Genomic DNA, 122,128 nt, shown 5'->3' on the forward strand with positions numbered 1-122,128 from the left:
TTAGTTCTATAACCCATTAATAATAACTCATCTCATCTTCCTACAGCACAAAAAATAACAACAGTCAAAAAATCACACCAATTCTGAGGTAAGGCTTTAGTAAGGCATATTTTTCAAAAATTTCCAAAAAAAAAAAAAAAATTGAGTTAAGACCATCATTAGACCCTAAAAACTACTACAAATATAGTGCAAATACTTAATTTGGGCTGAGAGTTCAGTAAGGCACAAAAATTGACAAGTCAAAAAATTACCCAAAATCGGAGGTAAGGCTTTAGTAAGGCATATTTTTCAAAAATTTCCAAAAAAAAAAAAATTGAGTTAAGACCATCATTAGACCCTAAAAACTACTGAAATTATAGTGCACATACTTTCAATGGGCTGCGAATTCACTAATGCACAAAAAATGACGAAAGTCAAAAAAAATCACCCCTAATCGAAGATAAGGCTTTAGTAAGGCATATTTTTGAAAAATTTCAAAAAATTCAGTGAAGAGCATCCTTAGACCCTAAAAACTACTACAAAGATAATGCACATACCTAAAATGGGCTGAGAATTCAGTAAGGCACAAAAAATGAAAAAAAAAAAAAAGTCACCCCAAATCGGAGGTAAGGCTTTATTAAGGCATATTTTTCAAAAATTTCCAAAAAAAAAAAAAATTGAGTTAAGACCATCATTAGAGGCTAAAAACTACTACAAATATAGTGCACATACTTAATTTGGGCTGAGAGTTCAGTAAGGCACAAAAAATGACGACATTCAAAAAATCACCCAAAATCGGAGGTAAGGCTTTAGTAAGGCATATTTTTCAAAAATTTCCAAAAAAAAAAAAAATTGAGTTAAGACCATCATTAGACCCTAAAAACTACTACAAATATAGTGCACATACTTAATTTGGGCTGAGAGTTCAGTAAGGCAGAAAAAATGACAAGTCAAAAAATCACCCCAAATTGGAGATAAGGCTTTAGTAAGGCATATTTTTTTTTAAATTTCCAAAAAAAAAAATTGAGTTAAGACCATCATTAGACTCTAAAAACTACTGAAAATATAATACACATACTTAAATTGGGCTGAGAACTCAGTAAGGCACAAAAAATGACGAAAGTCAAAAAATCACCCAAAATCGGAAGTAAGGCTTTAGTAAGGCATATTTTTTTTTTAAATTTCCAAAAAAAAAAATTGAGTTAAGACCATCATTAGACTCTAAAAACTACTGAAAATATAATACACATACTTAAATTGGGCTGAGAACTCAGTAAGGCACAAAAAATGACGAAAGTCAAAAAATCACCCAAAATCGGAGGTAAGGCTTTAGTAAGGCATATTTTTCAAAAATTTCCAAAAAAAAAAAAATTGAGTTAAGACCATCATTAGACCCTAAAAACTACTGAAATTATAGTGCACATACTTTCAATGGGCTGCGAATTCAGTAATGCACAAAAAATGACGAAAGTCAAAAAAATCACCCCTAATCGAAAATAAGGCTTTAGTAAGGCATATTTTTCAAAAATTTCCAAAAAAAAAAAAAAAATTGAGTTAGGACCATCATTAGACCCTAAAAACTACTACAAATATAGTGCACATACTTAATTTGGGCTGAGAGTTCAGTAAGGCACAAAAAATGACGACATTCAAAAAATCACCCAAAATCGGAGGTAAGGCTTTAGTAAGGCATATTTTTCAAAAATTTCCAAAAAAAAAAAAAAAAATTGAGTTAGGACCATCATTAGACCCTAAAAACTACTGCAAATATAGTGCACATACTTAATTTGGGCTGAGAGTTCAGTAAGGCAGAAAAAATGACAAGTCAAAAAATCACCCCAAATTGGAGATAAGGCTTTAGTAAGGCATATTTTTTTTTAAATTTCCAAAAAAAAATTGAGTTAAGACCATCATTAGACTCTAAAAACTACTGAAAATATAATACACATACTTAAATTGGGCTGAGAACTCAGTAAGGCACAAAAAATGACGAAAGTCAAAAAATCACCCAAAATCGGAGGTAAGGCTTTAGTAAGGCATATTTTTCAAAAATTTCAAAAAAAAAAAAAAAATTGAGTTAAGACCATCATTAGACCCTAAAAACTACTACAAATATAGTGCACATACTTAATTTGGGCTGAGAGTTCAGTAAGGCACAAAAAATAACAACAGTCAAAAAATCACACCAATTCTGAGGTAAGGCTTTAGTAAGGCATATTTTTCAAAAATTTCCAAAAAAAAAAAAAAAATTGAGTTAAGACCATCATTAGACCCTAAAAACTACTACAAATATAGTGCAAATACTTAATTTGGGCTGAGAGTTCAGTAAGGCACAAAAATTGACAAGTCAAAAAATTACCCAAAATCGGAGGTAAGGCTTTAGTAAGGCATATTTTTCAAAAATTTCCAAAAAAAAAAAAATTGAGTTAAGACCATCATTAGACCCTAAAAACTACTGAAATTATAGTGCACATACTTTCAATGGGCTGCGAATTCACTAAGGCACAAAAAATGACGAAAGTCAAAAAAAATCACCCCTAATCGAAGATAAGGCTTTAGTAAGGCATATTTTTCAAAAATTTCAAAAAATTCAGTGAAGAGCATCCTTAGACCCTAAAAACTACTACAAAAATAATGCACATACCTAAAATGGGCTGAGAATTCAGTAAGGCACAAAAAATGAAAAAAAAAAAAAAGTCACCCCAAATCGGAGGTAAGGCTTTATTAAGGCATATTTTTCAAAAATTTCAAAAAAAAAAAAAAATTGAGTTAAGACCATCATTAGAGGCTAAAAACTACTACAAATATAGTGCACATACTTAATTTGGGCTGAGAGTTCAGTAAGGCACAAAAAATGACGACATTCAAAAAATCACCCAAAATCGGAGGTAAGGCTTTAGTAAGGCATATTTTTCAAAAATTTCCAAAAAAAAAAAAAATTGAGTTAAGACCATCATTAGACCCTAAAAACTACTACAAATATAGTGCACATACTTAATTTGGGCTGAGAGTTCAGTAAGGCAGAAAAAATGACAAGTCAAAAAATCACCCCAAATTGGAGATAAGGCTTTAGTAAGGCATATTTTTTTTTAAATTTCCAAAAAAAAAAATTGAGTTAAGACCATCATTAGACTCTAAAAACTACTGAAAATATAATACACATACTTAAATTGGGCTGAGAACTCAGTAAGGCACAAAAAATGACGAAAGTCAAAAAATCACCCAAAATCGGAGGTAAGGCTTTAGTAAGGCATATTTTTTTTTTAAATTTCCAAAAAAAAAAATTGAGTTAAGACCATCATTAGACTCTAAAAACTACTGAAAATATAATACACATACTTAAATTGGGCTGAGAACTCAGTAAGGCACAAAAAATGACGAAAGTCAAAAAATCACCCAAAATCGGAGGTAAGGCATATTTTTCAAAAATTTCCAAAAAAAAAAAATTGAGTTAAGACCATCATTAGACCCTAAAAACTACTGAAATTATAGTGCACATACTTTCAATGGGCTGCGAATTCAGTAATGCACAAAAAATGACGAAAGTCAAAAAAATCACCCCTAATCGAAAATAAGGCTTTAGTAAGGCATATTTTTCAAAAATTTCCAAAAAAAAAAAAAAAATTGAGTTAGGACCATCATTAGACCCTAAAAACTACTACAAATATAGTGCACATACTTAATTTGGGCTGAGAGTTCAGTAAGGCAGAAAAAATGACAAGTCAAAAAATCACCCCAAATTGGAGATAAGGCTTTAGTAAGGCATATTTTTCAAAAATTTCCAAAAAAAAAAAAAAAAAATTGAGTTAGGACCATCATTAGAACCTAAAAACTACTACAAATATAGTGCACTTACTTAATTTGGGCTGAGAGTTCAGTAAGGCACAAAAAATGACGACATTCAAAAAATCACCCCAAATCGGAGGTAAGGCTTTATTAAGGCATATTTCTCAAAAAATTTCCAAAAAAAAAAAAAAAATTGAGTTAGGACCATCATTAGACCCTAAAAACTACTACAAATATAGTACACATACTTAATTTGGGCTGAGAGTTCAGTAAGGCAGAAAAAATGACAAGTCAAAAAATCACCCCAAATTGGAGATAAGGCTTTAGTAAGGCATATTTTTTTTTAAATTTCCAAAAAAAATAATTGAGTTAAGACCATCATTAGACTCTAAAAACTACTGAAAATATAATACACATACTTAAATTGGGCTGAGAACTCAGTAAGGCACAAAAAATGACGAAAGTCATACTTACTTTAGTAAGGCATATTTTTCAAAAAATTCAGTTAAGAGCATCCTTAGACCCTAAAAACTAGTACAAATATAATGCACTTACCTAAAATGGGTTAACAATGCATTAAGGCACAAAAAATCAAAATCAAAATCAGCCATTACTGGACGACGCAGTCTTGAACCCTGGCATTTCTGTGCCAGAGTCGCAGGTTGATGCACTAAACTAAAGCTCCTCTTGTACTAGAAGCTTTCCTGTATTCTAATTGACTTTTACTTTAGAGCAAGAAACTTGACAAAGTATGTATAAATCAATAGTTTTGAGTGAGCATCATGAATTGAACCCTAACATTTCTATATGAATGATCACTGCACCTATGCTTATCCACTACTCTAAGTGTTCACACTTTGTAGTAGATCCTCATGAGGTATTTGACTTTCACAATTGTAGATAATAGCTAAAATATCTGCTGTACACATCTGGATTTGAACCCATGCTTTGTTAGTTGGAAGAGCAGTTCTCACAGTGTGAGCTAAACTCAGCTACACCCACTGATGACAATGTTTTTACTTAAATTGGGCTGAGAACTCAGTAAGGCAGAAAAAATGACGAAAGTCAAAAAATCACCCAAAATCGGAGGTAAGGCTTTAGTAAGGCATATTTTTCAAAAATTTCCAAAAAAAAAAAAATTGAGTTAAGACCATCATTAGACCCTAAAAACTACTGAAATTATAGTGCACATACTTTCAATGGGCTGCGAATTCAGTAATGCACAAAAAATGACGAAAGTCAAAAAAATCACCCCTAATCGAAAATAAGGCTTTAGTAAGGCATATTTTTCAAAAATTTCAAAAAATTCAGTGAAGAGCATCCTTAGACCCTAAAAACTACTACAAAAATAATGCACATACCTAAAATGGGCTGAGAATTCAGTAAGGCACAAAAAATGAAAAAAAAAAAAAGTCACCCCAAATTGGAGATAAGGCTTTAGTAAGGCATATTTTTCAAAAATTTCCGAAAAAAAAAAAAAAATTGAGTTAGGACCATCATTAGAACCTAAAAACTACTACAAATATAGTGCACATACTTAATTTGGGCTGAGAGTTCAGTAAGGCACAAAAAATGACGACATTCAAAAAATCACCCAAAATCGGAGGTAAGGCATATTCACAAGTCAAAAAATCACCCCAAATTGGAGATAAGGCATATTTTTTTTTAAATTTCCAAAAAAAAATTGAGTTAAGACCATCATTAGACTCTAAAAACTACTGAAAATATAATACACATACTTAAATTGGGCTGAGAACTCAGTAAGGCACAAAAAATGACGAAAGTCAAAAAATCACCCAAAATCGGAGGTAAGGCTTTAGTAAGGCATATTTTTCAAAAATTTCCAAAAAAAAAAAAAAATTGAGTTAAGACCATCATTAGACCCTAAAAACTACTACAAATATAGTGCACATACTTAATTTGGGCTGAGAGTTCAGTAAGGCACAAAAAATAACAACAGTCAAAAAATCACACCAATTCTGAGGTAAGGCTTTAGTAAGGCATATTTTTCAAAAATTTCCAAAAAAAAAAAAAAAATTGAGTTAAGACCATCATTAGACCCTAAAAACTACTACAAATATAGTGCAAATACTTAATTTGGGCTGAGAGTTCAGTAAGGCACAAAAATTGACAAGTCAAAAAATTACCCAAAATCGGAGGTAAGGCTTTAGTAAGGCATATTTTTCAAAAATTTCCAAAAAAAAAAAAATTGAGTTAAGACCATCATTAGACCCTAAAAACTACTGAAATTATAGTGCACATACTTTCAATGGGCTGCGAATTCACTAAGGCACAAAAAATGACGAAAGTCAAAAAAAATCACCCCTAATCGAAGATAAGGCTTTAGTAAGGCATATTTTTCAAAAATTTCAAAAAATTCAGTGAAGAGCATCCTTAGACCCTAAAAACTACTACAAAGATAATGCACATACCTAAAATGGGCTGAGAATTCAGTAAGGCACAAAAAATGAAAAAAAAAAAAAAGTCACCCCAAATCGGAGGTAAGGCTTTATTAAGGCATATTTTTCAAAAATTTCCAAAAAAAAAAAAAATTGAGTTAAGACCATCATTAGAGGCTAAAAACTACTACAAATATAGTGCACATACTTAATTTGGGCTGAGAGTTCAGTAAGGCACAAAAAATGACGACATTCAAAAAATCACCCAAAATCGGAGGTAAGGCTTTAGTAAGGCATATTTTTCAAAAATTTCCAAAAAAAAAAAAAATTGAGTTAAGACCATCATTAGACCCTAAAAACTACTACAAATATAGTGCACATACTTAATTTGGGCTGAGAGTTCAGTAAGGCAGAAAAAATGACAAGTCAAAAAATCACCCCAAATTGGAGATAAGGCTTTAGTAAGGCATATTTTTTTTTAAATTTCCAAAAAAAAAAATTGAGTTAAGACCATCATTAGACTCTAAAAACTACTGAAAATATAATACACATACTTAAATTGGGCTGAGAACTCAGTAAGGCACAAAAAATGACGAAAGTCAAAAAATCACCCAAAATCGGAGGTAAGGCTTTAGTAAGGCATATTTTTCAAAAAATTTCCAAAAAAAAAACAAAAAATTGAGTTAAGACCATCATTAGACCCTAAAAACTACTACAAATATAGTGCACATACTTAATTTGGGCTGAGAGTTCAGTAAGGCACAAAAAATAACAACAGTCAAAAAATCACACCAATTCTGAGGTAAGGCTTTAGTAAGGCATATTTTTCAAAAATTTCCAAAAAAAAAAAAAAAATTGAGTTAGGACCATCATTAGAACCTAAAAACTACTACAATTATAGTGCAAATACTTAATTTGGGCTGAGAGTTCAGTAAGGCACAAAAATTGACAAGTCAAAAAATCACCCAAAATCGGAGGTAAGGCTTTAGTAAGGCATATTTTTCAAAAATTTCCAAAAAAAAAAAAAAAAATTGAGTTAAGACCATCATTAGACCCTAAAAACTACTACAAATATAGTGCACATACTTAATTTGGGCTGAGAACTCAGTAAGGCACAAAAAATGACGAAAGTCAAAAAATCACCCAAAATCGGAGGTAAGGCTTTAGTAAGGCATATTTTTCAAAAATTTCAAAAAATTCAGTGAAGAGCATCCTTAGACCCTAAAAACTACTACAAAGATAATGCACATACCTAAAATGGGCTGAGAATTCAGTAAGGCACAAAAAATGAAAAAAAAAAAAAAGTCACCCCAAATCGGAGGTAAGGCTTTATTAAGGCATATTTTTCAAAAAATTTCCAAAAAAAAAAAAAAAATTGAGTTAGGACCATCATTAGAACCTAAAAACTACTACAAATATAGTGCACTTACTTAATTTGGGCTGAGAGTTCAGTAAGGCACAAAAAATGACGACATTCAAAAAATCACCCCAAATCGGAGGTAAGGCTTTATTAAGGCATATTTCTCAAAAAATTTCCAAAAAAAAAAAAAAAATTGAGTTAGGACCATCATTAGACCCTAAAAACTACTACAAATATAGTACACATACTTAATTTGGGCTGAGAGTTCAGTAAGGCAGAAAAAATGACAAGTCAAAAAATCACCCCAAATTGGAGATAAGGCTTTAGTAAGGCATATTTTTTTTTAAATTTCCAAAAAAAATAATTGAGTTAAGACCATCATTAGACTCTAAAAACTACTGAAAATATAATACACATACTTAAATTGGGCTGAGAACTCAGTAAGGCACAAAAAATGACGAAAGTCATACTTACTTTAGTAAGGCATATTTTTCAAAAAATTCAGTTAAGAGCATCCTTAGACCCTAAAAACTACTACAAATATAATGCACTTACCTAAAATGGGTTAACAATGCATTAAGGCACAAAAAATCAAAATCAAAATCAGCCATTACTGGACGACGCAGTCTTGAACCCTGGCATTTCTGTGCCAGAGTCGCAGGTTGATGCACTAAACTAAAGCTCCTCTTGTACTAGAAGCTTTCCTGTATTCTAATTGACTTTTACTTTAGAGCAAGAAACTTGACAAAGTATGTATAAATCAATAGTTTTGAGTGAGCATCATGAATTGAACCCTAACATTTCTATATGAATGATCACTGCACCTATGCTTATCCACTACTCTAAGTGTTCACACTTTGTAGTAGATCCTCATGAGGTATTTGACTTTCACAATTGTAGATAATAGCTAAAATATCTGCTGTACACATCTGGATTTGAACCCATGCTTTGTTAGTTGGAAGAGCAGTTCTCACAGTGTGAGCTAAACTCAGCTACACCCACTGATGACAATGTTTTTACTTAAATTGGGCTGAGAACTCAGTAAGGCAGAAAAAATGACGAAAGTCAAAAAATCACCCAAAATCGGAGGTAAGGCTTTAGTAAGGCATATTTTTCAAAAATTTCCAAAAAAAAAAAAATTGAGTTAAGACCATCATTAGACCCTAAAAACTACTGAAATTATAGTGCACATACTTTCAATGGGCTGCGAATTCAGTAATGCACAAAAAATGACGAAAGTCAAAAAAATCACCCCTAATCGAAAATAAGGCTTTAGTAAGGCATATTTTTCAAAAATTTCCGAAAAAAAAAAAAAAATTGAGTTAGGACCATCATTAGAACCTAAAAACTACTACAAATATAGTGCACATACTTAATTTGGGCTGAGAGTTCAGTAAGGCACAAAAAATGACGACATTCAAAAAATCACCCAAAATCGGAGGTAAGGCATATTCACAAGTCAAAAAATCACCCCAAATTGGAGATAAGGCTTTAGTAAGGCATATTTTTTTTTAAATTTCCAAAAAAAAATTGAGTTAAGACCATCATTAGACTCTAAAAACTACTGAAAATATAATACACATACTTAAATTGGGCTGAGAACTCAGTAAGGCACAAAAAATGACGAAAGTCAAAAAATCACCCAAAATCGGAGGTAAGGCTTTAGTAAGGCATATTTTTCAAAAATTTCCAAAAAAAAAAAAAAAATTGAGTTAAGACCATCATTAGACCCTAAAAACTACTACAAATATAGTGCACATACTTAATTTGGGCTGAGAGTTCAGTAAGGCACAAAAAATAACAACAGTCAAAAAATCACACCAATTCTGAGGTAAGGCTTTAGTAAGGCATATTTTTCAAAAATTTCCAAAAAAAAAAAAAAATTGAGTTAAGACCATCATTAGACCCTAAAAACTACTACAAATATAGTGCAAATACTTAATTTGGGCTGAGAGTTCAGTAAGGCACAAAAATTGACAAGTCAAAAAATTACCCAAAATCGGAGGTAAGGCTTTAGTAAGGCATATTTTTCAAAAATTTCCAAAAAAAAAAAAATTGAGTTAAGACCATCATTAGACCCTAAAAACTACTGAAATTATAGTGCACATACTTTCAATGGGCTGCGAATTCACTAAGGCACAAAAAATGACGAAAGTCAAAAAAAATCACCCCTAATCGAAGATAAGGCTTTAGTAAGGCATATTTTTCAAAAATTTCAAAAAATTCAGTGAAGAGCATCCTTAGACCCTAAAAACTACTACAAAGATAATGCACATACCTAAAATGGGCTGAGAATTCAGTAAGGCACAAAAAATGAAAAAAAAAAAAAAGTCACCCCAAATCGGAGGTAAGGCTTTATTAAGGCATATTTTTCAAAAATTTCCAAAAAAAAAAAAAATTGAGTTAAGACCATCATTAGAGGCTAAAAACTACTACAAATATAGTGCACATACTTAATTTGGGCTGAGAGTTCAGTAAGGCACAAAAAATGACGACATTCAAAAAATCACCCAAAATCGGAGGTAAGGCTTTAGTAAGGCATATTTTTCAAAAATTTCCAAAAAAAAAAAAAATTGAGTTAAGACCATCATTAGACCCTAAAAACTACTACAAATATAGTGCACATACTTAATTTGGGCTGAGAGTTCAGTAAGGCAGAAAAAATGACAAGTCAAAAAATCACCCCAAATTGGAGATAAGGCTTTAGTAAGGCATATTTTTTTTTAAATTTCCAAAAAAAAAAATTGAGTTAAGACCATCATTAGACTCTAAAAACTACTGAAAATATAATACACATACTTAAATTGGGCTGAGAACTCAGTAAGGCACAAAAAATGACGAAAGTCAAAAAAATCACCCAAAATCGGAGGTAAGGCTTTAGTAAGGCATATTTTTCAAAAAATTTCCAAAAAAAAAAAAAAAAATTGAGTTAAGACCATCATTAGACCCTAAAAACTACTACAAATATAGTGCACATACTTAATTTGGGCTGAGAGTTCAGTAAGGCACAAAAAATAACAACAGTCAAAAAATCACACCAATTCTGAGGTAAGGCTTTAGTAAGGCATATTTTTCAAAAATTTCCAAAAAAAAAAAAAAATTGAGTTAGGACCATCATTAGAACCTAAAAACTACTACAATTATAGTGCAAATACTTAATTTGGGCTGAGAGTTCAGTAAGGCACAAAAATTGACAAGTCAAAAAATCACCCAAAATCGGAGGTAAGGCTTTAGTAAGGCATATTTTTCAAAAATTTCCAAAAAAAAAAAAAAAAATTGAGTTAAGACCATCATTAGACCCTAAAAACTACTACAAATATAGTGCACATACTTAATTTGGGCTGAGAACTCAGTAAGGCACAAAAAATGACGAAAGTCAAAAAATCACCCAAAATCGGAGGTAAGGCTTTAGTAAGGCATATTTTTCAAAAATTTCAAAAAATTCAGTGAAGAGCATCCTTAGACCCTAAAAACTACTACAAAGATAATGCACATACATAAAATGGGCTGAGAATTCAGTAAGGCACAAAAAATGAAAAAAAAAAAAAAGTCACCCCAAATCGGAGGTAAGGCTTTATTAAGGCATATTTTTCAAAAAATTTCCAAAAAAAAAAAAAAAATTGAGTTAGGACCATCATTAGACCCTAAAAACTACTACAAATATAGTGCACATACTTAATTTGGGCTGAGAGTTCAGTAAGGCACAAAAAATGACGACATTCAAAAAATCACCCAAAATCGGAGGTAAGGCTTTAGTAAGGCATAGTTTTCAAAAATTTCAAAAAATTCAGTAAAGAGCATCCTTAGACCCTAAAAACTACTACAAAGATAATGCACATACCTAAAATGGGCTGAGAATTCAGTAAGGCACAAAAAATGAAAAAAAAAAAAAGTCACCCCAAATCGGAGGTAAGGCTTTAGTAAGGCATATTTTTCAAAAATTTCCAAAAAAAAATTGAGTTAGGACCATCATTAGACCCTCAAAACTACTACAAATATAGTGCACATACTTAATTTGGGCTGAGAGTTCAGTAAGGCAGAAAAAATGACAAAGTCAAAAAATCACCCCAAATTGGAGATAAGGCTTTAGTAAGGCATATTTTTTTTTAAATTTCAAAAAAAAAAAAAATTGAGTTAAGACCATCATTAGACCCTAAAAACTACTGAAATTATAGTGCACATACTTTCAATGGGCTGCGAATTCACTAAGGCACAAAAATTGACGAAAGTCAAAAAATCACCCCTAATCGGAGGTAAGGCTTTAGTAAGGCATATTTTTCAAAAATTTCAAAAAATTCAGTGAAGAGCATCCTTAGACCCTAAAAACTACTACAAAGATAATGCACATACCTAAAATCGGCTGAGAATTCAGTAAGGCACAAAAAATGACAAAAACAAAAAATCACCCCAAATCGGAGGTAAGGCTTTAGTAAGGTATATTTTTCAAAAAATTCCAAAAAAAAAATTGAGTTAAGACCATCATTAGACTTTAAAAACTACTGAAAAAATAAAACATGCCTTACTGTAAACCTCTGATATGGTGTGTTTTTCTCGTTTTTCATGCTTTACTGCATTTTGAACCCAGTTTAAGTGTGTACATCATATTTACACTATTTAGAGTCTCATGATAATCTTCTCTCACAAAAAAAAAATAAGAAAAAAGAAAATTACAAAGTTTTGAATTGTTTATGCCTTTCTATAGTCTTATCTCTGATTTTGGCTCTTTGACACTTTTTTCTCATTATCATTTTTTTCCTAATTTTTCATGCATTACTGCATTTTCACCCCAGTTTAAGTGTGCACTAGTATTTAGGGTCTTGTGATAGCCTTATCTCAGGAAAAAATAAAATCTTTTTTTTTTTTTCAATTTTTATGCCTCACTATACTCTTACGTCTCATTTTGGGTGTTTGTCTCTTTTTTTCCTCATTTTTCAAAAGGAGAAAATAAAAGAAAATATGCAACAAAAGCACACAAATGACTGCAAAAATACAAGTAAAAAAAAAAAAAAAAAAACTTTTGTTTCCTCCAGTTTTAAAGCTCATTTTTATAAATACAGACAATAACGTTGAAGATGTGGCCCCCTGATCAAACAGTCACATTTTTATTGCCCCTGGAAAATACACCCTGCACAAAAGAGAACATGCAAATCCCACATAGAATGATCTCTGGTCCTCCTTGCGTCTCGACCCCAGGACCATTTTGCTGGAGGCCAAAGTGCATGAATCCACTGTAAATGAGAACAATGCAACAGCTTGGAGGTGTTTCCTGTTGGTCTAACATTAGCTCAACACTGACACCTTCTGGTGACTCCTGACTGAGTCCAAATATTACAGAATGAAATAATTTAACTAGATTTATTCCATTATTCCTTCATTTGATTCTCAACATGTCGACAGATGTTCAATAACTTTGGCCTCATCTTGGTGTTAGTTAATGAACTCGGTTTTGCAGAGACTCGTACGATGATGGCTCCTTCTTATTATTCGTGGCTGATAAAACACCAGAAAATGCATGAAAAAGAGTGCTGCTGTTTAAAACTGATTGCAGTCAATACATTCATGCAGTGCACTGAATCATTGTCATTGAGTGTATTGATCGCATGGACTAATCAATGTTTATTTGGACGAGTATAACCGGCTCGACCACAGTGAAGCCTGAATGATGGAAGAACACAGAGAACCAAAGGGCCCACCCACACACCCATGTACCCACACACACACCCATACACCCACACATCCACGCATCCATACACACACCCACACACACATGCACCCACCCATACACCCATACACCCATGCACCCACCCATACACCCACACACCCACCAACACACCCACACACCTATACGCCCATACACCCACACACACCCACCCAACCACCCACACACCCACATACCCACCAACACACCCACACACCTATACGCCCATACACCAACACACCCACCCATACACCCACTTACCCACCCATACACCCACACACCTATACATCCATGCACCCACACACCCACCCATACACCCACACCCACACACCTACACCCATACACCCAACCATACACCCACACACACATCTATAAAGACTGTGTGCAGATTATATGTACAACTTGTAAACAGACCAAACTATTTGTATATCCCGTCTTCTTTTTTTTTTTTTTTTTGCAGCTCTGTTTACAAATAGATTTTTCAAAATAAAACTGCACAGGCAGCTTTAGATCTTTGCAAATCTTAATCTGAGCTAGAGAAGCCTGGGGAAGGTTGGTTCTAATTTGTATGTGTCATTCATAATCCGGCCCTTTGGAGCATCCAATTTGGCCCGCAGGAGAACGTAAAACATGAATCATTGTGTAAATGAAACAATTAACAATATTTACAGGTGCTCACAGTTTTCCCAATGCTTATATTGCATGATATGGTGAAAAGAGGTGAAAAGTGACAATAATGGGTTAACATACAGTATGTGGGTTTATAAGTGGAGAAAACATTTTCAAAGTGGAAAAAAATGTGCAGAAAAGGCATTCAAATTTGATGGAGAAGTGCCAGAAATGGGAGTAATGTAGCAAAAAGGAGGAAAAATGACAAGAAAAAGTGATGAAAATAGGTTAAAATATGACAAGTTTGGTGCAGAAAAATTGTAAAAATTAGAAAAAAATGGTTTCAAATTGTTAAAAAAATATTCTTAGTTTCTTGAAGGCATCTGGCGACGCCCTCCCAGTGTCTGGCGACCCCAAGGTTGAGAACCTTTGCTCTAAACTAAAGCAGTGGTCACTAACCAGTCTACTGTGAGCTACAGTTTCAACATGGAACACTTTATTTCTCTATTCATTTTCATTAGGTTTCACAGGAAATGATCATGTTTTTTTTTATTTTAGTCACTAACCATTTGAAATAATCATAAAACATGCAACATGCTTGTACAATTTAACAATTATGTAAAACATATCTTATCACAAAGTTGTGACACTTCAAAACATTTGTCACAAAGTTTCAGTAACCATAAACATTTAAAGATGGTTAATATAATATAAAAAAAATGTCTAAAGTGCAGCATGTAACTCAACTAGTTAATCTGTATTTACAGTATCTGTGTGGGTTTGAAGCCTGGTAGTAAATCTGATTTTAGTTGAAGCTCCAGAACAAGCCTGAGGGCACCTCACACGGTCCATGTGGGCTACCTGGTGCCCGCAGGCCCCCTGTTGGTGACCCCTGCTCTAAAGGGTCAGATTTTTAGTTTGACATGTTCTTAAATCCGACAGTTGTCACTGTCAATATTTGGATAATTCATCAGTCACTCCTTAGGTTTTCTACTGTGACATTCCCCTGCAAGTTTAGCCTTTGTCAAAAATATCTTCTGTTTTAGAGCATTTACAACCACAGAAGCATTTATGGTCATTTGTAAAAGTGTTGCAATTATTTGTAAATATGTTCTGCACTTCTCAGCCACCGTACAAATCCCCTCACTTTAATTAAATTATATGGCAAATTGACTCTGCCATAATTAGAAAATGAATTTATAACTAATTAAATATATATATACATATATTTAGGTATTAAGAGATTCATTTATCTATTTATGGAATCTATATTTAGGCAGTGAATAATGTATTGATGTGTTTATGGAATATATCTAGGTATTTATTTATTCATTTTTAATTATGGCAGAGTTGGTCTTTCTGCAGATTATGTGATATTTCTCTGTTGTATGCAAAGAAATACATAGATACATAGATAAATAGATAGATATAGAACATTTATGGACATATATTTAGGTATTAAAGGAATGTGTATTTTGGCAGTATTATATATATATATATATATATATATATATATATATATATATATACCATTTGTTATGTATTTATTTTGAAATATGGCAGAGTTGGTACTCCATAAAATCCTCTTGTCTGCAGATTATTTGATATTTGTCTGTTGTATGCTAATTAAACAAATAAACAAACAAACATATAAATACATGCACACATAAATAACATTTAAGGCCATATATTTAGATATTAAGGGATTTATTTATTTATGCTATATATCTAGGTATTTATATATTTATTTATCTTTAATTATGGCAGATTTGGTCCATATAATCGGTTGTATCTCTGTATGTAAAATAAATAAATGAAACAAACAAACAATTAAATGAATACATTTAGTTTTGAAGTAAAAGTGCTGAGTAGAAAACTTGGAGTGAGCAGAAAAACAAACAAAAAGTTGAGCATCAGATTCAGGAGTCGTGAACCCCTCCATGAACAAATCCACTGAAGGTAATTTAAAGAAAAGTGTGTTATCCATCGCTCCTCATTAATGTGCGGTGAATTAACAGCTTTCACAGGAGACAAATAGGGAGGAGGGGACAGGAGAAAAAAAAATCTATGTGGACTTTAAAGTAATCTCTCTCTGTCAGGTGGCTCTAAACAGGGAGGGTCAGCTCATTACAGCCCAACAGGAGATGAATGGCTCGCTCTCACTGATCCACCTAATAAGTGTCAGTGTGTGTGCACGTAAGGAGGTCCATCATGCACAGAGAGGACACCATGTGCACACAGCTTCAGGTGCTGGTTCCAGGCAGGGATCAGGTGTTCACTGGGGGTCACATGCTGGGCTTCATAATGTGGCCAGTCAACAGTGTCTGTGATCAAAGTTTAGAGGAGAAAACCACGTCCTCTTCACTCTCACTACACCTAAAGCCACTAGAACTGCTTTAAAATAGGGCCAAAAAACACAAGTAAATTATTAAAATCACATTTTAATGTATAAAGATTTGAATTTCAGCTCAACCAGCAATACAAACATCTGTTTAAATATGAATTACCACTAGAGAGCGCTGTGGTCCTAAATTATAACACTAGATACAGTATTACTGTAACTGGGGTTAGTTTCCATCTTCATCACTAATAATATGTGCAAAGAATACTAATATATCCTACTCAAATAGAAGTACTGTTACTTGATTTAGAAAAATATACAATGACTCCAAAAACACACAAAACATGCATGCTGTAAGTACAACTTTAATACAGTAAAAGACAATAAAAACAATAAAAAGGACAGCATAAAAACACAAAATCATTACAAATACACGATATAACTAAACTCTATACAAAACAAGAAAAATGATTCTAAAAATACACAAATTGACAGAAAAATACTCAAAGTAAAAGTTATTATTTAGAAAATTACACAAAAGGACAACACAAACCCAGGAAAACACTACAAATACACAAAATAACTGAAATATATACAAAATATCTCCTATACATTACAGTAAGATACTATAATACAGTAAAAGACAATAAAAACACAAAACGACAACACAAATACACAAAAACATATAACTAAATACAAATACAAATAACTGAAATCTATACAAAACAAGAACAAAAATACACTAAATGAAAGAAAAATACATACTGTATCCAGAGATGTAAAGGAGTACTGATATATTATACTCAAGTACAACTAATATACAGTAACAGACAAAAAAAAGCATAAAAGGACACAAAATACAGATAAGTACAACTATAATAGTGTAAAAGACAATGAAAACACACATAAGGACAACATAAATACACAAAAGGTTACAAACACACAAAAATAAATAAATCTAAACAAAAACAGCAATAAAAACTATACAATAGTGACTCCAAAAACACACAAAATAACCCAAAACATGCATATGTACAACTATAATACAGTAAAAGACAATAAAAACACACAAAAGGACAACATACATACACAAACGCATTACAAATACACACAAAAAACTGAAATCTATACAAAACAAGAACAAAAATATGCAAAAATGACAGAAAAATACATACTGTGCAGAGGTGTAAATAGTTACTTGATTGAAATTGTACTCAAGTACAAGTAAAAGTAAGTCATACATAAAATACTCACGTACAAGTGAAATGTTGCACAATTAAATAGTACTCAAAGTAAAAGTTAGTAGTTACTTTAACCCAATGTTTATTTTTGGTCATAAATCTTGGCACGGTTCCCTTACATACAGTAAGCATCTCATGTATAAACTTAAAAAGAAGAGACCAAATCTTGCACAATTGGAGCTTAATTTATTTTCCACAAAGTATGCTACTACTTTCTTTCTGGCCGCCTTCTACACATAAACATGTTCATAAATGGTTCCTTACCCCTTCAGCACAGAAAAAATACCAGTAATATTACGTGAATATCTGTAAAAGTCACGTTTTTCTATTAGTTCTGTCTGCTAGCATAGCATCTCTTCTTCACTGCTAGAATAGCTGTATGCCAACCGACCACTGGGTTACCAGCGCCCTCTGCTGGTTCAAATAAATATCTGACGTAAATACAGTGAAGTTTTTAAAAAAAAAAAAGTCTAATTGTTAAGGCACAAAATAAATTTTCAGTTGCACTTTTAAAAATAAAAAGAACTATTATGCAGTTTTGCAATGTTTACTGTAGAACCAGAATTTAAATGAATAGGCTTCTTCTTTATTTGTATTATTCCTTTATTTATTTCATTCAAGATTTATTTTTAGTAAAATTGCATTGTTTTGAATAGTTTATCAAGGGATTATTTTGACAATGAAAAATAAAAGGAAAATAGTACAGTATTTTCCTCAAAAAAATAAAGGAATATTTTTCAGTCATTTGTCTACAGTCCCATTTTGTAAAATAAATCGTGAGAGAATCGTATCGTGAACCCAGTATCGTGAATCAAATTGTATCGGGAGTTGAGTGAATCATTACATCCCTACCACAAAGCCATCTGTTTAAAATAAAGTCAAACTTTACAATTCTTTTTAAAATAAAATAACACCAATAAAGTCAAAAATTTTGACTAAGAATATTTTTATTATGTTTAATGTGAGACCATGAAAAGGAAATTTACTCAGTAACGGTTGGGTGTAGAAATGTAACCAATTACTTTACTTCTAATAAAACGTACTTAAGTACAAGAAAAATGACTGGTTTACAAATATACTCAAAAAAGTACAAGTGCTCATAAACGCAACTCAATTACAGTAACGTGAGTACTTGTAATCCATTACTTTTACCTCCGAACACGAATAATAATGTGTGTATTTGTCACTCTTTGTGACTAAGGCTAATAATATATAAAATCATGTTTTATTTGGACACAATGGCCCCCTACTAAGGGGTCATCTCTGGGCAGTAATCAATGCTAATTTTAAATGAAATGACAGTGGGTGGTGATGCTAGGTCACATTAAATCACAATTAAACTCTGCTTCTCATCATGAGGAGTTGATTAGTTTGGATTCAAAAAGAAAGAGAGCATGTTTCACAACAGAATTACCACTCACAGTAGCTCAAAGTAGCTTTATATGCGACATTAAAGGAAACTAGCATATCATCTTGTTTTTCCTGTGCAGTCGTTCACAATAGCTCAGTAACACCTCGGCTAACTCACATCAACACTAGGGCCTGTGTTACGAAGCGAGATGACCTCAACGCGCTAACTTCCAGTGTTTAATCAGTGTGTGGTGGACTACGAAGCTGGCTAACATCTTACGGAGCTAAATCACCATGGTAACTTAGGCTGAACGACTAGCCTGGTCGGAAGTAGGTTTTGCTCTTAGAAAGCGAGCTGTCCAATAAAAGGTGATGTGTGAACGCGTCACTGTGTGGATCTGATCTGATGCTGACAGGAGAGAGAATATTTAGACATCGATCCAATCCTTTCATTTACCAATGACATCATTTAGGAAACATATAGATTTATATCTGATGGACTGATCTATAGTCAGCTGATGAAGCCTGTGTCTTCGTACGCGCGGACGGGTGAAGTCATTAATTATTTTATTTATTTATTTTCATACACTATAGTGAGGCTGACAGCATCAGCAGAAACATACTACAGACAGTGTGTGTGATATAAATAGTTCTACTTGAATAGAAAAATGCTTGTGAAACTGAGCGCTGTCCGTTTATCATCCAATAGATTAATATCATAAATAATCTCACGTTTTCACGCATTAACAGTGTCAGCAGCTTCCTGCTTGGGTTCTTTCATTCCTGCCTTTTCTATAACAACAGTGTTGTTTTTGGTCTGGATTATGGATTTTAAATATTCATCATTTTAAACTTAGGCAACACATAACCTTGTCGGGACCGGGTTATGAAGTATGAAGCTCCGCCTCCTGGTGCGCTGCACTAACACCGTTGCTCTTCGCTGTCATCATGGATTTAAATTCATTATATTTGTTTAAGATCATAAGCTGTTCCTCTGCCAGGTTGTCCATTGATTGGTCAGACGCTGCAATCTCCACCCCTTTTATGTGAACACGCATGTAGCGAGGCTGAAAACACTTGGCTTAAATTAGCGTGTTGTTATCGACCTTCGTAGGACAGCTTCTCTCTGACAGGGAATGTTTGGTTAGGTAAAACCCGCTAATGGAGATTAATCCAGGATATAATTATCTAGATTCGTAGCATAAGTCCATTCTACAAGGACACAATGTATCAGCTCTGACTATTGTTTGTTTTTTGTGTGCAGTTGTTCACATTAGCTCAGTAACATACAGGTCGCTTAAAACAAGGAAAACTAGATTCTGCACAAGCAATAACAGAATATGGCTGTGAGTTATCATCTTATTTGTTTTGTAGTTATTTAGTTGTTGTTTATTTAATATATTTTTCCTAATGTGTTTTACAATGAAAATAAAGATATTCAATAAAAAGTGCATGTACTCCAAATGTAATGGTTGATTACTGACTAATATCAAATTAGCTTTCCATGCACTCAGTAAGTGAGGCATCTAAACGTAATTATTTCATTTACTGCACTTTACTGTCTTTCTCTGGCCCTCATCTTTTAAAAAAAATTTTTAAATTGCTAATCTCCTGTTATTTATTTTATGTCTTTCTATGAATCATTTCAGCTTTTGTCATTTCTCGTTTTTATGAACGACATAGTTTGAATCAGGTCACTCGTAGCTTCACTCTTTCAATGCAGAGATTGCATGTTCTCTTGGAGGGAATGTAGAGTGTGTCTGTGATTCTATGTGCATTAGCCTTATGATAGCCACAACACTGAGTTTGTCTGAGGGTTACATTATCAACATTCATGTCAGCATTTAGAATAATGAGCAATCTGAGCATTATAATACAGGAAAGAATAGTTTGTTTCTATAACATTGTTATTGTTTTGTGATTATATGTTGTCTTTTTATGTATTTTTGTTGTTCTTTTTGTGAATAAGTCTCTCATTTTCCCTTTTTTCCCCATTCTGTGCATTGTTTGTTGTACTTTTTTTGTTGTATTGTGTATTTTTTATCCAATTCTGTGTATGTTTGTTGTCATTTTGTATATTTTTATATCAATGTTTGAATTCTTGGTGTGCGTGATGAGTCATTTTGTGCTGATTTGTTATGTTTCTGGAGTAACTTCTTGTAATTTTGTTGTCATTTTGTATATTTTACTGTAATTTTGTAATTTCGTATGGTTTTCTTTGCAGATGATATTCTTCTCCTGTTGTGTGTGTTTTTCTCATTGTGTGTAACTTTCTGTCACTATGTGTTTGTAGTCACTATTTTGGGGGCTGCACAAAATCAGACTTATTCAGTATAAGCCGGGATTAGTGCATGTACTGTATCAAATAGATGAAGTATTGCATTGCATGTCATTTTTCCATGCATGACAAACTTTGTAATATATGGTAGAAAAAAAGTGAAAGTCTGAACATCTGAAGGTTTGTGGTACAGTATAATATATGAACGTCTGTCTGTGTTCATTTGAATGATTATAAACATGACAGATTAAAAGATGCTGTTTCTACTGCTTCACTTGTTTTCCCACGATTTTTAATGAAAATAGACAAGGAGGTCTTTCTCCCTCTCGCTGACCACATTCAGCATTAAAAGTTGGTTTTTGTGAAACTCAGAGAATCAGAAACCTTTTATTACTGAATACGTCTGCAATAGGGGTGTGCATTGTCAGGAATGTGACGATACGATTCGCAATTTGCATGTCACAATATGATATATCCTAATACTAAACATAACAATATACGTTGCGATATATCACAATATCAGTAATTGTCACCATCAAATTTCACCTTTACAAGTACAAAATGGTATGAAATACAATTTATGTCTTTTTTTTTTTTAAACTTGCGAGAACAAGTAAACTATGACATATATATATATATATATTTTTTTTTTTTTATTTTTATTTTTTAAAATTTTGAACAAATGCAATAATAAAAAAAACAATATTACAATAAACAAAAGATTCGATGCAGATGGCTTCCATCCAGAAAAAAACTACAAAAACAAAAAGGATGCCCTGATACAACTTTTTCATTTCCGATATGATATCGATATTGCAGCCTTGCGTATCGGTCAACATTGATATTGATCTGATATTAGCATGAATCATACATACTTTTATTTATTTATTTATAAAAAAAAATAATAATGACTTATTTTGTTGTGTGGAATGTTAGAAAAGACATGATCAAGTGTTACTCAACAGTAGGTATGAGGAAAACTGACCCATTTATTATTAACCAATTGGTTACATACATTTTGACCTTCAACATGATATCTACAGTATTCTACAATTGAATAAAAAAATTAAAAAATTAAGTGAAAAAAAAAAAAAAATCGGAAACTTGAATCCGATATCCGATATTTGTTTTCAGGCTGATATCGGGCTGATATCCAATATCGATATTGGATTGGGACACCCCTATAAAACAAATACATATATTACTGCATACACATATTTTGTGTTCGAAAAGGTGAGGGTGGAAGTATGAACTCAGCTGTAATTCGAGTACGAACATTGTGCAATTAAATGTTTTGTTCTTTTGTTGAAAAACATGATTTAAAAAAATGTTTTTTTGGATCGATACGATAATCGCGCAGTGAAATATCGCCGAATGGATTATTTTTTTACACCCTTAGTCTGCGCTGGAATATACAGTATATACTTGAACTAAATGTCCAATATTTACATTATCCACGTTAGAAATTTGACACACAATAGTTTAAGTTCAGTGAAGCTGTCAAATGAGTTTCCCTGGGATTTAATGTATTATTTATGATTATTTTCATAATTAGATAATTACATCTCCTCAACATGTTCTATTTACTATTAGAAGCTCAGTGTGTGTGTGTGTGTGTGTGTGCTGCTATAAAAGCTTTCAGCTCACATGCAGCTCTGTTCTTTCCCTCGTCTTCTTCAGGAGGCTCACACACACTCACACACACACACACACACTCACACACTCTTCATCATGTCTGTGTCTCTGCGCACACACCTGCTCCTCTTCCTCGTCTCTCTCTCATCACGGATGGGGTTCAGTCGATACATCCAGGTATGATTTAGGTTATTTACTGATGGAAAGACAGAAGTTTTTATTATCATAACTTCTGTAGCATTTATTCTGTGTTAAATATTTCTCTTTTCTTGATTCAGGATGTTGGAGAATCAGAGGAATATGGTTTTCGTCGACCTCTGAGTAAGAGATCAACTTTGACCTTTTTATTCAATCCTCCTAATAATTGATCACTGCAATGATTGATTTGTGCAAACAAGTCCTTTAATTCAGTAAAAACAGTGTGATTTTCCTCTTTCTCTTCAATGCATGACAATTTTTAAAGACTGAAGTGAAATCTACAAACTTACAGTATATGCAAGACGGTGTCATTAGTAATTCTATGTATTTGTGTGTTTAGATTTAGGTTTAGTTAAAAAGTTAAAATGGATTATATCACTTTTGGGAACTGAAGTTAATCCCTTCTAATGTTATGGTCCTGTTTATGAATTCATTAAGATCCTCATTAGCATCCTCATGTCATTTTACACTGCACACATTTCATAAAAGTTACTTACAGAAAGTCATAATTAAATCCAAGAACTATTTTCAAAAGCTAATGATAATAATCAAAGCTACTAACAGTAATACACACAAGTTTACCATTTTAAATTGAGTATTTCAGAAAATTAAAGAACAATTAAATACACGTAGGAATATTCATTTATCATAATAACACAGTTTCAGTTGCTTTTTAAAGTTTTGTTTTATATTGTTTGGTAAATGATTCCATTCATGCATTGATTAAAACATTAAGGTGCGTTACATTTTGGCGGAGTAAATAACTGCCCTTCATAGTGCATTGTTACCCCATTTTTATATCACACATTTGTGGTGACCCCAGAGACTTTTTATCTCTAAAACTAGTTTTTGATCATGTTTGTAGACAGGACTAGTGCACAAAGTGACAAGATGTGCAAGCTCGTATATATATATATTTAAATCACTTTTTATTTTAACTGGATTTATAAATGATAAAGTGACGGTAAAGCCTACAGTTGTACGAGCTTGTGTTTGGTGTTTTAGTTTGAAAAAGAATAGTATAGTGTTGTAATAGTAATAATTAAAAAAAAACTATAGATATATGACTTTAATCAGTATTTTTTACATGTTTTATTTTTACTAGACAATTCAGGCGACTCCACATGGGGTCACAACCCCAATGTTGAAAAACACTGTTCTAGAACAGTTTTTTACCCAAAACCCAGACAATATTACCTGCAGTACTTGTATATATGTATATATCCATCCTTTATCCTTTATATTATTATCATTATCATTATTATTTTAGTGTTTCTGGTTTGTTTTTTGTTCACCAAGCCACATTCCTTGTATTGTTTTTAAACTGTACTTGGTGAATAAAACTTTTCTGATTCTGATTTTGATTATTAAAAACAATTCTCCACTAGTTAATCACATTTTACAGCCACTCTTGCAGCTTAGTTTTGCACCAACGGTGATTCTTTAATCATTTAATGAAGTGTACGACCAAATAACTGAACATTAATCCTTATGGGACAGAACTAGACTATGTTTGGATAAATATTTGACTAATTAAGGCTGTAACTTTGCTCTGCAGGATGTTTGGACATGCTTTCCATTGAGGGACACTTCACGTTCGTAGCAGCCCAGCCACAGTTGGCCTGTGCTGCTTTCATCATCTCAGACCCAGATGAGGTGGTCGTTCTGGAGCTGAATGACGTCAACATCGACTGCAGTTCTGGAGATTTCATTAAGGTCGGCCCACTCACTGATAAAAACAAGTCGTGTTTTTGTTCAGGGGACAGGAAGCTCAGGGCAAAGATGCTGAATCAGGGTCGTGACGCATTATTAATGAGCATCGGTCACATTAGAAAGAAGCATGTGGGCAGAGAAGCTTAGTTCTAATCCAAGCCTTCCAGTTATGTTGTGATTGGAGTTAATGTGAGTCAAAATGTATTTATTCTACACACAGACAACAGCACACAACAGGGTCTCAGCAACCACTGCCACACTTGTGTAATCACAGGCATTTAAAGGAGATTTATAGAATATTAATAGAAAATAATTCATGTTGGATTATGTTACGATTTGGAAATGAGTCATAGCAGAGCAGGGCTGGAGAATGCACCGAGAAGAAACAAAAATAGAGGTTTAAATGTTCAAGCTATCAGAGATGAACACTTTTATCAGATAAAGACAAAGTTCAGGCCTCGTAGATCAATAATTCATAAGAAAAGTGGATGTAAAAGGTTGAAATTGTAGCTTGAAAGTTTGTTTTAATCTCCACTGTAAACACTCACTTTTTGATATTATTGGAAAAGTTTGGTGCATTGCATTGTGGGATGCTGAGTCCTGTAGACCAGTTGTTGGCTGAAGTCCCCCCTTTCTCTTATTTCTGAATCCAAGTACCCCCCTTTGTACGACTGCAATGTGTTTTCCCATTTGATAAACACTCTTGTAGATGAATATATAAGTGTTTTTACTTCAATCTTACTGAGATTTCTTGTGTTTGTCCTAAAAAACTCTGATAAAGTGACTTCCCAACACATTTCTGGTGTTTTCACTGAAAGTTAAGGCAAAACAAAAAACTTCTATGAATCCGTCTACAATAGACATGGGAAACTGACGGCCCTCGGTCTAATTCTGTACGGCCCCCAAGACAAATCCACCAAAAATTGTAATTCAAGAAATTGGAAGTACGGTACTATGAAGAAAAACTACAAAAAGGCACAGATTGACAACCAAAAACAAAGTGCAAACGTAACACACAAGAAATAACAAAAACACAGTATAATGACTGGTAAAATACACAAAATGCCAGCCAAAATGGCCAAAATGACGAATATATAAACAAACTGACTCCAAAAACACACAAATTAACTACAAATTCTGAAAACAACTACAAAAATACATAAAAAGAGAACAGAGAAAAAATCCGTTGTTTTGTTCCTGTAATAATGCTCAGAGTGGTCATTGTTCTAAATCCTGACACAAATGTTGATAATGTCTCCCTCGGATCAGACAATCCCATTTTTTTAGCGTCGCTGTGATAAACGTTGCCCATCTCTGCACTTTGGGACTCCACTTCCCACGATGCAGTGCTCAAAACCTTTCCGACAATGTCAAAAAGAGAGTCTTTACAGTGAAGGTTTCAACCTTTTCCATCTTTTTATGAGCAAATAATGTTTTATCTATAGATCTATTAGGTCTACATTATGTCTTTATCTGATGAAAATATCCATCTCCAGCAGCTTTAACAAATTATTCATCTTTTAAGGTTTCTGGCAACATTTAACCATTATTATCAATTTCATCAAGTAAAGATCCAGAAACAAATGATTGATCATATTTGTTGTGAGAGCTTTCCCTTCCTGTCTCATAGATGTTTGATGGCTGGGTTTTGAAAGGAGAGAAGTTCCCCAGCGCTGTGGACCACCCTCTACCTGTGCACGAGCGTTACACGGACTTCTGCTCGTCCACCGCTCCACGAACATCCAGCCGCTCCTCACAGAACGTGGCCATGATCTTCTTTAGCATCCACAGCCCAGGCAATGGCTTCACACTGACAGTCAGAAAGCTGCACAACCCTTTCCGTAAGTGAAGTTATAACCTGAAAATACCACAACAAGCTGATAAAGGTCACATTTAAGCAGCAAAGCAGACATTTTAGTACACCATAAACAAAATAACAACACGTGCAAAATTACTCCAAAGACGCACACTGCTAACACAATTACCCAAAATGACAAAAATACAGGAAAAACCACAATTAGCCTAATAATAGCATTAGCAGCACTAACCTAACATTAGCTTAGCATTAGAACTAACCTAGAATTAGTTTAACATTAACACTACCCTAGCATTATCATTAGCCTAGCAATAACTTTGACCTAATAATAGCTTTAGCCTAGCATTAGCACTAACCGTGCATTAGCATTAGCCTAACAATAGCATTAACCTAGCATTAACACGAACCTAACATTATCATTAACCTAGCGTTAACATTAACCTAACATTAGCAATAGCATTGGCCTAATATTACCATTAGCCTAACATTAACAGTAGCCTAGCAATAGCATTAACCTAACATTAGCCTAGCAATAATATTAGCCAAGCATTAGCATTTACCTAGCATTAGCACTAACCTAGCATTACCGCTAACCTATCATTCACACTTAGTAAAGTATTAGTCAAGCAATAGCATTAACCTAGTATTAGCTAAGCATTAGCCTAGCAATAGCATTACCCTAGCATAAACGTTTACCTAGCATTAGCATTTGTCAAGCTATAGCATTAACCTAGCAGTCAATGCAGTTTCACAAACAATGTAATAACTCCAAACGTTACAAGTAAAAGTTACAAATAATAAAAGTACAAGCATAAATATCATGGACTTTCTGAACTTTTTGATAGCTTATTCCTTAAAATCGTACAAAAGGTGTAGGAAGAGTTAACGACTGACGAAAGAATCAAACAGATAATAGTGAGGACTCCTGCATCCTCACTATTGACCCATAAAATACACAAAATGCCAGGAGAAATTCCCAAAACGACAGATAAATACACAAAATGACTAAAAACTAAAAAAACTAAACAAAACAAAAATACACAAAATAAAGAACAAACATGCTGATAAAGGTCACATTTAAGCAGCAAAGCAGAGATTTTAGACTTAATATTTCACCATAAACGCAAATCAAAGGCTGAAGTCGTTATATGTGTGTCTGTAAATGAAGACTATGTACGCACGCGTGTCACATGTGGAGCGTTTACGAGGCTCTTAAAGTGAATGATAGGGAGGCTGTTTTCTTTCAAACACTGAGTCAACACTGTGTCGATAAACCACCAACCTGTGACTGTGGGATGAAGGAAGACAATGGCAGAATGGATCTGAATGGATTATCTCCCGTATAACAGCACAAAGTCAACATTTGGGATTGAAGTCGTATCAACACGTGCAGCTCAACACAATCCTCTGCTTTTTTTTATATGGGATGAAAGTTATGTTTGTATCATTTGTGTTAAGCTGATCAAACTGCATTGATTACATCATGTGACCCCTGAACTCATCTTAGTTTAAATACAAACCAGTTTAATCGTGAGTGGGACGCAGATTATAGGCTGAGAAAACAAGACATTTCAACATTAATGTGATCTAGTTTGCACTTTCACTTCTTTCTGATATTTAAAGTATATCCATAAGTGACACACTTTACATTTGTGACCAATTGTTATTAAATTTAGGGAAATTTTCTGGAATATTTTTAAGAGAATTGCAGGATTTTTTTTTTTTAATATCACAATATTCTAGAGATGTTTTTTTAGAATTAGTTTTTGATCTTGTTTGTTATACTGTATTACAAATACAAAGTAGCCAGAATTAGTGCACAACATGCACCAGCTCAGATATTTCTATCCTGAATTTTATTTGAACTGTAGATTTATATTTGAGAAAGTGAAAGTATAGAATACAGATTGTGTGATGCGTTTTATTTTGAAAAAAGAAAAATTATAAAAAACAAAGCAAAACAAACTTTAATTATAATTAGTATTATTTTTAATTAATGAGTAGATATTCCAGGCAACCCCATTTTAATTCTAGGCAACCCCACATGGGGTCACGACCCCAAAGTTGAAAAAGTTGTACAGTTGTTGATCATTTACACAATGATTCATGTTCGTTTTTCCTGAGGGCTGAAATTAATTGTAAAGTTTTGTTTTTTATTTTTATTAATTAATTAATTGATTTATTTATTTACATACAATAAAAATAAAGTATTATAAAAAAAAAAAAAATACACAAAATACTAATTCAACAATAAAAGCTTCGATTGAACAAAAATAAAATATATCACTAAGCTGGTTACGTGAAACCAAAAACTTCTGCAGACATTCTTTTGTTACATTTCAAAGTCTTACAGTTTTTTTCAAGGTGTGAATATTTGTTCCATAGTTTAGTGTTTTAATGTTAAGTTTTACGTGTGTTTTAATGAGTCAATGGTTGATAAAATCACGTTTTTTTGTCTGTGTGTGTGTGTGTGTGTGTGTGTGTGTGTGTGTGTGTAGCTTGTAACATCATGTCTCAGACCCCTGAGGGAAGCTTCACTGTGGTGATTCCACATGAGAGAAAGAACTGCAGCTTCTCCATCATTTACCCAGTAGAACTCAGAGTGACCCAACTCAGTCTGGGTCAGGCCAAAAACAACGATCTCAGTCCACAGGTAGGATTATATTATAACAGACAAACTAACGGGCTAGCTTCTCCATACCTCCCGTTAGTAATAGTTACCAAGGAAACGTCTCCACTCTCATGTCAATGAAAAGCTGAATAATATTGTTTCCAACACGATGACGTCACATTTTTTGTGCTGCTCGGCACAAAATTACACTTTAGTTGGAAAAGTTTGAATGAAGATTCAAACCTGGGATGCATAGAAGTATAAACATCTCTATTCATCCATCTCCAAGACTCCACATCCCACAATGCAATGCGAGAAACTTTTCCGACAATATCAATAAACAGTGGAACTCAAAACAAACATTTGAGCATCAATTTTAACTTTTTACATTTTGTTTTTCAAGCAAATGATCTTTGATTTATTGATCAAGGAGGCTGGAACTATGCCTTCACTTCTTTCTTTGTCTTTCTTTTCTTTTTCTCTTTTTCCGTTTCTTTTTTCTTCTTCTTTTTCCTTCATTCTTTTCTTCTTTTTTTCCCCTCTCTTATTTCATTCTTTCTTTTCTTTTCTTTCTTCCTTTCTGTTTTTTCATTCTTTTCTTTTCTTTCTTTCTTTCTTTCTTTCTTTCTTTCTTTCTTTCTTTCTTTCTTTCTTTCTCACTTTCATCTCATTCTTTCATTCCTTTCTTCTTTCCTTTCTTTCAGTTTTCTTTCAGTTTTCTTTCTTTCTTTCTTTCTTTCTTTCTTTCTTTCTTTCTTTCTTTCTTTCTTTCTTTCTCACTTTCATCTCATTCTTTCATTCCTTTCTTCTTTCCTTTCTTTCAGTTTTCTTTCTTTCTTTCTTGCTACACGTTTTCCAGTTGTTTTTTATGAACAAAATCAGATTAAAGTGGTAACCCCATCATATAACATTTGTAAAAGAGATTTGCATCGTTTTTATCCAACACACTGTTATTTTGTTGTGTTTTCACTGATTACAGGTGTAAAGTTCATATGCAGTGGAAATCTATTATTTTGATCTTGTTTTCTATGTGAAGGATTGTAAACTTTTCTAAAAAAGCTGGTCTATACACACACACACACACACACACACACACTGACTCATTGTGTTTAACAGGCAGAGGTGAGGTCTGGCTGCTCAGCATCAGGTGACTTTGTGGAGCTACTGGGAGGAAACGGAGTGGACACGTCTAAGATGGTTCCCATTGCAGATCTCTGCTTCTCCCACAGTGGACTCTGTGAGTCGTGCAGCTTCCTTCTGTTTAATCTTAATCTCCTCATTCATCATAATAACATCAGTGCTGGGAGGAAGCTGTGCTTACATTGGCTGGATATAGTTTGAACCCCCTCTGTGCAGAGATTGCATGTTCTCCAAGTGGTCATTGGAATTTTTGTCCTCATCCTAAAAATGTGTGTCCAAGGTTATATAAATGTTTTTTGGACAGGATTTTGTTGATCAAAATTACTTTAATTTTTTTTTTTCAATACTGTAATTAGTTCAAGATACAACATGTAATATACTATATACTGGGCTCACGATAACAATACGAGATGATATTTTTGAATAGAAACAAAAAAACCTCCAAAAAACACGGTTACAAAAATAACCCTGCTTTTATTTGACTAATTGAACCTACATACATATACTATAGGTAAAACCTTTTCATCTCAAGAAAATATAAAACATACAGTGAAAAAATAGCATAAATAAGACATGTTTTTCTGATTTAAAGTGCAAAAAATGTAAAAAAAAAAAAAAGAGGCTGACAATTCATGCCAGTTCCCCTGGAATATCACAATACCACTTGTACCATCAATGATAGATTTTGCAATGTTTTAATATCACAATATCTTATTGCACGATAGTTCTGCCCACCCTTATTGTATAACTTAATGTCACACACAAAAACAGAGGTTTGGGTCGTGAACCCATCACTAATTTCTGGTGAACCCAGAGACTTTTTTCTAGAATTAGCTTTTGATCACGTTTGTTGTAATGAGTTAAAAATACAGAGTAGGCCAGGATAAGTGCAGCTCACATATTTTTATACTGAATTCTATTTGAAATAGATTTATATTTCAGAAAACAAGTATAGAATATTAATATTAATAAAAATAAAAAAACATTTTAAAGAAGTGTGTTTAATCTGTAGAGGTTTTTTTTTTTTTAAATCAATTACTGGAAACTTTGGGAGACCCTATTTGAATTTCAGGCGACCCCACATAGGGTCATGACCCCAAGGTTGAAAATAGCTGCACAAAAATGACTTCTGGACAGAACCTCAAAATTAGTGACTTATTGGATGAAATTAGTTGTGGTTTATTTTAGTCTTCAACAAAACTTTTTAAAATGTTTGATGTTTTTATTAAAAAGTCATTATTTTAGTCATTATTTTAGTCATTATTTTAGTCATTATTTTAGTCATTATTTTAGTCATTCTGCTATTGTCGTGTTAATTCAATCACCACAAACTGACCTCACTAACATTTCTTCTGAGTGTATTTCTAACTCTTTGTATCACAGAGAGTGAATGATTGTGTTTCCTGCTCTTCAGCTCACGTGAGGATTGGCTGTGATAACTCTGTGGTGAGGCTGGTGTCCAGTGGGAATTATGTCAACCGTGTCTCATTCCAGTATCGACTACTGGAAAATAATGAACTTCCCACAAGACGAGAGAACAGCCTGGATAATTTCTGCACCGTGGAATGAGACAGACACACACGCACACACGCACGCATGCACGCACACTGACACACTTTCACACAACTGTAAATATAACACAGAGCTAAAATGTATTTATTTGAAATTTCTTTCTAAATATATGATTAAATGAATAGGGAATTCACTGGGAGAGATAAATAAAGTTTTAACTTCAACTTTAATGATGGTGGATGTGTTTTATTTCAATTTTTTTGGGTTGTTTGTCAACAGAATTTGAGAAGAACTCAGGGACCAAAATTTAGCCCTGGCATTTTGTGTCCAGACCAGCCCACTATTGTATCAGAGGACACCATGTAGAAGCTGTTATTAAGTCAGTGATTCTCAACATGTAACTTTTTTATTTAAATAACATTAAAAAGGGGGAAACATTTTCAACCTAAAAAAAAGCAAAAGTTTGTAAATATTTTGTATTTGTGGGATTTTGTGTTCTTATAGTTTAGTGAGCTTTGTGGCTAAATTAGCGGTGGTTTGGCGCTGTCCTTGGTGCTGAAATGAAGGCAGATTTGGACAGCTGTCACTCAGAGAGAGACGGATGATTGACCGTGCTTCTTTAAAGCTGATTCATCATTCTTTTATCAAACACTTAGGTTAATTTGTTGTTGGTTTTCATGTGATATCATTGGCCCATTTAGTTGGCAAAAGGGACTTTGTGACATATTTGTCTCTCTCTTACTGCTGGAACAACACCCGGCCTGTGTTCTCGGACCTGATGATTTACAAATTAAGCACTGCTTGGGACCCACATTTCATCACAAAGACAAAAAAAAAAACTTGCTGGAATTAATACGTGAAAAGTTACGAGTATGAACCAATCATAAGTATCATTACCTGTGTACTGACCTTAACCATCATGTGGCCTCCCCTGGCTCCGCCCCTTGCCTGACCACTGGGACTCGCACCAATCACCTTCCAGCCGTAAGGCAACAATGTGCCAATGAGCATCCTATGCACAAATACGTCACAAACACCTCATAACACCAGGCAGTATATTAGAGACATCACAAATAACAAACTCTACTAAAAAGAAGTTGGTATGTAATTAAAACATTTAGATACGTCTCTGCATCATTATCTGCACTGACTCTTAATCCAACCTGTTCTGCAGAAGGAGAGTAAAATAGCTTTTGGTAAAGGTTGATCCCAAATGTAATTATAAAGGCTTAATGCAGGAGAACGCCATGCTTTATGAATATGAGATTACAGGTTTATTTATGAGCCACCTCCACCACTGACTGTCTTACCCTAATCTGTGAAACAGTGGATGTATGTATATGGTACTCCTTCTAAATCAATGTGAAGCTACTAATGGGATTATCCCACAAGCCTCAGCGCTCTTATTCCACTCGACATTCTTCTAGTCGGCTCGCTTTTGATTTCCTCCTTACGTGGAATTAATCTCAAACCTGCTCAACCGAGATGATTCCATTAACCAGAGGACGTCTTTTTTTTTTTTTTTGCTTGATGTGTTGCAATTTTCAGTCTTCATTAGAGAGAGAGAGAGCGAGAGCGCGAGAGAGAGAGGGATGTACTTTGGATGCCATCGACGTGAACTTAGTCACAGAATTTGTCGTCACACTTTACTCCAAAAAAACACACGTTACTGAATCAAATTTGAATATACAATGTTCTCATCATTCATTTATTTCTATACACCTTTTTGCGGTGACATCAACATCCATAGCAACGCCCATCGCCATTTTAAGAGGGGTATGCTTTTGCTTGACAACCGCTATTTACACTATTTACCGCGGACAACAAAAAGGTTTTACAAATATTTCAGCAGATTAGAGCCAAAGGCCAAAAGTTACATTTGGTTGGTTGGAAGTCGTTGGTTTACACAAGTTCTTTGTTGGAACGTCTTCTTACATCCATCCATCCACCTCTTCTAGCCAGGATTCATTTTATTTTTCTATTTATGCATTATTTTGAGTGAAAGTATAAAGTAGTTTAAGATTGTGTGTTGTGTTTTACATAGTAAAAGTATATATTTTTTCAGTAATTATTGTTTTTGTTTAGTAATTAATAGACATTTTATGTGACCCCAAGGTTGAAAAACACTGTTCTCGGGAAAAAACAGACTTAATGGTGCGAGCTATAACCCTTATGTGGAATTTAAGTGAATATATGTTTACTCTCCAAATTAAAGCATTTTGTTATAAATCAGTTAACTGAAACTATGTGTTGCTATGGAAGAATGTGAGTCATATTAATATTGCATTTTATTTATTTATTATTCTTCCTTTTTCACTTTCTTTTCCTTAAACTGCTTTTCATTTGAACTAGATTTATATTTGAGAAAGTAAAAGTATAGAATACAGTTGTTTAAGATTTTACATTGTTTTAAATTGAAGAATAATATTTTTTCATTTTAAAATATCTTTTAATCAGTAATTATTATTTTTTTAATATCAATTACAAGACATGTCAGGTGACTCCATTTAAATTTCAGACGACCCCACATGGGATCACAACCCTAAAGTGGAAAAACACTGATCTAGTATGTTAATGTACATTTGTTATTAACAACTAATGCTGCACTAATACAGTAAAATAATAATAATAAAATGTTGAAACATTATGTTCATAATAAGAACTGGAAAATAGACCTGGGCAATATATCAAGAAATTTTGGGATTTCTGTTTTGGCGATAAATAAAATATGCTTTTATTTTATGGCTTATTTTGTATTAAAATACTTGTTTTAGGAGCCACAGTTCTACTTCTCAGAACAGCATGAAAAGCAAAGTTATATAAATTACTGAGTGTGTGCTAACCCAGACCTTCCCCTAAACAAGCCACACTACATAACTTTATTTAGCTAAAAAAAAAAAACAAGATTTATATTGTATATCGGCATTTTAAGGGAAAAAAAGAACCTAAAGTTAAAGAAGGTGAAGCTAAATATACAGAGTTTATAACCCAAACACAGAAAACATCACTTTACAAGAACCATTTTTGCAGTAGCACTTCTAGTGTGTCTGTGTGTGTACTTTTAAACACACACAGACACACACACAGAGATTACCTTGACTACACATGTGGGCTCGTCCTTGGCTTTGCAGCTTTCCACTTCAATCAACATCACAAAATCCCAGTGAAAATAACATGAGTGCAAAACAACCCAGATAGTGCACATTATTACTCTGACACACTTTAGACTTGTTTTCCTGAAATACATCAGGCTTTATTTGTTTCCTCATGTATGCGTGAACCTTTATGTCATGAATATAAACAAAGAAATGTTCAATTTTTGTTTGTTCATAGAAGATCTGCACACATAAGCGCTGATGTCGTTCTTTCCATAAGAGACGTTTTTATTTTATTTTGTCAAAACATGTTTTTTTATTTTAATGTTAAGTTTGATGCTAAATAACTTTAAAACTGCATTATCATAATATCTCATTAACTGTCATTCTGAAAAAAGGATCAGAAATATATTATTGTTACAATATACATTATTACTGATTAATTATTGACGTGTTTTCTTGTTTTTAGAACCGTTTGAAGATCAGTGTAGGCTACAATCTATGAGTATTTACATTAAAAAAAAAACTTTTTATATGTACAGTCCTTTTTAAATGAATACACTTTAAGTCATTGCTTGAGAACTTCATCCAGAAACAATTGCCTCACACCAAGCCAGACATTTAAAATCATCATGGACTCATAGGTTCAATTCTAACTCTAGTTAAAATGTTTACATTTTACTGCAAAAACGATGTATTTATTTATGTTGCTCTCTGATAATTAAAAAAAAAAATAGTTGTTTAATTTAAATTACATCATAAAACAAAAAAAAAAAAAAAAACTCCAGGATTTCAAACTTCTCTCATTGACAAACTTAAAAGATGCGATTTTAAAATTAAAATTAAATTATGGTATTTTTCACTTACAGCCCAATAATAACGTGTTATTTATTCCTATGAGTTTCCAAAGACATTGGGAAACATTCAAAGGTTTTAATGCACTGCCCTCTGCTGTCTAACATATGTAACAACACCAAGTCTACAGAGCAACCATGAATATTCTATTGACTATCTATCCATCACCCTGATCAAGGTCATGTGTTTTCAGTGGCTGGAATGTTTGGAAATTTAAAGCTTTAATGACTCAAATAAAATATTTTGATTATAATATAATATAATATTGTGATTACATACATTTCATTATAATAGATATTGTGAGAGAATGAGTATGTGACATAATACACTAAGATTGGGCCTTCTTTGGTGGATATAATTCAAGCAACTGCAACAGGGTTCATTAATATTTGGCCTCCCTAAGGGACCTTTACTCTCCCTTAAACAGTACGCATCCAACGCTCTAATGGCTGGAGTTAGTGTACTGTAAATCAAGGGTTAGGGTTAGAGTACTAGTACTACAAGTTCACTAGTAGTACTAGTAGACTGTTTTTAGTCTACTAGTACTACTAGTGAAGCCAAAAGATTCACTAGAGGAGGGGTTAGAACAAAAATCCAGCTCCCTAATTGGTTAGAATATTTTCAAAACCCAACAGAAAGCCTGAATTTTATTTCCCCCGCCCCCTTACTAGCATACAAGTTAAACTTTTTACTTCAGTTAATAAACAATAATAAACAACAAAAAATAGATTAGTAAAGTCTACTTGAACTCTAGTGAATCAAAATTTAATATGTGTAGTAGATCTTAAAGCTGATATCCGGAGTTTCTGAGAAATCTATGTTAATGTATCATTCTTTTGAAATGCGAAAAAATACCAAACAAGTTTTTTACTATGGTCTACTGCCGGTGGTTATTCATATACGTCAATGTATATAAGTCCCGCCTTCGTCCTATAGACCCCTATACAAATTTAAAATTGCGCCACAGTCGCCCAGCCAATAGGCTTCGACTTCCTGTAGTGGAGACTGTCAATCAAAGTGAATGTGGTGCCAAGATAGATTCAGACCTTCTTTAAAGTAAATACTTCAAAATTAAAGTATTATTAGTTATTATTAATAATCAGTCCTTGTGGTATTCTGCTCAGCAACAGTCAGAAACTGTAATCAATGTTATGTTTTATTCAGATTAGGTTCCTGGTACATGGTGTGAATACACTGAGTGTGTGTAAACTGGTTCACAGGCTCCACAGAGGAACTGGTTCCTGTACGACTCCCAGTTATAGTGAGCTTTACTTCCTGAACTGGGAGATGGGTCCTGGGATCTTGATGTCCTGGCCTCTTTCCAGCCTCTTCTCACACTCGATCAGATAGTTCACACCATCAACAACCATCTGAACCAGCTCCACCTGTGGGTGCAGAGGAGCAAAGAACATCATCAGTACAGACGATAGGATCGTAGTGAGAAGATGTTACACTGTCTCATGTCTCATAGTTTCCTCTATGAACTCAACCTTCTACCTTTGATATTAATGTTTCATTTATCTATTTTCATTGTATGTATCTCATCTCATCTCATTTTGTCTTATCTTATTGTTTCTTGTCTTGTCTCGTCTCCTAGCTTCTCTTCTCTTGTTTTGTCTTGTCTCATCTTATCAGAATCAGAATCAGAATCAGAATCAGAATCAGCTTTATTGACCAGGTACAGTTTAGAACAATACGAGGAATTTGACTAGGTAGTTGCAGTGAGAGGAGACACATCAACACACCGGAGCAGCCATTTGCGGCGCCCACATATTTAGGTGAAAAAAGGGATCAATAACAGGAGGAGAGGAGGGGTGAGGGGAAAAAAAACTGCCAGTTTGAAACTGATTTCCCTAAACAGAGAAAGCAGTGTGAAACCAGGAAAAAAACCGCCTCTGCAAACATAAATGTAAGCATGACACAGTCAAACAACTCGAGACAAGGCATGTAGGAAGGGTTGGGTGGGAGGTTGGCTGGGGGAGGGGGTCAGGTGGGAAGAACAACAGGAGTCCAGCCGTTTGGGGACATGGGCGTGCTGCAGTCGGCGCTGCAACCACGCCTCCATGCAGCTGCGGATGGGGAGGTGGGGAAAGATGGCCGACGAGGCATTTGACGTTGAAGACCTGTAGCTGCGTTACTGATAACCAGATGACGTGTGGAAAAGTTCAGCATCAACAGTTCCAGGAGGAATGTAGGGAAGGAGCGGGGGGAGGGAGTGGGGGGTAAGAGCCGCCGTCTGCAGAAACTTCCTGGTGATAAGAGTTGAGACAACCTTGGCTTTAGCCTTGGCAGCTGGGGAGCCGAAAGGGAGATAAGCAATGTGATTTGATACAGGCTATGTTAATTTCCAATAGCCTTCTGTCCTGGGTCTCTCTGCTGTAATCCAATGAGTGGCCTAGTTTCCACTTCCAAGCCGGGTCTCGAACTTCTCCCAGTTGTTATCCATAACGCGTAGACGATCCAAAAGCAGCTCCTGCTTGCTTTTGATATCGATCAACACATGAGTCTGAGTGTTCAGAGCCCTGCTACATCCTTCAGAAATCACTGGCAGCTTTTCCAAAACAGTCGCCAGCGTAGTACGGACTTTTCGATAGATTAGGAAGCCACCAGTTCCGATCAGCAGCATGCCTACTATCATTATTCCAATCATGTAGATGTCCTCCACGTCTTCCACGGAAAGGATGGACAGACACACAACTCGCCACTTGTTCCAAGGGTCAAGTGTGTATCCAGCCGCAAACGTCCCGCTTGGACATGCGGGTTCACCACCCCTGGTTCTTTGCGTCGAAAAAATCTGATCGATAGCACTGAGAGACCAACTAATTAATTCCATTATTCCGGTTTTGGATGAGTTGCAGAGAGAGGCTCTTGTTAGTTTCACAAGACCTGACAAAGCAGCAGCTAGGAGAGAGATAAGACGGAAGGGAGGGAGAAACAGAGAATGCGACTGACCTCGTCGAGAGAAGCAAGAAGATTTTGTCTTATCATTTTGTCTTATCTTATTGTTTCTTGTCTTGTCTTGTCTCATCTCATCTCATCTCATCTCATCTTGTTTTGTCTTGTTTTGTCTTGTTTTGTCATCTTATCTTATCTTGTCTCATCTTGTCTCATTTTGTATTGTATTGTCTCGTCTCGTCTCGTCTCATCTTATCTTGTATTGTCTCATCTTTTGTCATCTTATCTTATCTCGTATTGTATTGTATTGTATTGTCTCATATCATCTTGTCTTGTCTTGTTTTGTCTCATCTTTTGTCATCTTATCTTATCTTATCTAGTCTCATCTCATCTCATGTCACCTTATCTTGTTTTGTTTTGTCTTGTCTCATCTCATCTTTTCTTATCTTATTTTATTGTTTCTTGTCTTGTTTCATCTGATCTGATCTGATCTCGTCTTGTCTTGTCTCCCACTGAAGTCATTCTCAAATCCTGACTTTCACACTTTCTGTCTAAAGCATGTTTTAAATTCAAAGCCTGGGGGCCAACTTTGGCCCTTTAAAGCACTGGTTCCCAGCCAGGGGTTGGTGTAACCTTGGGGGTGCTTGAACACATCTCAGGGGGTACAAGGATGCATTTACCAATTTCATTTCCAACGTTAAACAACAATAAGACAATGTTTCACATGCTGAAAGACATTTGCGAGAATAAATTGCGGCACAATTTATAAAGAGAAATCTAAAATGGTCAAAATATTTGAAATAAATGAATAAAACACTTCAATCCAAGGTCAATGAAGCAGACACAGGACAAGCCTGGTGACACAAACATTAACTAAGGTGTCATGGTACAAACATGGATGGTTTAGAGCTTTCAAATCGTCCGCGGGAGAAATTAAAAAAACATTACCGTAATCATTATGTAAACTACACAATAATTCAGTTGTAGAAAACTCAGTCCTTTCAAATTCACAAATCCAATGACACTCCACTTGTTATTTTATGGTTCCTTTATCACATGACTGCAATCGTTTTTAATCGCAATTGTCAAAAGAACGCTCCAGTTATACAATTTCCTACAAATAATCCCACAAAAGTGCTTTAATTCCACAAGCATTGGTCATAAAATGAAAGCATTTTGAAGAGAAGAATCATCCAACACTGATATCTGCCATTTATTGTGGACATTGTCGGTGCTTCACATTCTGTATATATCAGTTACACAGGGAAGTAGAAAACTAGGGTGTAATAAAAATGTTGAAACTGCAGGTTTTCTCACCTATAATCTGTGACGCACTTGAGTTCAAACCGTTTTGTATTTGACACTGGAGCATAAATGAGTTTAACACCTCTAGTTTAAAGGTCTGACAGCCTTTATCTGCTCGTGTGTGAGGCTAACACAGCCTTAAAATAAAGCCTCAGCAGTGCTGTCTGTAGGACTGACACACCCCTGCCCGGATTACAGATTAGGACACAGCGGGAGGCTCGGATACGCACAGACAGAACCTGCTGGGACTGCTCTGGGATCGTTCTTTTTCCCTGCTGTTCATTTTAAACCTCCTCTAGTGTCCCTGTTGTTTTTCAACCCCAAACACTTACCTCTGACCTGCCCAAACGGTCCAGATTAGAGATGTCGATGGTGTCTCCAGTGGCCGCCGTGTCCACGCCTCCCGTGCCTCTCTTCTGTAGTCTCAGGTTATCCAGGATCCGTTTGAAGCGCGGGTCCTGAATGGTTGGAAAACACCATCAAAATCTCATTTTAATCAATCTTTAAATTAAGGTCAGTGGCTGTCAGTATGTGCAGCGGAGTTTGGCTCAATTATAAATGTCATTGTGTAATTGATAATGAATTACAATTATGAGATAATTATAATTGTAATTGAAATAAAGTGTTGCTGTTGTAATCATAACTGAATTCTAATTCAGTTCAGATAATTCACTGTAATTGTAATTGGAAATGAAAGTTCTATAAAAACTGTCAATTACAAATTAATTTAAAGCAAAACTGGAGAACCACATTACAGTTCCATGACTTAGACAGACGTAGCATTCAATAAAATATGTTTCATATCAAGTTTACCTGTTATTTCTCTTTTATTAAATCTAAATTAAATCTATGGCTATACTGACAGAGAAAAGGCTCAAAAGCCCACACCAAAAATATGAATCCCAATATTTTCATTGATTAGTAAGCCTAACAAGGTAACCTACAGTGAAAAACAAAGTGCAAGATAGGTCATATTTTTTTGTGTATTTTACAGCTTATTTAAGACATGGGTCAAAACTGACCCGTTGCAAGAGGAAGGTCACATTTTATGGAATTATCTATTAAATGTTCAGTAATTGTAATTAATGAAATTTGAATTTCAACTTTAATAATTAAGAACATATTTGTATTTGCCTTTCAGGGGTAAAATTACAATCGTAATTTTATATGTAATTGGAAAAAATGTCAGTCACAGTAATTGTAATAATATAATAATAATTAGTATATAATAATATTAATAATAATAATAATAACAATAACAATAACAATAACAATAACAATAACAATAATAATAATAATAATAATAATAATAATAATAATAATAATAATAATAATAATAATAAATTGTAATTGAAAAATGTAATTGACCCAACCCTGGTTGAGGTCACTTACATTTTTTAATTACAATTACGTCTTCAATTGTCCCGGTTCAATTACATCTCAATTACAATTACGGTGACCAGCATTTTTTCCAGTTAGAATTAAAAATACAATTATTATTTCTCCCCTGAAAGTCAACTACAATTATGTTCTCAGGTACTAAAGTTCAATTACAATTAATCACAATTACTGAACCTTTAATAATAAAAAAAATAATATATATATATATATATATATATCTTTTTTTTTTTTTTTTTTTTTAATGGTAAAATGATTTTCAAGAGTAGTAATAAAACTTGATTTGAAACATATTTTCCCGCATCCCTTTATTTTTTCTGATTTATATTTCTTTGTTTTAATCACTGTATTTGCTATTGTTGTTTTAACCTGTAAAGTGACCCCCACCCTGATGTGCAGTTATGCGTGTGTGCGTTTTAAAGTAGTTATCCTTGCGTTACCCTGCTGAGGAGAGGCAGACGGATGTGTACCCCAGCCCTGAGGCCGGTCCCCAGGTTAGAGGGACAGGTGAGGATGTATCCCAGACGCTCGTTCCACATGAACTCCCATCCTCGCTCCTGGATTAACTGCTCCACCTGGGAATCAGATGGAAAACATCAGTGATTTAAGCTCGAGGGATCACACGTTTGATTTAAAAAAGACCTACTGACCTGTTTGAGACCCCTACAGAACCTATCAAAGACTCTCTTCATGTTTCCTCCTTTTTCCATGGATATGATTCTGGTGTGGTCCTCCTCATTGACCCAGATCAGGAAATTCTTCTCATTATTGTGCCTGAAATCCAAAGCTAGAATTAATTAACCTCCACTAAGGAGCTAATATTTTATCTGATTGTCTGTTAGCAGGATTACATCGAAAGTACTAATGGATTAAGACAAAATATTAACCAAAGTTAGACCGTATGCAATGAAAAATTCCATTGAATTGTAGATCAATATTCTGATTCTGGATCAATTTAAAAAAAATCAAAAAATCCTTATCGCTCATCATTGGTGAAGATTAAAAAATGTATGTCTTGGTTCATAATTGACAGATCTTTATGAAATTTGACACAGTTATGTCGAGTTGGTTTCCAGTTTCATCTGGATCAGATAAAACTGGATCTACTAATCTAATGATAATTAATGGTGATAGAAATGTCTTCCCAGCCTTTACAGTGTGAATGATCAACAGGATTATTGATCCACATAACTGACAATATCTGGAAAAGAAGAGATTTGGCGCTTGTTTGTATTTATAATGTAGCTCATAAAGCCTAAAAATTACTTTCTACATTCACTTTTTGGTTGTGTATTATGTGGGAAAGCTTTATCAGGAACCATGTTTAGAACATAATTAGATATTATTCACAAAAACTGAATACTGTGGTAAATAGTGGAGAATTTACATTAGTTGACAAATGTAGGATGTTTCCATTTGGTCTTGTTTTTATGTAAATATGAAATACAACAGAACAGACCTTTAGTGACCTCTCAGAGGGGAAATTCACACGTTGCAGCAACACAATAGCATAGCACACAGTAAAAATAAAATAAATACCAACATAGGATAATAGTGTGACTATACAGTAGTACAACTGTCGGACAGACATAAATTAGAAAAAAAATAAATAAATAAATTAAAATTAAATTGAAAAAACACAAAAAAACACAACAAATGTGTAAATATGAAGGTCAGACTGATTTTTTTTAATGTGTAAAGCCTACAGAACACCTTTTAATCAAAAGGTTGGCATATTAATGTAAAACTATCAATGTAACTTTGTAAGAAATTAGCTTTTTTTGGCACATTAAACACAAACACATGAATACTTCCATTTCTCACCAGATGCCACGAGCATCAGGCCAATCCCGAGCCATCCCAGCTGCTGTGAGCAGTGGTGACACTGGTTTGTCAAACAGGAAGTGCTCCTGTCAGACCAGAAAAGGTACAAAGAAATACAAAGGACATCATCATGTATAGTCATTTTAAAAAGTGCATTTGTGTAGAAGTGTGTGATGTTGCACAGACATCAATGAGCTGCTGCTGCTCCCTGTCAGTCATCTCTCCCAGGCTGTAGTAGCGTCCGGCCAGGTCTCCCTTCAGGCCGGACAGGGCGGTGACCACCACATGCTCCACCTCACGGCGCTCTGAGCGCGTGCAGGCCGGGGGCAGACTCAGCCCACGGATGCTGCGACCAGTACGAACACGGGACGACAACACGTAGTGCTCGTCAAACACTCCTGAGGTGATCTGAAGAAGAGGAAACAACATGGCTGAAGGTAGACCAGGGGTGTTTCACTCATTTTCGTTCAGGGGTCAAACACGGATACGTTTGATCTGAGGTGGGCCGCAGGGGTTGGGAATCGAACAATTTCAATGTATAAATGATATCAAAGGATCAAACATATAAGGCACCGACAACATCCAAGCAAAAGGTGACAGGAAGTGATTTATTACATTTGGGAAAATTTTGTCAAATAATTTGAGGATTGTGCAGGATTTTACAAATAAATATTGGTTTTATTTAACAATTTGGGAGTAAATATGACTTCCATCGTGTTGTACAAGCATGGGAAAAACTGTTTTATTTCCAAATAAAACAGTTGATATGTTGTGTATTATTTTGCATGTATGCCAATATTTATGTTTGGATATGATACAGTGATTTAAAATTACTCACAATTTCTGCTTAATTTCAATAAATAATTCCCATGAAAAGTTTCTATTTTTTGAATATGGCCAAAATTCCCAAGCTTAAATTCCTGTGGAAATTTAACAGATATTTTACACCCCTTTTTTGCAATCCTACAGAGATATCCACAACTAAATTATTTGGTCATTTACACGGTTTCCATAGCAATTTATAAGGTTCCTTCCCCTGCGGGTCAATTTGGATGTTTTAGAGGGTTTGGTTCCCGGGCCTTGAGTTTGACACACATGGTGTAGACCAGTGGTTCCCATACACAGGGTACAGGAGCACATAGGGGGTACTCAGAAAAATGCAACAATTAATTAAAAAATAATCAGGAAATGTTCCTAGTTCCTTTTTAGGCATTTTTTGGTACAAATTTACCAAAAAAGCATCAGTAATATTGCTCAATAAAATTCTATATTTTCTTGTAATTTATTAAAATGAGATTATTGTATCACATTTCTGACAATAGGAAACAATAACTACCATAGATACATTTTACAAAGGAGAACGTATTCACTTAATATTGAAGTAATCATATAAAAGTTGCAGGTATTTAAAAAAAAAAAAAAAATCAATTCCACTTTAAAATTCACTCAGTGTTTTGAAGTTGTAGATTAAGTCTTAGGGAACCAATGTTGGAGACACAGTTAGAGGTTTAGAAGTGCCAAATGAAAATAGCATATGAAATCATGGAGAGGGAACTTATGATATGAAGAGGGGGTACACATGATTTGACATAAATGAAAAGGGGGTACACGGGACAAAAACGATTGGGAACCACAGATGTAGACAATGGATGAAGGATGGATGAATGAATAATGAGGGGTTAGGGTGGTCGTCACCTTGGAGGCGTCCAGGTCGGTGTGGTGCTTCATCAGACGAGGGTCGTAGCCGTTGTGTCGGTCCTTGATGACTGGATCAAAGAGTTCAGCAAACACCTGATGGAGATGAAAGGAAATCAAACACACCACACACCCCATAGTTCAACACACACACACACACAGAGCTTAAACCCAGACCTCATAGCTCTCCTCGTCTCCAGCCACCATGCCCACAGTCTTGATGAAGGGGTGTCCAGGGTTGTCCACCCCAGTCTGGATGCACTGGTCTAGGGTCCAGTTGTTGGGGGTGGTTCTGTCTCTGAGGCGTGCGTACATGGCTGGGGTCAGAGCTGATGCCATGCAGTTGTTGTGCTTCCTCAGGTCAGGATAATCAGCACTATGGAACATTGGGAAATATTTTTATAGACAAATGTTTAGAACTACAACAATTCAAGCAAATCATGCCCTTTTCACTCATTTTGACCAACTCCTGCAGCTCCCGTAGGAAGTCTGTGTTCATGCATGCATGGGCAGACTATCTATACAGTCTGTCCATGATGTATGAATATATACATATGTTGGTGTTTTGATAGAGGTCACAACCCGACATCAATCCACCAAATTTGAATGAAATCAAAACTTATTAAAACTGTATTGGAATTTTTGAAAGTCATGAATGGGCTTTCCAATGTTACACTCCGAAAATCGCTGAGTCAGCAATCTGGATCGGATCCGGATCCGGATCCTGTTTGGTCAGATGTTGCATGTCATAGCTTTGCAAAATCATGAACAAATCTATGAAGATCTGACAGAGATATGAATTTTAGAAAATTTGCCCCATGCTAAAAATAGGGAATTTTGCAATTTTTGACATTTTTTGTGACCTTGATCTTGAACCTACCTTCACCAAAATTGAATGGTCTCATCTGTCCCCAAAAACCATTTAACGGGAAAAAATTGAAGTGGATTTGTCAAAAATTGAGGACACTATTATGTACACAAACAAACACGCATACAAATGAAAGCGCTTGTTGAGCACAGACTTTGGAAAACGCCTTTTGCATGTGTCAAAAGCTGCAGATGACATGACAAACACTTGAACATTTGTTGTAGGTTAATGTCGGAACTCGTCTCAAACCGGATTTGACAGCCAATAATCCACAAACGACAGTAGAAATGACTTTCAAAGACGGTGGACATTCAACATGGTTTTTTAACTGTCAAACCTGGATCAGGATCCAGATCTTGATCAAACTGTATCTCGTGATAGACTTTAGTGGAATGAAGATATCCTGGCAATATCTACAAACTTCAACCTGATGCCAATTTAAATCCACATTCTGGATCGGATCCGTATGAAACTCTATATTTCGATTGAGGTCAGAACCCAACGTCAATCCACCAAAATTGAATGAAATGAAAACTTATTTAAACTGTATCGGAATTTTTGAAAGTTGTAAATGGGCTTTCTAATGTTAATTTCCAAAAATCGCTGAGTCAGCAATCTGGATGGTGTTTGGTCAGATGCTGCATGTCATAGCCTAACATCATCCTGCAAAATCTTGAATGAATCGACCTTGAACCTACCTTCACCAGAATTGAATGGTCTCATCTGTGCCCAAAAACCAATTCACAGAAAAAACTTGAAGTGGATTCGTCAAAACTTGAGGACACTATCTTGTACATAAACAGACCCCCCTCCCCCCACATGCACACAGTACAAACCTCGGTGGGTACATCTTCCTCATCTCAGCTGCAGCCATGCTGTCACTCAGCAGGAATCCAGAGGCCAGAGTTCCAGCTCCCAGAGCCAACATCACCGCCGTGTTACGGCCAGAGATCATACGTGTGAAGGTGTTTGCCATGATTGTTGGGTCTGAGTTTTTACCTGGTCAAAGAATAGAGAACATGCGACGACCTGTGAGGACATAGCTGTGTTTTTCAGATCATTTATGTATTTACACCTAGACTATTAGCATTCATTTATAACTGGTATTCTCACTGCTTTCTTTTGCAAAGGTCAAACTCTGTGTTTATGTTGGTTTGAAGCACAAATATCTGTCGGTTTATTAAACACGCCTGAACTTTAGCAGCGTCCTGCCTAAAGGTCAAAGCAAGCAGTCGAAGAAAAGTGACAATTGGCAGTGAGATAGATATTTAAACTAGACAGGACATTGACACACAGACAGCAGAAGGGGTCGCGAGACATTGGGACGAGGTCGCCAGATGACTTCAAGAAACTAAGAACTTCTTTTTTTAACAATTTGAGCCTATTTTTTAGCCTTTTTCTGCATACTTGCTCCAAATTCTGCCACTTTCTGTCCATTTCTTCCATCAAATTTCCACTTTCAAGTAATTTTCGGCACTTATAAACCCATTCCACCACTTTTCACACATGTTGACTCGTTATTGTCTTTTCATCATCATCATCATCAGACAGAGCTGGCCACTAATTGCCTTAAGGTATCAGATGCTTAAGTAACAGATATGGCTGCAGTCAGTGTAATGAGATTATTGTGGAGGCAGACAGACGTTCTCTTATTGGCTCATCTAATCAAGCTCTGTGGTTGTTTGCATAGGAAGTCAGTTCCTGTTAGATTTTATTCATAATAATAAGATTTGTCTTTGATATTTGTATGAGTCTGATATTGATATTCCACAAGAGACGCGTCACATTTAATTGTAGTTAAAGCATCATTCTGGAGATTAAAGCAGTTCTGTGCAGCATATGATGCTTTAGGATGGATGCAGGCAACAGGTGGCCTGGGGGCCCATATGTGGCCCTTGGTCTAATGTTGAGTGCCTCCGAAAGTAAACGCACAAAATGACTCCAAAAACACACAATATAACCAAAAAATAGAGCAAAAATACACAAAATGACAGCAAAAACACATAAACATGAGAGGAAAGTATACTAACAACAACAAACATAGACAAATATGACAGAAAAACAGCCAAAGATGACATTGAAAACAATAAAATAGTTAAAAAATGCACAATATGATATAAAGTAGAGCAAAAATACATAAAATGACAGCAAAAACACAAAAACATAAGAGGAAAGTATACTAACAACAACAAAAAATGTACAAACAAAAAGAAAATAACACAAAAATGACCACTAATGACTCCAAAAACACACAATATGGCAGAAAAATAGAACAAAAATACACAAAAAGAAAAAAAATGTTTTTTTAAATGACAAAAAAATATACTAACAATAACAAAAGTACACAAAATGATGGCAAAAATAGCCAAAGATGACTCTGAAAGCACAAAAAATACAGAAAAATGGCTCATAACACATAAAGCAGCATAAAAAATACACAAAAATGACTCTCAAAACAAACAAAAAGTAAAGAATATGACATGAAAAATAAAGTCACATAAAAATACATTATTCTAAATGCTGAATGGAATATTGATCAGATTATCACATTATTGTGGCCTTCGCTGTGATAAAAGTTAATGCCCATTTCTGCTTCAGGACATTTTAAGGTGGTCATGTTCACAGTGATTGGATTTCTGTGTTTCAATGTGTTGGCAGGAAACGAGAGAAAGCATTAGAGAAAGAACTTTACACTTTAATGTTTACTGACAGGCATGGTTTAATGGCACGGGTCACGGTCGGGTCAGAGGAAAGAGGTAAAGGGTGAGGGAACCCTTTAAAGAGATTTACTTTATAGAGACAAGAAGATTAACAGACGAGATGAAGAGAGGTCATTGTGCTTATTAAGATGTGTTTTATCTTAAAAGCATTTCATTGAGAACAATTCCTGATATAAATCATGATTATGTCCTTTTTAATTTGAGCTTTGGAAACTAAGTTGCTTGACTTGATGTAGAGAAAAGTAAAGCAGATCTGTTGTTGACAGATGGTGAGTCCCTGTAAATGACAGGCGGCTTAAGGGCACTAACACAAGTGGACACTTCTTGGCACAGCGTACAGCATGGGCAACCCTCGCTCTCACTTTGTGTGACCCCCCCCCCATCAAAGGTAAATGTACAAAATGACTTAAAAAAGCATCCAAATATTTCAGAAAATTACTCTAATCAACAAAAATATACAAAATCAGAGAAAAATTAACGAAATGAAGAAGAAAAAAAACACACACACACTAAACTCAACAAATATACACAAAAATGACTCCAAAAACAGAGGATGAGAACAAAAATACACAAAATGACAAAAAATAAAGGCAGAAAAGCGCATAAAATGACCAAAAACAAACAAAACAACAACAAAAATTTACCAAATGAGGAAAAAAATACACAAAACGACAACAAAATAATACAAAAATGACACAAAGAACACATAATATGACTCCAAAAACATAGAAATGCTTAGTTGTTTCCTGTATTAATGCTCAGTATGGTCATTATTCTAAATACTGACCTAAATGTTGATACTGTGGCCCTCAGATCAAATATAAAACCCATTGTCAAACCAGTTGCCCACCTCTGCTGTAAAGCATACATTAATAATACAAGGACGAAAGGCCCAGTGAACTGAATGCATAGTTGATTTTTTTCTAAAGCTTTGCTTTTAAATCAGCAGTTAAATAAATATTGAATGTTTCTTTCTTCATCATGCAACATAATTGTCTAAAACGTCTACTTTTTTTTAAAAAACAATCAGAATTAGAGAGACATTGTTCTACAGGAAGAGAACACAAAGAATGATGCAGAGGTGGTGGCTCACTGTGGGATGGTTGAAGTGGTTCCTCTGCAGCTGCAGCAGGTCAGTCAGAGAAGACGGATGAACAAAATGAGAACACACTGAAGAACTGGGACGAGATCAGAGCGAGATGGAGCCACTGGGTCAGGATTAGCCTCTTCCTGGGCAACGAGGAGAAAATCCTCTTTCTTCTGTCAGTCAACATGCCTGTCTTCCTCACACACACACACACACACTCACCTGAGTTAAACTAGCTTTGTCTGAGAACAACATGTGAGAGGATTCATCACACATTACATCAGAATGAGGCTGAATCAAGAAATTAGCTCTACCAGTTTATGTATATGCTGTGTTTAACTTTCTAAATTATTGCTCACATTTGGAAATGAAAAACTCTCATGAAGTACATGTCTTGTGCATACAAAACTAAAAATAGCTCATATTGGAGCTAAAATATCATTGAAAACTTTTGAAGGTTATGATTATTATAAGTATTATGAGTGCAATGATATCCCAACAAATGTATCCATTATTTGTAGTAACAATGAAGCATCACAGGGTATATTTACCAGGAACTAAAAAAACGAATAAGGCAATGTTGAGTGCGTCTTTTCTTTAGCCCAGTGGTTCTCAACCTTTTCAGTGAAATGGGATTTTAAAAAACAGAGAAATTGGTGAACAGTTCAATAAAGTGGTTTAAAAACTGACAGAAAAAGTGATAAAAAGGGTTGAAAGTGTCAACATTGGCTTAAAAGTGGCAGAAATGGGGGATGGGGGGTGGTTGGGGTAATGTAATTCAAAAAGTAGGAGAAATTAGTTTAAACTGGCAAATAATGGGCGTAACAAATCATGAATGTGGTTAAATTGGCAAAAATAAGCATGAAATATTGTGAAAATTGACAATAATGGGTCAACATATAGCAGATAAGGCATTGAAATTTGATGGAAAAGTGGTAGAAAACGGAGTAATGTAGCAAAAATGCATTAAAGGAGCGAAAACATGTCAAGAAAAGTGATGAAAATAGGTCAAAATATGGCAAGTTTGGTGTAATTGCAGAAAAAGGGTAAAAATAAGCAAAAAAGAAAACATTCTTAGTTTCTTGAAAGCATCTGGTGACCCCTTTTGAGTGTCAGGCAAACCCAAATGGGGCCCTGACCCCAAGGTTGAGAACCCCTGCTTTAGCCAAAGTTTCTGTTGTAAAACAACATGAAGTTGCTGTCTTACAACACAAATGATACAATCAAATGTGAGCCAACGTGACACAAAAGGAAGGGAGTAAAAAGCTGAGGTAGTCACGTCCAAAGTACAATATGTGTCTTTAAAATATAGAGTGCAGTTAAAGTAAGACGTTTTCACCTCAAAATAATACTCAATTAAAGTAAAAATTGACTTTATTACTGGTTCAGAAAGACAACAGTTGATTTATTGTCAAACTAGTTGTTGCTCAACATGTGCATTATGTAAGTTTATATAGTGGAACAGAAGATGGATAGAAGTGAAAGAGTGCTGTTTGACTGTCTTTTTATGGATGCTAACACAATGTGTGTGAGTTTGGATAAACTTAAGAATAAATTGTTATCCATCTGTTCTTCAGAAACTGCTGAAATAAATAAAAAAACAAAGAGTCTCGTTGCAGGAACGATTCATCACGATGGTAACAGACACGTTTACCCAACACTTGTTCCTTTTGTTTAATATTCACACCATAGCAGGCTTTGCACTCTCTCTGTTTCTGACAAGTCTCACACTTTCTCACAATGAGCCTCGTTCAGCTGAAAGGAGCCAAATCAGAAGGAGAGAAAAATGCTTCGTATTTAGCTGGGATTTGGATTCATGGGAGTCACCAATGTTTTCTTATCTTACAAATTGTCTCAGGGAAGTGAAAACTCTATAAGATGTCAAAAACACTTGTAATAAGAGAAAATAAAACAGCACAGCCTATTCAAAGTTTATAATTAAAAAAGAAATCCCATTGGTCCAGACGATAAAAGCTTTGGTGATATTCACAGAACCATTTGCAGGGACAGATCAATGGCCATTGCATTTTCTCACAATCATGTGAGTCTATCTCACCTTTTTTTGCATTCATCTTAGTGTAAACCAGTGTTTCTCAACCTTGGGGTTGTGACCACGTTAGGTCGCCTTGAATTAAAATGGGCTCGGCTGAAATGTCTAGTAATTAAGTAAAAAATACTGATTTTTAAATTGTTATTATTATTCTTTTTTAAATTTAAATCCCACACACAATCTCAAAAAAACTATATTTTTGATGCTTTCACTTTCTCAAATATAAATCTAATAAGAAAACAAATTCTAATAAATGTCTCTGTAGTCGCCAGGACGTTGCGATATAAAAAAGGTTGGAAACCACTGGTGTAAACCTTATACAGCTGACCTGAACACATAATACATAAAACATCAATATAGCAGAGGTTCACATACCTCTGGAGGTTCATTGATGTTTGCACCTGTAAAATGCAGATTTATCAACAAATGAATTAAAAGTGCCTCATAAACTGAATTGGATAAATATTAATATTTCATTATTATTCTAAATACTTTGTGCTAGTGGGCAGACTCATGCCTGAAAATTATTTTAAGTATAAAATATAATGGAACAAATCTTTATAATCCTGTCACATTATAATTCCAGGAACATTATTTTTGTCTTTAAAAAACTTTTATTCAGACAACTGTACGTCAGGAAATCCACTTTGATCTCCTGACATGTTTCAACTGTCAACTGCTAGTCTTCGTCAGAGGCATCTGCTGATTGCTTTGATGTTTCCTTGACTACGCCTCTGAATAAATGAGACCTTGATATATTATTCAAAAAGAAGACAAAAAAAAATATTGCTGGAATTATTACGGGGAAGTCAAGGAAATATCAAATAAAACATCAAAGGAAACATCAAAGCGGTCAGCATATGCCTCTGAAGAAGACTGGCAGTTGAAACATGTCAGGAGATCAAAGTAAATTTCCTGAGTAACGGTTGTCTGAATAAATAAAACCGTAATATATTCTTCAAAAATAAGACAGAGAATTTTGCTGGAATTATTACGGGAAAGTCAAGGAAACATCAAATGAAACATAAAAGCGATCGGCAGATGCCTCTGACAAAGACTGGAAGTTAAACCTTAACATCTATGTCACATTGTCACTAGAGATTTTTGGGACTAGTTTTTTTTAAGAAGACAGATGGGATGAGTTTAGGAATTACTATTCAAAAGAGAAAGTATGAGAGCACATAAGGCATGTTGAATTTATTTCTCCTGCACTGTGAAACAAGTGAAAAACAAACAACACACAAACAAATACACAAATATAGGATCGCGATACAAACAAAAACAAATCTGTACATGAAACGGCAGACGACCAGGATTACAGACGCAGTGCGAAAGACAAAGTTTCCTCGCTCGCACCGAAACAACCTGAAACAAGCTTTTTTTTGTTTTATTTGGACAAAAACCAAACACTGCTACTGCAGAAAACCAGCACAGGCAACACGCAGCCCGACCGTGTCTTATGCACGAAGAGGAGACGAGCGTGCCAGACTCAATGAAGAAAGAATTGCTTTTTTTAAAAATACCTTTTTTTTAGTCCAACAGCGACAGAGAACATATTAAATATAGAAGAAGCAGAGGAGTCGGACGTGTACGACATGCAGCTGTGTGCATGCAGGACAAATATATTCATCATATAAGGAAAACAAAACGTGATCATTCGAATGCTACATTTTTTTTCACCTTCACGAGGCATCTCATTTTTTTTTTAATTAGGCTCAACAGAAATATTTATTTTTACAATATCCTGGGATGCAAAATTAAAAAACAATAAAAAACAACCAATAACAATCAAAATCAATATTCAAACATCTTTCATTAAACATGTGATATGTGTAAAATCTATGGAAGCCCAAAAAAACAACAATTAGGAAAAGTATAATAATAATAATACACATTTTTAGTCATAATTATGAGATACTAAGTCATAATTTTACAACTAGGAAAAAAAAATAACAAAAAACTAAAGTAATAATAATGAGATATTAAGTCATCTCAGATATCTCATAATTATGAAATGCAATAACAATTAGTAAAAGTATAATATAATAATTAAAAACCTTAAGTCATAATTATGAGATATCTTATAATTATGACTTAGTATCTCATAATTATGAAATATATTAACATCTAGGAAAAGTAAAATAATAACAATCTTAAGTCATAATTATGAGATAATAATTCATAATTATAAGACACTAAGTCATAATTATGAGATATTAAAAACTAAGAAAAGTAAAATAATAATAAAAAATCTTAATAATAATGAGATACTAAGTCATAACTATTAGATATCTCATAATTATGACTTAGTATCTCATAATTATGAGATGTATTAACAATTAGGAAAAGTAAAATAATAATAATAATAACAAATCTTAAGTCATATTTATGAGATAGTATGCCATAATTATCCTGTAGTATTTTTTTTAATTAATTATTTCATTGTTACTTGTTTTCTTTTGTTTTTAACTGGTGGGAATGAGCTTCCATAAAAATCAATATTTACAAAAAAAAATAAGAAGTAAAATAAATACAGTATCAATAAATAAATACATATTACAGTAAATAAATCATACCATCGTTCAAGCACAGCTACATCTCAGAGTTCACAAACTGCTTCAGCCTGCAACACGTTAGCTAGACAACTGATGACTTCTAAGAGCAGAAAAAAAGAAAAAGCGCACACACACGATCGCTGCACAAGCTTTAGTCATCATGTGGAGGTTGGAACAGTAGAGGGAGATATCAGCTCACAATCAGTTGTTACAAAGACTTCACCGTGTTTGCACTAACATGCTACTCTAGTCTACGTGACCTTTATTCTGAAAAACAGCACAACTAAAGGCCCAATTTGAAAGAAATCTTATATTTTCTTTAAGCTGTGGGCATTTTCACCAACACTAGCGGAAGGCACTGGGAATATTTTTTATTTGAATCTTGTGTTAAAAGAAGAAGAAAAACAGGCAGATTTGAGTTTTTTGTCTTTTGGAGGAAACTAAAGACATAAATTCAGTTGTTTTGTTTTTCCTACTTGTCGTTTAAAGCAGTGGTTCTCAACCTTTTCAGCCCATGACCCCCAAAATAAAGGTCCTAGAGATTAGGGACCCCCACTGTAGCTGAAGACATGAACATTGAAGAACAGTCATGTGGAGACAGGGCCATCTATAAGGGGGAATAAAGGGGAGAGATTTTTGGGGTCCATCCATAAAGTCAGCGAAATGATGGTCCATTGTTCTATGAATCTGTGATAACCACATTTATTTATTCATCTGAATAATATCCACTGTTATCCAGGAAGTTTATTATTATTTGGGCCATAGTATATAGTCATTTTAAAGATGTGAATCCTTGTTATAATTAGAAATAAAAAGGGCTAAAATTGACCAAAGATGGTGGAAAAGGTGGTGAAATGGGATTTAAAAAAAAAAAACAGAGATTGGTTAAAAGAAGAAAATTTGAGTGGCCAAAAACGGCCAGAAAAAGTGGTAAAAAAAAAAAAAAAAAAAGTGTCAATATTGGAACCATTAGTAGGAACAATTAGTTGAAACTAGGAAATAATGGGTATGAGAAATTGTGAATGTGGTTCATTTGGTAAAAATAAGCATGAAATATGGTGAAAAGAGGTTAAAAGTGACAACAATGGCTTAACATATGTGACATTAGGATGGGAAAGTAGTGGAAAATGTCTTAAAATAAGAAAAAAAAAGTGCAGAAAATTGAAATTTGATGGAGAAGTGGTAGAAATGGCAGTAATGTAGCAAAAACGCATTCAAATTAGCAAAAAAATGGCAAGAGAAAGTGATGAAAATAGGTTAAAATATGACAAGTTTGGTGTAGTTGCAGAAAAATGACAACATAAACAACTTTAGGTGGGAAAGGTGGTGGAAATGGCTTGAAAGTGGCGGAAATGTGCAGAAAAGCCATTGAACTTTGATGGCGAAGTGGCAGAAATGGGAGTAATGCAGTAAAAATGCATTAAAAGGTTGAGATAAAAATAGGTTAAAATATGGCAAGTTTAGTGTAGTTGCAGAAAAAGGGTGAAAATAAGCAAAAATTGGCACAAATTGTTCAAAAAATCTTCTTTGTTTCTTGAAGGCATCTGTTGACCCCCTCCCAGTGTCTCATGACCCCAAATGGGGTCCCAACCCAAAGGTTGAGAACCCCTGGTTCAAAGGCTCTGAGCCCAGCCCGTAAAGGATGCATAGAGGCTTCATACAGTCATTCAGCCAAGCAGAGGGGTCAAAGGTCAGGTCAAAAGGCCATTTTTAACGGTACATCTCAAGCTTTTAAAAACTCATGCAGGCTTCATGGTCATCACCACAGAAAGCGTTTTTTAGGGTCTCCTGCTCATGAGGAGGTTGGCACAAATATGCAACATGAGGCGGCGGAGCAGAGCGCGGACAAACAGGCGCAGAGACACGTCTCCGTCACACGGACTGTAAATGCTACATGTGGGAACGTCGCTCCATGCTCCCAGCCACTGCTCTCCTGCACCCCCACGTTTAGTCGTCAGCTTCACTTCAGGAAGTGTGTGAAGTGCAAACAACAAACAACACGTCAGTCACTCACACACCCTCCCTCATGCACTGAAGCCAACGTGTTTGAACACACTAAACCATCCTCATCCTCCTCAGGTTTCGTTTCCAAACAGTTCTCCCAGTCAGCTCTCTGCGTGATGAGATGGGAGGAGCCTGTTGCCCTCAGGTGAGCAGCTTCAGATCCATTCAGGCTCCAAAGGGCCACACACAGTAAAAACTCATGCAGGAAGCCTGGGTTCAATCTTCAGAGAGAGATCATAGAGCGTGTCTTCATCCATGATCAGTGTTTTATCCAGAAGATACTGGGTCACCTGGTGCAAACAAAGGACACACACTTCAAAGATCATCAATGGTCACGGGTCTCAGATGGAACTAAAAATAAGGTGGATAAAGATTTTGAAAAATCAACGTATTGATTATCACTTCACTTCTTATAGAACTGTGTCATTCCAACGACTCTAAAAGCTGAATATGAAGCTAAAGAGAATTTCAGGAGATATTTAAGACATGGGTTCTCAACTGGTCTCATCCTGGGACCCACATTTTGTCATTGGGTCCCACTTTTTTTTAGAAGTCAATCCAACCAAATCTAGTTTTTAAAAAATAGCTGTTGAAAAAACATATATAAGCTGTTTTAAAACATAAATTTATACATTTTCCTGTGCAACATGCATTTCACCATATGTCTGTCACAACAAAAGTTTCTTTCAAAATAAAAGACAAGTCCAATATGAGACATTAAGTATTTATTTATTTTTGACCAGCTGTCCCGACCCACCAGTTGAGAATCACTGGTTTAAGAGACCATGAGTATATCAAAGCTGACAAACCCACGCAAACAGGGAGAACATGCACACCACACAGTTTCCATCCGGGGGTTTAAACCCAGGACCTTCTTCCTGTGAGGCACATGTGCTGACCACTACACCTCAATGTTGCCCTTATTTCAACAAATTAAAGACAAAACTGTATTTCACAAACTGCTTTTATCATTTGAACATATTTTATTTGTGAGGAGGAATAAATATAATAATTATGCATTTTGTACAGTATTTTCTGAGACATTCATAGACGCTTATATATATATGCTTTCATAGATATCTAAATATAGATAGAATAATGAAAACTGTTGTATTTGTATATACAGTATGTTAGACAATTATGTAGATATTTGTTTGGTATATTTACTGTATATGGATATTTAAATAATGTGTATATATACAGTATTAGACATTTATATATGTATATACTGCATATGTAGATATACATACACACGCACACATATATATATATATATATATATGTAAACTGAAGAGTTAAAAAGGGGTAGTAATAGAAAAAGAAGTGTACTGTTTTTTCAAACTTGTGTATGTTTTTTTTTATTATATATTTTATACATATTAGAAAGAAAGTTTATTATTTACTGCACCATTATTACTGTTAAGTGTCTCACTTATAATAAGTATGAAACATGTGTTCTTTGTGCAGCCGTACCTTGGTTTGATGCTCTATCCTGTACGGAGTCTGCTGGAACTGTCGGATTTCTCTGATGATGTGAGATATCTGAAGAAAACATGACATTACAAATCAAATCCACACTCAAAAATATTTCTGTGCAGATAATATGCTAATAATAATAATAATAATACACTGACCATCCTCATTTTGGAGAAGTTTACCAGTCCCTCCTCAGTGAAATTTGGCGTTCCCTCCTCAATAAAGGCCAAGTCAGTCAGATACATTCCCAGGTACGGCACACATGGAGGGTTGCAGCTGGCCAGTAAAAAAAATCATTCATTTTTAATAACAACAGTAGATTTATTTCTTTTACCAACAAATAGGTAAGTAAGTAAGTAAGTAATCTTTATTTATAGAGCGCTTTTCACAAAAACACAAAGTGCTTTACACAAATTTCAGTATGATCCCATCTAAAGAGAACATGGAAGAACAGTAACAAATAACATGGGAGACAAGAACGGGAGAACTGTGGGTCGCCAAGGGCATAGGAGGCACCTAGCATTTAGATGAAAAATGGGAAAACAACATAAGGAGAGGTAAGGGGAAAAAAGCAGGTTATGAACTGAATTCCCAAAAGGAGAAACAAAGTACAGAACCAGAAAAAACCTCTCAGCGACAAAAAACACAAATAAGATAGCACACAGTCACAGTACAGCACTTGGGCAGGTGGGAGTTGGACGTGGGTCGGGGACGTGGGGTAGGGGACGGGGCTGGGCGAAGAGGGGGAGAGGATATCCAGCGTACAGCCAGTAGTAAGTGCATCTCCACACTTCCATGAGCTGAGAAGGGGTTAGAGGGCGTAGGAGAGAAGGCGTAGACTCAATAAACTTTGCTATCCTCTGATACAGTCAGATGTTACGGTTCAGAGCCGAGAGTTCATCAGGGAGTAGGGGATTTGGAGGGGGGAGGGTGAGAACAGAGAGTCAGATCTGTAAACATCCCGGTGAAACTGGACACATCGTTGAGCGTGTTGGGGGAGGCCAATCAGTGATAAGGAATGGTTTTTGTTACAGGATAGCATTCTTTCAGTAATAGATTCTCCTCGATCTGGTCTTTCATTTAAAAAATGTGATCAATAGTATTAAGTGACCAGCTGACTAATTCCATAGTTTTGGTCTTGGATAAATACGGAGAGAATCTCCTAAAAGCAGCAGACAACACAAGCAGGCAGCAAGGGCAGATATGGAGGAGAGCAGGAGGAGAAAAATGCGACCGCCTTCACAAATAAAGGAATTCTGATTGTGATTCTGAAGAAGCAGAAACTGAAGCCTCACTTTTTCAGCGTCTCCCTCAGGTTTTTAAACCTTCCCTCTGAGGACACGGTCTTCTGCAGTTTGTCCATCAGCGCTTTAGCCTGCAATAGACCACAAAACCACATGTTCACTGTCATTTTTAAAGGTTAGCGTAGCAATTAAAGAGCAAATAAGGCATTTGCAGCAAACCATCATGTACTTACGCGCCTCTCAAAAACATAAAAATAATAAAATGATCAAATCAAAGAGGCTGCATGGGTAGACAGGCTGTCTAGGAAAAGCATCATTTATGTTATTTAAGGTTTGGTGTCATTACGCAAAGAGCAGAGGATACATAATAATATTATATTATTTTTAATATTACATTGACATTTGCCGAGATGCCATCGAGGATTGAGTTCTAGAGTCAGGTTGTGATTTCTTGTCCAACTATATATGAAACATTATTACATGAACCACATTACATGTAATACTTGTTAACAACGTACGTGTAAGCCAATTCTCATGCCAATTACAAAGTCAATTATTTGAACTCAATTCGAATTCAATTACAATTACAACATCAGCATATTTTTTCCATTTCCAATTCCAATTATATCACAATTGTAATGAATTATCAATTACACAATTACAATTATAATTGACCCCAACCCACGTGTCTAACTCAAGGCCCAGGGGCCAAATCTGGCCCTTTAGACCATCTAATTTGGCCCGTAGGAGAAAGTTAAAAAAACAGAAAAAACATAAATTGTTTACATTTCTAAATAAATCAGTTGTAGATATCTCAGCCTTTCTAAATACACTAATTCATAAAAACTCTACAATATTTGGATGATTGCAAACTCAAATTGTTCATAGAACTCAATTTTCCTGAAATTATTTCACAAGATTAAATAAAAATTGGTCACAAAATCTATTATATTTAAAAGAGAAAATCCTGCACGGTCTGATATATGAAAGTTATTTCCTGGATATTTCCTTACATACTTTATGTATCATTCATTTATACGGCGCGAACAATACAAACTTCGGGGGATTATTTTTGACAGATTTTGAAGATCAAACAACTTCGTATTTGGCCCCTGAACTAAAATAAGTTTGACACCTCTGACATAAAAGCTGAATAGATTTGTTGATTTCTGGCTAAACGTCTCACCTGTTTGCTGACTTTAGCCCAGGTCTTCTTCAGCCTGTAGATGGCGCTGCGATTGAGAGCAGATGTGATCTCCAGCACTCCGTTGTAGTTGTTGAGGCAGCGACAGATGTCGGCCACTGCGACCCACTTCTCGATGGAGCTGGCCCTGGAGCCCACGTCGGTGTGGGTCATGATCTGTGAGGCCACCAGGTTACTCATCTGTAAAAGCAGCAGCACATTAAAAAACATCACAGAGCGGACGCTCACAGATTGACTGAGAACTGGAGATGTTTAAAGCACTAGCAGGACGTTACATCGTTGAAGTGTTGACTGGTTTTCATGATGTAGGGCGTCCTTTCTGTTTTATCCACCTTCATCCAGCCCTGACCCAGAAACTCCCTGAGAGACAAAAACATGGACAATGAACACAGCAGGTAATAATTGGACCATCAACCGACTAACATTATTATTAATATTATTAATATCTCTAGGGCTGTGGCTTTCAAACGATTTTGGATCGTGAAAATGATCTCTGTTGCCTTTCCAAATGCATTAAAAGTGTCCCTCTGAGATAGAGCTGGGTGGTATACTGGTTCATACTGAATACCGGTATATATTTTCATTATGATATGAATTTTTAAAAGGCCGCCGTACCGGTGTATTTGATTACACAACCTTCAGAACGCTACGCTGTGCCGCGTTTTAGACCAGACCCTTTTCAACGTTGCACTTGTAAATATGAAGGTAAACAGTAGCGCTATGGTGTTAGTTACGGTGTAAATCATACGTGTAAATGAATAAGAAAGACACAATTGAAAGCTCCGAAGCTGCATGTGAGCATGTGCCTGTGTGCGCATGTCTCTGCTACAGGAGAACAACACTCACGGACACAGAGGCACGGTTAGCTTAGCATGTCGGCAGTAATGCACAAAAAAAGAGAGCAAAGGATTGTAATTCCTATAACGTGGAAATAAGTCCTGGTGGAGCTGCAAACAAAACGCTACATTATTCACCATAAGAAACCACCACACCACTGAGTATGCAGCATTTAAAGCTAGAAATCAAGCTAATGCTAAAGCTAAGCTAGCCATTGGGCTGCTGTTGCAAACTTGTACTTACTACTAAACTTACTACTAGTGTGGAATTTTTCTACAATATTCACTCATCATGACAGTAAAATAGACCATCCTAAGTCAATCTACTGCAGTAATTCTTCTCTCAACCTGTAGAAAATGTCGTGAACACCTGAATATGCATGAAAAAAATACCTGAAACCGTTAGAGTAGATATACATGATATACATTTTTGGTCATATCGCCCAGCCCTACTCTTAGTGTATTAGTGAGGGCTGAACACTGACTCGTAGGGGATGCTCCTGAAGACGATGTGATCCAGTAGAGTGATCTGTTCAGCTAACTCCATCGCAGACAGAGACTCAAAACATTCCCCCTTCAGACAGTCGGCCTGCAACACAAAGACCAAGAACATGAAGACAAAGAGCGAGACACGACTAATAAGAAGAGAGTGGCTGTGATGATTATGGTTCTCTCTACACGTTCACCAGCACAAACAGACAAAGCTACGATATCTCTGAGGTGAAAGATGGATGATTTACACAGAGTGGGAGAGAGTAATATGAGCAGCAGCAGAGATGTGTAAAAATCCTCCTGTAGAGGTTTTACTGCTAATAAATGCTTTTTCCTAAAGTTACTGCATGGAACAGTGGACATTGAGTGCATTTATTTGATGTTTTAAAACCGAATTTCTGCTTTGATCAGAGAGTCTGTGTTCTTCCATCTCTTTTTATATGACAGCGTTACACAGCCCAGAAAACAATCTTCTTTTCTTTCTCTTCAAAACAATTATTAATACTATTACCTTTTTAGGGCTTTTGTCAGATTGAAACAACATTTCAAACCAATGTTTTAGTTTTGTTTCATTTCTTCTCGACTAACATGCACCAGTAAAATAAAGCAGGACAACTTCCTCTAATGAAGAAAAGTTGTTTTTACATCAGTATGAATTTAGAATAACCTTCCCTCTCCACTACGGAGCATATTTTAGGACATCCTCAAGGCTCAAGGTGAAGTATCAGGAAAAGTTCTGTCACTTGTCAAACCATACGCCATCAGATGACACAGCCTTAGGCTTCAAAATAAAAGTCATCAGACTCAACGGCCTCAGGTGGTAAAACACGACATTGGCATTTTGTGTTGAAGGAACCGAAAGTACACATGACCAAGTAAGTAAATCTTACCTGTAAATCTCCAGGTCAGATTTGTAAAAAGAGTAAGTAAGTATAACGTAAAAGGAAAAGAGATTTTTATTAAAGGAGCGTTGCATTTCTGTGAAAGGGGTGTCTTTATGGAACAATCTGGAACAAGGATTTAAAATAATGTAAAGCAAATATAAGATTTAAACATCTAATAAAAACAAGTACATTATTCAAATATAATGAATTCCTCTAAAGTACCATATTGTTGTGTTGTTGTTGTTGTTTACCCTTTTTGCTTGTATGTTTTTGTTCTATAGTGTTGTTTTCTGGTTTGTTCATTTTTGGTTTCTTATGACAGAAAAATTTGACATGAATGCGTGACTATGCTTATATTGTAATCATCGTAGACATTGTAACTGTTTGTTGTTGTTTTCTCATGCTGTTGTAAACTGATGATTAGTTCCTAAGGGGCAGATTACATAATATTATTCTTCTTTCTGCTCCCTTTCATTCAGAAAGTTAAGATATATTAACATATTGTTTGATCAATAAATACATAGTTAAATAAAACATTGGTATATCTTAACCTTTAAAAATGAATGGAAAACAACAAATTTCAACTTACTCTCATATCCGAAGCAGCACATATTGATGACGTCATGTGTATTTCTGGTTTCTTCAAAATATGTAACATGACTTTTATTTTGAAGCCTGAGGACGTGTCATCTGACAGTGTTTGGTTTGACAAATGACAGTGGTTTTCCTGATACCTCACTCTGAGACCTGAGCATGTACTAAAAAGTACACTTTGCTCCACTGTAGCTGTGTTTCCATTACCGTTAGAAACGCGCAAAATCTAAATAGCGCAATAAAAGCTGGTAACGGACTTTTGAATAAACACTCTAACGCTAAAAAGTTTTTATGCTTTCCGGAGGAAGAATTTTAGAGGTTTCAATATTGAAATGTGTCGCAAAAACGCCAGGGAAACACTTTTTCCGCAAATACACGTCACAGAACTTGACGCACCTGGTCACATGACCACTTCTCTCCGCGAAAACATGACACGGTACGTGTGGAAAGAAGAGGAGACCGTGACATTTCTTAGCAGTATACTTCAAATGTATTATAAAATGATTACTGCCACATTAGACGTGAAACAACAAAGAGAGTTAAAGGGAGGTTTGCAGCAAAGTCTCACGGGATGAAATTTCACGCGAGCTACGAGGCTCCAAACAACCTTCAATAGAAACACATTCAAAGTGCAATTACACTTTGTCGACATTTAGAAATATCGCTTTTATTTTGCAAAAATCTGTAATAGAAACCCATCTTGTGACATGTCTTAATCCTAATTTAGTGAATAATTTGTTCCTATAAAATCTAATGCTTTTCATTTCTTGCCATTTTAGAAATCCATCCATTTTCATTTTTACAGGGTCGTGGATTCCAGAGAGGATTTCTTCTAAATCAGATTATTGGATGACCATTAATGTACATGTGTTTTAATGGGCTGAGGTATATTATATATATTTGATTGAATGAATAATTGTCTCACTATCTGTAAGATGTCCTCGATCCTCAGCTGGGCGTCTTCCTGCTCGTCCTGGGAAAGTGCGCTGACAGAAAAAGCAAGAGGTCAAACAACACACACTACAGTTTAATGAGAAGAAGCTTTTGTAAAAAACACACAAAAAGCTCTTGTAAAATCTGAGCTGTTTCCTGAGTCCATGTGTGAGTGTTGGTGAGCTTGTTGAGTTGTACCTTAAGATGTTGGCTGTAGCTTTCCTTTCCTGTGGCAGGAGGTCTGGGTCTCTGAGAACCTCCTCCAGGAGACAAATCACTGACATTTTTAGCTCTCCATTCATTTCAAAGTCCTGTAAAAGAGACAAATGACACATGACCTTCCCCAAAAACATGAATAATAGAGCGGTGACGCACATCTGTAATCCTCACTTCAGCTAAAAGGCAGACACGAGGCTAGAAGCTGCTTTGCCCTTTGGAAAGAATAGTTCATTTACAAAAAGACTGAAGTTAGTGGTGAATAAAAAGCTTTTATGAAGGAAAGATTTATTATGGTTTTTAATGCTAGGACAATCTTTGTTATTAGAACTTTTTGGGTTTTTGGGTATAATCCTAAATAAAAAACACAATTTCAAATTTATTGTACTTATCAGGGAACAAGTGACATATTTCATAATAAATCAAAAACTAAGTAATTAAATTAAAAAGTGTCGTAGTCAAAAATACAGGAAATAACAAAACATTGTTTGCAATCTGTGCCAAAAAGCTTAAGAAATCAAAAAAAGGAAATTCAGTGCACGTATGAAATGAACTAATAGGAAACAAGTAACATCATGTTTCATAATGCAAGTAACATATTTCATAAACAAATTAAAAAAAATGCCAAACTAAATAAAACTAATCACCTGTATATAAAAAACTAATTAAAAAGTGCAGTAGTCAAAAATACAGGAAATAATCAAACATAAAAGGAAACATATTTCTTAAGTCATTGTTCCACTTCACATTACGATGTAAATCATTATTTTTGCACTTTACATTTACATCTAACACAGTCTAATAATTTAATGCTCTTTTCATTTTTGCTACATTTTCAGGCTTCTCATTATTACTTTCCTTGTGTGTAGGCGTTTTATTTCATGTTAATGATCTTTATAGTCAATGAAGAATATTGGCATGAAATTGAAAATGTCCTCCTGTCTCTATTCCCCACCGGGGGGCGCGCCACACTTTGAGAAGCACTGGATTAGAGAGATACTGTACATGCACCGCTCTCTGATTCTCAGCAGCTCAGAGTTTTAATGGATAACAAAGAAAGTTTCTCTTAAACAAAGTAGTAATAATCTATCATAATAATTATACATAATAAATAGAAAGAACTGGGAACAGCAGGGAGAGTTCATCTGATTTTATAAAAAAGTATAGTCAACAGTTATTTGATTAGTTTTACTGTAACATTTTTCCTAAGTAGTTTCACATACATTCTTTGGTTTTAGTGATGCTTTCAAAGCATTTCTGTCAGGATTGGGGTCAAATCACATATTTGATCATTAATTACAATTATGACATAATTATAATTGTTATAGTAATTGGAAAAAATCACTTGATGTTGTAATCAGAATTGAATTATAATTGAGTTCAGAAAATGTACATATAAATTCTATACAAACTGTACATTACAAATTAATTAAACACAAAACTGGGGAACCATGTTACAGTTCTGCAGCTTACACATACTGTACGTAGTTAACAATTTAAAAAAAATGTTTCATATCAAGTTTACCCACTACCTGTAAATGTGATTAACTGAATTTTAACTTTAGCAATTGAGAACGTACTTCTTGTCATTTTAGTTGTATTTGGGAAAAATGCTGGTCACTGTAATCGTAACTGTAAACATGTAATTGACACCAACCCTGATTCCTGTGCATCCTGTTTTTATTTCCTTTTACATATCAGTCGTCCTTATTCCAGGTTGTATTACTTACTGTAATAATTCAGTGTGTGCAGGACGTCTCTACGATCACTCCTCAATATGAGGATGAAAAATGCACCGCTCTCTTTGCTCCATAACCTCTAGTGTTTTTATGCTGCAGATCTGATAACTTTTTATTCTGTGTGTTTATTTATGAAATGCAGTCATTTATGAGGAAAGCTTTCTACCTGTTAACTCTTATTTTACTCTTTCTCTCTGTTTTGGTCTCGCCTCAGTTAAATGTCTGTTCAAAGGTCGGTTTTAACTAGCTGTTTACTTTCTCCTGCTTCCGACTACGTGTGGGTGGATACGAGTGTTAATGAGCTGACCTGCTTGTCATCTCTGCGTTTTGTGATATTAAATTTTTAAAAAAACTTAAAGCAAATCAATACGGTTACACTACAGAGACCTCGGAGAGAAGAAACAAGCAATTACATCGATGCTGAACTTATTAGACAATGACTGTTCAGCACGAGGCCAAACTAGCAGCAAAGTTAGAACTGATGTAAAACTGATGTGATGCATCGTGTGCACGAGGTTTTAACGCACAACCAAGGGAGCAGCAGTCGTCTGCTTTCAGAGGAACGCAGAAAAAAATGCAAGTGAGGATACAGGTGCTGGCCCACGTCGCACTGCATTAGCATTAACTAGCATAAGGATTAGCATTAGCATAAACATAAACATTAGCTAGCATTAGCATTAACTACTATTAGCTAGAATGAGCATAAGTTATTAACATTAACATTAGCTTGCATTAACACGATCATTGCATTAGCATTAACTAGCATTGACATTAGCACTGTATTAGCATAAAATTAGCTTAGCATTACCATTAGCTTAGCATTACCATTAACTAAGCTTTAACATTCATCTAGTATTAGCCTAGCGTTAGCGTTAACCTAGCATTAGCATTAACCTAGCATTGGCACTAACCTAGCATTATCAGTAGCCTAGCATTAACATTAGCCTAGCATTAAAATTAACCTAGCATTAATATTAACCTTGCATTAACATTAACCTTGCATTAACATTAGCCTGGCATTAGCATTAGCCAAGCATTAGCATTATCCTAATATTAACACTAACCTAACAATAGCATCAACCTAGCATTAGCCTAACAATAGCATTAACCTAGCATTAATATTAACCTTGCATTGACATTAGCCTGGCATTAGCTTTAGCATTCGCCGAGCAATAGCATTATCCTAATATTAACACTAACCTAACAATAGCATCAACCTAGCATTAGCATTAGCCTAACAATAGCATTAACCTAGCATTAGCTTAACATTAGCAATAAGGTTGAAAAAACGTATTAGAACGTGTTAACTGAACATGTTCAAAGTTGAATGGTTTGTATAAATCTCTGAGACTTTCTGAATGTTTTGATTGGTTATTTGTCACGATGTAGGAGGAGTTAACGAACGACAGAAGAAAAAAAGGATAACAATAGTGAGGACACCAGCAAAACACACACACACACGCATGCACGCACACACACACACACACACACACACACGCGCGCACACACACACACACTCGCAGTAGTAGCCACTGACAGACCTGTGAGTGTTTGGAGACCCAGTGACGCAGCACATTGAGAACTCTGTTAGTTGCAGCTCTGCGGATGATGAACTCTTTGTCACACGTTCTCTCAGAGTTGGGAAACACTGGAGGATGAAATCACACAGAGCAGTGAGTTTTGGTACAGAAGGTCAATACGCTTCATGTTAGCCAACACAATACCAGCTGAGTAAAATAAGCAAGTTAGAATCTGCTGCTCATATTAACATAGAGCTATTACACTTTGGGTGGGAATTATGTGATACCATGTTATGTATTTTTTATGTTATTGTTATTTTATTTATTTATTCATTATTTTTATGATTATTGACTGTTACTCTAACCCTTTAAAAGAGAAATGATAGCAGCTGTGCAGCAATGGTCAGGGGCCAGGCAATTTTAGTTAGCATTTAAAGGCAGATTTCAACCATCTGTTAATATTCAGTTATTGAGACAAAAACACATACATTTCATCCAAACTGCATGGAGACATAACTGAAAAGCTGATGTACAAAAATACTGTTTTGTATTGACTCCAAATGTTCCGAATTCAAAATGCTGGAATGAATTTTAAAAAAAAAGTAGCTTGAGATAAAATTCTGATATTTTCCAAACATCATCTACAATGAGGTGTAACCCTAACCCTAACCCTTTAGGATGATTGGTGTGTTTTTGAAGCTGAGGGGATCCGGGATGGAACTGGACCTTTGTGCTTTGTTTAATAATGTTTTGTGCATGGGAAGTAGGATTTCCTCAGAAGAATAAGATCATGCAAGATAACTGTAATACCCTAAAGATTAGTTATTGATCACTGTTAAAATCCACACGACTCACTGATTTTTGTTGCATGTTGCAATTGACAAACAATGTTCGATATCAAACACTTTATGCTTGTAACATTAAATTAAAATTGAACTAAAACTAAAATGATCTATCCTAGCTAAGGCATTGAATTATGATCAGTCCACATTGATTGGCAGTGTTGGGTTTGTTGCACATCAACATATGGACACAAGCATTTATGAGGCAAACGACTGTGATTTCTTTGAATTGGTAAACACATTAAAAACTGTATGAATTATTAATTGTCCAAACTGACTGGAGAACCCTGTCAGTTACTAGATGAGCTTTCAATGCATTAGCACCTGAGCTGTAGAGTGTTGGTTGTTTTATATTTTGAAAACTTGAGAAGATCCAGAGCTGATGAATAGTTGTTTTAGTGAAATGAAGAATCCAAGTGATGTACCTGGTGGTGTCGTGTGTCCTGCTGCTGCTGTGGCAATAGCAAAGGCAGAGGCAGGAGAGACGGGACAGCGTGAGTTTTCCCCTGATTGGACTGAAAACACGCGCACGCACACACACAAACACACACACGACCTTCAGTAAAAACAAAATATGATTTTTGTTTGTTTTGTTTTTATTGTTTATAATTTGTCTGCGGTTTTGTAAATGATAGTGAATATTCACTTGTGCCAACAACATCAAATAGTATTTCCGTGTTTGGTAATTAGTAGTAAAGTAATGCTGCATTCAATTGTATATATATATATATATATTGTGCATATACGCGCATGCGCACACATGCGCACTACCGGAAAATTTATTTTTGCTAAAAGGATAATAATTCATTTCTGTTTATTTTTGTTTTGAAGTGAACGGACACATATTTTATTTGTTTATGGGATTGGGTGAGGGTTAGGTTAGGGTTATAATCTCAGTACGTGACAACGAAAAGATCCGGCTCGTCAATTTCGACCTCCGAGGTAAATGTGTTTAATTCCGTAAACTCGGAAAACATGACCAACAGCAGTGAGATGATGTTTGTTTTGATGTTTTTTGAGGTGCAAAAATGCCTGCAGGGGTAATATATATTAGCTACTTAAGGGTAAGAGAGAGAGAGAAAACCATCATATACTGTATGTATGACTTGAACGCATCAGCGAGGGGAATCCAGCATGCGTCACTGAACCATAGACTATAGAAAGAATATATTGAACTATACGGCATCACTACTTCCGTACAGCAGCGTTCAAACGAACAGAGGGAATGGAAATGCCACTACAAAGTTTTAAACATGAGGCTGACATTAAGCTGTCATTATTATGAGATGAAAAAAAGGTCCGCACAACTGCGTGGTTAGCTCACAATTTTAATTTACACCAAAAAAAAAAACGTGACGTTTCGGGTTAAACGTCCTTCATCAGACATGATGTCTTTCCCCCTCACCAGGGTGTAACTCTCAGTTTTTCTTACCCTTCCTTAGGGAGGGCTGGTGATGGTCACAATTATGCAATAAAATAAATGTATTTATTTCACCGCAATAAAAATACATGCATATTGCACTACATATAGTGTTGTCGACAGCGTGTAAGGTAAAAAAAAAAAAGTTACCGTATCAGAGCGCACGTTCTCGCGTAACATTTATCTCTATAAATCAGAAATTTTGCGTGGAAATTGGCGTTCACATGTTTCAGGCCCTGTTTTGGGGAGTGCGCTACGGTTATAAATGAGGCCCCAGACCAGTAAAATCACAACAAACATAACTTATGGTTATTGTTAAGAGCAATACTGAACTTTTAAAAGATTACTATTTAATAATTATTGTTTGACAAAAGAGAGGAAACATGACAGTTATCTAAGTTATTCCTTGCAGTATGTAATGCACATAATTAATTAGAGAGCGGGGGATCCATGCCAGTGATAAAATGTTTGAATGTGTATCGATCCATGGTTAAAACATTATTGATCATCAAGAAACTGATTTTATTTTGGTTTTTTTTATCTTAAAAAATGTCAATTCATGGGCCAAATTTCACCTTCTGACAACATTAAGCTGATGGAGCTGTACTGGTGAGTGAACCCAGTAACAGACTCACCTCCAGGCTGTCTGTAGCGGAGGTGTCGAGGGGTGGAGGGAGAGCGACATGGAGACATGTCTCCTGCTTCACTGCTCTGTGGGGACTCTGGGATGATTTTCTCCAGTGATACTGACTCCAGCACAGCTAGACAGGAAGACATTACAGCAACATTACCTGTAATCCCTAATGGGATGTTCACAATGGAAGCTGACGTGTTACCAAACAGAAACACAATTTTTGAAATGTTCATTGTTTTCTACAACATTTGTGAAAATATCTTCGAATGTCTTTAAGCATTCAGTTTGATAATTTAGTTAAAAAAGGCATTTGTGGTGTTTTTGAATTGCAAGCAAAGGAATTTAAACCAAATTATAACAATAATGGTAAAATATAGAACTACTGTCGGTTAAATTTTCAGCAGCATTTTGATGTAGACATGATTCAATATTTATTTCATCAAATCAAGGAAGTCTGTCACTGTTACTGTACCTTTAGTTACTGCTTTATTTTTTTTACGTCTATTAGTGAAATGAAGATTATAAAAGCATTAGTTGAAGTATTTGAATCATTTTTATTTAAATTAATGCAAATATTATTATTCATAGTAACGCATTTGTTTTTTTCTTTATTCAATTAATCAGGTAAATTACTTTATTTATTTAAATGTAAATAGCACAACACTGTCTCCAGAGAAAACATGTTGAAGTTTACCAATGTTTTTGGTGATAAATTAAGGAGTGAAAGTAACTTGTTCCTTATTCAGATTCAACTGACTGGTCCACAAAGAAAAACAGTACATACAGTACATACTTCACACATTTAATGAGAAAACATCTTTGATATTAAAAAAAAGATCTTATTAAGACCAGGTCTCATTTTGAAAAGAGACCTGAGAAACATATATATATAAATATAAAAATTTAAACTAAAGGGGGTGAAGACCAGAACGGAGAAATATAACTGTCTCAACAGTTTTGTAGTGATTGTGTGTGTTTATTTTTGTCTATTTGTGTATTTTGGAGGTTTTCTGTATTTTGTTGTCATTTTGTCATGATTTTGTGTTTTTCACATCAATTTATGAAAATTTGGGTTTTTGTGTATTATTTGTCATCATGTTGTGTATATTGTTGTTTTTGTTTGTTTTTTGTCATTTTGTATGTTTTTGGCATCATTTTGTGTATTTTAGTTGTCATATTGTGTACTTTCCTCATCATTGCGTGTATTTTTCAGACAGTTTCTCTGTGTGTATATTTGTGTTGTCAATTTGTGTGTTTTTGACATAATCCTTTGTATTTTCGTCATGGTTTTGTATATTTTCAGCATGCATTATAGTGTGTGTAGTGTGTGAGTTTAACCTGTTGTTTAGCAGCTTAATATGTGGTTTTTTTACACTTGGGTCACTGTTTTTCTGTGTTTATGTCGTGGTTTGTCTATACGTATGTTTTTCCAAGACATTCCATTAAGTTTGCACGTCAAAAAATCCAGCGAGAAAGTCTGACAGTTCAGTGTTTTTGTTACGTGCACAGCCCAACCACAGGAGAGTTACTATCATCAGGTATTTCACAGTTCTGAACGGTTTGTATTTTCATGCACGAACATATTATCAGCTGAAGATAAACAGGAGTGGTTTAGAGCAGTGTTTCCCAACCAGGGGTACGCGTACCCCTAGGGGTACGTGAGCACATTGCAGGGGTACGTGGAAAAATTAAAAACTTATTTCCAAGATATTAAAAAACAAAATGGTACGTGTGCACAATGACTTGTTAAAGTTTAAATGCCTGTTTAAAGGGGACATATTCAAAGAAGCTCCTTTTGTGGTCATTGTCATAAAAGTTATATATAACACAGGCAGGTTAATTATTTGTTTTGTATTTTTTTAATTTATATTACTTATTATTTTTCCCTTTTTTTTCTAATTTCAACTTTATTATTTTATTTAATAACAATATAATCATAATATATCAGTATTAATAAAACATTATAAATTATACAAACGGTTACTATAATATTTCTTATTTTTATTGCCTTGAAGGCAACATAAGTTCATGTTTGAGTTGAATAAAAAGATAATGCGTGAATATTAATTGTTCAATTCAAGAAGACGAAATGAAATGACTTGTGTTGAATATTCAGTTGTGTTATGTTCTACTTTTGGAGAATCATGAACACGTATGAGTGAGGGGGTACTCAAAGTATGACAAAGAGGCTCAAGGGGTTCACAAGAGAAGAAAGGTTGGGAACCACTGGTTTAGAGGGTCTTCATGGTGCTAATGGGTCTGTCAGTTTGTGAGCCATTAACAGCTCACTGTTAGCGTGTCATGCACGCACACACGCACACACAGCTGCATATGTGCACTGGCTAATGAGGGTTTTACAGCAGCTTGTCGTATCGGTGCAGCCTTGGATGCCCTCGTGCAGAAAGGCTCTTAAACGATAACAATGGAAGATCACAGCGTGTGCAGAGAGACGTGGACACACACACTATCAGATCACACAAACACAATGAGATAATGAGGTTCCGCTGTACTCTCACACTAAACACTTCACTCCTCACTTGATGAGTTACCTCCACACACACGCACACACACGCACACGCACGCACACGCACACGCACGCACACGCACACGCACACACACACACACACACACACACACACACACACACACACACACACACACACACACACACACACACACACACACACTTCAGCTCACCACTAAACACTTTGTGGTAAGGAGAGTAAAAACTCTAAACCCTCCTTAAAGATGTTAACCACGAAACAAAATATAAGAGTAAAACTAAAGCCACGTAAGTGTTGGAAAAAGTTACTCAAAAATAATCACAAAATAATAATCCAAATCTTGATTTTAATTTATTTTTTACATTTATTTTTGTTGCACATAGACTTTTTCTTCTCTTGATTAGTTATGTCTGTTTTTCAGAGCAAAGTTTGTTCATTTGTTAATAGCTTTTATTTTCTTTCACTTACAAAGCAATATAATCTGTTATTCTGTATTGTAAGTCTATTAATGACCAATAATTTCATCCCTCCTTTAAAGGGATCCTTTGAAATGTACTTATTAGAAGATTTATGCCTTAAAACAGAACACATTATTATGCACCATATTGATTTAAATGTCTTTTAAAAATGGGACTACTTTACAGGTTTAGAGCCTGTGTTCCTCCATTTTTAAATCACATGTTTGATGATGTCACACGGCCCTACTGCCTGTAAACATCCCATTGTTTTCTATTGGAGTGAAGCATTCAGCCTGATTTTTAGATAATTTAGCAGCTTTTTTGGTCAAAATGGCAACTTGTGCTGTTTTTAGTTGCTCTAAAAAAACAGGAAAAGCTAAAGATGCCGATACCAAAATAGAATAAAAACTGTTTTGACCCACAAAAAATCAGTGGCCACAGGGGGCGACAGTTTCAACCATTCATCCATCCATTTTCTGATCTGCTTATTCCTTTTTTCAGAGTCGTGGGGGTCCGCTGGTGTCTATCTCCAGCTCTCATTGGGTGATAGGCGGGGGTACACCCTGGACAGGGCGCCAGTCCATCTCGGGGGAACACAGATAGACAACTACTCGCACTCACATTCAATCCTACGGGCAATTTAAAGACTCCAATCAACCTAACAGTCATCTTTTTGGATGGTTGGAGGGAGATGGAGGACTCGGAGAAAACCCAGGCAACCATGGGGAGAACATGCAAATTCCACACAGAAAGGACCCAAGAGTCTTTTTGAAGCCAGGACCTTCTTGCTGTGAGTACTTAAACAGTATTTAATGGGGATGTCGGCATGTTTAATAAAAACGCAGCATGCGGGTTAAGCTAATTAACAGGGTGTTAGATGTCAATAATAGGGATTTTGGCCCCCGGCATGAACATGTTTAATGTACTCCGTGTTAGATGGTGAATACTGTGAGATAAAAGGAGTGTGTACCTCTGCGGATGCTCCGTCGCAGTTTCCCACAGAAGGGGTCAATCCTGGGGGGCTCCTCCCCCTCTGCGGCCGGGCAGGGACACTGGTCTGGGGATGAGGGACTGGGAGGAACTTGATCCTGGGGGGTCTTAGCAATGTTGGGCGGAGGAGAGGTGGAAGAAGGAGTAGGAGGGGGAGGGGAGGAGGCAGTGGGGGTGGTGGTCTGAGACGTTGGGGTCTGAGGGGTGTGGGCGGATGTGGGGCTGCTTGCTGCAGACTGGGAGGTGTTGTGGTTGAGGATTGAGTTAGAAATGGGACTGGTCAGGTCTAGGCCCCCCACCCTGGCCGTGATGGGCGAGTGCAGCGACAGCTTCCGGGTTCGGACCGGAGAGGATGTCCGTGATGGGATGGACAGAGGAGGAGGAGAGGAGAACTTCCTGCAGAGGCGAGGAGATTTGTTGTTCTGCTCAGAACTCCTGTTACTTTGATTGGTGGCAAAAAACAACTCCAAAGACCTGAAAAGAAGAAGAATAATCAATGAATGTTTGGTAGAAATTCAGGTTTTGTTCTGAAGATCAAAGTCAATGTGTTTTCAGATTCTCATTAAAAAGAAAAGTGTAGCTCAAGAAAAAGTAAAAACATGCATAAGAGCTTCTGAGCTCGAGGCAATCGATGCTAAATCCAGTATTTAAATTATGTCATTATCCAGAATGACTCATAATTAGTGGCTTCGTACAGTGCAGTCGGAGAGAATTCAACAATGACGATTTTCAGTGAAATACATCCTGAGCTAGAACAAAATCTATACTTTTAACTTCCCTATCGTACCTGGAGACGATCACTTAATATCAGATAAAGACATAGTGTAGTCCTCATAGATCAATCAATCAAAAATCACTGCTTGAAAGAAGATGTAAAAGGTTTAAATTGTAGCTTACTTAGGGAGGGCTGGTGATAGTCACAATTATGCAATAAAATACATGCATTTATTTAATTGCAATAAAAAAAACAGGCAAAGCTGTTGCAAAAATCATTCATGTAGTGTTGACCTACGACAGCATGTGCAGACAAGGAGAAAGAAAGAAAACACAAAATGTGCAGCTTTATTTTGATCTCCACTGTAAACGGATTGACATTGTCGGAAATATTTGTACCTTGCATTGTGGGATGTGGAGTCCTGGAGATGGGTGAATAGAAGTGTTTTTACTTCATTCTTAAAGTGAAAAGATCAGAAAATGTGTTGGGAAGTCAATTTGGCAGAGTTTTTAGGGCAAAAAAAAGAAATGACAGTAAAGGAGTGCATTCACACCGACGCATCCTAGAGCGTTTAATACGCCTCATTTGGTCAAACAAAGTCCAGAGTGAATCAAACAGACAAAAAAGAGGGATTGTTTCTGCCGGTCACAGAGCGTTTCCAATGGAAGTCTAGAGCGATTAGGAGAGCCATGAACACAACCGCTCTCAGAGTGGACCAAACACAGGAAATATCAGCGATGAAGTAGAGCGCATGGGATTGTGGGAGAGCATGCAACGGCTTTAAAAGCACCAAAAGCACAACAACTTGCCAACATTAACCTGTGCCCCCCCTGACTGTGTGTGCTTCTTGGTGACTTTTTAATGTTTTATTTTATGAACTTGCATGTTTTATTATCTGATGATTACCTCTCATCAAATACTGTTTTTTATTTATTAATTTATTTATTTTATCTCAATAATATGTAAATGGTAGTGCGATATGTTGATATGTAGTTACATTTTTCACTGTATATTTTATTGCATATTTCCTGTTATTATTATTATTATTACTTTATTTTTTACTACTGTAATGTGTGTGTATCTGATCCTTATTTTTAACAGTATTTTACTTTTATTTTATATTTTATTCTTTCTTTCGTCTTTGTTAAACGTTTTATTCTTTTATTTGGGATTTTTCTTAAGTGGCTGTAACGTAAGCAGTTTCCCCCTGGGAATAATAAATAAATACATTCTGACTCTGATTGTATTCTTTTAAGGTGACATTTGAACATTCTGTCCACGGACTACAGATAAAAAATAGCCTCTGGCTAAATCTGGTACATTTTCTGTGGATATTAATGTACACTGTCCCTGAGAAATAAACAAATAAATAAATACATTTGCTGCTGCTCCATTGTTGAATGTGAAAGAACACAACATCTTTGACCCATTAATGAGAAGAAGAAGCTCGTCTTTGGGTTTGTGCTCCAGTAACAGCACCCTAAGTGGTCAGCTCATGTTACTGCACCAGAGGCTGTTTGGGGCGGATCAGAAGTTAAACTGTGAACACAAACCGAGCCAAACCAAGGTGATAAAATAATCACCAATCCTCCACACATTCAGAACAAGTCTGGGACTAAACCGGTGTGAAAGCAGCCGAAGAATGAACTAAAAAACACTTCAATGCATCCGTCTACAGGAATCCACTTCCCACAATGCAATGCAAGAAACTTTTTCAACAAGAGAGAGTTCAGTGGAGATGAAAACAAACATTCAAGCAGCAATTTCAACCTTTTACATTTTTTTTTAAAAGCAAATGATCTTTGGTTTATTGATCGGCCTACACTACATCTTTATCTGATAAAAATATATATAATTATGGGATGTTTAGGAGCTTTAACTTGCTTTTTTAAGTTCAAGTACATTTTTTTGCTTCTCCATCTATGTTGCCAGACTGCATCTCTAATGAAGGGGATCATCACTGACTATTCTACAGTCACTGATGTCTATATTTAGGTTTCTTTTATACACCTTTGCTGTAATTTAGCAGCCTGACAAATATGTAAAAAAAGAAATATAAAGTGAAAGTAAATTATGATAGCTATTCAAAAATGATGCACTTAATGCACAATTGTCAACTGCCTACTAAATCAATCTTGTACTAAAAATATTTACTAAGGGCTCTATTCTCCCCTCTGGACTTAAGCGCTTCTCTCCTGCGTGTATTCTCCGGTCCAGGTTCTTGACACGCCCACCGCGTGTAAGTAGGCCGAAAGCGCGTAGTCTGTGAATGAAGGCGGTCTGAAACAAAGGAGGCGGACTGGGCCATGATGTCATTTTTTGGGGCTGTCTAAAAATCACGGAACATAGAGTTTACCCAACGCTTGTAAATGTCATTGAAATGTCATTGAAAAAATGATAAAGCACACTTTTAATTTGAAACTCCTTCATTGATAAACAATGCAACAGGTTGATTTGATTAGATAATTGCAGTGTGAGGAGCATTCTTCTGTCCAAGTCACAGTTAAAATCCCCTCATATTAACAATTGTCTGCGTGGAAAGCCTGATTTTATTAACTTCTTCCATTCCTGCATTCGGAAATGATCAGCGCATCAGCATCATTTACCATCAATACAGTACCTGCTCTAAAGTATGATGCACTGGAGGTTTGAGGAAATAATCCCTGCAGAGAGTCCTGCTTTAATCCAGAAGAGACACAGATGTTTGCAGTGAAACAGAACCATTAGCTTCCTACAATTACTGGTCTGTCGTCACATGCGTCACATTTCCCCAACCTCCGCATATGACAGCTTGTTTCACTTATTATTTACTCTGTAGTGGATCAAACTGTGGCTTTACGTTGGACACGGTGTGAAAATAGTTGGAGAACACTGTAACCAACGTGGACAGAAGTCCGACGTCTGTCAGAGCTTCATTTATCGAGCAGCTGAGGCGCAACTCGAGTGCGCACAGCTCAGATTAGCAACACGACGCAAGACAAATGTAACACAAAAATGTAAATATATTGAACACCGTGAGAGCAATATTATGAGTATGTGTGGCCTAAAATGTCCTTATTTCTAGTGCAATATAATGTTTCACCTTATCGGGGTGCTGCACTTATTCCAGGGTGGGAAGCGCGTTAGAGGAAAAGAACTTACAGAGACGGGAGAATGCACGCAAGGCCAGATTTGAATGGGAACGCCCACATTTCAGTGCTGCTTCACTCACAGTGCGTAACTGGGATATAGGCGCTCAGCGACTGACTTAAATACAGGGGGAGAATAGCACACTGAATCTGGCAGTGATCATCTTCAAATACACTTTATTTTAGAAAGTAAGATGTGTGCTGCTGTTTATTAAAGCCACAGATCAAAAGTGAAGAACACATAACGTGTATGATGGGTGGAGTTCACTAGAGTTGATGATAAAAAATCCTCGTTCAACATTCATTTCTGTGATCAATTTGACAAGAACATAAATGCTTCCCAGAGAGCCGTACAGTGCGACATCGAGGGGGAGAAGTAATCATGCAAAGATAAACACAGTCATCATTTATTCACAGTGTGTGTGATTCAGTAGGAAATAGAAACACAAATTACATCCCAAACAGAGAGGCAGAGGAGAAAAATGAAGGAGAAGATTGAAATTCATACAGAAAAGATGCAGACAGCAGCCGAGGCTCCAAAGAGAAAACGAAAACAGGCTTGAATGGAACAAGAAAGGGATCGTTTTTGTATAAAAAAAAAAGAAAGGAGATGACTAACTCAAGGAAGTGATGTATGGACTAACTTTATCTAAATCTGTTTTCCAAATTCTTTGGAAATGTCACAATATGAACAACTTGGGAACAGTGGAGATGCACCACCAGTCAAATGCTCACATGGAGGGACAGTGGTCATTCCACGTCACTTCAACTAATATCCCACGCACTTCGCTCTTAAAAATTTCTCAATTCTTTACCAATTGTTTTGTGATTATTAAATAGGCACACTGTAAATGTTTTTGTTTGATCAGATGAATCATTTTTGACATATGGCCAATTTAATGAGGTGTGTATGTATCAATTTTCGCTCGTCCCTATTTCTCTTCCATTTTCAGCTTCTAATACCTCAGTAATTACATCACATATGAAACTGAAATTTGATATAGTAATACAGCTCCACCTACTCTATCATAACATACAAAAATATCTGCTATACATCGTATCTGGTGGACATGCCAGCTCCTCAACGTTGGGTCTGGAACATGTTTGTGCCTTCAGTAAACAAGCATATGGCATATAGAGCATATGTCTCAGCTCCCTGTAATTTGATTAGCTTAGAGCTATGTGCATAGACTGTTCACATCACTAATGATTAGTCACATATATGCATTGGTTCTTGGCTGACAGCTTCTTGAAATCGGAAAAAAATACTTATTTTACTATTTCCATTGGCCCATAACTGCATGTGGGAATGTAAGAAAAAACAATGTGTTTTTTTAATATATATATATATATATATATATATATATATATCAATATATATATATAGTATAAAGGTTACTCTTTCTTGGTATATAAAGCAATTTTTCATTGTGCAACTTTTTTTGGACCAAATTTGAGGCTATTTCACTATTCGCCGATATTGAAAAATATTTGCATGAGGTCATTGTAACTTGCCTCTGTGTCTAACAATCATTTATTGTTTATTCGTTTTTGAAAAGAATTAATCTGATCAAACTCAAAATGTATGGTGTGCCAATTGAATTATTGAAAAACAATTGGTGAAAAATTTTTGAGACTGAACTGCGTGGGATGTCCTGAAAATGTGTTGAAATGACATGGAATGACCCATGTATCAGATATAAATGTATTTATTTCGGGAGTTTTCATAGTTTGGAAAGTTTTGTGTTTGTGAGACTTCTCCAGGTTACTGAGTTTATTTCACCAAACAGAGAAATAAACAAGTGTGCAGCCTACAGAAACAAATACAGCATAAAAATATGTCTCATGTTGTACATTTTCTCTTTTTTGTGGGGGGCGTTTAATATATTCTGAGAGAGTAGGTGGAGATGCATTAGTATAGCAAATTTCAGTTTCCTATGAGCTGAAAATGGAAGAATAAAAAGGACACATACACCCTCACTAAATTGTCTTTATCTCAAAAAGAATTGATCCGATCAAACTAGAAATCTACAGTGAGCCTATTGAAATATTTAAGGATCAATTGGTAACATTTCAGAGGTAAAGAAACAGTCCTGTCATGCTTGAGTCGAGAATGAGGAGGTTAAACTACTTCAAGCAGAAAAGACTGGACAGAGGAAGAGGAGGAGGAGGAAGAGGAGGAGAGTCCGTTACTTTGACTGATCCACGGCTATCTTCTTGATCTTCAGACTGTAGTCAGAACAGATGGATGATATGGACAGACGGTGAAATGAGTGGCTCTGGGCCCTGAAAGGATATGAAAAAATAAACCAAGACGTACAACATTAAACGTATGTTTTAACAGACGCTCTGATGGTTTGATAAGAGGACAATGACATGGGAACATGAGATGAATGTTTACAATATAGATACGTTGGAGGAGCGACGACGACAAAAAACTAGATAAATGAGAAAAAGAGTCTGACAAATAAAGTACGTAATACACGTGTTATAGAATAATGGATAAATATTTAATTAATAGCAATAAATTGTAATTTCTTCCATGGCATAAGATCCATCTACGGTCAAAAGTTTGAGAAAATCTGTTGTGTTCTTTCTGATAACAAACAAACAAACAAACAAACAAACAAACAAACAAACAAACAAACAAACAGGTGAAAATATCCATGGCAGAGATGATTCATTTATATATTTATCGTGGTTTTCCATCCAACTAACTAATTTCCTAGTTTTGTTTACAAATCAAAAATTTGTTCTCATGTTCTCGTTTTCTAAGTTTTTGTTAGCGTTTCAACTTCAAACTTGTGGGCGGGGCCTCCTTCGGACAATGTTGTTAAGGCAATTATAATCATACATATACATATATATATATATATATATATTACCTTGTTATGTTCATTAATAGTTTCATATATAGTTAATCTCTTTACTGTCTTTTCAATAACACACTGGAGTTTTTCACTGGTGTTTCTCCATAAATGTCATGGTAATGTCAAAGTAAAACATTAACTACATCTACTTTTGCTCTCCACCGACGGCCCTAGAGGAAATTATTCATGTCTGCACAAAACACATCCACCCACTTTTACAGTATAAAAGATGAACACTGTTTTGACTCCTTGGTTTCATTAAATCAAGTAATTTGCAACCAAAAAGCATATTTCTCAGTGTATTCTTTATGACTCTTACATGGTAACGTAACGATGTTATAAGTCTTTTACTGGTCACTTTCATCTGGAGGAGGGGAAAACAACCAAAACTTCAGAGAACGTGAAAAAAAAAAATGTATAGTTTCATGAGAACTAATTTTTGATTTGTAAACAAAACCAGCATTCTAATAAACACATGTAAATGATAGTTTTGTTTGCAAATCTTTTCTTTATCATTTTAATTCAAATTTTCCAAATTTCTCTTTATATTTCTTATTAGTAAGAAGAAAAAGAAAAAGAAAAAGAAGAAGAAAAGAAGAAAGAAAAAGAGAAGAAAAAGAAAAAGAAAAGAAAAGAAAAAGAATAAGAAAAGAAGAAGAAAAAGAAAAGAAAAAGAAAAAGAAAAGAAAAAAGAGAGAGAGAAAGAAGAAGAAGAAAAAAGAAAAAAAAAGAAAAGAAAAAAAAAAAGAAAAAAAGAAAAAGAAAAAAAAAAAAAAGAAGAAGAAAAAGAAAAAAGAAAAGAAAAAGAAAAGAAAAAGAAGAGAAAAAGAAAAAAAGAAAGAAAAAGAAAAAGAAAAAGAAAAGAAGAAGAAGAAGAAGAAGAAGAAGAAGAAGAAGAAGAAAAAGAAAAAGAAAAAGAAGAAGAAGAAGACGAAGAAGAAGAATAATAATAATAATAATAATAATAATAATAATAATATCATCCACACTCTCAGAGTCCCAAATTCCCATGTAATAATATTAATGAACATACAACAGGTTATAATACTGATTGAAATGACAGGAAATGTAGATTTCCATTAATAAAAAGTTAAAAAACCATATGAGAAGCAATGATGAATCAGAAAATGTGTGTCTGTGTAAACTGTATGACCTGATTGGGATGGAGGAGAAGGGCTTCTTGTAGATGTCGGCCAGTTTGTCCATGACCACGGCTGCTGTGGTGAAGATCCTGTACGTGTGCAGGAAGGTGTTGAGGAAGTCAATGGAGAGGAAGCGCAGGTCGGTCAGCCTCTCCAGGAGCCGCTCCACGCTGGCGTATCGGATCTGCGGGACCTTACAGGAGTTGAGCGTCTTGCTGAAGCAAATGTCAACATCATCTTTATGAAGACGCACATCGGATCTGATGGATATACACGTACACACATACACATAGACCAAGTATGGGTGACTTTGGGGCTGCAAAAAGAAGGTTATGAAAAGGGCGAAGAGTAGAAAAAGGAAAAGGAAACACTTTTCAAAGATGGTTCAAAATATAGGAAGATACGCTCACGCAAAAATCTCAGCAACAGAATATCCAAACGGAAAAAAAGCAATTTGCTAAAATACTGTCATTTCACAGTTAACGGCATGAAGAGATGGATGTTCCTCTTCTTCACAGAATCATGAAAATGCTTACTTGATCATGTGAGGCACAGTGACTTTGGAGTTTTCCTCAAACACGCTGGTCATCAGACCATTACAGCGAATGTTATCAATGCACTGCATAGAGGGAGCAGAGAAGTACCACCAACAATGAGAGAGAAACAAACCAGAGCAGGAAAACATAGAGCTACCATGGAATGTAGTTCATTGGTGTTTCAAAGATTCAAATCCTGGGAGAAGAACTTAGATTTTCTGAGAAAAAGTTGGACATCAGTTCATAGGAAGAGGTGCAGCAACTACTGTATATACATTTAAATGTATATTTCTAATTATAGCAGCTATACTTGTACAGTTCATATCAGTGGTGGAAAAAAGTGCCACTTTAATGACAGTGGAGGCAACAAAACTATGATTGTATAATTCACACAATATCTACATTTGTATTAGTATTCAGAATAATCTGACCATTAATACAGGAAAGAACAAAGGAGTAGTATATCTTTTTTTGTTGTTTTATGTGTTTTTGGCATCACATTTGTGTATTTCTGTTTTACATTATATAATATGTGTCTTTTTGTGCGTTTATGGTGTCATTTTGTATTTTTGGAGTAATATATATAGTCTGAGTATTAATACAGAAAAGAATGAAGGTTTTGTGTGTTTGTGATCTCGTTTTGTGTTTTTTAGTTTTCATCTTGTATATTTATTTATTTATTTATTGATTTATAGTTTACATTTTGTGTATTTTTTTCATTGCTTTTGTTTTTGTTGTTGTTTTGTCAGTTTTCTGAGACGTTTTGTGTGTGTTTGGATTCAATTTGTGTATTTTTTACTGTCCTTATGTAAATGTTTGCTGTCTTTTTGTAATTTTTTGCTGTCTTTTTATATGAAAACCCATTGTTGTGGGTTATTGCTGTAATTTCTTGTCCTTTTGTGTATTTTTTCTGGGCATGTAGGTATTTTTGGGTCATTGTGTGTATTTATGTCGATTTGTTGTCGTTTTCTGCATTTTTAAGAGAGTAATTTTGTGTATTTTTGTTGTCATTTTGTGTATTTTTGTTGTCATTTTGTGTATTTTTGCTGTCTTTTTGTAAATTTTTTCTTGTTTTGTGTGTTTTTGGAGTACTTTTGTCTATTTTTTCTGTATCTGTTTATGGCACAAACATGAAAATAATCTGCTTGTTTAATTAGCCGTTTTAATTTGTCCAGTGCCTCTTCCTCGTGTGTTGTTGTTGCTTTGTTTGTGAAGTACTGAGACAGTGAGTTAAACTCTCTCGAGAGCTGCACTCGTCTGTGTTTACGTATCACTAAGCTTTCTCTTTTCCCCTGGGAGTCTCACTCTCTCTATTTGGTGCTTCTTGTTGTTCAATGTGTGTGTGTGCGTGCGCGTGCGTGTGTGTGTGTGTGTGTTACCTGGCTAATGTCACTGGTCCATGCAGCTTTCTCCTGCCGTGACGGAGCCAGTAACACCACAGTAAATGAAGGAGAGTCTGACGGCTCCACCACCAGCTTAAAGTCCAGTTGACCAAACACCTGACCACCGGCTTTGGCTGTGAGAACAAACACATGTGAATTAAAGCTCTTAATGATCATTATCATAATCATAAAAAATCTCCTACGCACACGCACGCACACACACACACACGCGCACACAGAAGGTTAATTAGGCAGAGCTGCTTTCTCCCCTTGAGGCTGAAGAGTCGAGTTAAGATAAGTGTGAGTGAGCAAAACACTTTGGGAAATGAACCCCTCTCACTGACATTTATCCATATTTATATCCATATATTATTTATCAGTGGTTCTTAACCTTTTCAGTTTACGCCCCCCCCAAAATAGAGGTGCCAGAGACCAGGGACCCGCATCTATAAGAGGGAATAAAGGACAGAGCTTTTTGGGGCGCATCCCTAAAGTCAGCAAAAATGATGGTCCATTGTTCTATGAATCTGTGATAACCACATTTATTTATTGTTTTATTTATCTGAACAATAGCCACTGTTATCATTTGGGCCATAGTACACAGTCATCTCAAATAAGTAAATCCTTGTTGTAATCAGAAATAAAATGGGTTAAAAGTGACCAACAAATGGTGGAAAAAGGAGGGAAATGGGATTTTATAACCACAGAAATGAGCAAATTAGAGCGGCCAAAAAAGGAGAGAAAAAGTGGTAAAAATGTGTCAAAAAGTGTCAATATTGGCTTAAAAGTGGCAGAAAAAAGTAGGAAAAATGAAGTCACACTGGCAAATAATGGGCATGAAATATGCCAAGAAAAAGTGATGTAGTTTCAAATTAAAAATAAGCAAAAATGGTTCAAAAATATTCTTAGTTTCTTGAAGATATCTGGTTACCCCTTTCCAGTGTCTCGTGACCCCAAATAGGGTCCTGATCCCAAGGTTGAGAACCCCTGGGTTACCGAGTGTACATCTGTGTGTGCATGTGTGTGTACTGTACATTGAGTTCTCAAATAAGATACATTAAATAACATCATAAATATTGTAATAATTACAACAGTTATTATTAATTATTGATCATGTGATAATGTTAGCTTGCTATACTCATGTGCACATTCTTCATGTGTGCACAGTGACCTGTCACATTGTCCAATCAGGTTCCAGAAGCAGTCCTGCCTACACAAAGCATCCATTAAGACAGTGGTTCCCAACCTTTTTTGGATCGTGACCCTTATTTTGAAATCAAGACATTTTTTTCTAGAATTAGTGACTGTTATCCAGGAAGTTTATTATTATTATTTGGGCCATAGTATTAGTCATCTTAAATATGTATATCTTTGTTTTTATGCAGAGATAAAAATGGGTTGAAAGTGACAAAAATGGGATTTTTATTAAAAACCACAGACATTGGTTCAAAGTTGTAAATTAGAGTGGGCAGAAAACGGACAAAAAAAAAGGTAAAAAGGGGTTCAAATTGTCAATATTGTAACAATTACTAGGAACACTGAGGTTAAACTGGCAAAAAATGGGCATGACAAATCATGAATGTGGTTAAATTGACAACAATAATCATTAAATATGGTGAGAAGAGGTTATGTGACATTAGGTGGGAAAAGTGCCAAAAATGTCTGGAAAGTGCAAAAAATGCATTGAAATTTGATGATGAAGTAATGTAACAATAATTCATTAAAAGGAGGAAAAATATGGCAGGAAAAAGTGATGAAAACAGGTTAAAATACGCAAAAATGGGCTCAAATTGTTCAGAAAATATTCTTGGTTTTTTGAGGGCATCTGTGCACGTGTGCGTGCGTCTCTCTATTAATAAAATGAAAGAAAAAAGTGGACTTGTAAAAGGGGAAAGAAGGTAAAAGATCAAAAGCTGACATTTAAAGGGGAGAACTTGTGATGTATGAAAGGAGTTGATTTCTGGCAGCTCAGCGTCTCACACCCAATTAACCTCATTGAAATGATGAAAGCTCTAAATGAGCCAATCAGAACGCAGGCATAGAAAAGAGCGAGTGTGGAAAAAACTTACTCTCCTCATCATTGGCATCTGGCTCTTCTATGAGAGTGCAGTCAATTAGAGACAAAACTCCTCCTTGCTGAAATGAATAGAGTTAGAACAGTTATTAAATGCTCATATGTTTCGACTTTGAATGGAGGAACTTCTCACCTTAAGAAGGTGCAGTTTCCCCCCAGAGCTGCGAGTACACACGAGGAAATGTTTGGTGAAGAGGAAACACTGTCGTTCCCCCTCCTTCTTCAGAGACAAAGACCCCAGACGGACTTTACTGAGCTTCCCTCGTTCCACTGAGGGCAGCTGGATCAGAGAACCTGTAGAAAATAACATGTTTTATCCACCTGTACATTAAATATATATTCAGTTCCCTACCACTACTACATTACCCACAAGCCACCGCGCTTAAAGGAGCAGGCTCACCCATATTGTGATTTCCACGAGTGGTATTTTCTCATTTTTGGTAATCCAGAATATCACCAAAATGTAAACACCTGTTCCTTGTCCCATTATCAACATTTCCTGAAAATTTCATCCAGACTCTTCATAATTTTTCAAGTTATCTTGCTAACAGACAGACAGACAGACAGACAGACAGACAGACAGACAAACAAACGCAGGGTCAAACATAACCACAAACATAACCTCTGCGCTTTGTGGAAGGTAATAAAACAACCTGAGTGGGGGTGGGGTAGCCACTCATTTCCCCAAAGTTTTTTTTTTCAAATATATGAAAAGATAGTGTACGGGCATTGAGTCAATTAGCTGTGTTTTAAAAATGTATTTTTGTTGTCCTTTTGTGCCTTTTTCTGTGATTTTGTTTGTTTTTGAAGTTCTTTGTGTATTTTTGCTGTTATTTTGTGTATATTTTGTCAATATCTGTCTTTTTGGAGTCATTTTGTACATTTATTTTAGGGGGCGACACACACAATATTAGACTTAGGGCTGCATGTAAAATAATAATATAAACAGATTGTCTGTAATTCTAAGTTTGTAAGGAAAAGCTGATCAGTTGTCATAATTGATCAGTCAGTGTAATAAAGAGGATTAGTTTGTACTGGGAACAGTGAATAATTACATCATGTTTTGTTGGAAGTATGGAGCTGCATTAAACACCTAATTTGGGATTATTATTATATATTATTATAGATGTAAAATGGTGATGTACTATTGTATGATAAATGAAAGCACCTGATGTCCTGAGCAGGAGTGATGAAGACTCACCCTGTCTGACGAAGGTCTGGCTGGTATCGAGCAGGATGTCACATCCCTCTACGATCATCCTCTCAATGGCCAGGTTCTTCCTGATGTTCTCTGTGTCACTCACCTCATCATGCATCACTCTGACAAACACACACGTGTACATTAGGTACCTACTGTATATATCCTATCTAAACAGTTATGAGTATTTAACGCGTACCTGGACAGTTCCTCCAATTTAGACTTTGCAAATTCCAGACTTTTACGCTCCACATGTTCGTGAGGTGTGTGAGCCAGAAGTTCATGTAAAGTAATGATGTAACGAGGAATCTTAATGGAGAGAAAATAGTGTTAAAACACTTTACATTACTATCATTGTTTATGGAGAATTATCATTTATGTTCCTAGAGGAGCAAATGATGATAAGATTGTTTAAAAAAAAAAACTTAATTAGGTTGTGGGGGTGAGTTGGCTTCTTTTTTTAAAAAATGCATAAAAAAGTAAATTATTGTTTTTAAAAATGTAAAGAAAGAACTTTGGGGACAGTTTTGTACGTACGAAAAGTGCTTTATAAATGTACATTTTTATATGATTTTTTAATGCTTGCTTTTTCTTGATTGTTAAACTATTTGGGTGTTCCACGCTTTTAACAAAGGTGAACGTTCAAGCCCCACATGCGCCATTTGCCCCCCCAGTATAATCCTGACAAATAACACATTTCCCAATTTATTGAACTAACAAGGAAGAAGTAACATCATATTTCTTTAATAAATCAAAAATCAAAAACTAAATATACTAATCACCTGCATAACATAACTAATGTTAAAGTGCAGCAGTTAAAATACAGGAAATAACAAAACATTGTTTGAAATCTGTGACAAAAAGCTTAATAAAACGAAAAAGGAAATACATATTTTAAGTCAGCTATTCAAAGTTTGAAGTACATGCCGACAAAAATCATTATTTTTGCACTTTAATTCCACTTTACATTTTGTCGCATATCTAACGCAGTCTAATAATCTAATGCTCTTTTAATTTCTGCTACATTTCTAGGCTTCTATTTTTTACTGTCTTTGTGTGTTGGCATTTTTTTAGTGTTAATGATCTTTATTGTCAATGAAGAAGATTGGTGTGAAATCTAAATTTTCCTCCCGTTTGTCGCGCCGTACACTTTGAGAAGAACTGGTGTGAGGCAAAGATTAATACAGGAAGTAGCGCTCTCCAGGAATAACGTAGCTAATATAAGAGAAAAATGTACGTGCACGTTTTGTACCTGAAACATTGGGTATGTGAGGAAGGTCTCCAGCATCCTCCCCTCACAGGCAGCGTTGGACTCGTACTGTTTCAGCAGTTTATCAAAGTCCCTGTTCTGTTTACAGTTTGCCAAAACCTGCAGACTGTACTGATGGTTACGCACAAACTCCTGGTAGATGTTGAGCATGGGCAGCAGGATGTCGAACAGGTCAGCTGAAGGTACAAACCACACAAAAACACACATTCATTCCAGAGTAAAAGTCCCTATCCTAAGAGCTAAAAGCTAGCAATATTAGCAATATTTAAAGCACAATATGCCATTGTTTATCAAACCAGACCATAGCTATGTTTCAATAAAACTCCACTATAAAAAAGTAGCGCTGTTTTATATTTGTTTTGTGTTTTTAAGAGTCATTTAGTGTATTTTTTGCTGTCTTTTTGCACATTTTTTGTTGTGAGTTTTTCTTGCCCTTTTGTACATTTTTTGTGTATTTTTGTTGTTGTTTTGTGTGTTTTTAGTATAATTTTGTTGTTTTGTTTTGTTTTTGGCGTAATTTTGTGTATTTTTCCTGTCCTTTTGTAAATTTTTGTTGTAATGTGCATTTTTAGAGTATTTTTGTGTATTTTTTGCTGATTTTTAATTTATTTTTGTTGTGTATTTTTCTTGTCCTTTTGTACATTTTTTGTGTATTTTCCTTGTTCATTTGTACATTGTTTGTGTATTTTTGTCATTGTTTTGTGTGTTTTCAGTATAATTTTGTGTATTTTTGTTGTTTTTTTATTAAATTTTTTGTTGTCTAAAAAAAAAATGTGTTGTGTATTTTTGTTGTTTTGTGTGGTTTTGGAGTAATTTTGTGTATTTTTCCAGTCCTTTTCAGTATTTTTCTGTAAATTTGGGTATTTTAGGTGTCATTTTGTACATTTACATTGCTGTAGGGGTTGCACATAATTAGACAGAGGGCCTCACATAAAAGTCCATATCCTAATAGCTAAAAGCTAGCAACATTAGCTATATTTGGAGCACAATCAACCCTTGTTTATTAAACCATACCACAGCAAACGTTCCAATAAAACGCCACTAAAAATGTAGCGTCAAATCAATTTAAAAATAAATGGCTTTATTTTTCTATCTCCTGTCAGCGCTGGTTGGAAATGTGAAGTGCTGGAGGTTAAATAATGAATCAATAACCTTTCCCAGAATGAAAGGAATGAGCAATGAGTGCCGTTTGTTGATCAAGAGCCGACGTGTAGTGTCAGCCCGATAAGGACGGCGTGTTTAATCAACGGGGCCTAATTTGCTGGCCCCGTCTCCTTGGTGACGTGTGTCTGATGTGTGGGCTTTTGTTTTGAAAGGTGAAATTATGGGTGCTCTGCTGGTCTGGGTAGTCATTGTCTGTGGAGAAAAAAGGAGTACGATATGTAGCAGAATGAGATAGTGAAATGAGAGTGAGAGCCTGTGACCGTGTGTGTGTGTGTGTGTGTGTGTGTGTGTGTGTAAGTACGTCATGGCTGACGTAGGAACAATCCAAGCAGGATGTTGGAGGGCCAATGAAATGCTGGCCTTGATGTGAAAGAGAATGAAAAAGCTTTGCATACGTAACCAGGTTGACTGAGACCTTACCCAGCACCAGCGTCGGCCAGTTAGCCAAACGCGCCTTCAGGCCTTGATGAAAGATTTCATGCAGGAACATGATGGTCTCACTGAAGCCACATCAAAACAAAGCGAATAATATGAGTCATTCATTAGTTTCTCATGCTGGATAATAATAACTGAATTCATTTGAAAGAGGAAAGGAACCTGTTGAGGAAGATGCTGCTGACGTCATCGTGGTTGATGGGAGGTTTCTTGGAGCTGGCGGCCATTCTTAGAGGTCGAAGGAAACAGTTCACCAGGATGTAGAGCTGGTGGACGTATCTATCGTCACACAAACACAAACTTATCAGGACTCGTTTTACAGGATACAGCAGAGCAGGTCCATATTACTGCACTGCAATTATTACAGGTTCCCAAAGTGGGGTACAGGCACACAAAAGGGGTTAGCAAATTGTCAAGGGGTACGATAATTTTTTTTTTTTTTAAAACAGCGTGACATTGACATTGAAAACTAGAATATAAATAGAGAAGCAGTCAGGACCCTCCATGAATTGCCACAAATTTCCGGACCACGTCTAAAATTTAATCACTTGTTCATTATCCCATTTTGGATATTACCTGAAAATTTCATCAAAATCTGTCAATGAGTTTTTAAATGAGACTGTTCACAGAGAAAAAATAAATAAATAACCTCCTTGGCAAAGTTAAAAAAATGCCTTCAAACCTAAACCACAGATCAAACATTCCTTAACCTGAATTAAACATCATTTTGTTCATCATTCAGTCAAAAACTGTTATAGTGATTGATTTCCTGTACTACGCTGCATGAAAAAGATTGAAAAGTTTGATATAAATTTAAATTCAAAGAGAATAAAATTAATATTCATTAAAATATCTGCAGTAACACAAGCAATGTCTCTCTGGGATAATAAAGTGTTTCTGATTCTGATTTGGATTTCAATACAAAGACATTTCTACTTTTCTGTTTGGTTTTACTAGACAGTAACAACAATCTTAAAACCAAAGAACACAATGTGCAAACAACACAATACAATTACATAGAATAGAACAAGAATTAAAATAAAATGAATATAAACATGGGTAGAAGTTACAGATTTTTAATAATAATATTCAATTAAGAGAAAATATGTACAGTGATTGTAAAGGGTGTGTTTCACGTTTGTTTTACCTTTTTAAATTATTATTAAAAAAAAAAATAAAAAAATTTCGGGGGGTCCAGTTTGGCGCCCCTAGGCAGCCGCCTGTGTTGCCTGTAGGGAAGGCCGGCCCTGTGTTACACTGATCATGAAAGGGGACATGGGACTTGCCACTAACATTCATCTTATTACAGTTCCGCACATGCCTGTTAGCTGAACAAAAAAGATTTCTTAAAACAACTCTATGTTACCATGGCAACCATTGGATGCCTTTAACCTCATCAAACAAGTGTAAGTTACTGTATGTGAATGGAGCACTTCCTTGAGTAATCACTACGTCACAGTTTGTCAAACATGTCGACCTCCTCAAGCCTGAGTTTAAATTGTTGCTTTTATTTCATCTGCAGCTTCAAAACCGCCTCACATTTCTAAATGTAGAAATGAGCTTCACTTACTCCGTCTCTGCTTCCACCATGTTGAAGACGATCTGATTCCTCTTCCTCATGCTCTCAGCGTGGGGGGAGCAGATGTAGTCCTGCACAATGATCTTCCACTTCCTCCGACAGAGCCAACCTCGCATAAAACTCTGGACCTGCAGAAAGGAGACGACTGTTTTTCACTGGGCTGCGTGTAGCACACAGACATATAAAGAATAGATTTATTTACCTTCTTAATCTTTTTAATATCCGGATCTTCATTTTCATGGTACACATGGTACGGTCGCATTCGTTCCTTCGTTTTGTTGAGAGCCACAATCTTTGAAGAAACATACAATCAAAAATACTAACACTGAAGTGTTTCACTTTTCACTGTAATTCAGTTTAAATTAAAATCAATGTTTTACAGGTCACAAGCATAACGTCTAATTCTAAAAAAATAATAACAATAATCTAAAAAACATCCAAGGGGAAAGAATAAGGGTGTACAAAAAAAAAAATTGGCATTTTATTGCAATATTTCAACGCACAATTATCGTATCGTTTCATGAAAAATCAAAATCAATTTTTTTAATCATGTTTTTTAATTAAAAAACATTTAATTGAATGTAAACGCCCGGTCACTAAATCTTGATATATTGCTCAGGCCTAGCTGAAAACCATTTAAAACCATTATCATTTTGTCAATAAAAGTGATAAAATACATTTTTATTTATATATAAGTATTAGGGAGGAGCATTTAGTCAGGTTACATGAAAGATTGCTATTATAATTTATTTTATGGAGAAAGGGTGAAAGACTTTAAGTGATACGTCTACTTGCTCCTTTTCAAATATGTATTCGATGCATTATTATTTTTGTATATGCTTTATTTTCCATTGTTATTATAGTTTTTTTGCATATTAAAAATAAACACTTATGATGTCAAAAAAGTCAATTAAATTAATAAAAGTTATGTTTCAAATCATCTAAACACATAAAAAAGACGAAACACTAACTGATGAAAGCTTAGCTGATGCTGCAAAAACAGCATTTCTTTCACTTTGTGAGCTTGATATTTGAAAGCATCAATATTTAATTGACATTGATGACCAAATTGGAACACAGCTGATAAAAGCCTTTTCTTGGCACTGCTGTTGTTTGTGCAGACACCAGTGAGCATTAAGAAAGGCTTTGGATCGTCTGCATCACTCTATGGTCAGACTTCTTCTCAAATGGAAAAAACATACCATATAAAACCAAAGGCATCGTCATGCAACGGGAAACTTTGAATTATTCATACATACACAGTAATATACACATTACACAAACCAAGATGATCATGTTTTAATGAGATGGATCACCAACAGAAACCTGCTTTACACATTCTCTAATCCTTTGTTTATTAGCTGCACGAATTTACACAATCAGCAATCATTATACATGATTGATATTACGTTGGTTCATCTTTTGGTGCATTCACAAAACACCACTTTTAGGTCTTTATATTGGAAATAGCAACAGCTTTGTCGAAAACATGAAACAGCGGAAATGGTGTCGAGTCTCAAGCATGAAGGACTGAAACAGGAAATAATTACCAGAATGGCAAAACTCAAGCTCATAGGAAAGTCAAAAACCTCAGTCTGCAATCAAAAGTCTACAGCACTCACCCACCATCTCCATCTTTTCATATGCTACAGGAGACTCTCACAAATATCTTATACCAAACATATCACTGGTGAGGAGGTCTGGAAAAAGACCAGCCAAGCTATCAAACCACATGATGACATGCTTAGTATAGTTAATAATCAAAAGCTGAAGTGATACGAACACATCACCCTCACTCAGGCCTCGCCTGAGCTGAGAAAGACAGAAGAAACGATGGGAAGACAAACATCAGATAATGGACTTGAAACTCAGTTGCAGAGGAAGGAAATGATGTGAAAGCTTTTAATTTTTTATCTATATTACATTCAAATATATATATACACTGTAGCTCTTTCACCATTGTGAATGAAAACTGATTCTTAAAGCTGCAGTATGTAGAATTGTAAGACTTGAATGGAATCAACTACGCCCCCCTTTTTTCTTGCTTTACCATGTAAGCCGTTTTGCATAATGCCCTCCTGGAACGTCCACCATTGCAGCTTTAACTACAACGTGTATCGACTTCTGTTGAGCAGCCAATAGTAATGCCCAAAACAGCTCATGAGGCACATATCTGGCCATAAAAGAGCGTCACGCTTCTGGATTTCTAAAGCTCAAATACAGAGAGAGAAAGCACAGAGGTTCAGCGTACTCTCAGAACACTTTTAATTACAATCTACTCAAAGGCTAGTATATATTTTTGACCAAATGATGCCAAAAATATTTGCATACTGCAGCTTTAATTACTGTAACTTACCTTATAAGAAATAGAATCAATTAAAAAAAAAATGTTGCCATATCATATTATGGATTTTTACCATCGGTAGAAAAAAATATTTGGACAATTTGAGCAATTTGAAAGTAACAACTTGAAATTGAATTTACTCTTTTGAAACTAGAAAATACAATTTCAAGTTACTAATTCAGTTTCAAAACAGTAAATTCAATTTCAAGTTGTTACTTTCAAATTCAATACCAACTATTCAAATTCAGTTTCTAGTGGCACAAATCTCAGCCCATAGGTTTACTTCACATAAGATTGGGTGACGATTTTATCACCAAACCTTATCATAAGCTAATGCATCATTGTTCCTGCTTTGGTGTGTTTGTGTATAAAAGGAAGTTCTGAAGAATCGTTAAAAAGGTCAAGTAACTGTATGGTGTGCACACAAGTGTCAGGATTTATTGCGCAGTCACGGCAGAGGCGGAGAAACACAGCATTCAATAAACATAATGAATCAGCAGCTGTGTGTAAGGAAGCTGATGGACTGTCTTTATTGAACACTGGGCTATTCCTCCCACGCTCAGAGGCGACTAAAGACCTCAGACAGCCATCGCTCTGCTGCTGCACATCAGGAGTGTGTAAGAGTCAGTTATGAACACGCACGGAAACAATAAACACACACTACGTACCTCTGATTTCAGCCTCTCAATTTCAGTGTCCTGATCCTCCAGCTGAGTTCTCAGTTGATTTGCTGCAACTTTCTCAGTCTCCACAATTTGTACAAGATGGATGTATTTCTGCATCAGCACCTCTCGTTCAATGATGATGTCTGAGTAACTAAAACCAAGCACATTGTTAGCAAGGAAAATGAAATTTATCTGTAAAATGTATAGAAATGTAAAGTGTAATGTGTATGATAGTGTCTTTTTTATGGTTAGTTTTATGTTTCTGAAAATGTGTTAAGCAAATACTAAATGTGTGACAATTAGTGACCGACAAATTCAACGGCCGACCTATTTAATTGGCCGATTTTTGCGTGTTTTACGTGTATTGATATCGGCAGATGCGCGCTGCTGTGTTCGCCGATCCGCTTTCAATACAGAGCCGCTGCCACAGGCTGCTCCGTGTTGTTCGAGACAGAAACTGCAGAGTGAAGATCCCCTCCCCCTCCTAGCAGAGCGTGAAGGAAGCTTTTCAACCCCAACGGCAAGTTTTAAATTTTCAATATTGTAATATTTTCATGGTAAAAACAATAAGCGGAAGAGTCAGATAAAACCTAATTTGTCTATATAAATAATGTCTATAAATAATTTATAGACTATTCCTTTACAAGAAACAACAGGGATCTAGGGAAGCTCGCCTGTATTGTCCAGTATCCATGTATTTATTTCACTTTCACACTGGTTGAATTATTTTTTGGGCTAAAAAGTTACTGAATCGATTTCAAGTCACTGAATCATTTCGGATCGAATTGTTCCAAATTAACAAATTCATCAATGAATCGAATCAGCAACACCAAATCGTGATTGGATTCCAACCATTGCTGAAACTAATCGTAACAGCCCTAGTAAATACAGATCAGAGCACTGGGGCAAATTGTTTTGTTGTTCTTGCTGTTAGCAAAGGAGTTGACTTTGGCCAAACAATTTTAAACATTTTGCCAATAAAGTATAATAATAAGATAATAATAAGTGTAATTAATTCAAAGGACTAAATTGGGATGACTAAAACAACAGTTGATGACATGTTCAATGCATCGAGTTTAGGAAAACTTGTAACTCAGACTAAATTGTATTTTCTGCTAATAATTCAATGGAAATATATACTAAGCACATCCACGGTAATAATTACTGCAATTGACCTTTCGCCCCCCCCTTATTTACTTTTGGGATGTCCGTCATGGTCTCATCTGTAATGGCTGGGAGAAGTCTACCGGTACTTGTTAGTGACACTTTTTGGAGCAACACCTGCGCAATATCCTCCAGATCCAGGCAAAAGGGGTTACAATATTCTGTGGAGGGATATATTCAACATATTTAAATAAACAACGAAGGGGACATTACAACTATTGAAGCGAAAACACACCAGACCATTCATGCTCCTGCAGATAACGGCTCACTTGACCACAGTCTGCACTGCTGGGCAAGTTTTCTTATATTGTATTGTACGTATCCTCCTTATGCTAATTGTTACATTAACTAGCTAGCTGAACCTACAGGTGACCCAAGGCTAATAAGATAGCAGCTAGTAACACTGCTAAGTGGTAACAAAGCCTGTTGATATAGATTAATATAGACTGAGAGACTTGTATGCTTCAGGAGGATGTTGACTGGAATATTGATAGTAATATAGTAATATAATGATAGTTGCTCATAACTGTATACCATAGTCGCCTTTCACGAGGTACGCAAATGTATAGTTATGTTACCTTATTTAATCAAAATCAAATCAAATCAAGCTTTTTTGTCATTTTACTGAACATACACATTAGTGCAGACAAGATTAGATAACGTTAAAAACATACACATCTCCCATACTACACATAAACGCACACTGACACACACATCCCTGAGATGTTTTTTTTGTTTTATAGTCCATTGTAGACATTGCTCCAGTTGTGTTTTCGGCTTTGAGAATGGAAAGAACACGACTCCCCCAACCAAACTCTTGGAGTACCTGGTATCTGAGCACACCGCTTCACCATTGTGCCTGCTCTGAGCATGTCAGACCTCGCTTACATAGTAACGGTTGCTCGGACGTATGGTTGGACAACGCTTGTTTGTGGTTTATAGTATTATGCTCTTTGTAACATTCCACTAATGTAGAAATAGTGGTATTTACCTGGCCTGCTGGATGGCCTCTACCCATTCATCACATTCATACTCCTCTTCTGTCCGCAGCTCCAGAGGTTTCTGTCCGTCGTGTCCGAACACAATGAGGAAGTAATGCTGAGGAAACAGAGAGAGAAGAAGCACTGAACTGTTTATTCTTCTTTCCTTTGAGAGCAAACACCTTCAACTTCAGTCTGCATTTTCAAACAAAGGAGGCCTGGTTTAGACTTTCAGAACCATGACAAACACACTGGCTGTGTTTGAAATGGCACACTCCGCACTATACACTACAAACTCAATGAGTATATACTGTACTGTCTACTATATACTATAAGTATGGTTAGGATGTTGAGAGTTCCCACCGAAGTATACTTTTAAGATGCATTTAGAACCTACAACGGTGGGGGGCTCCTGTCGGCCCAGGATGCTGGTGGGGGGGCTGTGGCTCTTGCCTGGGGAGGCTTTACACTTGTCACCAGACTGGCTTGATTACAGAACACAATAAGCACAACTACAACATCACAAATCACTCTCACTTTAAAATAATCACCTCTTCCCCACCCTTTCCATTAAACACCTGAAGCAGAAGCAGAATAGTTTAGGCCAAAGTTTTGCAACCTTGGGTTCGTGACGCCACGTGGTGCTGGCTAAAAATAAAATGAGGTCGCCAGAAATGTTGAGTAATTGGTAAATAAAAATGACTGATTAAAACAATATTTTAATAATCACACACTATATCAAACAACTGCACTCTATACTTAAACTTTCTCTAAAATAAATCCAGAGGTGGTGCATTTTGTCACTAATACAGGCCTACTCTGGATTTGTATTAACACACTGTAACAAAAATAATCAAAAACTAATTCTAGAAAATAAAATCTCTCTGGAGAAAGATATCAAAATGGGATCACTGCCTTAAAAAAGGTTGGGAACCTCTGGTTTAAGCTATTGTGCTATTGTAATCCTATACTTCACAACTGGTCTATGAAAATGCACACTGAAGAGGACGGGTGATGTAATGAAAGAATTGACGCATAAAATAAAAGTAATTATTTTGCACATTTTCATACAGAAAAATCTCAATAACATTGTTGTATGTCCAGTAACTGTTGCACAAAAGTGTATTGAAATGGCAGCATCTAGAACAAAATGACAGAGGCTAAATTTGAAAAAGAAAGTGAACGAGAAAATGAAATAACAATAAATTGTTTGACTTTGGGATCTTTGTTTAAAACACGTTCAGAAGCAAAGACACACACCTACAGTGGAGCGTGTGCTCACTAGTGCTTAGCATTACGTGAAGTGATGGAGGCTCTTATTGAAGTGGTTGTGTCCCGGGGCACTGGGTCACCACAAGAGCTGCTATTCTTAGTGGAAACACTTTCTCTCTCTCTCCTATTCATCCATCCATCCATCCATCTCTCTCTCTCTCTCTCTGTGTACACTTCACCTATCATCCCACTCCGCCTCTCCTCCCTTGCAAAAACCAGCATCCTCACTTATGAAAACCCACCACTCTACCTCCTACTCCACCATCTCCACATCCCTTCATACTTTCATCTCTTTGTGTCTCTCAGTAAAAGATTCAGTGAACCAAACGCAGTGAGAGGAGAGACGTTTGCCCTGCAGGAGGATGATTAGACTGGGGAAAAAGCTAAAAGAGCGAGCACAGGTTGTAGGAACACACACACACACACACACAGTCAGACTCTCTCCTCCTTCTCAATCTACATCCTCCCGTCCCTGCGTTTTATGTCTCTGTCACTGGGATTCAGTGGCAGCCTGTGTTTTATTACATCTCTTACGTCTATCTGTGCTATAACAGTCTTGGACGTGCAGGGAGGAGAGGAGAGGAGGCTGTTACATAATTTCTCCTAACCAAAGCACATAATTTCTAAATTGTGTCACCACATGACAAGATAACATCTCCATGGCAACGCAACATCTGATGCTTCAGCTGCGCTTTTGCAACGTCCAAGTTTCTGGCTGTCAATGAAGCTTTTTATTCATTTTAAAGTGTTTACTGTTCAATTCTGCGTCTTTAAAGAGCCTCAAGTAGGAAATTATGCAGCCCCTGCAGAAAAAGCCTTTAAATAAATTATATAATACATGTTTTGCAGATTTGCTTCGGAGGTGGAAACAAAACAAGCATTATGACAGTGGTGATTTATCTTCATTCAGTAAATACCAACTGCAGACCCGCGATTCCTAAACACATTGTATCGCCTGGGGTGCGAAGAAACATTTATCGGTGATAAAGAAATAAGGAATAATAATGTGGCACAACAACAAAAGATGCAATAAAAGGTAAAATCCAAAATAGAAAAAATGGACATGGTTTCATTTATTCAGAGAACTGTTCCTCAGGAAAACCACTTTGATCTCCTGACATGTTTCGACTGTCAACTGTCAGTGTTCGTCAGAGGCGTCTGCTCATGGCTTTGATGTTTCCTTTGAAGTCTCCTTGACTTCCACGTAATAATTATAGCAAGATAATTTTTGAATAATATGTTAAGATTTAATTTATTCAGACAACTGCTCCTCAGGAAATCCACTTTGATCTCCTGACATGTTTCGACTGTCAACTGTCAGTGTTCGTCAGAGGCGTCTGCTCATCGCTTTGATGTTTCCTTTGAAGTTTTCTTGAGTTCTGCGTAATACTTCCAGCAAGATTATTTTTCAACTTTATGTGAAGGTTTTATTTATTGAGACAACTGTTCTTCAGGAAGTCCAATTTGATCTTGTGACAACTGACAGTTTTCATCAGAGGCAATCGCTTTGAAGTTTCCTCGACTTCTAGGTACTAATTCCAGCAATATTCTTTCTGTATTCTTTTTTAATAACATGTTAAGGTTTCAACTGTTCCTTAGGAAATCCACTTTGATCTCCTGACATGTTTCGACTGTCAACTGAATAGTTACTAAATAGTAAAGCTATTAAAGTTATTTAATAGTAATAGCTAAATAGTTACTGTAGCACTGAGCACACACACACGTACAATCCCACTGACACACATAGATAACATATGAAAGAAGAAGGTTCCTCGTAGTGTAAGAAAAAGGCTCAGGGGAGGCTAGGTATGTGAGCACATCTCAGTCCTTGGTTTACATTCAACTTATTGGAGGGGTTGTAGAAAACTGCAGAAGGCAGAGAAAACAACAATGTGTGCAATAGAGATTGTAAACAATGCACAAGTCCCTGGATAACATAACATAAAATGTGGGAAAAGGTATGAATTAGTTATAAAGGAATCTGGGATTCAAAGTAGAATAAATAATCAAAACATGCATCCATTGTAAGCAGGGATGGTAACTAACAGGGTATCATCATCAAGTATGAAACTAAACAGAATCTGAAGGCGTATACATAATTCAGGGTTGTTTATAAAAGACATCATCTCAGCTAACAACGCTACACATACATAATGTAGCTGATCTGCAAATCCAAAGGATGGATTTTCACATGCAAACTGAACACAAATCAGCTCTTCTTTTTCATGCTGTGTTGTCTATGATGATAAATTCATACCTTTACATTGCATAGAAATATTCAACCCATTGTTTTCAGGCGTTTGTTAGAATTCCAAACGATCACATCAGTTAAAGAAGATTCAACATCAAAATGGACCTCTTGTGACACCCCTGAAGCACTGAAAAACTGCATGTGGAACAAATATTTTTCCATCTGGAATAACTTTATCATCCCAGTGTCGATGCTGTGAAATCTGCAAGAGATCGTAAAAGTTTCCTGGATGCAGCTGCAAAGTTCTTTGCTTTGTAAACATGTCGCTTACATTAGTTTCCATGGCATTCACACTTTTTCTTTGAAAATGGCCTCAAACATCCCTCAGGGCTTTCACTGTAGTGCAAAAAATAGGTCCCAAAAAAAAAACAAGACAGAGAGGCAAAGTAAAAGAAAAGCAATGGGAGGGAACATTTTTCCCCATTTCTCACTTTGTTGAATCTATTGCTCGTGATTAAGTGTCAGATAACCATCGAACAATGGAGAAAAAAAATATGCACAGTGAAAATAACTAGGAATGTCCGATCTAACTTTTTCACTTCCAACTAAGGGTGTGTGATCTGACAATATTAGATCGTTAAAGATTAAAACATGATGAAGATCTCCCAAATGACGGAGTTTGTAGTTCACATTTTAACCCTCGCTGTGCCGTGTCTGCGTCATATGTCTGTGGTCCACACACACCACGTCCAAAGGTTTTTTCTCTGCCAAATCACACAGTTTGCTAGTCAGCATGTCAGCGTTACAGACACCGAAGAATTATTAGGTGCTTAAACAGCGCAGAAGTACGCTCTGCTCCCCCTCCCTCTCATTGCACGGACACACAGAGCTAGCTGTGTTAGCGACTGTCTGTCAGAGGCTCAGTGCAGATGTCTGTCTGTCTGTTAAACTCCATCAGTTCTGAGCGTTGAAGCACTGAGAGACATCTGAAGAAACACTGCATGTATTTCTCTTCTGTGACTAACTCTGTCGCTGCTGCAGCTCACGGGGCTGTCTCCACACTCTTAAAGAGACAGTGCCCCAAATGTGATTTATTTTAAAAACTACTTTCAGCAACTCAGAGCTGCCCTGAAAAAAGCAACACTACATAATTTAATCACATTTCAGCCTTAATGAAGGAAAAAGTCAAAAGTGACACAAAATGTTGTTATTGTGCTGCTTGTGATTAATAAAAGGGTCTTTGTGGCTCCACTGACTTTGAACCATTATTTTTTTTCTTGTAAAACTATTGAATAAATGGTTTATATCACCTATTGCCATTTTGAGGAAAAATATAGAGATATGAATATTGGTCCAAATCACCCAGGCCTAATGTAACCAAAGCAGTAACGTTTTATCTTGTAAAGGATATGATTGTCTAAACTGTGTAAAATGAGGCGTTCAAACACTGTTTAAAGTATTGTTTTATTAACATGAGTGTGTTACCTCAATAACAAATGGAAATCACTAGGCTGATCAAGCAAGTGATGCTAATGCTAATGCTACCACTTTAGTTAAACAAAGTAAAAAGACTGTGACTAAAAAACATGTCAGCCTTTTTGTTTGATGTTAATTGTACTTGGAACCAGTTTGATAAATTGCTTACATACAAATTTAAAAATGATTTAAAAATGCCTTAAATGTCTTAAATGATCTTTTATTTCTTTCTTCCATTTAGGGCGATGATTTTAAGTAGGTGAATTGGTTGGTTTTATTGATAAATACTTTAAAATAGTCTAAATGAAAAATATCTTGATAAAATCGTGATCGTGATTTTACAAAGAAAAAATCGTGATATGAAATATATAAATAATGAGAAAATACGCATTAATGAAAATTGCCGGCTGTAGTGGAAGCGATAGAAAGCTCTCTGTCCAAAATTCTACCTCCGTTTAGGGATGTAACAATTCACTCAACTCCCGATACGATTCGATTCACGATATTGGGTTCACGATACAATTCTCTCACGATTTATTTTACAAAATGAGACTGTAGACAAATATAGAAAATACTGTACTATTTTCCTTTTATTTTTCATTGTCAAAAGAATCCCTTGATAAACTGTTCAAAATAATGCAATTTAACTAAAAATAAATCTTGAATTAAATAAATAAAGGAATAATACAAATGAAGAAGAAGCTTATTAATTTAAATACTGGTTCTATAATAAACAATGCAAAACTGCATAATAGTTATTTTTCTTTTTAAAAGTGCAACTGAAAATGTATTTTGTGCCTTAACAATTGGACTTAAAAAAAAAAAAAAAACGTCATTGCCCTGTATTTACGTCAGATATTTGTTTGGACCAGCAGAGGGCGCTGGTAACCCAGTGGTCGGTTGGCATGCAGCTAATCTAGCAGTGAAGAAGAGATGCTATGCTAGCAGACAGAGCTAATAGAATAACGTGACTTTTACAGATATTCATGTAATATTACAGATATTCTTTCGGTGTTAAAGGGGCAATGAATCATTTATTAACATATTTAAGAGTAGAAGGCGGCCAGAAAGAAAGTATTAGCAGACTCCGCCCGCCGCCTACACTTCTGGATAAAAAAAGTACTGCGATTCAATTTTCAGAAGATCGATATCAATCGTGATACCTATGAATCGATTTTTAACTGCCTTACGATTAATCGTTACATCTCTACCTCCGTTGATTAAAGATTAAACACACAAAGACCAAGTCAGACTTTGATCGATTCATTAAACTAAACACTGCTGAGGGATCCAAATATAACCGTCATGCATGAATATTTAAAAGCCGAGATGACAGAAACATGGATGGGATCCACTGATGGTATTAAGGCTAATGATGAAGCGCTGCTCTTAACATTGACAGGAGTCCAAGTTGTACAAATAAACCTTGTTTTTATTCACGACTCACACAGTAAACCATCCCAGGCAACAAGCATTCTGGATTTTAGACTTTTTACTTCACAATGCACAAGCAGGAGCACCAGTGTTAAATCGGTTCTCCTCATAAACCAAAAAATACAAGAGGATTTAATCACAAACAAATGTGGAAGGTTGAATTTGCCACTGACTCCAAACCTAGAGTTTGTGACTCCATTACAAACAACAAGTCATGTGACTTGAACTTTGGAAAAAATGTTGTGCATTACATTGTGTGATTAGGTATCCTGTAGAAGAATGTAAAGATGACACAGGATATTTAGTGGAAAGACAAAATATCAACTTTCGTCACTGTTTTGGCACAACTTTGAATCAGTGAAAACAGCAGAAAGTGTTAGAAAGGCTAGTATTGTGTTGAGTACAACACTATAGTGGATAAAAACAACTTTTGGATAAACTAAATTAAGGATGTAAGATTCTGCAATATATTGCAATATTTCACCGCACAATTATTGCATTGATCCCAAAAATGTCGAACTCGATTTTCTTAATTAAGTTTTTTTAACAAAAAACTATTTAATTGCGTTAACATATGCATAGCAAGTAAACGCCCGGTCACTAAGTGTCAGTGAACCACATCACACCTCGCTACTCAATGCATTTTTTGCTTGGAAGTTGATTGCACTTTATTTTCATAAAACATACAAGGCCATTTTATAAATATATGTGGTTACTTTAAAAAAAAAAAAGGGAAAAAATAAGAATTTTTCAGAATCTGTTCAAGAAGCAAAAGTTAAACGTTTTTGAAAAATGTAATTGGACGGTTTGTTAAACATTGCACTTGAATTACAGTTAGTTACATTTTACTTGTTTTCTCAAGTTTAAAAAAAAATACATACATTGTATTTCATACGATTTTGTGCTTGTAAAGGTGAAATTTGTAATTAATGATATTGTGATGTTTGTCGTATTGTTTAGTATCGGAATAAATCCTATCGTGACATGCGTATCATGACCATATACACAACATCCATATCGCGTATGGTCAGATTCATGACAACTCACACCCCAAAACTACAGGTACAGTTTAAAAATGCTAGGGATCATCCACAGCAGCGTTCATGAGTACGTACTGTATCTTATACATGTTTAAAAAGCTGAATGAAAAAGAAGAGCTGACATATATAATGGCACTTTACATTGAATCAGTTTTCATACAGGGCTGTTGCCATGTGAATTCATCTATAATTATAGAACACATGTACTGATGGGCCATGTGTACTATAATTATAGATGCCATCAGTGATGGCAACAAATGCATGATGATACGCTATCAATTACAAAGTAAATCTCTTAAAAAGGTTTAGTTTAAAAATGCTTTTGCACAGTACGTGTTTTAATGAGGATTTTCTTTCATTGCTGCAAAAAAAAAAAAAAATACAAGGTATATTAATACAGCAAAGTGCTGCACATGGTATAAAGAATAGTTACTTGACCAATATATCATAAACTCAGAACAAGTATTTCACTCTGAGTTTCAAGAGAAAAAAATCAAACAACCCACCTCAAAGATTGACTTTGTTTTCTACTTTAATGAAAATGTAAATGAGCTTGTGAAAAAGGCAAGGTGTGCATGAAAAAAATGCCAATTCATCACCATAAAACCTGTAATTACCCATTAAACAGCATCAAACTGGATAAAGAAACAATAAAAGTCATTTGTGAGCTGATTCTGGGGATAGGAAGAGGAGTGTGGGATCACTTTTTCCACCCACCCTTCATCTGGATCCGACTCACAATCTGCTTTCCTCCTCCTATTCCAACTTTATTGTGTTCCCATGGGGCCAAAAACCTCTTTCTATGTGCAGAATAAAACCGTTTCATCGTATGCTCCAAGGAATATGGAAATAAATCCCTCAATTGTCATTAAAACCTTTAATATACAAGATTCATATCTTTTTCTCCTTATTATCATTAGAATATTGCCTGTGCATCTTATTAAAATAGTCAAAGTGAATTATTTCATATAAACCCTTTGTTGTTTCACTATATCTCATGCATTTGTTTTGATCTATTATTTTTGTCTTCTTTTAATCAACAATTATCATCTGCAGCAGCTTTAAACTCCACCTAAAGCTTTAGCTCACACTTTTAAGTCTGTTTTTCCATTGAATAGCTAATATTAAAGCTGTTATTATTGTTGATAGATTGATTTTCTTCTGTAACAAGTACAATTATTACCTGCTGTGTGACAGAGACCAACTTATGCACATTTATTAATTTTAACAATATCCATGAAATAATTGTTTTCTTTGAAAACGTGTCATTGTGGGGACTGGGGAGAAAAAAAAATCTCTGTTTTCAAATCTATTCAAGTTAATAATGCAATTTGGATCTACAAACAGAATGAATCAGCAGAAAGTCTTGTCCCTGAGGACGTTGACCAAGTCTTCTTTAAATTGTGTCTGCCACTTGACAAGTTGCCGTCAAAGATATTTTTAATTTAATTTTTTTTTTATTTTATGTACTTTATTATCTCACAATGGAGAAATTCACTAACCATCCCTGGGGAACAGTGGGCAGCCATTTTGCGGCGCCTGGGGAGCTGTTCGGGGTTAAGCCACAGTGATGGCCCAGGTGAGGCTTGAACCGGGAACCCTCTTCATCCTGTAGACCCCTATACAAATAAAAACGATTGCTGTGATCGCCCACAGTAGTGGAGTCTGTCAATCAAAGTGAACTGCACACGGAAACAAGGCCGCGCGTCACATCGAGACATTTCTCAGGAAGTCCAGCTACCAGCTTTAACCCGGTATTCACCTGAACCAATCAGTGATTGAGTCAGGATAAATTCAATCAAAAATGCATCAAAGGTGTTAATGAAAAAGCACTTGTGATTAAAAATTAGGACAGGAACTAATAATCTGTCCCTCCAGGATTTCGTGGCCTATTTCTGTGACTGTTGCGACCTTAAAACGCCTGATTTTGCAGCAGCTTTTTCAAAAAATTGCACAAAAGTTACTGCACTTTGAGGCTTTATAATAATCTATAACTTTGTACACCTTTAAAATGTAAGAAAATGATCCGTATATTGTTAAATTTGCAAAAACAAAAACCCTGATTGTTTGCGGGTGCAGGTTACATGTATGCATTCTTGTTCTTGTGCTTTATAATACTTCTGTATACTGTGATATAGTTACCTCAACTTTATACCTCCTCTTTTTATTTTTGTAAATCGTTGAATGGCCAAGCTTAGTTTGCGTTACTTTATATTATATTCACGTTGTCTATTTACTTTTTTACTTAAAGCTACTGTTATATTGTTGAATTCAATTCAAACATATATTTGTATGTTTCAAAACACAATAAAAAAAAACTTGTGAAAAAATAGTCCTGGAAGGTCTGAATTATCAATGAAATATATCACATTAACAAAATTGAGATGTAGAAAGTTTTTTTTTTAACTTTTATTAATAGGCAAAACAAAGAAAAGTAATTTTTTTAAATAGCAATAAATTGGCCCAGACTAGCAGCAGTAAGGGATAAAACACTGCTAAAAAATGAGCTTCTAGAGTGATTCCTAATGAGATATAATCACACACACACACACACATCAGGAAGTACAACCGTACACTTCAGCAGCACTGAAGTTTCGTCCCACATTTTCTTGCATTAGACCAAATGAGGAAGAAAAATGACAAAAAGAACCCAACAGTGGTTTCTACACCACGTACGACATCACAAATCTACACAAACTTCCTCCTCAATGATTCATCCTTAATAATGAGCCTTCACAGCATCCTTTGTGAATGTGCCTCTAATCACACCTTCATTTATTACCTCACCTTGTTGTTAAAGTCAGCACAGAGGTGCAAAATGTTTTTCTAAATACAGGCAGTAGTGTGGTTTTAACGCCGACACTGTCAATTCAACTCTGAATAAAACCATTTCAACTGTACTCACAAAAATGCTTCAATGCAACTAAAAAACTAACGAGAAGGACTTTTGTCTTCCAGCATTTTCACAAATGTTTAAAAATACACAAGATCTTGGCGAGCAGGGAAGTTGCACATGTGGGGGAGGGGGGACCCCCCACCTGCATATAATTAGCGAAAAAAGGATTAAGCAAACTAGCAAAGCCTAATGAAGCACACCTAATTAGCACATTTCAGAGAAACTACTTTTGACCTTTGATGAGAAAAAAAAAAAAGCATGCACGGTGCACGCATGAGCTGATCCTGCTCACGTTGTGCAGCGAGTGGAAAACGTAGCAGCTGCACAAACGCTGGACAATTGTGCAGAAAACACTGGAATGGTTTTGATTTTGGTCCAGGGTTAAAGTGATGTTCAAACACACCAAACATCTAATAAGGTCAACATCTCTAATCCTTATTAGCATCTTCTAGCTGAAATAAGTAGTAGGGGCTAAGCTATCTAAGCTAAACTACCGATGCTACAGCTAATGCTAACGCCGCAACAGTTGCCAACTTTTCATGTCTGTGTAAAAGCAGTAAATAAATAAACCAAAATATGTTTGTTACAATTTGTGATGTTAGGGACTCTTAACTTCTAAAACTGTAATCTAACACTTTGTAGTACAGTATATACTGTCTACTATATACTATAAGTATGATTAGGATGATGAGCGTTCCCACTGAAGTATACTTCCAAGTTTCCCAAGATGCATTTCAAACCTACGACAAAAACCTGAATCACACTGAGGCTAAATATCTCTGTTGATTCACCACCTTTGAAAGTTCTGAAAACATTTTAAACGAGAAAGTGACCAAGTAGAATATCAACATGTGCTCATTTAAGGTAAAAAACTGACAAAAACACAATTAATTCTGACATTTCTGAGATTTTCGGAGACCCTCAATGGAAGACGAGAAGAGATGCTTTTATTTTGAAAAGGGAAAATCTTTGATTTTTAGCTTGAAGCCGCTCCCAGGATAATTTTACATTCCACTAGCAATCCATCATGGGGAGGTTGAGTATGAGTAGTATTCCCATCGTGCATACTTAAAAAATGTGCCCATATAGTACAGTATACATCTGGGCATTTCTTGCGTACATCTTTTCATACTAGCTAACGTAAAAGCATTACATACTAATTTTTACGTCAGACTTAGTATGAGTAGTACGTTAGTATGACATTTCGAACACAGCCCAAGTAACAAACACTTCCTTGAAAGTTAGCAATCAGGGCTACATTGTTAGCTACTCATTCTGGAGACCAGGGTTTTAGCTCTTAGCTTGCTAGCAGCCGGTTGTTTATTTCTCACGTACTCAATCTTTTCATACTAACTAACGTAGAAGCACTACATACTAATTTTGATGTCAGACTTAGTATGAGTACTACGTTAGTATGACATTTCCAATATAGTATAAATTAAGTAATCATCTGCTGTTAACAACTACCATACTCACAGTTAAATTCAGACATTTTAATAAAGCAGCTAATTTGCCAATCTTTCACTTTATTTAGCAACTTTACAGACCACGATAGAAACCCCGAGTGACATATTTAACAACTTTTTACAAATATTGAACACCGAATTTGTTGCTTTTTCTCTCCTTCAAATAATATTTATCCAGTAACTTTGTTCATTTGTCACTCATGGACTTATTCATTTTGGCTCTGAACACTGTCATCTTGTCCAGTGAGGATTGGGCATGTTGCAGTTAGCACTGTCCAATTGCCCGTGCTAGCTGTCCGTGCTAGCTGCTACATGTTTAGCATTGAGGTGATAGCAGATGCTAGAACAGCTACGGTGCTCGACAAACTTTCTTGCACAATTTGCACACAACTGGGCTTTTATTTTCCATCTGGTGTTTTTCTTTAAACTCAAAGTCAGTATCATGGGTATACCAGGAACTCTTGAAACAAGAAAGGTTCTGCGCTTTTTGAAGTGAAAAAAAAAAAAGCGATAAACAGCATTATTTTTTCCTGCAACTAATGAATTGCAATTAAAGCGTTAAAGTGACAGCCCTGGGCATGATATTGGTTTCTTAGAAGCAGGAGCCTCTGAGACGCATGAAGCTGCAGCAGAAAACGAGGCTAAACACCAACATGGTTTTACACTAAAAGTTTGACCTGCTGCCAAACCTTTGGGGTGAAAAATGCTGCAACTGATCAAAACATGCAGGGTTTCAGGAATAGATGCTTTAGTTTACTTCACATTGTTAAAAAGAGTTGCTGTCTATTTTGGGGTAATTACTGGACTCTTAGGTCTAAATTTGGCTGGTGAATTTATGTAACTCTGCAGTAATTCTGCAGTGTTTAAAAACTGTCAGGATTTCTTTGTTTTATCTTGAAAAATATGAGATATATATAAGCTAACATTTTTGCCAAGCATTTGTTCCTTTTTTTCTCTCTCTCGATACTAAGCTTTTCTGAACCCAACACCCACTACAACACTAATGATTTCAAACCTTTCCTTGTAGTACATTCAGTATAATTGGCTTGTTTCTTCTGAAAATGCTTTCTCAGCATGGGTACCAGTCCCTAGTCCATGTACTATAATGAACGTTGTTACTCTGGGACCAGTGGTAACCAGAGGTGAGATAATGGTGAGAATGTTCGTTCTCAGCAACACAACATGTGCACAATCATTCAGGCCTTGACCACACGTAGCCGGTAGGGATGTGAATCTTTCGGTGTCTCACGATTTGATTCGATTCCGATTCTTAGGGTCACGATCACTTTTCGTTGAAACCGATTCTCGATTCAAATGATTCCCAATTCAAAACTGATACAATGCATAGTGTGTTAATGCAAATTATGGCATCAATACAATACAGTTTGTATAAGATAATTTTAAATAAACTGATTCAAATGATGTAATCACACAAAGGCAAACCTAAGACAAAAGGTAACATTTACTAAACAAATAAAAACTTACTTAAATAACTTGCATAAATAAAATTGCCTAAATAAAAGCTTTGGCTAGCTGCCCTTTTCTCCCAGAAGTTACAATAATAAACTGTACACATTTAACACAAATTGGTGTTTTATGTGATTTTTCAAAATGGAAACTTTTTTTTAGTAATTCTCAGTGACTACAGGAATAAGTTAAGGCATACAAAAAATAAAGCTTCTGTTAATAAATAAAATTGCCAAAATAAAAGCTTAGGCTGGCTGCAAATACACAACAATGAAACTGGTGTTTTTATTTGATATTTCACAAATAAAATTGTACAAATAACACAGCAAACTTTAACTGCTATTTTGTGTGATTTCTCTGCAAATCACAAAACAAGGAGGACATATTTTGGGCTTGGTGTGTAGAATTACACAGTCCATAATTGTCCATGTGGGAACATCTCGGTTATTTTGCAGGAAAAAAAAGCTGATCTACGTGTTCTGGACTGAGATTGCTTCGCTGTGCTGTCACAATATCTCCAGCGGTGGAGAATACTCTTTCTGCTGCAACACTAGCACCAGGGATGCATAGGTAGTGTTTAGCTAATTTGGCTAGTAGAGGAAAAGCTGTCTCATAGTTCCTCCACCAATGAAGGGGGTCTTCTGAGAGGGACAGTGGATCAGCCTCCAGATACTTATTCAGCTCCTCCTGTATAACTGCTTTCATCCTGTACTTTGTCCGTTTTTTTTTGTTTGTTGTTGTTTTGGTTTTGTGTTTCTACTTATATTGTTTGACTTAGAATTAAAAAAAAAAACTAATAATAAAAAATTGATTGAAAAAAAAAGTTTAAGAATCGATTCAAAATTGTGGATGATTAGAATCACGATTCATATGTGAATTAATTTTTCCCCCACCCCTAGTAGCCGGGCATCTTTTTAAACGTATATCCGCCCTCCTCCGTTTGAAAAAAAGTTAAGTCCACACATCATTGTTTTGAAAAAAATTTCCATCCACACCAAACTGCATAAATGTATTTATGTATTGGGGTCCCAAGTGCATCGTTATAGCTTTGCACACCGGCCTGACAATGTTTGAGACCTGGTCCATCTAAGAGGCCTGTCTGGTGTGAGCCCGGCCCGTCTACACAGCTCGCCACTGGACGAATGCACCAAGCAGCACGGCTGGAAACCCACCCCGCGGCACCTCCCAGAACACCCCCCCTGGCATTTTCCTCAAATCCACACTTTGGTCAAAGTTTTTATAAACCTTCATTTTTCATAAAAAAAAAAAAACTCTGTTTGCGTGTGGATGATAGGGCAAATCGGATACCCTGCTACATGTGGACAGGGCCTGCTGTGAAATCCATCCAAATTATCTGAAAGGTTAGCGTCGCACTGGGAGTAGAACAAAAAGAGAGGAGTAGTGGGAGTAGTGGGAGGCGGGGGACAGGATTGTAGCTCAGTGTGGGGGTGTGATGGTGATGGTGCAGGTTGCAGTCAGACACACTTCAGTGTGCGAACCGCAACCAGAAAGAGCAAGTGATGGAAACGTGGAGAGATCATTTCTATTTTGTTCCGTAAACTTGGTTTGATAAGAAAAGGAAATTATAATTATTTTACGACACAGAGGAAGTAAATTAATAAAGGTATTTTAGACATCAAATCCACTTCAGTACTGACTTCTTTTAACTAGTAAGACAAGGAATTACATCAAAAGTACTAAACAGATTTTGAGAACGTTTTTAACCAAAGATAGGCCTGAGGTCATGGAAGTTTCCATTAAATCGTGGTGGGAATCTGGATCAATAAACTGATTCTGGATCAGTTTTAAAAATAAAAAAAATCCGGCGGGTAAAACGCTCTAGGATTGGTTTGCTCTGATAGTGCGCCTTGTTTGGGTCATGTGACAAAAGGTCAAGAGTGGATCAAACGGGAGAATCCTAGAGTGATTGTTTCTGTCGGTCTCGGAGCGTTTCCAGTCGAAGTCTAGAACAATTAGGAGCACCACGAACACAACCACTCTTGAAGCGGATCGAACACAGGAAGTATCGGCAATGACATAGAGTGCACGGGAAAGCGGAAGAGCCTGCGACGGCGTAAAACAGGACATTAAAAGCACCAAAAGCAAACTGTTGCTGCTCCGTTGTTGAATGTGTAGAAATGTGAACAAACAAACAGAAAAGGACGAAGGTTCTGCGCACTCTTAAACGCTCACTTTGACCCAATGTTTAGAATTTCTTCTATTTTTCTGCCAAGTGAAGTCTCTACTCCAGTAACGCCGCTCTCAGAGGCTGTTTGGAGCGGATCAGAAGTTATGCTCTGAACGCAAACTGGTTCAGACCAAATATGGGATTAAACCGGTGGGAAAGCACCTACCAGACAAATCCAGTGACTCTGGCGACTAGATTACATTAAAAACCAACGCAACGTCAAGCGACCTCCCTTCAAGTAACTTTGTCGCGCGGCCTGAGTCGCTGGAAGTCGCTCAAAGTGGAAAAATTTAAACTTTTCAAGCAACTTCGAGTAACGCTGTGTAGCGTCATCCAATCGCCAATTAGTTTCTCTCCACGTCACTCCCCCAGTCGTGACTGTCTGTTATCAGAGCCAGAGGCTGCACTGAGAGGGCTGTACAATTCCTCAACTTATACTCCTTGAATAAGTATTTGAACTTCTAAGTATATTTTGAGTGAACTCATCATTTATTAATTCCGTCAGTTGATGATGGAAACGGTAAATACAAGTGGCGCCGTCTTTAGCTGTGTTTCCATTACAGATTTTCACAAAATAAAAGCGATATTTCTAAATGTCGACAAAGTATAACTGCACTTTAAACATGTTTCCATTGAAGGTTGTTTTGGGCAGAAGCTTCCATGAAATCTCATCCCACGAGACTTCGCTGCAGGAAGCTGGAGGCTCAGAACCTCCTTCTAACACTCCATTCTTTTCTTTGTTATTTCACGTCTAATGTGGCAGTAATAATTATAAAGTCAAATGCTTAGAAATGTCTCTGTCTCCTCTTATGTCTACACGTACCGCACCATGTTTTCCTGCTGAGAAGTGGTCATGTGACCAGGTAACTCGTGTTCTGTGACGTGTATTTGCAAAAAAAAAAAAAAATTGCATTGTGCTTTTGCGATACATTTCAATATCGAAATGTCTGAAAAACCTTCTCACAAAAGCGTGAAAACTTTTTAGCAACATTTGAGCGTTTTTTCTAAATTCAAGGGTTTCTATTACCAGTTTTTATTGCGCTACTTAGATTTTGTGCATTTCAAAGGATAATGGAAACCCAGCTCATGATAAGTGCTGTAAACGTATGGCCAGATATGAAGTATAAAGTCGTCTCAGTGCTGCCTCTGGCTCTGCAGACACATGAGGTCATCACGTCACTGGAGCGATGAAACGACCAAAAAGCGCAACTATAATCAAGCGACTTATCGCGTCGCTGGTCGCTGAAGTCTCGCTCGGGGTGAAGGGGACGCAGCACAAAACATTAAAAACAGTCTTCCAAATTCTAAGGCTGAAAAACATATTATATCATGAACATTGATGTAAACTTTTAGAATAATGATCAATCCGAGCATTAATACATGAAAGAACAAAAAGTTTGGTCTGTTTTTGTGGTCGTTTTGTGTATTTTTGGAGACATTGTGCATATTTTTGTTCTTGCTTTGTATATTAATTCTAATTTTTTGTATGTTTGATGTTGTTTTGGGTCATTTTGTGTGTTTTTGTTGTATTTTTGGAGTCATTGTGCATATTAAAAACGTATTTGAAAAGCCAACGTTGCTTTTTAAACACACGAGTAAAAGCCAACACCACATTTAGGGTAACTACGTGTAAGTAATATTTTGTTGATTTAATATTAGTAATCTGTTTTAGTTAATCAAGCTACATCCGAACACATGGTGCCAGTTAGAGGCAGACTGTAAATAACTCCAATTAAAGGTTTGCAGCTGCTCTGGGAGAGAGCGAGAGAAAGAGGAAGAAGGAGAAGGAGGACGAGTGAGAGAACAAGGATAATATAAGGCATCATAATTACTGTGTGTGACTTAAAAACCACAGCCTGCCATTCTCTCTTCCTCCTGAAGCCCCTCCCCCCAGTATACATACATCTGGCGTGAAGCATTTTCACACTGATTGTACATTGAAATGGAGCATGCTCTGTGTAATGTATACAGCATGGGTAAATGTGTCTTTAAATGTTGGTAGTTACTCTATCTGACATTAAATATGATTAATAACAGATTATCAGTGCACACTCGTGCAGTGAAAAGTCAATACTCTCCAGTGAGACCCCTCCCCCCACATGGAAATGATTCCTGTGAGCACAAATGCAGTCTTTCAAAACTGATCATTTTTTTTTTTTTTTAAATCTTTTTTTCATTAAAAGTAAGTTGGAATGATTCTATCATCAAAGTGTACACCTGACACTGAGACGTGAATCGATGAAAGAAAAAGGCACACATGACACACTAGTGACTGCCGCTGATGTGCTCGGGTTTTCTTAATGAAAAGCATGTGCATAAAAAAAATCATTCAAATGTTTCCTAGCAACAAGCCATATCCTACTGTTAGAGCAATTGAGGTAACTTGTGGCCGTGGAGTCACAACAGATAAAGTCTGTAACATTTCACAGCTTTAAAGTCATAACCTTTCCAATCCACTGGTATTCAGACGCTTTGATTTTACATGGCACAGCTGTCTTTTCCTTATCGTTAAACACAGTTTGTCAGATATAATAGCATCTACATACGCAGCAACAGCTCAGATGCTCGAGTTAAAGGTCTTCAACATGTCCAAGATTGATTGTGTGACTGTATCCACATTATCAACATTTGTGTCAGCTTTTAGAAAAATGACCATTAATACAGGAAAGAACAAAAAGTTTGGTCTGTTTTTATGGTCATTTTGTGTATTTTGGGAGTCATTGTGCATATTTTTGTTCTTGTTTCGTATATTAATTCTCATTTTGTGCATGTTTGTTCTTGTTTTGGGTTATTTTGTGTGTTTTTGTTGTTGATTTATATATTTTTCTGTTATTTTTTGTATTTTGGGTGTCATTGTGCATACTTTTATTCATGTTATGTATATTATTTCTCATTTTTTGTATGTTCTTGTTTTGTGTGTTTTTGGTCATTTTATGTGTTAATAGTGTCATTGATTTATATACTTTTGTGTATTTATGGAGTCCTTGTTTCAAATTTGAATTCTCATTTTGTGTCTGTTCTTGTAATGGGTCATTTGTGTGTTTTTGTTGTTTTATATATTTTCTGTTATTTTTCTAGTTCGATTTTTTTTTTTTTACACAAAAACAAGAAAACAATGTTAAAACAAAAACCCTTGTGAATGACTGAATAAATAAATGTATAACTAAGAGCAGAACCAGGGATCCTAACAACCCACTTTGCTTATTATCACATAGTAAATATGTGATAAAAAGCCTCTAACAATGGACAGGTGCTGTAAATTAGCATTTAGCTATAATCATTTATTGCAGTGCATATGGAACCTGTAGTGCATGATTTAATATGTCACAACATCAATGTTACTGTGTGTCTACGTTAAATAAATGTGTAATAATAATTCAAATAAAAATATCAATACCAGTTGTCCTGGAGCTGAGAGGTTACATCATCTACACTTTGTCACTTCACAATAGTGAACAACTAATCAATACCTTCCAATGATTACGTCACCAGCCAAACTCATGCAATAAGTCACACTGTCGATGAAGTGAGGCCAAACTTTCCACTGTGTGAACCAACAAGGAAGTAAAGTAAAAGCAAGGTTTTGGTGTTGCTAGTTATACTTACGCCTCCTCCAACTGCAATGTTCTCAGAAATTAATGAATTACTATTAAATGCCACACGGTGTGATGGGGATTTGGTAAAGACCTTTTAATTTAGAGTGTTTAGGATTGGTGATTCATTCTCCGCTTATATAACATACGTCATAAAATCATTGTGTGTAATATCCGGCCGCACAAAGACAATCAGGCCGTCTTTTGTCCTGAGTTTCTCCCTCCCAGACTAAGGACGGCAAATGCCTTAGCCAGCCTATCTCATGGTATTAAATTGTCCTATTAGATTATCCTGTGCATTAAAAGTTCATTTGTCCTGATAATCTGCTCTGAAACGGTTTGGGGTCGACAAGCGTAAATATTAAAATTCTTCAATATACAGTATACGAGCAGAACTCCTTGTGTGAGGACTTCCAACTCATGACGAGAGCTGAGTATAAAAATCAATTTGATCCATCTTGAAAAGATTTCATTGAAATTTTCCAAAATCGATTCATACTCTAACCCCAGTAGTCCCGCACTGTAGTCTAGCGTTAGCAAAGTCGTCTACTGCGCCTGCTCAGCGGCAGAGTAGAGACGAAGCTCTGCTGGGTAAGACACCCCAGTTTGGAACCATCTTCATAATATCCAAGTAAAATTTGAAAGATCAATCAATCAAATTGTGATTTATCGATACTCATGACCCCAAGATTTGTAAGAGGAACGGAATGTAGCCAATCAAGAAGCGAGGTAACTGAGAAACACGTAATGCTGCGTTCAAGGTAACACGGGACTTTGCATTTCTGGGTTAAAAATTCTGATCTCTGAGTTCAGCAGCGACACGTTGAAAGATCTCAAACATGGCTGACCGCTATTATTAGTTTTGTTCCGATATCCTTTTTTTTAGTCCTGATGCTGATACCAATACCCAGCTGTACAGTATCGGCCGATACCGATACATGCTGATACTGCGGTGTTTAAAAAAAAGATATGACCTGCTTTCCTCCAAAAATCCGGTCTTAAAATCACCGACATTTTTCTCATGTGTAGGGACGTTTGTTTTTCGGTAACAAGAAAACGTGGCCCCGTGATTGGTTCAGAGTGGCAGTCTTGGGCCCAATAGTGATAGATTGCCTCGATATGCACTGAACACGTAACCACACGTGTTTCTGTCATGAGGAGTCAGGGCAGCAGTGAAAGTCAAAAGAGAAAAACACAAGACGCTACGTTTGAAGAAGAGTTTAATGCTGTAAATGGCATCGGCGTGTTATACTTAGTACTTGCCGATACCGATGCCAGCCTTTTGCTGCCGTAGCGTGGCCCCTCCGATACTAGTATCTGTATCAGCATAACATTAGCATTAACATTAGATATCTTTCTCTGACTTTACCAAGTAGGATCTCTGACTACAGGTAGCGTTCCAAGTCATTTTTTCAAGTAGGAGGTCGGAGTTGTTGATTAAAACACAGGATTAGATCACGTTGTTAGATCTTGTTTGATCACACAAGGAGGAAGACTGGTGGACAGAAATATTGTGTGTGTGTTATATTATCAGAGCTCACACACACTATAATCAGTTGTCTTCATGTGTTTTAAAGCCACAACGGCATGTATTAAAATGGGTGCAGATGGAGCTTCCTTCATGAAGCATAAATGAAGGATTCCGTGACCGTCTTGTTGCTGTTACGCCAAACTGAAGTTACATGAACTCTGGTCAGATTATAAATAAAGTGACAGCACCTCCTACCAGCGACAACTACAAACATTTCTGCTTTTTTTTTTGGAGCACCAAGAAAGAATCCTGGAGGCAGATCCCGTTACACCGTCTCACTCACATTCATGAGCACAGTGTTCACAGCTTTTTATGTTATCTTTTATTTAATTTGATGTTCTGACATTTTAATCTGCCATAGCACATGTGCACAAATTATGTATTTTTCTATAAATAGATGTTAATTCTCAAATTCCTTAGGAGGTCCAGGTGATTTCTACTTAAAAATGTGATATAGTGCATAATAATAATGGTAATAGATAATAGTGCAGTTTCAGATAATGATGACTTGACAAAAATAATTAAATATAAGTAATGAATATAGATAGTGGGAGGCACCATCTTATTTTCAGGGTCACAATAAAATGCTGCAAAGCATGAGAATGATGCATTACAAAGCAATGCAGATGCAAACAATCCAAAGCGTTACTGGGTTATGAATATTTAGTGCTGCAAACACTGGAAATATAAAGTAACGCAGATCGAATTAGGTAGCATTTAGCATTTTTAAAATCATTATTGGAGTTATATACATGTAGGATACCTGCAACTTTGATCATATTTTGAGTCTCAACATGTTGAGACTCAAAATATGATCAAAGTTTGTGATATAAACACAACATAGATGCAATATTGTTAAAAGGATAATAATGAGGTTTGAAGGTGAAAATGATCAATCAGCAAATTCTCCCTGGGATTAATAAAGGAATTTTGATTCTGATGAATGAGGCAAAATTTGCATTTTAAGTTTTACAGTTCCTGTAATAGGGGAATTATTGCTTTTCATAATGTGGAGACATTTTCCTATTTCAGTTTTTAATTAAAGTTTGAAATATATATTTTTTTTTATTATGTGAAGTAGAGCTGGGCGATATATCGAAATTCAAGATATATATATATATATATATTGATTTTATAGCTTATTTTGTATCAAAAATAATTGTTTTGGAGTCACTGCTCTTGCTACTTCTCAGAACATCATGAAAAAAAATTCTGGGTTACCATGGTAGGACTTTACAGTTAAAAATATTCATATTTATATCATATATCGCCGTTTGTAGAAAAAATATCGAGATGTGAATTTTTCCCTAGATGTAATAAATATTTTCCTTTTCATTACGTGATATTTTCTTTTTTTTTTAAAAAAAAAAAAAAAGATGAAACAGTAAATTTCCATTCACGCACTGACTTTGGGTGAAGTTACTGCGCAAGTTGTGCGCACTTCGTGAACTCTCACCTGTTTCTCCAGCGCATCTCTCCCGGTGGCGCACGCCTTGGGCGCGGGTGCGCGCTCGCAGGTACATCCCTCCAACAGGTAAATCCCCGCCGGTCGCGCGCTTTGCTCGTTCTCGAAGTAGAAGAGTATGTTCTGGTAGAGGGCGAAGAACTTGTCGTGCCAGCGGCTGTTCTCCGCCGTCTTCTTGCTCAGGTACCCGCGCTTGGTTCCCTCTTTACGCGCCACCGCCGACAGGAAGAGCGCGTGGCCTTCGTTGTAGCGCACGCTCTTCTGCATGTTTGTTTGCACAGCTTTAACAGAGACAACAACAAAGTAGGGGAGAAGCAGAACCCCTCACATGGAACCACCCATGGTCCCCGTCTGCAAACTTTCCCACCGACGCGCGCGGAAAAGTGGCTCCGATGATGGAAGAAGCGCGTGCGCGCCGCGTCTCATGGTGAGGATGTCCGAGTCTAACACTGCAATAAATCCATGCTTCACTTCTTCCCACTGTTGGACACAGGATTACACAGAGCTGTAATCGGCTTTGACACTGGTCAACTCTCTCTCTCTCTCTCTCTCTCTCTCCACAGTGATGCCACTGATATTAGAGTTGGCGGAACTAAAGGCGGAGCGTGAGGCTGTGTGTGTGTGTGTGTGTGTGAGAGAGAGAGAGAGAGAGAGAGAGAGAGATCGACCTGTAACAGGTGGATTCAAGCAAATGGCAAAGAATGAATGACTTTGGCTACAGAAGAACATCTGAATCTCACAATCAGCTCCATCAGTAAATACAGTCATTAGAATGACTAACATTACCAGTGGATGACTTTAAATGGCGTGTTTCCACTATTGTGGCGACCGTGGCTCAGGTGGTAGTGGGTCGTCTTCTGATCGAGAGGTTGGGGATTCGATCCCAGTATCTGACTATGTGTCGAAGTGTCCTTGGGCAAGACACTGAACACCTAAGTTGCTCCCAGTAGTCGACTAGCGCCTTGCATGGCAGTCCTGTCCCACTGGTGTGTGAATGTGAGAGTGATTGGGTGAATGAGCTGATATGTAAAGAGCTTTGAGACTGTTTCAGTGTGGGGATAAAGCGCTATATAAATCAAGTCCATTTACCATTTATTGTGACTCTTCTCGATTTTTGTGTTTCCACTGGGAAAAAGAACCTCCTCCGTGGTACTTGGTGCTACTTTTTGTAGTACCTTCTTAGTTGAGGTTAAAAAAATAAATCATCACAGTGTAGAGTCATCAACTCACGCACAGAGAGGAAGCATTTGGCCTCCTTTGATTTTTGTTGGTGATCTTGTGGCAGTTTCACATGTCAGGTTGGTGCTCAATGGAAACAGTGTCGGGTCCCGAAAGCGAGGAGTGGGGAGCCGTGTAGAGCCGACACCACCAATGGAAACGCTCCAGACCTTTCGAAAGCTGTCCATCCATCGATCAATTTTCAGAACCACTTGTTCCTTCTTTCAGGGTCACGGGGGTCTGCTGGTGCCTATCTCCTGCAGCTCTCATTGTGCATGAAGCGGAGGAACACCCTGGACTGGGTACCAGTCCATCGCAGAGCAACATATACACACAGACAACCACTCACACTCACTCCAATGGACAATCTAGAGACTCCAATCAACCCAACAGTCATGTTTTTGGATTGTGGGGGAAAGCCAGAGTAAAGCCACAGAAAGGACCAGAGTGTCCACCCCAGGGGTTGAATCTAGAACCTTGTTGCTGTGAGGAAAGCTATAGATAACATCAATGTTACATCACCTAGTTTATGAAATACATGCACTCAATGTTGGTTTACTACTACACTTCACTTGAACTAAAAAGTGTCACTAGTAGAACCAGACTTATATGCTAAAAGGGGGCGGGGAAAAGCAAATTCAGGCTTTCCATTGGCTTTCAAATATATTACAACCAATCAAGAAGCTGGATTTGGTTCTAATCCCTCCTACTTCATTTGCAATAGGTAGCAATATTTTGAGTGTACTATTAGTACTAGTAGATGATTTGACTTTACTAGTAAGGTCTACTCATGCACTAATGTTCCAAAAACCTTTACTAGTAAAACCAAAGTGCTAATTAGTAGTACAGTACTACTAGTTCTCATTAGTCATACTAGTAAACTGCTTTTAGTCTACCCAGCAAAGCCAAAAAATGAGTGCTAGTAGTACTCGTAATGCAAATCAAGTAGGAGGGATTAGAACCAAATCCAGCTCACTGATTGGTTGGAATAAGGCTTACTAGTAGTACCAGTGACACTTTTTGATTCACTTGTAAAATGTGTTCTAAATATTAGTGCTAGTAGAGCTAAACTCATATTTACGCTGGAATGCTTTTCATAGCAGTTGATTAAATAAAAGAAGAAAAAAAAAACAGTGGACATGAGCTGAAACTGTAACAGAAAGAATAAATCAATACTATATATATATATATATATATATATATGACTATAATTACCACAATATGGTAGGTTGTATACTTCACTGAACATAATTCTGGAAGAACAAAAAGCAGAGCGTTATCTCAGCACAGCAGAACAAAAATAATAAATGTAAACAATAGTCCATCAGTGTCTAAAAGCATCTTGTTATTTCTGTCAACAGCTGCACTTATTATTATTCACAAAGACTAGGATCCGCTAAGGCTGCAGCAGGAAAAATGTCTGGCTGCTACCAAAGAACATGCACGTTTCAGATGTTACCACACACTAACACACTCTTCATTGTCCAGCCTCGTTCCACCTCCACCACTAGAGGTACCAGCGCTAGTTTAAAGAAACTAAACCAAACACAGACAATATTAAAGCTTTTAAAGGAGACACTTATCTGTGATACTCTACTTACCATTATCACCATGGCAAGGATTCATTATTTTCACCGACGTTTATTAATTAGTTTGTCTATTTGTAGCAGGATTAAGTCAAGTACGTAACGGATTTTGACAACATTTTAACCACAGTTCGGCCTTACGTCATGAAAGATTCCATGGGTGAGGATCCAGTTCAATATACTGATTCTGGATCGGTTTGAAAAATAAAAATAAAGTCATTTTCTCTCATTATTGGTGAAAATTCAAAAATGCATTTAGTTTGTAATTGGTCGATCTTCATGAAAGTGTTGGTTCCTCAGTTACTCCACAGAGTTTTATTTAGAACCAGTCAGGATTACACATTTCATTGTGATTTTTCAGGAGAAAAAATTGGAATTTCCATCCATTTGGACCTGATTTATGGTTATTAATGAGAATATACATTTCTTCCAAGCCTTTAAAATGTGAATGATCATCGTGCAATGATCCAAATAACTGCCAATATCTGGAGATTTGGTGCTTGGTGGAGGTTTATGCTCTTTCACTTCCCTTGTTTTTGGATACATTGAGTAATTTTTTGTATTTTTGTCCTTATTTTCAGTTTTTTTTTTGTCTTTCTGTTTTGTACTGACATTTTGTGGGCTTTTCAGTTATGTTTGTGTGTTTTTGGAGTCAT

At 35.9% G+C, this 122,128-nt stretch overlaps 3 protein-coding genes across 8 annotated transcripts; 1 reads left to right on the forward strand and 2 right to left on the reverse strand.

Annotated features, from left to right (window-relative positions):
• The first annotated feature begins 22,715 nt into the window (after nt 1-22,715).
• Nucleotides 22,716-31,791, forward strand: LOC114469966 (corticotropin-releasing factor-binding protein-like). Its single transcript, XM_028457909.1, has 7 exons — nt 22,716-22,853; nt 22,955-22,997; nt 24,433-24,590; nt 26,218-26,428; nt 28,902-29,056; nt 30,131-30,251; nt 31,569-31,791. The coding sequence occupies exons 1-7, from the start codon at nt 22,773-22,775 to the stop codon at nt 31,721-31,723; spliced, it is 924 nt and encodes a 307-aa protein (XP_028313710.1). The 5' UTR covers nt 22,716-22,772; the 3' UTR covers nt 31,724-31,791.
• Nucleotides 31,792-36,736: 4,945 nt separating this feature from the next.
• Nucleotides 36,737-54,594, reverse strand: LOC114469698 (creatine kinase U-type, mitochondrial-like). Of its 3 annotated transcripts, XM_028457447.1 has the most exons (12): nt 54,035-54,594; nt 51,834-51,859; nt 49,415-49,601; nt 46,438-46,600; nt 44,911-45,109; nt 44,734-44,829; nt 43,225-43,446; nt 43,039-43,124; nt 41,865-41,988; nt 41,655-41,789; nt 40,149-40,274; nt 36,737-37,001 (listed from the first exon to the last, which is right to left on the reverse strand). In XM_028457447.1, the coding sequence occupies exons 4-12, from the start codon at nt 46,575-46,577 to the stop codon at nt 36,885-36,887; spliced, it is 1,245 nt and encodes a 414-aa protein (XP_028313248.1). In that variant the 5' UTR covers nt 46,578-46,600; nt 49,415-49,601; nt 51,834-51,859; nt 54,035-54,594; the 3' UTR covers nt 36,737-36,884. The 3 variants fall into 3 exon arrangements, with proteins under 3 accessions (XP_028313248.1, XP_028313249.1, XP_028313247.1); XM_028457448.1 differs by lacking the exon at nt 51,834-51,859; XM_028457446.1 differs by lacking the exons at nt 51,834-51,859; nt 54,035-54,594 and having other exon boundaries at nt 49,415-50,154.
• Nucleotides 54,595-55,503: 909 nt separating this feature from the next.
• Nucleotides 55,504-119,208, reverse strand: LOC114470210 (ras-specific guanine nucleotide-releasing factor 2). Of its 4 annotated transcripts, XM_028458249.1 has the most exons (29): nt 118,660-119,208; nt 96,661-96,767; nt 94,509-94,656; nt 91,699-91,788; nt 91,488-91,624; nt 90,080-90,196; nt 89,903-89,982; nt 88,301-88,494; nt 87,248-87,357; nt 87,052-87,170; nt 85,984-86,144; nt 85,846-85,912; nt 83,774-83,910; nt 82,395-82,477; nt 81,870-82,118; nt 80,040-80,132; nt 73,984-74,477; nt 70,053-70,178; nt 68,423-68,512; nt 67,177-67,283; nt 63,879-63,991; nt 63,673-63,733; nt 61,263-61,366; nt 60,217-60,301; nt 59,924-60,121; nt 58,789-58,868; nt 57,652-57,769; nt 57,491-57,559; nt 55,504-56,307 (listed from the first exon to the last, which is right to left on the reverse strand). In XM_028458249.1, exons 1-29 carry the CDS (start codon nt 118,933-118,935, stop codon nt 56,215-56,217), a joined length of 3,906 nt encoding a protein of 1,301 aa, XP_028314050.1. In that variant the 5' UTR covers nt 118,936-119,208; the 3' UTR covers nt 55,504-56,214. The 4 variants fall into 4 exon arrangements, with proteins under 4 accessions (XP_028314050.1, XP_028314048.1, XP_028314047.1 ...); XM_028458247.1 differs by lacking the exon at nt 80,040-80,132 and having other exon boundaries at nt 81,870-82,073; XM_028458246.1 differs by lacking the exon at nt 80,040-80,132.
• Nucleotides 119,209-122,128: the final 2,920 nt, after the last annotated feature.

Source organism: Gouania willdenowi, chromosome 9 (assembly GCF_900634775.1).
Source record: "Gouania willdenowi chromosome 9, fGouWil2.1, whole genome shotgun sequence".
Lineage (NCBI taxonomy): Eukaryota > Metazoa > Chordata > Actinopteri > Blenniiformes > Gobiesocidae > Gouania > Gouania willdenowi.

Bases quoted from the DNA above. Each gene is read 5' to 3' on its own strand.
- LOC114469966 (XM_028457909.1), top strand. From the start codon at position 22,773: ATGTCTGTGTCTCTGCGCACACACCTGCTCCTCTTCCTCGTCTCTCTC. The intron at 29,057-30,130 runs GTAGGATTATAT...TGTGTTTAACAG, and splicing joins ACAACGATCTCAGTCCACAG to GCAGAGGTGAGGTCTGGCTG. The intron at 30,252-31,568 runs GTGAGTCGTGCA...CCTGCTCTTCAG, and splicing joins CTTCTCCCACAGTGGACTCT to CTCACGTGAGGATTGGCTGT.
- LOC114469698 (XM_028457448.1), bottom strand. From the start codon at position 46,577: ATGGCAAACACCTTCACACGTATGATCTCTGGCCGTAACACGGCGGTG. The intron at 43,447-44,733 runs GTGACGACCACC...CCTCTTCTTCAG, and splicing joins CCGACCTGGACGCCTCCAAG to ATCACCTCAGGAGTGTTTGA. The intron at 41,989-43,038 runs GTGAGAAATGGA...TTTGGATTTCAG, and splicing joins CCTGATGCTCGTGGCATCTG to GCACAATAATGAGAAGAATT.
- LOC114470210 (XM_028458249.1), bottom strand. From the start codon at position 118,935: ATGCAGAAGAGCGTGCGCTACAACGAAGGCCACGCGCTCTTCCTGTCG. The intron at 87,171-87,247 runs GTACGCGTTAAA...TGTGTTTGTCAG, and splicing joins AAATTGGAGGAACTGTCCAG to AGTGATGCATGATGAGGTGA. The intron at 57,560-57,651 runs GTCAGTGTATTA...TGTTTTCTTCAG, and splicing joins ACTTCTCCAAAATGAGGATG to ATATCTCACATCATCAGAGA.